Source organism: Microtus oregoni, unplaced genomic scaffold, assembly GCF_018167655.1.
Source record: "Microtus oregoni isolate MIOR12 unplaced genomic scaffold, Mior012 000099F_ref0000060, whole genome shotgun sequence".
NCBI lineage: Eukaryota > Metazoa > Chordata > Mammalia > Rodentia > Cricetidae > Microtus > Microtus oregoni.
Window position 1 is genome coordinate 1,068,965 of NW_024544712.1, and position 109,274 is coordinate 1,178,238.

At 45.2% G+C, this 109,274-nt stretch overlaps 1 protein-coding gene across 1 annotated transcript; it reads left to right on the top strand.

The window, feature by feature from the left end:
* The first annotated feature begins 18,662 nt into the window (after positions 1-18,662).
* On the top strand, positions 18,663-102,749 carry LOC121443079 (IQ motif and SEC7 domain-containing protein 2-like). The gene is given in 15 exon segments (XM_041644762.1): positions 18,663-19,567; positions 45,173-45,202; positions 80,142-80,403; positions 81,178-81,579; positions 86,274-87,169; positions 88,714-88,875; positions 89,321-89,443; positions 90,667-90,833; positions 94,119-94,258; positions 95,160-95,285; positions 97,607-97,706; positions 98,413-98,574; positions 100,420-100,593; positions 101,063-101,112; positions 101,682-102,749. Coding segments are annotated over 15 exon segments (4,467 nt in total). The 5' UTR covers positions 18,663-18,860; the 3' UTR covers positions 102,648-102,749.
* The last annotated feature ends 6,525 nt before the right edge of the window (positions 102,750-109,274 follow it).

Genomic DNA, 109,274 nt, shown 5'->3' on the forward strand with positions numbered 1-109,274 from the left:
TGCTTTGGGAGCACAGGGTCAAGCACTTGGTGGTTCTGTTTGGCCCTTTCTAGCACCCCCGAGCCTGGATTCCAGGACTCTCCCGCCGGTAGCTGGGGTGCGGTTGAAGGCAGGGGATATTGACAAAAGCCAGCTTGGAACAGGAAAGGGAGCTGAACAGATCCAGGTCTCTGTCCAGGAGGCAGGAGCAGCCGCCACAGTGGGAGGGAAAGGCAAGCCAACAGCTGAGTGAGACAAGGCCTGGGTTATTTTTTTTCCAGTTTGTTGGCATGTGGGTGGATTTTTCTCCTTTTTTCTTCTCTCCTGCTCTCTGCCGTTTCCACAGAGATGTGGGAGTTTGCAAATTTGTCTCAGTGGAGGGGAGAGGCAGGAGCTGATTTTGAGGGGGGTCCTTGTCAAGGACCAAGGGAACAAAGAAAGCCATGTAAATTTAGGCGGTCAGGAAACTAGGACTTCTCTCCAGACAGACTTGCTAGGGTAAGGAAGTCCGGCAAGGTGGCTCCTTTCCCAGTGCGCCTGGCTGCCGCGATGCCTCCTTACCTCTCCTCAGCTCGTGATTCTCAAATCCATCCCACCTGGTGATTGTGGAAATCTTCCCTCCCCATTTCTCCTTTCTCTGCGGTGCCAGATGCCCTTCGGCAGGGCCACTGAGACTTCCCTAAACTCAGATTGCCCTCCTCTCAAGTATTTCTGGGGATGGGAGTTGAGGCGGGGCTGAAAAAAAAAAAAAGAAAAGAAAAGAAACCTTGAAAAAGATGGAAGGGGGAGGGGTAAAGAATCAAGGGAGGGGAAACATATGAGGGCAAAGTGGTCGGTCAGGGCAAGCTTGTGGCCATCTTCTTGGCTTATTTCCCTGGGAAATATTTTCCTCATTACACGTTTAGAGGGAAAAAAAAAGTACCAGTTTTTAAAGGGGGAGGGGTTTTGCGCGGCTGAAGGAGAAGAGCAGGTGATTTAGGAAATCCCTCTTAGAAGACTGGAGAGCCTCGCAAACTGACACGCAGCTGCGGAAGAGCAAGGCAGGGGCGAAGAGCATGAGGCTGTGGGTCTGCAGCTTAGATACTATTCTTGGTTCTAATGTTAATTTGTAACGAGGAATCAAACACGGAAGATTCTGCCATTCTTTCAGACTTTGTTTCCTCATCTGGAAAATGGGCTGGATCTTGAAGGCTCTGTCCAAACTGAATCCTGATTCCTAGCCTTGGGAGTAGTGAGATCATGCATATGCTGGGTATGTTAAACATTGTGGAGGGGGTAGTACGGCCAAATGTCCTGGTTTAACCGGCATTCAGAGCCTTCATGAGATCACAGGGTCTTCAGTGATTACAAACAATTCTGGGAAAGCTGGAAAAGTTGGTCATCCTAGCAAAGCTCATACCCACTAATGATCATTTGATCATCATTATCGTTATTATTACCACCAGAGGGCAACACTCTTCTGTCTGACAGCAGATCGTACCCTAGCCAAAAGGTGCAGAACTGTCTCCTGAATCCAGAACCAGTCATTCCTCCTAGAGATGAGAACGGTAAGGAACAGGACAAACTCCAACGCCCGAGTCTCTGAGCTTCGTGGAGCCGCTCTCTGTGGTCTGATTGCCAATTGTGCTCAGTTTAGCCCACTCTAGCGGAACAGTCTGCTTCTTGGGGAACTGGGAAAATAAAGGAATTCTGAAATGTACCCAAGTTTGTCTGAAGAAGAGACACTTTCACAAAGCCGTGCTGTTCTTCCTATGGTTGCCTGGAAGCATATACATTTCTGAGGTCATCCTAGAAAGTGATTTTTATACACTGCCAAAACCCTATCACACCAAACTGGAATTATGATAGATCTGTCTACATACCATAACATTAGGGTGTTAATTCAGGCATCCAGCAGGTAGAAATCGCTTATTGCTTATCTTCCATGTACCCGGATTTTTACTATACCTATGACATTGAATGGGTAGTGCAACAATAGCTAGAGGAATACCTCCCCTTGGAATATTAACAGTCCAAAGGAGGAGGCAGATGGAAAGCGACAAAGAACTGCACATGTCAATATGCAGTTACAAGCTCGCTGTGCTGGGCAAGGAAAAGGACTCGCAGACAGTATCTATTAGAGGGACTGCTTACATTGGGAATGAGAGAAGGGACTGCTGATGACGTGAGATCTGAAGGATAAACAGGCAGGAAGTATGCAAAAGCAGGGAAGAAGCTTTCCATGGCAGCAAGTGTGCAGACCATAGGCAGAGCATTTGCTCCTTGAGGGCACAGCTTATCTCATGTCTACTCTTGTATGACTCCAGGTTTCTGACAGAGAGATGTGAAAATCTGTTTGTCTGACTAGAACTGAATGGTATTTTGTCAGAGATCACATCGCAGATCATGTTAACAGGCCCAACTTCTAGTTTCAACAATTTGGGACAATTCTGCCCTGTTCAATTCCCAACTGCTAAATTGTGTATCCACCATGCTCAGGGATCCAACACCAAGCCTTGTTGAAGAATTGAAAGATGGAAAAATTGATTTTTCCCCTGAGAAGATTTTTGTGAGATGAAGTGGGCAATGATCTATCATCTACCTACCTATCTATCTATGTTGCAGTATGAAAGATTTCCACACTAACCCATAATGGAGGTTTATTTATAATAATAATGGAGGTATATTTATTATAAACAAAGGTTTATTTATTTGGGGATAAACTCACAGAAAGGGTAGCAATCCACAGTCCTCTGCGTGCGCGGGAACTGGAACTGGATACATCAGCCAAGAGGCCTACACATGCCTTTTGTCTGCATGTATAGTACATGAGACCACACCCAAAGTGGGCTAGTATCTTAAAGGCTGTTGGCTGAAGGAGTTCCTACAACATATTTATATATCTAGAGATGGAGTCTCGCTATATCAACCCAAGCTGACTTCAAACTTTTAATACTCCAGATGCTGAAATTACAGGCATGAGCCACTACAGCCAGCTCCCTCTGAGTCTCTTTATTGGGTCATAACATGAGGAATTTGGATCACATGATCGCTAAGGTCCCTTTAAACTCTTAACAGCTTTGGTCTATTCTTCTTTGAATAACAGCCTATGGTGTTAGGAGTCGTGGAAAGGACTTTTCAGTTTCTTTTCCCCTATAAGGATCACATGGAATATGACTGGGTTAGTGAAGCTTGGGTTCTGTTTATAGCCCGTTATCCCACCTATGAATGTCTCTGAAGTGGTCAAGAGTCATCTTGTCTAGAATATCTCAGTATTTGGTGAATCTTTGTGTCTTTCCTGTTCTCCCTCCATGCTTTCCTCTTTGCCCTCCTGTCTTCTAATTCACAGCTCCGATGATGTCTTTCACACGTTAGAGGGATGTAAAGGGACGTTTAAACCATCCTATCTAATATGTTTCAATTCTCTGTTGCAACCGACCCTCCGAATGATAGCATCCAGTCACTATTTGAAGGCCTCCAGGGACAGTGAACTCGCCTTGTTGATTAATCCTCTTTGGAAAAGGTTTCTTCCCTTAGGCTCTGTCTCCTGGTAATTTTCACCCATTACTTCTGGCTGTGCACTTTGGAGCTATGCAGAATAATTCTACTACATTACTTTCCTGGTAGCCTACTGGATATTTGAAGACAGTAATCATGTCCTTAGAAGCCTGCTTTCCTTTAGGCCAAATATCATCTGTTTCCTCAAATGTTCTTCATTGTTTGAAATCCCCTTAGCATCTGTAAATATGGTTTAGTTTATGTGACATTTCTATCTCGCCTACTTTAAAGAGGATATTAGGCGACTCATCAGTTTATAACATGAACGAAAGACAATTAGGGATAAAAATGTGGAGGAAAACACACCAGAGACTAAGGAAAGGAAGCACAGATAGATGTTGCCAGGTACCTAAAATGAACTGGATTATAATTGGACTCTGAATTTGGCTCAAAGTTTTATGGCAGCTAAGACAAAATTGGAAACGCGATGGGTTATGTGGTTTTATGTTCTGACAGGATCAAGCTTACAAATCATCTTCAGAGAGAAAATTTCTCCTAAAACGAAACTCCACCGCAGCCTATTAGGCTTGCTCTCTGCAGTTGTTAGAGGCTGACAAGTACTTTGGTTACACATCATCCCATCCCCACTAGGGGGAAGGGGACTGGCAGCATAGGTAATTAATTAGCTAAGAGCTGTCTTAGTTTTAAGCACCGCTATCTCTGTAAGGATACCCAAGAGAAAAGTGCAGTCCTTTTCTCTCTCGCTTTCTTTGTGTTCCACACAAATGGTCCCTTCCCCACCTTTTTGCTCTCTAAACTCTGATGCTTCATGTCTCATTGGAACAGCAAACCCCAGGAAAGAAGCCCAAGAAGCCCAAGGAAAGCACCAAAGGAGTAGTCTACTAGACTAGCAGTCACTGGCTACAGCATTCGGTGCAATCAGCCTCTCTGGTTCTCAGTGTCTTTGAATCGAAAATGAGTTCCTCTGTACACTAAATTGCCCGAGGGAAAGCTTTTTTTAAAGATGGGGTCTCAATCTGTAGACCAAGTTAACACTGATCCTCTTAACTCTGCCTCCCGAGTACTGGGATTAAAGGTGTGCAACACTATGCCTGGCAAGTCCAGAGATTTGCACATGCTAAGAGCATCCTCTACCATTGAGAGACACCCCCAGATCCTGATTTTCTTTTAGTCTTGATATTCCCATTCTGTGCTTGGCAACTAACAGGTGTAGGAGAAGGTCTGTACATAGTTAGAGTTGTGAGAATCTAGTAGACAATACCCAATTTGAACAGATGCCACCATCTGAGGAAAATGTTTCATGGCTCTCAACAGCACGACAATTTATTATTGACTGGATACTGGCAGTGGTGAGAGTGGTTTTGGGGGACTCTTTCCTCCTCTAGCACACATTCTTGGTAAAGGCGGCCCTTGGGAAGGAGAGTTGAAACAGTCTCACTGGCTACAGAGGCTTCTGGGAAATGACTCTGGGAGGTGGCAGGCAAAAAGAGATGTAGTACCATGGGTTCTGCTGAAGAACAGTAACAAAGCAATGCTGAGGTCATCTTGTAGTGTGGCATGTTTGCTGCCTACAGGACCCATGTGGGTGCCCCACCTAACATGTTCAAAGACTTTTCTATGCCTATAAGAGAATGTCCACATTCTTTCACTTGGCAATAGAATTTTCAAGGTAATCGGGCAATGTTTTCCCACCTATTCTCCCTTACAACACTCGTGTCTCCTTCCCCCTCAATACATAGTTTCCAAAATACTTGTGTTTTCTTACTCTTCCTCTCCTCCCAATGGCACACAAAGTCTTGTTCATTCCATTTTCTTCCCTAGTTGTATTTGGTCCAGTCCCCCAGCCCATGGAACAGTACTGCCCACATTTGTGGGGTATATGTCTTCCCTTCCCACCTCAATTAACCTAATAACCATAATCTCTCATAAACATTCCCAGAGATGTTTTTCCCACAGTGCTTCTGAAGCCTATTGAATTGATAATCATTAGCAACAGTCACAGCCCCACCCCATGCCTATGAGAGACCCAAGCCATTAACCCTGCACCTCTTTTATTTATTGACTCAGTGTCCCATAATGCAAAATACACCAAGTCAAACTTCAAGAATTCTCAGTGTTCAATAATCCCAACACTGTTTAAAAACCCAAAATCAGGGCCCAAGAGAGAGGGCTCCGCAGTTAAAAGCACTTACTTTGCTTGAAGATCACCTGGGTTCGGTTTCCAGCACCCACATGGTAATTCACAACCATCTATAGTTCCAGGAGTTCTGATCCTGTCTTCTGGCCACTGCAGGTACCAGGCATGCTTGAAGTATACATACATATATGAAAGCAAAACACTCATATACATAAAATAAAAATAAATCCTAAAAATAAAGCAATAAAAATCCAAGTCTCATCTGAGACTCCAGGCAGTCTCTTAACTGTGAGTCCCTATAGCATCAGAAAATAAAGTACAGAGAGGCGGAGCGGCGCGGCGGCCAGACGCGCAGAGGCGGAGCGGCGCGGCGGCCAGACGCGGCGGCCAGACGCGCAGAGGCGGAGCGGCGCGGCGGCCAGACGCGGCGGAGCAACACCACATACAGGAAGAGGCTTTCGGGGACCAGCGCAGCGGCAGGGGACAGGCGTGCAATAAGGAGAGCAGTTCGCCCTACTACAATTGAATCAAAGAGGTAGGCTTTTGGTTGGCCAGGTCACTGGCATAAGGGGAGCCTGGTCCTGTCCTGAAGATCCTTCTGAGGGGTGAGAGGGTTCTTGGCCTGCAGCAGGAACCACAAAAGAGAGTGAGGGCATTTTGTAAGCGGAGCCCTTGGCCAGCAGGGAAACCTGATCCGGTTTTTAAAGGACCCATTGGATAGGATCAATAGGAGGAAATGGGCAGGCGCCAAGGCAAGAATTCACCCAATAATCCGAAAAACAACATGAAAACATCAGAACCCAATGATCTTACAACAGAAGTATTTGAACAACCTAACACAGAAGAAGTGGAAAAAATCGACTTTATGAAGATAATAGAGTCCCTTAAACAACATGTAAAAAATGCCCTTATAGAAATGGATGAGAAGTATAACAAAAAGTTTGAAGAAATGAGTAAATATGTACATGATACCCTGGGAAACCAAGAAAAAACCATCAAGCAGGTAATGGAAACAGTTCAAGAATTGAAAACTGAAATGAAGGCAAAGAAAAAAATACAAACTGAGGACCAGCTGGATATGGAAAATCTAGGCCAACGAGCAGAGTCTACAGAAACAAGCATAATCAATAGAATACAAGAGCTAGAAGAAAGACTCTCAGATGCTGAGGACACCATAGAGAAAATAAACGAACAGATCAAAGAAAACAGCAAAGCCAACAAATTCTCAACACAAAACATTCAGGAACTATGGGACACAATAAAAAAACCAAACCTAAGAATAATAGGAATAGAAGAAGGAGAAGAGTCACAGCTCAAAGGCCCAGAAAATATTTTCAACAAAATTATGGAAGAAAACTTTCCCAACTTAAAGAAAGATATTCATTCAAATATTCAAGAAGCATACAGAACACCAAACAGACTGGATCAAAGAAAAACATCTCCTCGCCATATAATAATCAAAACACAAAATATACAGGTTAAAGAAAGAATATTAAGAGCTTCAAAAGAAAAGGGGCAAGTAACTTATAAAGGTAAACCGATCAGACTTACACCTGACTTCTCGATGGAAACTATGAAAGCCAGAAGGTCCTGGATAGAGGTTCTGCAGAAGCTAAGAGACCATGGATGCAAACCCAAACTACTATACCCAGCCAAGCTATCGTTCATTATCAATGGAGAAAACAAGACATTCCAGGATAAGAACAAATTTAAACAATACATAGCCACAAATCCAGCCCTACAGAAAGTAATAGAAGGAAAATCGCAACCCAAGGAATCCAACACTGCCAACACTGCCTATAATAACCCAGGCATCTAATGACCCTTCACGAGCACATCTCAAAGAAGGGAGACACACAATCTCTACTACCAAAAGCAATAAGAATAACCGGAGTAAACAACCACTGGTCATTAATATCACTTAATATTAATGGGCTCAATTCACCTATAAAAAGGCACAGGCTAAAAGATTGGATACGAAAACAGGATCCAACATTCTGCTGTTTGCAAGAAACACATCTCAACCACAAAGACAGGCACCTACTCAGAGTAAAGGGTTGGGAAAAGGTGTTTCAAGCAAATGGTCCTAAGAAAAAAGCAGGTGTGGCCATACTAATTTCTAACAAAACTGACTTCAAACTAAAATCAATCAGAAGAGACCGAGACGGTCACTTTATACTCATAACAGGAACAATTCATCAGGAGGACGTCTCAATCCTGAATATATACGCCCCCAATATAAAAGCACCTACTTATGTAAAAGAAATATTACTAGAACTCAAGGCAGACATCAAACCACACACACTAGTAGTAGGAGACTTCAACACACCTCTCTCTCCAAGGGACAGGTCAATCAGACAGAAACCTAATAGAGAATTAAGAGAATTATTGGAGGTAATGAAGCAAATGGACTTAACAGACATCTATAGAACATTCCACCCAAATAGGAAAGAATATACCTTCTTCTCTGCAGCTCATGGAACCTTCTCAAAAATTGACCACATACTTGGTAACAAAGGAAACCTCCACAGATACAAAAAAATATCAGTGTCCACCTGTGTCTTATCAGATCATCACGGATTAAAGTTAGAAGGCAACAACCACGCTGCCCCCAAAAAACCGACAAACTCATGGAAACTGAACAGTCAACTACTGAACCACACCTGGGTCAAGGAAGAAATCAAGAAAGAAATTAAAGTCTTCCTTGAATTTAATGAAAATAAAGGGACAACATACTCAAACCTATGGGACACAATGAAAGCAGTGCTAAGAGGAAAGTTCATAGCACTAAGTGCCCACTTAAAGAAAACGGAGAATGCACACATTGGGGACTTAAAAACACACCTGAAAGCTCTAGAAAAAAAAGAAGCAGACGCGCCCAGGAGAAGTAGAAGACTGGAAATAATAAAACTGAGGGCTGAAATCAACAAAATAGAAACACAGAAAACAGTCCAAAGAATCAATGAAACAAAAAGCTGGTTCTTGGAGAAAATCAACAAGATCGACAAACCCCTATCCAAACTAATTAAACGACAGAGAGAGAACACGCAAATAAATAAGATCAGAAATGAAAAGGGGGACATAACCACAGACACAGAGGAAATTCAGAGAATCATTAGATCTTACTACAAAAGCCTGTATGCCACAAAACTGGAAAATACAAAAGAAATGGACATTTTTTTAAATAAGTATCATATACCAAAGCTAAACCAAGACCAGGTGAATGATCTAAATAGACCGGTTTCTCGCGAAGAATTAGAAATGGTTATCAAAAATCTCCCTTCGAAAAAAAGCCCAGGACCAGATGGTTTCAATGCAGAATTCTACCAGAACTTCCAAGAAGAATTAATACCTATACTCCTTAAGGTATTTCACAATATAGAATCAGAAGAGTCATTGCCAAATTCCTTTTATGAAGCTACAGTTACCCTGATACCAAAACCACAAAAAGACCCAACCAAGAAAGAGAATTACAGACCGATCTCACTCATGAACATCGACGCAAAAATTTTCAATAAAATACTGGCAAACCGAATCCAAGAACACATAAGAAAAATTATCCATTATGATCAAGTAGGCTTCATCCCAGAGATGCAGGGCTGGTTCAACATACGCAAATCTATCAATGTAATCCACCATATAAATAAACTGAAAGAAAAAAACCATATGATCATTTCACTAGATGCTGAAAAAGCATTCGACAAAATTCAACACCCCTTTATGATAAAGGTCTTGGAGAGAATAGGGATACAAGGGTCCTACCTAAATATAATAAAAGCTATTTACAGCAAGCCAACAGCTAACATTAAATTAAACGGAGAAAAACTCAAAGCCATCCCACTAAAATCAGGAACACGACAAGGATGTCCACTCTCTCCATACCTCTTCAATATAGTGCTTGAAATTCTAGCAATAGCAATAAGACAACATAAGGAGATCAAGGGGATTCGTATTGGAAAGGAAGAAGTTAAGCTTTCATTATGTGCAGATGATATGATAGTGTACATAAGCGACCCCAAAAATTCTACCAAAGAACTCCTACAGCTGATAAACAGCTTTAGTAATGTGGCAGGATACAAGATCAACTCCAAAAAATCAGTTGCGTTCCTATACACTAAGGATAAGGAAGCAGAGAGGGAAATCAGAGAAGCATCACCTTTCACGATAGCCACAAATAGCATAAAATACCTTGGGGTAACCCTGACCAAGGAAGTGAAAGATCTACTTGACAAGAACTATAAGTCTTTGAAGAAAGAAATTGAAGAAGACACCAGAAAATGGAAAGACCTCCCTTGCTCTTGGATTGGGAGGATCAACATAGTAAAAATGGCAATTCTACCAAAAGCAATCTATAGATTCAATGCAATCCCCATCAAAATCCCATCAAAATTCTTCACAGATCTGGAGAAGACAATAATTAACTTTATATGGAAAAACAAAAAACCCAGGATAGCCAAAACAATCTTATACAATAAAGGATTGTCTGGAGGCATTACCATCCCTGACTTCAAACTCTATTACAGAGCTACAGTATTGAAAACAGCTTGGTATTGGCATAAAAACAGAGAAGTCGACCAATGGAATCGAATAGAAGACCCTGACATTAACCCACAAACCTATGAACACCTGATCTTCGATAAAGGAGCCAAAAGTATACAATGGAAAAAAGAGAGCATCTTCAACAAATGGTGCTGGCAAAACTGGATGTCAATCTGTAGAAGAATGAAAATAGATCCATATCTATCACCATGCACAAAACTCAAATCCAAATGGATTAAAGACCTCAATATCAGTCCGAACACACTGAACCTGATAGAAGAGAAAGTGGGAAGTACTCTACAGCAAATGGGCACAGGAGACCACTTTCTATGTATAACCCCAGCAGCACAGACACTAAGGGCATCATTGAATAAATGGGACTTCCTGAGGCTGAGAAGCTTCTGTAAAGCAAAGGACACTGTCACTAAGACAAAAAGACAACCCACTGACTGGGAGAAGATCTTCACCAACCCTGCAACTGACAAAGGTTTGATCTCCAAAATATATAAAGAACTCAAGAAACTAGACTGTAAAAGGCTAATCAACCCAATTATAAAATGGGGCACTGAGCTGAACAGAGAATTCTCAACAGAAGAAGTTCAAATGGCCAAAAGATACTTAAGGTCATGCTCAACTTCCTTAGCGATCAGGGAAATGCAAATCAAGACAACTTTAAGATACCACCTTACACCTGTCAGAATGGCTAAAATAAAAAACACCAATGATAGCCTTTGCTGGAGAGGTTGTGGAGAAAGGGGTACAATCACCCATTGCTGGTGGGAATGCAAACTTGTGCAACCACTCTGGAAAGCAGTGTTTCGGTTTCTCATGAAATTCGGGATCAACCTACTCCTGGATCCAGCAATACCACTCTTGGGAATATACCCAAGAGAGGCCCTATCATACAACAAAAGTATATGCTCAACTATGTTCATGGCAGCATTGTTTGTAATAGCCAGAACCTGGAAACAACCTAGATGCCCTTCAACGGAAGAATGGATGAAGAAAGTATGGAATATATACATATTAGAGTATTACTCAGCAGTAAAAAACAAGGACTTCTTGAATTTTGCATACAAATGGATGGAAATAGAAAACACTATCCTGAGTGAGGTAAGCCAGACCCTAAAGAGGAACATGGGATGTACTCACTCATATTTGGTTTCTAGCCATAAATAAAGGACATTGAGCTTATAATTCATGTTCCTAGAGAAGCTAAATAAGGCGAATCCAAAGACAAACACATAGGCATCCTCAGGAATATTAACCTTCATCAGGCGATGAAAGGAGACAGAGACAGAGACCCACAGGGGAGCACCGGACAGAAATCTCAAGGTCCAAATCAGGAGCAGAAGGAGACGGAGCACGAGCAAGGAACTCAGGACCACAAGGGGTGCACCCACACACTAAGGCAATGGGGATGTTCTATTGGGATCTCACCAAGGCCAGCTGGCCTAGGTCTGAAAAAGCATGGGATAAATCCGGACTAGCTGAACATAGCGGACAATGAGGAATACTGAGAATTCAAGAACAATTGCAGTGGGTTTTTGATCCTACTGCACGTACTGGCTTTGTGGGAGCCTAGGCAGTTTGAATGCTCACCGTACGAGACCTGGATAGAGGTGGGCAGTCCTTGGGCTTCCCACAGGTCAGGGAACCCTGATTACTCTTCGAGCAGATGAGGGAGGGGGACTTGATCGGGGGGAGGGGGAGGGAAATGGGAAGCGGTGGTGGGGACGAGGCAGAAATCCTTAATAAATAAATAAATTTAAAAAAAAAAAAGAAAATAAAGTACAAACTTCCAATGTACATAATGGCACAGAACAAATGTTCTCATTCCAAAAGGGAAGAATGGGGACATAACAAGGAATGAGTGAACTAAAGGAAAACCAAAATCCCAGCAGAGATAATACCAAACGTTGAAGCTCCTCATCTCACATCTGGGGTTCCAGATGGAATCATTCAGACTCTAAATGGTAGCACTGCTTCTCTAATTTGGCCACATGCAGAACACATAGCCTCTCTTTTGGGTTAAGTCCACCCTATGCCTGCAGTTTTTCTCAGCAGCCGTTCGGGCTTTGGCCCCTCCAACATCCTTGGGTCTCCATTGCAACTTGGACTTCACCTTTTCAGCTTCATGCAATAGCCTCTCGGAGTCTCCTTGATGGGACTCCAACCCTGCCCACATTGCCTGACCTCCGAGGCTCTCTGAAACCATGAAATAAAATCCTAGGACCTCTTCGATCTTGCATTTTTTTTTATGCTTTCAAACTAGTAGCACATGAATGCTTCCACTAAGTTTTGCTGACATCTCACTCACTTGGACCATAGCTGTATCATCTCCTATGTGCTGACCATTGGGAAACACTTCCTTCGACTGTTGCCTTTGAGGAGCTGGGAATCCATTCGCTTTAGACTTTCTTCCTTCAAATGAATTTGTGTCTTTATAAAATGGAGCCCCCAATGAATATTGTTCTGTCTTCATGACATCATTCCTACTGTCCTTGTGTAAATCAAGGGGTTTCTCTTTAATGATGCTAGTCTCTAACAGTTAGAGCTACTTGTACACCTGCCTTGTCTATAAAGTTAAATTTACTTAAATTCTTTTCCTCATTAAAATACATTATTTTGATATCTTTCTGCTTCACTTTTTTCCTTTCTTGGATCAGAACAATAAACAGTAACCATGTCATAGCCCAAATGCCATTTTGTCTTAAAATTTCCTTCACCAAACAAGTTAGTTCATTATCTTTAAGTCAAACCTCACTCGTGTTCTTAGGACACAGACAGAATACAGCCAGATTTTTGACCAAAATATCGCATGAATGGCCCTAAGCCCACTTTTCTAAGAGATCTTGTTTCCCTCTAAAACCTCATGAACTGGACTTTCACTGTTCACGTTCCTCTCTGCTCTCTCGCCTTCCAAGTTCCCATGAGAATGGTTCACTAAGTCCTACTTCCAGCAGGTTAGTTTTTCTAGCTCCAAATACCACACTCTTCAACATTCCAGCCACGAAACAGTTCCAAAGGCCTAAGAGCTACATACTCAGGTTTATCATAACAAAAGCCCCATATTAAGGTTTATCATAGCAAGAGCCCCACTTCATCTGAGTGTAGTGGCGCACACCTTTACTCCCAGCACTTGGGAGGCAGAGGCAGGCAGAGTTCCATGAATTCAAGGCTATCCTGGTCTACACAGTGAGTTACAGGACAGCCAGGGTTATGTGTAGACCCTTTCTCAAAAAAACCAAACCAAACCAACCAACCAAACAAACAAACCCCTAACAAATAACATCACAAAACAAAAAAAGAGCTCCATTTTTTTAAAACCAATTTTATATTTTAGTTGCTTTTGCTGTTGCTGTAATCCCTGACAAGAGCAATGTAAGGGGGAAAGTTTATTTTGGCTCATAGTTTTGAGCATGCAAGTCCATCATTATAGGGATGTCAAGTCAGCAGGAGATTGAAACATCTGGCCACATCACATCCTCAGTCAGAAAGCAGAGAGAGATGCATACTTGCCCTTAGGTCACCTTCTCATCTTTAGACAATCCAGGCTGCCAGCCCACGGATGATTCTTTCTACCTCAGTTGAAATAATCCAGATAATCCCTCACAAGCATTCCCATAAATTTATCTCTGTTGTGATTCTAAATCCTGTCAAGTTGACAATTATTATTGGATTAGAACACACTAATTTCACAGGACATTATCTTAACTTGACTAAATCTGCAGGAGCCATTATTTCGAAATAAGGTTACTCACAGTTTTTGGGTGGACATTGATCATGAAGGAACACTATTCACCACAGTTCTACATAGTCTATTGTCTCTCTAAACTGCTAGAATGTTAGCACCGTAACATTAGGGTTTATTGTTTGTTTGGGGGTTTGTTGAGATTATAGTATGATTATAACATTAATTGTTATCATATGCATGTGTATACATGCACACATGTATGTTAATTCTATATATGTTTTCAGGGCTGACGATTTGTCACTAGCCAATTCATTGGTGTGCTCTTCCCTGGGGAGGGTCACCTTTTCCACTCCCAGCTTTCCTCAGTTGCCTATACTTCTTTGTGTATGGTCGAGGACTTGTGGGTTTTCCCCCATCCACTTTGGCACGTTCATTGATGCTGTACTTTTCATCTCACATTTGGGCAGTCATGTTGATGAGACTTTACGGTGTAGCTTCTGACATTACTAGAAGATTGTTGTCTGTTTTATTTATTGTTATATCTTCAGTGTTCAGAGGAATGTTTGCTACATAGTAGATATAGTATTTTGTGAATGAACCTTAGGACTTATCTACCTCCAACTCCAGAGGGAATTTGAATGCAGGTAAGGATGAATATGCAGGCATTGCCTGGAATATGGACAATGCTTTACAAATGTTTGCTGGATGAATAGAAATATTCACTAGATATATGACTTTAACATTTACAGAATGCCTCTTTTGTACAAGGCACTGGGAGGATATGGAAAGAGGTGAGAAGAAAACTGCTGAATAGGTAATCTGGCTATCCCTCTGAGTGATTCATTCAGTCTTCATTTTATTTTCCTTTTTATTGAATGGAGATAATAACAGAACCTACCACATAACATTGTCATGAGGATTGAGTTAGATCATATGGTTAAGTTGTTTGGCATAGTACCCAGAACATGGGAAGCATCATAACAGTAATAACTGCTATTATTATAGCTGGTATTGTTATGTGCTAGTTTTGTGCAACACTTTTCCTTTAAAAAATGCACATGTGATGAAACTGCCTCCCACCCCCCACCCCCCACATACACACTTTTTTTTTTAAAAAAAAAAAAAGACAGACTGTCTCTCTGTAGCCCTGGCTGTTTTGGAACTTGTTCTACAGATCAGGCTGGCTTTGAAGCTGGAGATCTGCCTGCCTCTGCCTCCCAAGTGCTGGGATTAAAGGTGGAAACTGGACCTTTTAAAAAGTACCATTTAATGGCTTTTAGTATACAAGCAATGTTGGACTATCATTACCAAAGTCTACTTTTAAAGATCTTTTTTTATCCCTTCCAATAAAATCCCATACACATTACTAGACACTTTCTTTCTAATTAATTAATTAATTTTTAATTTCATTTTACATTCCAACCACAGTTCTCCCTCTCACCCCTCCTCCTACCCCCCCCCCCCGCCTCCCTGCCCCCAGTACACCTCCCATCCACTCTTCCCAATGGGTAAGAGCTCCTATGTGGAGTCAACAAAGACTGGTGCATTAAGTTGGAACAGGATCAAGCCCTCGCCCCTGCATTCAGGCTGAGCATGGCATCCCACCATAGGGAATGGGTTCTGATAAGTTAACTTTATGCACCAGGGATAGATCCTAGTCCTAAGTAGACACTTTCTACTTTCTCACCTAGCTAGCCTCTGCTGCTACTCTAATTCTCTTATCTATAAAGTTGTCTATTTTAGAACTTCATATAAAAGGAATCACACAATATTTGTCTTTTGTGATTGGCTTATTTCTCTTAGTATAATGTTTTTACAATTCACCCAGTATATATACGTGTGTGTATGGAAATATGTTTTGTTTTCAATACATCTGACTCTAGTTTCTCCTCTCTTCACTCCTTCCAGTCCCCCTCCCATCCCTCCCAGTTCCCACCCACCTCCCTTCTCATCCACATTTTTTTGTATCAATACTTCATCATTTCTGTTGTTGTTTTGAAACAGAATTTCACCATGTAGCTTAGGCTAGCTTGGAATTCACAGTCCTTCTGCCTCCCCATCCTGGGATTACAGGCATGCAACGCCACACTAGAAATTTCATTTTTTTTTAGTGGTGAAAGAACATTCTGTTTTTTATCTTAGATTTATTTATTTTATGCATGGGTGTTTTGCCAACATGTATGTGACATGTAACATGTATGTGCCTGGTGCCCACAGAAGGGGTTGAATTCCCTGGAACTGGAATTATGGATGACTGTGAGCTGCCTTGTTCTGCTGGGAATTAAGCTCAGGTCCTCTGCGAGAACAAGTGCTCTTAACTACTGAGCCATCTCTCCAGTCCATAGTTCAATTTTTTATTATACTACATTTTGTTTATCCATTCATCAAGTGATTTGTTTGGATGTTTATACTTTGGGGTTGTTGTTATTATTTATAAGGCAACAATGAATACACCATGGGATTTTTATAGTTGTACATTATCATTCCTCTTGGACAGATACCCAGAAGTAGAACTATTGGCTCTATTTTTTTCACCTTTTAAGGAATAGCCAGACTGCTTACAAAGCTGTGACTCCATTTTACATTCCTGCTCGCAGTGAATGATGGTTCCAATTTCTCCATGTTCGTGATAACCTTTTTTTATTGTAAATACCTTTGATTTAGTCATCATAGAGGATATGGTATTTTATTGTGTATGTTTAAGAAACTGATGTTTAGGGACTCAGAGGTTAAAAGTACTTGCTGCTCTTCCAGAGTACCCAAGTTCATTTCCCAGCACCCACATCAGCTCCCACCACTCACAGCTATCTGTAACTCCAGCTCCAGGAGATCTGATGGTCTCAAGCACACCTGTACATACATAGCATACACTTACACACACACAATAATAATAATAATAAACCTTTAAAAAGAAATTTCCACTAACTTTATTTCACTTTCTGTTCAACAGCCTGTGGAAGAATAGCTTAGGAACATTCACTCTATCTGTTCCTATACAGGCAATCCTGAGAAGTGGAAGCTTAAGCCCAGCATTCAGTGGCCACGTGAGCACACTAGAGAACTGCCGCATAGGCTCAGAAAACATTTGCCATGCCTTCAAACCATTTTGGATCCAAGCTCATGTCAGAAAGCTGGCTCTTCTGTTGTCACTGAGCTTCCTCTTTAGTCCCAGCCTTTTCAGCACCTTTGAGTCTGCCATTCCTGTTCAGTCTCAACACAGAACATTTATCACTGGGAAAATCAGGAATGGCTTCAGAAAAGTGGCATTTGACTTAGGATTTTCTTCTTCTTCTTCTTCTTCTTCTTCTTCTTCTTCTTCTTCTTCTTCTTCTTCGTCGTCGTCGTCGTCGTCGTCGTCGTCGTCTTCTTCTCCTCCTCCTCCTCTTCCTCCTCCTCCTCCCTCTCCTTCTTCTTCTCCCTTTCTCCTCCTCCTCCTTCTCCTTCTTTTTCTTCTTCCTTCTTCCCTTTCTTTTTCTCTACTCCTCTTCTCCTCTTTCTCCTTTTCCTTCTTCATGTGTATGGCTGTTTTGCTAGCACTTATGGAGAGTACATGGTGCATGAAGGCCAAAAATGTTGTCAGATTCCCCTGAAACTGGAGTTAACAGATGGTTTGAGCTGCCACTTGGGTGCTAGAAATTGAATTCAGGTCCTCTGAAAGAGCAGCCAGTGCACTTAACTTCTGAACCATCTCTCTAGCCCCCAAAGTTTCTATTGTTGCTATATTTTTGAGATAGCATCTCATACTGTAGCTCAGGATGGTGTGGAACTCATTATTGAGCCCAGGTTGACCCTGAACTCTTGGCAATTCTTCTGACTCAACCTTACAAGTGAAGGCATTATAGACCCATGGTGAATATTTGATTTGTCTTGATGGATAGCATTGGCTGGCAATAATGGAATGAATAATGGAATGAATGAAAATACCATTTCCATGGGGAATAGAAAATGATGGTTGAAGAAAGATGCTTTGAAATCAAGTCAGACTCTGATGGGGAGTCCAGCGACTGTTTGGAATGGATGATATTGAGGTTGTCTTGGTCAGAAGTGACTGGCTAACATGGGGAATCCTAGGGTTGGGAATATGAGCATTGATCTGGATGGAGAATTTAGAGGCTGACTGGAGGTAAACACCTATGAAGTTCCATGTGTGGTGATGGTGGTGGTGATGGTGGTGGCGGTGGTGGCGGTGGGAGTAGGAGTAGAATTCCAGGGGCTGCCTGGGATAGGGAACTACAGACTGGGTGGGCTATAAGATCACAGAGCTAGAGAAATATAGAAGGACAGGGATGGAGGAATGGTCTATAGACAAGTTGGAATGAAAAATCAAGAGATTGTCATGGGGCCGGAAGGATAGGGAATGGGATATTATTTGGGATTGGCAGACTAGAAGTATAGAAGTCTGAGTTGGCCAAGTCTTGAGACTGCCTGGGATGGGTGCTCTGATGGTTTGGATCTTGGGCCTGACCAGCGCACGTTAGAATAGGTTGGAGGGCTTCGTTAGACTGTTAGGTGAGGCCCCCAGGACGGCCGAAATGGAGATATCTCCTACAGACTGAGCTAAGGCTGGCCACCAGCTGAGGTGCCAGTGCCTTGGGACTGGTCCAGCTCGGGTGCTGGTGGCTACTGCAGGTGGGGCGCGCGAGGGCGGGTCGGGAGAGATGGGTGGGGCAGGGGCGGGGGTGGGGGCGGGCCGGGCAGCCGGGGCGGTCCCGCGCAGCCGCGCTGCGCAGTGACTCCACAGCGGCGGAGCGCCCTGGGCCGCGTCCTTCCTAGCCCTGGTGGTGGTGGTGGTGGTGACGGCGGCGGCAGCAGCAGCCTCAGCTCCTGCGCCCCGTGCCGCCGGCCCCAGCGCTGTCTCCCGGGCCCCCTAGGGCCCCCGGGCCCCCGAGCCCGGTGCGCGCCCTCGCGTCCCGCCGGCCCCCTCCCCCGGCTGGGCCCGGGGGAGGGTGGCGCCGTGAGCGAGCGGGGACTGGGCTCTCTTGCCCATTCCCCTGTCCCTGGGCCGCCAGGATGGAGGCGGGGTCCGGTCCCCCGGGTGGCCCGGGATCTGAGAGCCCCAACCGGGCGGTGGAGTACCTGCTGGAGCTGAACAATATCATCGAGAGTCAGCAGCAGCTGTTGGAGACCCAGCGGCGGCGAATCGAAGAGCTGGAGGGCCAGTTGGACCAGCTCACCCAGGAGAACCGCGACCTGCGGGAGGAGAGCCAGCTGCACCGCGGGGAACTGCACCGGGACCCCCTTGGCGCGCGGGATAGCCCTGGCCGCGAGAGCCAGTACCAGAACCTGCGCGAGACCCAGTTCCACCACCGCGAGCTGCGGGAGAGCCAGTTCCACCAGGCGTCCCAGGACGTGGGCTACCCGAACCGGGATGGCGCCTACCAGAACCGGGAAGCTATCTATCGGGACAAGGAACGAGAAGCCTCCTATCAGCTCCAGGACACTACCGGCTACACAGCCCGCGAGCGCGACGTGGCCCAGTGCCACCTGCACCACGAGAACCCAGCCCTGGGTCGCGAGCGTGGCGGGAGGGAGGCTGGGCCAGCGCACCCAGGCCGCGAGAAGGAAGCCGGCTATTCCTCTGCGGTGGGCGTGGGGCAGCGGCCACCGCGGGAGCGGGGCCAGTTGAGCCGTGGCGCATCCAGAAGCTCCAGCCCTGGCGCGGCCGGAGGTCACAGCACCAGTACCAGCACCAGCCCGGCTACAACCCTCCAGAGAAAGTAAGAAATGTGTTTGCAACCCTCACCCCACCCTTCCCTTTCCCTCTAGATTCCTCTCCAACTTATCTGGCGGATAAAGTATATGAAGCCCATGCCTGATTCCATTTCCTGCTTCTCCTGTCCCAATCGGGAGAAGCCAGGTCCTCCTCAACCAACTAACAATGCTTTCGGTAGCCACCGCACACTGGTTTGAGCAGATGAGTGCAGGCTGCTGCTTCTTCTTTTTTTTTTTTTTCCTCCAGAACCAAGACAGTTAGAGACTAAAGCAATCCCCACTACCTCCCTCCACTTCTTCAATCCCCAGCTATATCCTTTCTGGAGGATGGATTAAATATTTTTTTTTTAGACAGAGGTGGTATCAACTCAAAGCTCTAAAGGAGAGAAACACTCCTACACACCTTTTTGGGATTTTTTTGGGGGGGAGGGGGTGTCTAGTCTTGTCTAGAGGCAGATGGGGACCAGAATGGATTCTGATGGCTGAGATATCCCTCTGAGGGGAACTGCAGCACATCTTGGCACGGAGAGGGGGTGGTGGTGATGGTGGCAAAGATGGGGGAGCAAAGATGGAAGCTAGGCCCTTGGTTAGTTTCTCAAAGTCCAGCTGGTCTCCACCCTTCAAGAAAAACAACACCCATTTAAAGAGCCCTACCAGGAGGGGAAGTCCGTAGCTCTCCCATCTGTTGGATCAGCTTCAGTTCTGGTGCTGGGGTCTGTACGTGTGTCTGAGACAGGATAGGACTATTTTCTGAGTTGATGGGACATGGGCAGGGTCCACTTTTCCCATAGAGATCCCATTGTGTGCTGGTTGGGATAAATGTATTAGGCTGTGAGTCAAGGGCATGAAGACTCACAGGGATGCCCTAAAGGCTCTCCTCTTGCTTTGCTGCTACAGTGGAAAGAACACTGAACTGGGAGATAGAAGAACTGGGTTTCCCTTCCAGCTCTGTTGCAGATTGGCTTTGTGACCTTGACTGAGTCCGTTCTTCTGTCAGTCCATCATTTCCCCTATGTTTCTTTTAAAGGCAAGGTGTGCCAACTGAGATTCAATGGGTGTCTTACTAACCTAGCCACACCAAAGAGCAAGTCTGAAGTCCTTTAGCAAATGGCCAGGCTTCCCCCTCCTCTCACAGCTCAGCTGGTCCTACCATGTGCCACAACTAGTGGAGTGTCTCTTGGAGGCTGGGCTGGGGGTGGGGAAGCCTTCTGCCTCAGGAAATCTGCCGGGAGACAGCTCTCTGCAACTCCCCCATGGTGAGGCAGCAGGCTGGGATGCTGGGTTGAGATGGCTGGGCCCCAGGAGCAGCAGCTGCAGCTTGAGGGCTTGGCTGGGCTCCACTGCAGTGCACCCTTAGCAGAGTGTTGGGGTGGAGGGACAGCCCCAGAATGGGGGCAGAGAAAGACTGGATGGGGCATTGTGGTCCTTGAACCTGGTTGCAGACTTCTCTAGAGAGGTCAGGCCTGTGATGGAGGGAGCAGCCCCATTATATATGACTTCAGGAAGCAGATCCAGGAACAGTGGGAACATTTGAGATAAAAATCAAGAGAACTTTTCAACCTAGCCAGTTGTGATGCAGTAGATTGCCTCAAAGGATGGGGGTAGTAGCTGGCCCGACACGTCCAGTCGAGGCCCAAAGTGGGTCCGAGAGAGCTGGAAGAAGCATGTAGTTCCTGACTCTGGCATTAAGCCCAGTGAAAAGACCGGAATCTTCCTCAATTTCAGAATTCCGTTGCTTTCATATTCTCCATCCTGCAGACATAGGTCTGAATTTATTGGCTGGCTGGAAGCCCATTTGCCCTTCTGCCATCCTTGCAGGCCTGCTTCGGACTCCTTCCTTCTTTTTTTGTGCACTTTCCAGGTCGCTTGTTGGAATCCCTTGCGTCACATTTCCTACTGGGCTAATAAAGAGGTTTAAATGGCACTTTGAATGTCTTTCAACTACGTATTAACTGCTTGCCTATCTGTGATTACTTCATTTGGGCTTCACAACAGAGCATCAGCAACTCCATTTTAGAGAAGGAGAAACTAAGGCTTCAAGTCAAAGGGGCTTTATTCAAGGTTAAGCTACTAGTTGCTAATGGAGCTGGGACTAGAATCGAAAACTGCCTATCTTAAAGGCACCTTACTTGTTCCCTAGCGCTTAACCCCTAGGAATCTTGGCCTCAGGACCTGGTGGGGCACTGAACTCAGAAAAACCAAGAAAGCCCTAGGTATCTCCAGGTTTTGAACTAGAAGAGATGGTTCTGGGGTGAGTGGAGGAGTCTATGGGGGAGAATAGACGGCTACCTTCCTCTTTCCCACCTTCCTTCTCACCGGGTGTCAGGAGAACCTGTAGCCATTGCAGTAACCAGTGCTGCTGCAAGCGACTCCCCTGCTAGGCCTGTTCTGGGTTTGTAAGGAGTGGGTGAGAAGGCTGCTGTTGGAAGCGCGGGCAGGCAGGGTGGGAGTTCAGCAGCTGGGGCTGCAGCATTGGGGGAGGACAGGCAGAGCTGCTACAGGCTGGGCTCTGCTGGGCCCCAGGCTCCCCCTGGTGGCAAATTGGGGAGAAATAGGGCCTGGGTCAAGCTGGAGCTTGGTGGGAGCTAGGTCTGCCTAAGACTCAGTTCTCCCAACCACCCTGTGTGCCTGTCACTACCATCATGTCACAGCATAAGAAGCTGGGGGCTCCGAGAAGTAAAGTGGTCATATCGGAGGTCGCACTGATAACATAATGTACACAGCGTATTCCTGTGAACTTTGCCTTCTTTGCTTTGGGTATCCTCCATCCACATCGCACTGATAACATAATGTACACAGCGTATTCCTGTGAACTTTGCCTTCTTTGCTTTGGGTATCCTCCATCCACATCCGTAGCATATACCCAGAACTCCTATGTCCTTTCATACTGCTCTCCTGGACAGGTTCCAGGATGCCAGAATCTATTCTGGCGTGCTCTGGGTGTGGTCTTCCTAGTGTGACAGAAAGCGACATGAATCCCTATCTCCTTCTGGTCACTGGTACATGAGGATTTAGTTGTTTGCTTACTAGTTGTTGATCCTGACTGATGGTTATCTTTTTACATGGAACTGTCACCTCCTGCCATGATTTTAAAAGAGATCTTTTTTGTTACTAAGCTTGGTTTGACACCCCCCTCCCCCCGCTAATTCTGACACCTAGAATGAATGATTTCTAGAGGCTTGGAGCCACTGCTGAGTAACCCGTGCTGAAGAGAGCTGTGTTCCTACATTGTCTGCATGGGCCTAGCTCCACCTCTGCTTTATGCAGTGGTGGGCTGAAGCCAATATGGTGGTAACTGTCTATCCTCAGCCCCCACCCGCCCTGCAGACTGGCTCACATTTGGATACTGAACCTAGAGAGGCCAGCCTGCTGTTCTTGACACCCAGGGCGATGCGTGGTCTATCACATCACTGCTGAACTATCGTTGACTGCAGGTGGTGGGGTGTCAGCATGCTGTCTACAGGAGCTGAGGCCAGAGAGAGAGAAAGACAGAGAGAGAGAGAGAGAGAGAGAGAGAGAGAGCGAGAGCAAGTGAGCGTGAGCGCAGGGAGAGGCTCGGGGGAAGCCTGGCTCCTTTGGCATGCTGGATTCTTTTTCTAGGGTGTCTCTCCGTCCTTTCAGGAGGGAAACTGCTTATTGCCCCCTCCACTGTGTTGTGAGAGAAAATGATAATGTTGAATTTCATGAGAATTAGGAGTCTTGCTTCTCTGTCTAGATCTGGGGCAAGAATGGGGTTGTTGTCATCCACAAATATTTCTTGGCTGTATTCACAGAGCAGGAGGGGCCACCAGGCTGAGCAAACACCATGCTCTTGGCACTTGCAGAACTCTCTTCCCACCAGCCATGAAGACAGGGTTGCGGGCTTAGTCAGGCCGCAGACACAGTACTGAGGAGGACAGAGTAAACAGAAGGGGTGGGGTTTCTCAGAGGATAGAAGGATCAAGACAGACAAGGCCGCTGCTTGAGGACCTGGGCAGTAGAGGAAGGTGCTTTGAAGAACCAGCTGGGCATAGTCCCTTGGTGTCTAGTTGACAGAAGGAAGACAATGTAGTAATATGGGGCGGCAGGGCTGCGTCCCCCACACCCGGCCGCCCACATGGCTAGCTTATGCCCCAAAATAATTACACAGACACTGTATTCTTTTAAGCACTGCTTGGCCCTTTAGCTCTAGCACTTACAGGCTAATTCTCACATCCCGATCAACCCATCTCTAATAATCTGTGAGAACCGGTCTTACCGGGAAGATTCTAGCCTAGTCCATCCTGGGTCGGAGCTTCATGCCGGGAGCGGGGCATGGTGTCTCTCTCTGAGGCGTCTGCTCCCGAGAGAGCAGAGCTGTGGAGTCTCTGCCCTCACTTCCTCTTCCTCCCAGCGTTCTGTTCTGTTTACTCCTCCCACCTATCCTCTATCCTCTAACCAATAAAATGGGCCAGGGCAGTGCCTTTATTAGCCAATGACCTTCCTCCATCATTTCCCCTTTTTCAGTTTAAACAAAAAAAAGGCTTTAACATAGCAAAATTACATATAACAAAACAGTTATCAAGTAAAAGTTACAATAATCTTTATCATAACTAAGGAAAACTATAACTATAACTAACTATTCTTAACTCCATCAAAGACTCCAGAAAGATACAATACTATCTAAGCAAACAAGAAAAAAGCAACTTTTAAAACTCTAGAAATGACAGCGACATCTCGCTGCCTGGACAGTCACCCAAAGTTCCTCTGTACCGTTGGGGCATCCATCTTCAAGCCTTCAGGCCCATGGTATCCAGCAGACATTTCCATAAAGCAGGAAAATTCAAAGTCAGTTCAGTCACTATCTGTTGTGTCCTGCAGAATGTCTCGCAGACTCTTTCATGAATCAGGAACCCCGAAAGATCATCTCACCTTAGGCAAGTTCAGTAGTCCTCTCTCTGCGGGTTCTCTGTGTCCGGTTTATGCAATAGTCCAGGCAAGAGCAGTTTCTTGCCCAAATGGCTATCAAAACTCCATAACGAGCCTCTTCGATGCCCATCTTCCTCTTGAAGTAGATTGGTGCTGCCAGGAGCAGAGTGTCTCATTGTCATGAAAAGTCCTCAGTTATTAAAACATTAAATGTCCTATTCTGTAATCTTTGAAAGACATGAAGAATGTCTATCTAAAATATATCTCTATATATCTAGAAAATCTAACTAACATGACTACAAGCTTTACTATTATTGATGATTATCCATTAACAACCTATATTTCTTAATTATACAGTACATATTTAAATGAACTACACAATCACAATACCTTAATCAAAATCAGAAACACCTATACATATAACAAAATTGACCTTAAATCTCTATCAATAAAGCAAAATCTATACTAATGCAAATTATTCATATCTATATCATATCCCCCTTTAAATGTAAAAGAACGTTTATAAACCATATTTGGGAATATGGGTGCAGTTATTTCTCTCCAAACTGCTTCCTGCTGAATGGGCGCGTCGTTAATTAGGTCTTTCATGGTATAACCTGTGTGCTAGTTTCATCTCAGTTGGCAGTTGAGTGAAGCAATTTTCTGAAGGTGTTCACACCAACCCTTCAGGAGGGCGTGGTCTATCATACCATATCGGGATAAATGCAATCCACAAGGTCTGATCCTCTGTGAAAACAAAAGAAGAATCTCTTTTCCAAAGTATCATATCCTTAGATCCAAATTCTGAAATCATACCCTCATGATATCCGTTCTGGTTCCACTTGGCAGCCCATATAATGAAATGTCTCTCTGTACTTAGCTCCTTCACAGTCAAAAATTTTAAAGAAAACACAATGTACATAATCCAGACTCTCTGTGAATTTTCCATTTTTATGTGGCTTATTTTTCTTTATTTCTTTTAATCTCTTAACTATCTGTACTCTGTCTCTTTAAAGACTTTACTTTTACTTTTTTAAACCATTAACTTTATTCTCTATATTCTTTTTCTTCTCTCTCCCAAGCCTACGTACATTCATCCACAGTGTGACTCATTTAGTGGTCTGAATCTGTCCTATTGTGAATCTGCAATTTTTTACTATCCAGGGGCACTTTTGATTTGCGCCTTTAAATCACTAGGCGCTTTAGAATCTAAGCTGTGACATTCCTAGGTTAACTTTTTGCTTTTTGAGCGTATATCTTTGACCTGGAATATCTCTGTAGACCAGGCTGTCTTTGAACTCTCAGAGATCCGCCTGTCTCTGCCTCTCAGGCAGTGGGATTAAAGGTGTTTGCTACTACACCTTGAACTCACAGAGATCTGTTTGTCTCTGCCTTCTAGGCACTGGGATTAAAGGCGTGTGCTACCACACACAACAACTCTCTTCCTTTTTTTTTTAACTTTAAGAACTTTAAATTTTAGTCTGCATATATTTTTAACACACTTCAAACCATTTAGAAATTTTCTTTGTCTTTGAAGCTCTCTTTACTGTATATCTCTCTTTTTCTGACCACACGAGCCTTAAAATTACTGAGCAATATGGGTAGGATTAAAGGCGTGGCTTTGCCAGCTAGATCCAGTCCATTCCTTAGCTTTCCAGCCTCATGGCTGAGGTACTGGCTGTAGCCAGCAAGCGAGCTTCAGTAGCCTGTGCTTGCAAACCGCACAAACCGCCTGTGTAAAAGAGTCAGAGTTTGTCCTGGCAGGACAGCCCAGAAAGCCGGCATTTTTAAACGGCACAGCTTTTTTCCTGCTACGGCTGAAAACCAAAAAGCATGTGTTCAGCTTTTCGTCAACACCGTTTAAGTCAGGAAGCCTCTCTTAGATGAAAGCGCATGCTTGCCTCTAACAAGCAGAGCAGGCCCGAGAACACAGCGAGTCTAGTTGCCATCAAACAAATCGTAGCACTTTACTTCAAATGCTCTATTCAAAAGCTCTGTCTCCCGCAGGAGCCAGACAGAGATTGCAATGGCGGCACAGCCCCAGGAAGTCGCGCTTTAAAATGACACAGCGTTTTTTCTGCTACTGTTGCCGAATCAGGAAATCTCTCTACAGCACGCCACCAACAAACAGCAAAAATCTGTGTTAAACTCTCTTTCCCTTATTTTTAAGCCTTCTCAGGTTTTTTAAGTGGATTTAGTCCATCACGTGGGGCGCCATATGTAGTAATATGGGGCGGCAGGGCTGCGTCCCCCACACCCGGCCGCCCACATGGCTAGCTTATGCCCCAAAATAATTACACAGACACTGTATTCTTTTAAGCACTGCTTGGCCCTTTAGCTCTAGCACTTACAGGCTAATTCTCACATCCCGATCAACCCATCTCTAATAATCTGTGAGAACCGGTCTTACCGGGAAGATTCTAGCCTAGTCCATCCTGGGTCGGAGCTTCATGCCGGGAGCGGGGCATGGTGTCTCTCTCTGAGGCGTCTGCTCCCGAGAGAGCAGAGCTGTGGAGTCTCTGCCCTCACTTCCTCTTCCTCCCAGCGTTCTGTTCTGTTTACTCCTCCCACCTATCCTCTATCCTCTAACCAATAAAATGGGCCAGGGCAGTGCCTTTATTAGCCAATGACCTTCCTCCATCATTTCCCCTTTTTCAGTTTAAACAAAAAAAAGGCTTTAACATAGCAAAATTACATATAACAAAACAGTTATCAAGTAAAAGTTACAATAATCTTTATCATAACTAAGGAAAACTATAACTATAACTAACTATTCTTAACTCCATCAAAGACTCCAGAAAGATACAATACTATCTAAGCAAACAAGAAAAAAGCAACTTTTAAAACTCTAGAAATGACAGCGACATCTCGCTGCCTGGACAGTCACCCAAAGTTCCTCTGTACCGTTGGGGCATCCATCTTCAAGCCTTCAGGCCCATGGTATCCAGCAGACATTTCCATAAAGCAGGAAAATTCAAAGTCAGTTCAGTCACTATCTGTTGTGTCCTGCAGAATGTCTCGCAGACTCTTTCATGAATCAGGAACCCCGAAAGATCATCTCACCTTAGGCAAGTTCAGTAGTCCTCTCTCTGCGGGTTCTCTGTGTCCGGTTTATGCAATAGTCCAGGCAAGAGCAGTTTCTTGCCCAAATGGCTATCAAAACTCCATAACGAGCCTCTTCGATGCCCATCTTCCTCTTGAAGTAGATTGGTGCTGCCAGGAGCAGAGTGTCTCATTGTCATGAAAAGTCCTCAGTTATTAAAACATTAAATGTCCTATTCTGTAATCTTTGAAAGACATGAAGAATGTCTATCTAAAATATATCTCTATATATCTAGAAAATCTAACTAACATGACTACAAGCTTTACTATTATTGATGATTATCCATTAACAACCTATATTTCTTAATTATACAGTACATATTTAAATGAACTACACAATCACAATACCTTAATCAAAATCAGAAACACCTATACATATAACAAAATTGACCTTAAATCTCTATCAATAAAGCAAAATCTATACTAATGCAAATTATTCATATCTATATCATATCCCCCTTTAAATGTAAAAGAACGTTTATAAACCATATTTGGGAATATGGGTGCAGTTATTTCTCTCCAAACTGCTTCCTGCTGAATGGGCGCGTCGTTAATTAGGTCTTTCATGGTATAACCTGTGTGCTAGTTTCATCTCAGTTGGCAGTTGAGTGAAGCAATTTTCTGAAGGTGTTCACACCAACCCTTCAGGAGGGCGTGGTCTATCATACCATATCGGGATAAATGCAATCCACAAGGTCTGATCCTCTGTGAAAACAAAAGAAGAATCTCTTTTCCAAAGTATCATATCCTTAGATCCAAATTCTGAAATCATACCCTCATGATATCCGTTCTGGTTCCACTTGGCAGCCCATATAATGAAATGTCTCTCTGTACTTAGCTCCTTCACAGTCAAAAATTTTAAAGAAAACACAATGTACATAATCCAGACTCTCTGTGAATTTTCCATTTTTATGTGGCTTATTTTTCTTTATTTCTTTTAATCTCTTAACTATCTGTACTCTGTCTCTTTAAAGACTTTACTTTTACTTTTTTAAACCATTAACTTTATTCTCTATATTCTTTTTCTTCTCTCTCCCAAGCCTACGTACATTCATCCACAGTGTGACTCATTTAGTGGTCTGAATCTGTCCTATTGTGAATCTGCAATTTTTTACTATCCAGGGGCACTTTTGATTTGCGCCTTTAAATCACTAGGCGCTTTAGAATCTAAGCTGTGACATTCCTAGGTTAACTTTTTGCTTTTTGAGCGTATATCTTTGACCTGGAATATCTCTGTAGACCAGGCTGTCTTTGAACTCTCAGAGATCCGCCTGTCTCTGCCTCTCAGGCAGTGGGATTAAAGGTGTTTGCTACTACACCTTGAACTCACAGAGATCTGTTTGTCTCTGCCTTCTAGGCACTGGGATTAAAGGCGTGTGCTACCACACACAACAACTCTCTTCCTTTTTTTTTTAACTTTAAGAACTTTAAATTTTAGTCTGCATATATTTTTAACACACTTCAAACCATTTAGAAATTTTCTTTGTCTTTGAAGCTCTCTTTACTGTATATCTCTCTTTTTCTGACCACACGAGCCTTAAAATTACTGAGCAATATGGGTAGGATTAAAGGCGTGGCTTTGCCAGCTAGATCCAGTCCATTCCTTAGCTTTCCAGCCTCATGGCTGAGGTACTGGCTGTAGCCAGCAAGCGAGCTTCAGTAGCCTGTGCTTGCAAACCGCACAAACCGCCTGTGTAAAAGAGTCAGAGTTTGTCCTGGCAGGACAGCCCAGAAAGCCGGCATTTTTAAACGGCACAGCTTTTTTCCTGCTACGGCTGAAAACCAAAAAGCATGTGTTCAGCTTTTCGTCAACACCGTTTAAGTCAGGAAGCCTCTCTTAGATGAAAGCGCATGCTTGCCTCTAACAAGCAGAGCAGGCCCGAGAACACAGCGAGTCTAGTTGCCATCAAACAAATCGTAGCACTTTACTTCAAATGCTCTATTCAAAAGCTCTGTCTCCCGCAGGAGCCAGACAGAGATTGCAATGGCGGCACAGCCCCAGGAAGTCGCGCTTTAAAATGACACAGCGTTTTTTCTGCTACTGTTGCCGAATCAGGAAATCTCTCTACAGCACGCCACCAACAAACAGCAAAAATCTGTGTTAAACTCTCTTTCCCTTATTTTTAAGCCTTCTCAGGTTTTTTAAGTGGATTTAGTCCATCACGTGGGGCGCCATATGTAGTAATATGGGGCGGCAGGGCTGCGTCCCCCACACCCGGCCGCCCACATGGCTAGCTTATGCCCCAAAATAATTACACAGACACTGTATTCTTTTAAGCACTGCTTGGCCCTTTAGCTCTAGCACTTACAGGCTAATTCTCACATCCCGATCAACCCATCTCTAATAATCTGTGAGAACCGGTCTTACCGGGAAGATTCTAGCCTAGTCCATCCTGGGTCGGAGCTTCATGCCGGGAGCGGGGCATGGTGTCTCTCTCTGAGGCGTCTGCTCCCGAGAGAGCAGAGCTGTGGAGTCTCTGCCCTCACTTCCTCTTCCTCCCAGCGTTCTGTTCTGTTTACTCCTCCCACCTATCCTCTATCCTCTAACCAATAAAATGGGCCAGGGCAGTGCCTTTATTAGCCAATGACCTTCCTCCATCAAGACATCAGACTTGGTGTATGCTGACTGGTCTTCCTCTGCCCACCCCTACCAACTATGGCCTCTGCATTTGCTGGGGGCCTGGTAAAGCCTGGAACATGGTGAAGAGGCCATATGTGTATTGACTGAGTGAATCTCAGCTTCCTGTGTGATAGGCACTATTCTATGCAGCTTTATGTAATAATAGCTAATATTTTCCTACTGCATTTACAGTGTGCTGGGCACTTCATTCTAAGTGCTTCCTATATAGTCGTTCTTTCTGTTTTCACACGAATCCTTTCATGTAAATTGTTATTAACTCCATTTTACGGGGGAAGAAACTAAGGTCTAGGAAGTTCAGGTGACATAGCCAAGGTCCCTAAGTGGCTAAGGGGCAGGACTGCAGAAGAGCTGGGCTCCAGGGTCTGTAGCATTCTTGGCATTCTTACTCATCCGGCAGCCCTGTTTCTTATCTCATTTCCCCAGAATCCTTGCCAGGTGGGTGTTATTGTTCTCCTCATCTTTCAGATGAGGAAGTGGGGATCAGAGAGGAGCAGCGAGTTACACAGCCGGCTGAGACCTAGAGCTGTGTGGCTTCCAGTCCTTCAATGTACTGTTCCCTTCCGTTGGTGGGGGTTAGACATGAACTTTAGGCGTGACTCTGGCTTTCCTCCCACAGAGGTTCCCTCTCACAATCACCCCTGATTTTTTCCATGGTGTCCTGAGAGATTACTCCTCTTTTTCTGTCAAGCCTCTGATAAATCAGCTGGAGCCAAGCCATGTCTGCAGTCTGGCTCCTATGTTTTCGTTGTCTTTCTGTTTCTGTCCACAGATTCCCCTTCTCTCATTTTTATACAAACCATGCTCGAGTTACCCTGGCCTTGTATTGTCTCATTAGCCCACCCAGGCCTTCCTTTGGCCTCTGTGGCTTGGCTAATACCCTTCCCTTCTCCTCGGTTGCTTACTATTATGTCTAAGGTTGACTTAGCTGACACCTCTCCTATCTTTATTGAAAACCAAATACTTTTATTTTATTTTATGTGTATGACTCTTTTTGCCTGCGGGTATGTATGTGTACCACATGTGAGCCCCTGGAAGCCAAAAGAGGCTATTAGATCCCCGGGAACTGAAGCTGTGAACTACTGTGTGAGTTGCTGGGAATCAAACCTGAGTCTTCTAGAAAAGCCTCAAGCACTCCTAACCACCGAGCCATCTCTCCAGCCCTTGTTGGTCCTTTGTGATGCTCAGTTTAGCCTTTTTATTTTATTTTTAACTTTAATTTTTATTTTATGTGTACAGGTGTTTTGCCTGAATGAGAGAGCTTTGGATCCCCGGGATCACAGTTACAGATTGTGGGTTCTGGAAATTAAACCTGGGGTCATCTGCAAGAGCAACCAAAGCTATCAACTACTGAGCCATCTCTCTAACCCCAAGTCTAGCATCTCTGTCTGTCTGACTCTATCTTCTTAGTTGTTTATATCTTGTGCCTCCTACTAGCCTCTAAAACAGTGGTTCTCATCCTGTGGGTCTTGACCCTGTTGGTGTTGCATGTCAGATATTGATAGTATTACAGTTCCTAACAGTAGCAAAATTACAGTTATGAAGTAGCAACTAAAATACCTTTTTGGTTGGGGGTCACCACAACATTAGGAACTGTATTCAAGGATCACAGCATTAGGAAAGCTGAGAACCACTGCTCCAAAAGGAGTAAGACTTAACTGACATGTATTGAGTACATATTATAGAGCCGATTCTGTGCTTGGTGCTGGGGGCATAACAAAGGAGTGAAGACTTTGGAAAGACATCACATAGCACATAGTTAGCTGCTCAATAAATTCTGAATAGACATAAGAATGTCTGGTTAAGTCCTGGTGAACTATTGGCCAGGTCCCTCAGTTTTTCTTTATTCTGGACTCCTGTTGAGAGAAATGTCAACTTCAAAATCCTCTTGGCTTTTTCCTCTGGCTCCCTGGAGGCATTTGACTTGGGTTTTTCTTCTTCTTACACCCACTGGTCTCCCAATCGATACATGACAGAGAAGCCGAGTTGGATAAGACTTTAGAGGTATAGTGGCCGATTTGCTCATCACCATCCTTCCAGCATGCCAATTCCGTGTCACGCCACATTCTTGACTCTTGGTGCAAAATCTTCTCTCCTGAGTGAGCCAGGGAGTCCTGTCTGTATGCAGTTTGCCCAACTCCAGTGATGGGATGTTTACTGGCACCTTTTCTTCATTTCTTTTCCTCTTTTCTCTTTCTTTCTTTCTTTCTTTCTTAATTTCTTTCTCTCTTTCTTTCATTTTTTGATATCCACCCAGTCTTTACTGAGGTTTTACGCTAGGCCAGGCACAGCATCTTGGGAGTGGGAGTAGACTTGGCCTCTTTGGCTCATTCCCTGGCAGGATCATGTACAGCGGTCACAGGGGAGAATGAGAACTAGATGTCTTATTTCCTCTTTGAGGGGGGTTGTTGAGGGAAGGATAGTTTGCCAAGTAGTCTAGTTTCCTCCTACTTTCTACCGTCTCACCAAGTGTTCAGTTTTTCGGACCCTTGAAAGCACGTACACAGGAAACCCTTCTCAGATACTTAGGAACTGAAGCTTCTTGGGACCTGGGAACCCTGAGTACTGCCTGGGCGACTCTGCAGGGAGTGGGATGTTCTGGAACGTAGACTTCATGTGAGGCTATGAGCATCATTTCACTTACAGGACCTGTTTTTTATTTTTTATTTTTCCCTTAGCAGGATATGGAGATAAAACTGTATTTTCTAACAAGTATGATTCATACTAACCCCCATCCCCCTACCCCGCCTCCACCTCTCAGTGTGTCAGAAACTTTCCTGCATGCTCTTCATATTCATCAAGGTCCTGATCAGGATGGAAAAGCAGAGAGCGGGCCATAGAGAAGAATAAATGATACTGCCCTGCCCCCTAGAGGCGAAGTGTAACAAACAACAGGAAAACAGTCCCGTCATATCCAAAACAAGCCAGAGCTACACGGCTGATCAGGATTGTTCTTCTGATGCTTTAGATATGAATTAATCACCACCGTCATCTAAGAGGTACCCTTCACTCATATAAGATACATTTCTATAGCATAATCTGATTTTTTAGACTATAGGTTTTATTTTCTTTTAGTTAGCACATAAACATTGGAGTGAGGATGTATGAATTTTATGCTTTTTAAAGGGTTAAGATGACTGCGCATCCAGGCCTTATGATTGTCTACTGGATCCCAAGATACAGTGCACCACACTTCTCTGAGTCAAACCAATGTTTTCTTTTATATAACCATGTTCGAAGTATTGTCATTAGGGACTCGTCCCTGATTAATATGTGTAAGGCCCTGGGTTCATTTTCTGTTGTAGTCCCTGAAGAATAATGAACATTGGTCATGAGGAAGAATCTGAGGAATTCAGTTTATTCCCAGCACTGAAAAACATAATAAATAACGCCATTTGTAAGAAAAATGAATAGAACTAGAAATCATGCTAAGCATAATAACCCAGACTCAGAAAGACAAATTTTATGTTTTTCTCATCCACATGCAGAAATATACATTTCTATATACATATGAGTCAGGGAGATGGCTTCCTGGGTAAAATGTTTGTTTACAATCATGAGGACCTGAGATAGACTTCTCAGCACCCACTAAAAAAGCTGGTGTGTTGGTGCACTCCTGTAATCCCAGCGCTGGGGAGGTAGAGACAGGGTTCATGGCCTATGCCAGCTACTCAGTCTAAGCAGTCAGGGAGTTCTAGATTCTATGAGAGACCTGTCTCAAGAATAAGGTGGACAGCTGTTTTGGAAGACACTCAACATCAACCTCTGGCATGACCACACACAACACATACAGAGGAACAGATATATACTTAATTATATATAACAGGGCGCAGAAATGGGACTATTTGGAGGGAGAAGGAGACCAGTGGAGGGAGGAGAGAAGAATAAGAGGGTGCACTGGGGGGGTGAATATGAACAAACGATAAAAATGTACATGTATGAAAATGATATAATGAGCCTTTAATCCCAGCACTCAGGTGGTGCACAGATCTCTGAGTTCTAGGCCAGTCTGATCTACAGAGGGAGTTTCAGGACTGCCAGGCTACACAGCCCTGTAAGCAAAAAGAAAAGAAAAGAAAGGAAAGGAAAGGAAAGGAAAGGAGACAATGAAACTAATTTTAAAAAGAAAACAATTTGTTGAGAGAGTAGATCTCATTAAAAAAAAAAGAAGAAGAAGAAGAAGAAGAAGAAGAAGAAGAAGAAGAAGAAGAAGAAAAGGCCAGCACACTTGGGTGCCTGCGAGAGAATGATGATGACAATAAACTCAAGTGCCATCCTAGAAGGAAATGCTGCACACCGTGGGAGCTCAGAGGAACAGCAGCCATTCATGAGCAACAGGGTTGTAAATGTCAACCGTTTGAGCTGGAAGGGCCTGAAGTATGCAGCTGAAGGCGATTTGCTTTGCAGGTGAGAAGATTGCGGCCAGAAGCGACAAAAGACTGTTTAAGGCCCTGCAAGTGTGTGTGGAAGTGAGCCTTCTGACTGGAGGAGTCGCCCTAGTGCTAATGCCCATGCTCAACGCAGCAGCTTTCGTTGAATGTGCTGCTTCCTGCTCTAAAATCTTAGGATTGTTTTGTGTTCTACTTATAGAAAACCCAAATGAAAGAAAGAAGAAACTAGGACTCCAAGAGATTGGGTGGCTTGTTGGGGACGAAGCAACAGAAAGGATTCATCTCCTAAAGGGGCTCTTGTTTGAATGAACGGTGGACTGGCCTCCTGCTCTGATTTGGCTCCTCAGAAACCAAGGTGCTTGATTCATAGCTGGGATAGGAACTCTTTCTTCTTTTTCACCACCCAGCTCAGGACCAAACTTCTTGCTGCTGGTTTTTGTCTTGCTAGGACTTGTTTGATGTATCTGAGGCAGCTCAAAGGCAATTTCTGGCTTGACAGCCAGGCCTGGCCACCCCCTGCCCCCGTTTCAATTTTCATATAAAGGAGGCCTGTGCTTCTAAGAAAGACTTGTGTTTGAATATAAACGCTGCCTCAACGTGCTAGATGACCTCAGTGAAGCCATTTTATGTTTTATAAGCTTTTAGTTCCTGGTCTTTAAAATGCAATAACAATGCCTACTGCTTAAGATTAACCGAGGTAATTTGAATTACACTCTCTGATGGTTGTACTCAATAAACAATCATTTTTGTTCTCTTTCTAAAATCTCCTGTGGACAGTGATTTGAAGAATCCAGTGCTAAACCAAGCTTCGCTTTTCCTGAAAATGGTGTATTTTCTCCTTGCTAATATGGAGCTTTCATAGTTCATTGTATCTGCCTCAGTCACCAGTTAACTTGAAATATAACTCTAGCATCTCCGTTCATCTCTCTTCCTGAGTTCTTAGTTTTTGGTTCAATTTCTGGTCTGTCCTTATCTATGTTCTTGGAGTATGTAACCTTAAATCCTTCATGACTCAGACAGGTATAAATAATTACTGGATGTAAATAGTTGAGTAAATGGAAGGCTGGAGGGGCTGGAATGGTAATGGTGACATTTGCAGAGGACCGGAAGGAGCTGCAAGCTGATCTGGTTGAAAAGACAACTGTATGGATTTCTTTAAGGAGGCAAAGTATTAGTTTAGAGCAGTGGTTCTCAACCTTCCTAATGCTGCAACCCTTTAGTATAGCTCCTCATGCTGTGATGACCCCCAACCATAACATTATTTTCGTTGCCACCTCATAACCATAATTTTGCTACTGTTATGAATCGTAATGTAAATATCTGATAGGCAGGAAGGATGTCTGCTATGTGACCTCTGTGAAAGCGTCATTCCACCCCCACAGGGGTCACGATCCACATGTTGAGAACCACTGCTTTAGAGTGTGTCTAGCCCTGTACTTGACCTCTCTTGCTCCTGCTCTAAATACTGGAGACTAGGACCTCAAATTAGCAAAATCATCACACTCTCTGCTTGGTATATACAGTGTGGAAGACAGAGAACCCAAGAAAGAAAAGGGGCTTTATTTTAGAATTTTAAAAATTTTATCAGTCAGTCAAGGTGGCAACCACCTCAGCTGGAAGGCTGAGGCAGGATGATCCCTTGAGCACAGGATTTCAGAACCAACCTGGGCAACACAGTCAAGACCTCACCTCAAATACAAAAAAAGAAAACCAAATCAGCACAAACCGAAGCAGTGTGTGTATATACAATATTATATTTTATTTTCAATTGGCATAGTAATTATACATATTTATTAGGTACAATGTAGCATTTTAATATAGGTATACAATATGTGATCATCAGATCAGGGGGATTAAGCTATACGCAAACATTTATCATTTCTTTGTATAGTATAGCATTTAAAGGCCAAAGACCAGCTCTTTAGAACCGGCTTTGCCTTGGATTGAGTCAGGATATTAGTCCTGGTGGCAAGCAACCCAAACCTCTGCGCCATCTCACCAGCCTCGTGACTTCATGTTTCTAAGTAGCATGCTTTTAACCGTTATTTCCCCCACTTAGCAACTTAAAACATTATCTTTTTTCTATTTAATTTTCATTAATTTTAAAAAAATGGTACTCAGCGTAATGGATTTAATTATGGGACTTTTTATACATGCTGTCAACAAATCAGTGGTTAAAGAAAAATGATGCATGTACAAATGGAATTTATTTAGCTGTAAAGAAAAATGGAGGCATAACATTCCCAGGAAAGTGGATGGAACTGAAAATCATGAATTTATACAAAATAGCCCGGATCTAGAAAGGCAGATCTCACACGTTTTCTTTCATATGCATGCCATATATATGCATATGTACGTGAGAACGAGTATAAGTCATGAAAAGGGGACTATGAAGAGTGAGAAAGGTCTCGAGGGAGGGGGTGGGGAGAAAAGAAGGTAACATGAAGGCCATGAAGGCTGAAGGAGGGCTAACTGAGGTGTGAAGAGGACAACGGGGTGGTGAGGGGTTGGGGAGGGGATTAAGGAAGAGGATCAACAAAAGCATTTGCTAAAATTTCTTTTATCTTATTTATTTTTAGCACTGAACTGCTTCCCCATCTCAAATTGTGATAGTTTTCTCTATTTTTTGCTTTACAGACTATGACTGGGTTAATAGAAACTGTTACTGAAATGTTTGTATATCCAGAATTGCTTGTGTGCTCTCTGGTTTTATTTGGTCATCTAACAGGGAGATGATTGTTATAATGGGTGTCCTTCAAATGTCAAAATAAAAAGCAGTTTATTTGGGGCCACTAAAATGTCATTAGATACTCTAATCCATTCCTCATAGTTTAATTCCTTTCTCCAGCAGCCCTGTGACATTTCGTCTGTGCATGAATGCCAGGCAGCTTGTGTTCCGAGTCCAGCACTTAGGGTGGCAAGGATGGCAGGGATAATTTTGTTTTTATTACTCTGTGTGTGTGATACGTGCGGATGTGGGCCCAAGCACTCTCATGTCACGGTGCGTGTGTGGAGGTCAGAACACAATTTCAGAGTCTGTTCTCTCCTTCCACTGCGCGAGGTCTAGAGCAAATGTTCTTAGGCTTGCTTGCGCAGCAGGCGCCTTCACATGCTGAGCCATCTCTCTAGGCTGAAAGGGTTTTGTACGGTGTCAGTTTATCCCTTGTCTTTTGCCCCCTGGTAATGTTTACCCTTCTCTTGGTCCATGCCAAGGCTAAGTCTGGGTAAGGCCCTCCTGGCCCAATGGGCTCCCTCCTCAGCTACACCCCCCTACAAGGGTTGGCTCTCCTTCAACTCGACCCAGTCCTCTGTTTATTTTTTTTCTTTCAGAAATTTGTTGAAATCTCTTACTCACTGATGATGCCATTCTCTCCCATCGTCTTTCCTGATACAAGTATGAGTTCATATTTAATAACCTTATTTCTTTCCTTTCGTTTTACTGCAGGGAGAGATGCACATTTATGCTCTTGATTTATAGGCTTTGGCTCTGGCTGAGCCTGATTGGAACTAGAAATTATCAGTAACTCCACATTCCTAGTAGCTAAGCTTGGATGACCTCGTTTTGACCCTGCATTACTGTTGGCCCCAGCCAGTGTCATGAGCGTTCCTCTAGCAGCCCTGGCGCATCCCTTCCCTTAACCTCCCCTGCCTGGACTATATCATCAAGGAGCCTCAGCTGCAGAACTTGGGCTCTGACTCCATTCAAGCCTCTCTGGGCGCCCTGTCTGTGACTTGATAGGCTTCTGGTCTGCCGTAAGCCAGGCTTTTCCAGGATGGGCTAGGTGCTTGAAGGGCAGCCCGTCTTCTTTATTTAGGCAGTGAAAGCAGGTGAGCCAGAAATGATCCCCCAAAACACTGGAAGGGGCGTGGAGGCCAAGTTTAGGCTTATACAACGTAAGGCTTGCTCTAGTTGCTCCCCCTTCCACCCACACTTTCCCATCATGGCTGAACCTCCAACAGAGAGGGGACAAAGTAAGGCCAATAGAGGCGGTTCCTTTTTCCTGCCCCTCCATTCATCTGTAATATCTGTACCTACCCCCACTTTTTTGGATAGCCCCTTTTCTGTCTCTTCTAAAAGTGCTTGCTGTGGCTGGAAGGATGGCTCGGGGGTTAAGAGCACTGGCTGCTCTTCCAGAGGACCTGGCTTAAGTTCCCAGCACCCACATGGTGGCTCACAACCATCTGTGCCTCCCATTCCAGGGGATCCAACCTTTCTTCTGGCTGCTGATGATACCAGGCATGCACATGGTGCATATATATATATATATATATATATATATATATATATATATATATATATATGCAAAACACCCTACCCACAAAACAAAAATAAATCTTAAATTAAAGCATAAATAAAAAATAAAAGTGCTCGTTAAACGTTCCTGGTATAGGTGCCTTGGGCTAGGTATGTGTGGCGGGGAGATGGGAGACAGGTGAGGAAGGTAGATCAGGTCTGCAGGCCACATGGGAGAGGAAGTGCCTCTTGGCTCTGCTGTGACAGAAAGGAGCAGAAGTTGTGGCAGTTAAAGGCATTTGTTGTCAGCATGTAGGATGACACATGCTGACTCAGGAGGCAGAAGCAGGAGGACCACAAGTTCCCCATAAGCATGCACTGCATAGCAAAATCCTGTCTCAAACAGCCAAGCAATCAAAGATTTTCAACTCATATCCTCCGCTTATCGGCTGGGAAATTGTGGGTAATTCACATTGCTCCTCCAAGCTTCAGTTCCTGTATCTGTACGATGAGAACAGCTACCTTGCACAGATGTTAGGGAGCTAGCATGAGTCCTGGACCATTAGAACCACATAATAAATAGTACTATTGTTATTATTTGGGTTATTGTAAGTTTGGCTATGATAAAGACCAGTAATACCTGCTTATTATATTTATTATGATTATATAATACCTGTTTAGGATTTAAAGAAGGCATACCTTGGGTGAAGCCTCCCTGGTGCTTCCTAGCAATTATAAAGCAAAATTTATATACTGTTGCCTGGTCTTTAAGTCTTTGGTTGTGGTCTCTTGGTTTTCTTCAAGATATAAACACAATGTGATCTTTGCCTCTTTAGTTCTGGAACAAGACATTTTAAACGTGATAGCCTTGTACATGCCTATAATCCCAGCATTTAGAAGGCAGAAATGCCTTCAAAGATTCCCTTGCCAGCCTGGACTACCTGGTGAAATCTTATCTCAGAAAAATAATAAATATAGACAGATATTAAGTCATAAGTGTGACTCGATCTTTGCCATCATCACCACCACTAATGCCATCCTTTTATTCCAGGATTGTCCGGAGTTATGTTGAACAAGGACTATAGAAAGACTAATGACCGACAACACTCTAGAAAGATCTTTTATACATAATGTATTTTTTCTGTAGAAGCATTTAGCATCTTTCTTTATTCCTCAGTGTTGTGAAATTCCATAACAACATATCTCGATGTGGGTCTTTGTGTTGTTTGTCTTGCTGGCCTTTCATTCCTTCAGTGCTGGGAAACATTCTTATATTGTGTCTTTGAGCATTTCCTTCCCACTGTTTCCTCCATTTTCTATTTCTGGAACCCCTATTGTTAGACGGAGGAATTCCTCAATTAATCCTCTAATTTTCTCATCTTTTCTCTTCCATCATCCTCTTTATTGTGTTACTTTGTTTCCTAAGATATCTCTTTTTTATTTTCTAATGGCACTGACATTTTTATTCTGGCTCTCACTGTTTTTCACTTCCCAGATTTCTTCAATTGTCTTTGTTCCTTCCAAATTCCTTCTTTGGTTTGTTTTCTTTGTCCATCTGCCTTCCAGGTTGGTGGTCTCCCCCACATAGCTTTGCATCATCGTGTAGGCTTTGACTGCCTAGAACTTTGTTTCCTTTGGAAATAATGAATTCTATTAAGGTTTATTTAACATGAAGCAAAATATACCTAAACTGGGGACTGGAGAGATGACTCAGCAGTTAAGAGCACCTGTTAGTCTTTCAGAGGCCCCAAGTTCAGTTTCCAGCACCTGCGAGGCAGTTTATAACCACCCACAACTACCGTTCCAGGGGATCTAGCTTCCTCTTCTAGCCTCTGCTAGCTCCAAGCACAAACGCAGTGCACTTACATGCAGAGAAAACATTCATACACATAAAATACAACTAAATACTCCGTAAAAACAGAAGTCCTAACTTAAGTGTCTTTGCAGTAAGAAAAGCATCCATGACACTTGACAGGTGCACAGAAGCCGTGCACACTCGATCTTGCTGTCGGAAGTCGGAGAGTAGAAGGAAGTTAGGGTCCCACTATTTTCCAAGGAAGCTCCCTTTGCTTTTAGCTTTGTTTTACCCCGTCTGCCACTGCACCTGGTGTTCTCAAATCCAAAGCTTCCCGTTGCTGGGATGGCGCTGGAGGTGGAGAGCCCCTGACTGGACAGCATTGAGGACAGCATTGAGGACAGCATTGTGAATCACTATTTTTAGCTTTATCCCTCACTCTGCCTTCTGAGATGTACAGCACCTCCAAATCGTGAGCCCTGAAAGGGTTTTCTAAGTGGAATAGTTACTTCTGGTTGACACCTCAGACTTTATCTTTCTTTTCTTTTTTTAATTTATTTACTTACATTTTAATGGGACTTGGGGAGTAACAGATAAATCAGTTTATTCAACTCGTTGTGTTTAAGTGAACATTCCCTTTCTTATTCTAACCAACTCATATTTATTCGTCTTCCATGACCATATCCTCAAAGAGTTTATGTTCATGTCCATATGGTGGGTTCAGGAGATCCTTCTCTGTTTTCCCTTGATATCTGCTTCTTCCTTCCCTCTCAGCCATAATCACAATGTTCTCAAATTGCCTTTTGAAAAGCGTGATTGACACATCATCTTCTGGTGGTCTGGAGCTCTGCCTCATTTCTTCCCATAGGCCTAGCTCAGGATCTGGTTCATAGAAGTACAGAGTGACTGTGTGCTAATGAATGCATGAGTATAAAAGCAGACCTAGCTAGCGGGAGTGACAGTCTAGAAAGAGAGCTAAGCTGGATGCAATTGCTCCTATAAGGTTAGTTTCCTAAAAGTCGAGTGCTGCTTTAAAGCTGTGTGGAAAAGAAAGTCTACCAAGCACAATTTTAGTAATGAGAAAATATACCTACATCCATTCGCTACATTCAGAGGATGGTTAACTGCATCTTGACAAATCAAAGTAACAGTCATGACGAATATGCAGTTACATGGGCAAACATGTAATGTAAAAAGCCATGGAAATCATGCAGTGCAAAACCATTTCTGCTACATAAAGAACTGCAGAGAATGAGAGGAATAGAAACTGTTCAGAGTGGTTGCTGCCTCTGTGATGTAATTTCACACATTTTTTCTCCTTTCCTTTTCCAAGGGTTCCTAGATTTTCTAATGTAAGAATGCATTCAGTGCACAATTTTTACAAAAGCTGTTCAGAAGTGAATATCAGTATACCAAAAGAGCTACAAATGAAATGCCCCAATGGATAGCCTGAGAATCAATGTGTTTGTTTGTTTAGCTGCATCCTGAAGGCCTTGCCACTTGGGGCATCCCTACTCCCTAAACTGCCAAAGCAGAACCTAGCTAAGGAATCCAAAGGAGGAGAGGATCTTGGGCTCTGTGTATTACAAATCCCAATACCATGAACTATACCAAGAAACAGAGGCCTGAGCCCTAAACTTCAAAGACCCCCTCCCTACCAAGCAAGTGTATATGGGGTCAAGAAGCCATGCTCATTAGGACCCCATCCCTTCTAGACCATACTCTAGGTATCTGGGACTCAATTCCCTGTCCAGATTTCTTAAGCTTACTTTTAGGGCTTGTAGTCTTATTATCCAAGTCTACTCATTAGGCCCAAAGTTAGCCTAAGGAGAAAGGGGGGCATGCAAACAGGGTATGAACATATGGACTGATATGGGTGTGTGTATACACACATGCATACATATATACAGATAGATAGATAGATAGACAGACAGACATATGGACAGACATTTACTTCTACTGAATTTAATAAAAGTAGTGGAGTATGATTCCTGGGTCTTTGGTTCCACATGTGGACAGCCTACTCTAATTGATAAAAGCAATAAACCTTGGAGTTCTGAAGAAAGTAATTTTTGTGATTTTTGTTTGTTTGCTTGTTTTTTTTTAAGACAGGGTTTCTCTTTGTAGCCCTGATTGTCTGGAACTCACTCTGTAGACCAGGCTGGTGGCCTCAAACTCAGAGATCCACCTGCCTCTGCCTCCCAGGCACTGGGATTTAAGTAAACATTTCAAAGCCTAAAGACTGCTTAGAACGCAACTAACACAGCTCCATCATTTTCCAGGTGAGGAAAAACATCCAGCTAGCACTATATTGATGATCGTTCTCCTAGAGTTTCTGTTGGTGTGATAGAACACCATGACCTTTGGGGGAGGAAATGGTTTATTTCAGTTTACCCTTCTACATTACAGCCCATCACTAAAGGAAGTCAGGGCAGGAACTGAAGCAGAGGCCATGAAGGAACACTGCTTTCTGGCTTCCTTCCCCTGCCTTGCTCAACCTGCTTTCCTATACATCCCAGGACCACCTGCCCAGGAGTGGCATCACCCCCAATAGCTATGCCTATTGGCCTATAGATCGATTTTTATGGAGGCATTTTCTCAATTAAGATTCTCTCTCTTCAAGTATGCCTAGGTTTGTGTCAGATTGACAAAAATTGACTAGCATTATTGTTCCCCATATACAACATACTAAATGCTTAATACTAGGCCTGTGAGGTAGGATGCACCCCCACTGTGGATCTTATGATGCTATGTTCTCCCAAACTAAGAAGAATCAGTCTAATGTGAGAATTGGCTAATACACTCTGCCTCAGGACTTGAACATTTCCCCAACCCCACTACCATCTTAAGAACAGTGACACATCCGAGGAATGCTTTGGAAGCAGAGATACTATAAATTGGTACATAGTAGATGCTCAATGATGGCTCATGATGATAATGATGAAGTTGAACTCCTTGAGTAGGTAGTTGTCTTCCCAGGTTAGAACCTACAGTATAGCCAACTGAATAAATGTGTGCTTGTAGACCAGCCTCCCTGGAGCAGGAGATTAGTGTTAGAGGTGCTGAGGGTTCTGGCTTCCATTCTGTAGGCAGCTGGGGAGTCATTCAAGTTTGGTTCCTTTGACTTGATACCTGAGAATAACTGAGCTGGGATTCCAGAAGCCATCTTGTTGCTATAGTGTGATGGAAAGTTTGAATAACTGTAATAAGTTGTGTTGTGGCCTTGGTTTTTCTATCCCTTTAAGGGGACAAAAAGGCAACAGATTGGCACCAGGTGTCAGGCACTTTGAGCCTCAAAGCCATTCCATTAAGGGAGGATTTCTTGTCACTGCCCCATTTACTGAGTGAAGACTTTGAGGTTCTAGATAGCAAGATGACTTCTTCAGGATAATGTGGCTAGGAAGCCGTCAGACTCACTTACCACCTCGATGCTTACTTGCCCATCCTTGCTGGAGTAAGTGTGTGTGTGTGTGTGTGTGTGTGTGTGCATGCTCACTCTCTCAACAGATGCTCTTCTAAAATCATCCTCTCAATGTACATATAGATCACAGCCCCCCCCCCCCAAAGAAACCCTGAGATTGTATCTTGGCTCTCTCAGCTGGTGACAGAGTCTTATGTGTTCATCTCTGTGCTTTTTTCAGTTGAGCCTGGGAGAGGACCAGAGGTGTGGGGTGAAGAGGGAGGAAGACTACGTCCCAATATTCTCCCAATTCCAGGGTCCCTGATTCTCCTTTCTCTCCTCTTCTGCTCCCAGTATAACAGCTTCTCTGTCCTTACCTCCACCACACAAACGCATGTGCACACATACTAGCCATGTGGCGGCTTGTACCGGCGTGTGTGCCTGCACAATGAACATTCTTCCCAAAGAAGAGTGAGGGGGAGGAAAATGGTCCTGGTTTTGCTCATTTCCTGGCTTTCCTCAGAGCTGGCCTTCACTCCATTCAATTTCACCCTTCTTTTGCATCTGAGGCCATGCATAATGAAAAAGGCAGCCCAGCATAGTAGAAAGGAGCACAGCAGCTGACTCATTTACCCGCTCAGCTTCATTCTCTTCAACTGGAAAATAGGCAGGTCGGACTAGGCAGTTGGCAAAGCCTCTTGTATCTTATTAATAATATGTGGCATTTGCCTGCTCGGTTCTAAAGAGCTTACTCATCCCGACAGCTCTGTGAGGATCAGTCTTGTATTATTGGGGGACTGAGGGAAACTGAGGCTCAGACTTAGATGAAGTAGCTTGCCTAGCTCACAGGGATGGTAAGTAGCAGAGACAATATCTGAACCTGGCTGTCTCTGGCTGCTTCTCAGAGACAGGGAGATGCTGCTCCCTCCTTGATCTCACACCCCTCCTGTGGCCCTTGCCTTGCTTACCTAACCAACCAGTCCTTCTCCCTGTTGCTCCAACTGACTAAGCACTCACTGCCATGGCCTTTGCACTTGCTGTTCTCTGTACATGAATGAAACACATGTCTGTGCTTTCATGACATATGTTGGACTTCAGGGTAGGGTAGGGGAAAGAGTGGTGCACCTGTACTGACTGTTGTTTATTTCCTGATTCTCTTGCAGATCTGATGGTGAGAATTCCAGAACAGTCAGGTCAGTACCTCGCTTCTTTAGTAGTACTTGGGGGATGGGGCTGGGCTTGGGGTGGAGGGGTTTTCTGGTTATTACTTTGGGATCCATGGGCAGGGGTCAATGGCAGGGTTCTTTCCCCATTGGTATTAGAGGCAGTGTGGAATGGATGGGAGGACAGGGAGGACATGTTTGGCAGGCATAGACATGGTGTTAAAGACCGTTACTCAGTCTTTGTGGTCCAGGGGACTTGAGAGCTTTGCTGTTCAGTGCAGGGCCATGTAAGAGGCTGATCTTGGTCAGCTCCAGACCCAGGAAGTTCTCTATTTCCTTTTTCCAGGAAAGAAGGGATCAATGGATGCTGGGCTTGCCTGGTCTTATTTTCCCTCTCTATCCTGAATTCTGCCAATCTCAAGTAATGGGCCTTAGATTGACTTTAGATATGACACGTTCTAGATGTTAGAATTACATGTATGATGACAGGGAAACGTTTTTTTTCTTGCATGCTTGGTTAAAGTTTGTAAGCTTTGGTAAGGTTTAAAGGTTACCAGCTGAGGGAGCAGAAGTAAAGCAGGACTAAGACCAGAGCTCTTTGTGCATTCCTCTGGCCCTCACCTGTCAGAAACCCCACTAAGGCAGAAGTATCAAAAACTGGGATAATGTGGGGATGGTGAGGGGGTTCAGGGTGTGGTCTAATCTTAGCACCGGGACTGGGAAATATGGATTTTGAAATGAGATGGGCCCAGGCAGTAGAGGCACACAATGGGGTAGCCAGTGCTCTCCAGCCTGCACTAGTAAACATGGCATTTTTGTCATGAGTAGAAATGGTTCGCTTAAGGACCTCTTCTTCCTTCTGAATGGATCCGTTGGAAGAATGGGCCCTTTCTTGTGAACCTCACTCACCAGGCTTTCTGGGTTGGTGAACACAGCACAAATGGGGCGCAACCCCCCACTCACTGCCTCTCAACTGTAAACCCTTGGGCGGGGCACAGCTTGGCCAACCATGTGGAACAGCACAGTTCCTGTCATGGAGGTTAGCGGGCTGGCTCAGAAGTTGCCTGTGCATTTTGAAGTCTGTCCTAGCATCTCTTGCAGGAGGTCTGGAGTGACCACATTGGTGGCCAGATCCAAGAGGAAGGCTGTGTGTGTGGCGGGGGAGATACATACTGAGGCCAGCACTGAATCAGTGAGAATGTGATGGATATAGTCAGCCCTGGTGTCTGGGCAAAAGGTCTTTGATGGCACACAATTAATCTTTGCATGCTGCCAAGGAGCATAGCCAGGCACAGATTGTTCTAGCACTTAGGAGGGCACTTCTCTAAGAAAGGACATAGGATCTCAATGTCCTTCTTGTGAGTTTGGAGAAAGGCACCCGGTATGACCTCAGGCCCAGGCCTTCCATAGGCATCTCTGTGGATATGCCTGCTAACTTGTTGAGGAACCAGACTGAGCACATCTCTAGATGTCAGCTCCTCCCAGCTGGGGAGTTCCTGGAACCTTTAGCTCATGGTATTTAATAATAGCCATGATCATGACTCACATGATGGCATATGTTGGGCCTTTATAACTTACAGAATTTGTCAAGGATTTGTTTTATTTGATCCACCCAGTGACACTGTGGATGGAACCTGCGCTGCCCTTATCATCTGTGTTTTCCAGTTGAGGAAACAAGCCAGGATTCAAACTCCAGTCTGCTTGGCCCCAAGCCCAGATTGCTGCCTATACTATCACTATAGGCCTTCTTGACAGCTTTGTAGATGATGAGCACCATCCAAATATTAGTAATCATAATAAATATCATTGATTCTTCAGATACTAATCACTCTAAATATGATCTTTTAAAACTCACAGCAGCTGCATTAGGCATGGATTATGATGTCTGATTTACAAATGACGGAAAGGAGCTGGGCGGTGGTGGTACACATCTTTAATCCCAGCAGTTGGGAGGCAGAGACAGTTGAATTGCTATGAATTTGAGGCCAGCCTGGTCTACAAGAGAGTTCTAGGACAGGCAGGGCTACATAGTGAGACCTTGTCTCAAAAACAAAACAAAGATAAACGAGGAAGAGGAGATCCCAAGAGAGTCAGTGCCTCACCCAGGGAGAGAAGATCAATGGCATAGGGTGGAATTTCTCTGATTCATATCCTGGACTCTCTGATTCTGAAGCTGGTGTTGATTTTACTCACATCTGCTTCCTGGCATGTATGCTGGGTTCATAGTCAAGGAGGCTATAGAAGTGTTGAGGAATTAGCAGGTAGATCAGACTATAGTAGTCGCTACAGGGCAGCGAAAGAGTCTATAGCAATAGCACATATACAGCAAGGTCTTGTGGAACCATAGTTGGATGGGGCTCTCTGAGGATACTCTCAGACCCCACACATAACTTCTCAAGTTCACTACAATTAGGGAGTGTTTCTTGGAGCAGGCGATGTCGAAGCAGGCAGGGCTGCACAGGACTGATTTCACATACGGAGAGTCCCAGGACTGATTTCACATACGGAGAGTCCCTGGGTATAGAATCAGCATGAGTAGGAAAGCAAGGGGCGTGTTTAAAGCCATGGTCCAGTCAGTTGGACTAAAACAGATGTCGGCAGGAAAGAACAACTTCTAGAGGTCAGACCCCTCATTGGGTCAAGAATGCATCACAGATCTCTTCAGGCACGTCCAGCATTGTGACTTTATGATATGACGCTGTCATCTACAAAGTTCGCACACGAGAACTGTGTAAACTGATGTCTACAAAACAATGCAAAAAATCTCATAATAGCAGCTGGGGAGATGGCACATTTGCTTAAGTGCATGCTATGTAAGCGTGAGGGCCTCAGGCAGATACCTAGAAGCCATATAAAAAACTGAGCGTGATGGCGTGGTCTGGTAAGCACAGTGCTAGGGAGACAGATCCCTGGAGCTTGCTGGCCAGTCATCCTAACAAATCAGTGAGAGGCCCTTTCTCAAAATCGAGAAGAGCAATTGAAAAAGACATCTGTTACCTGCCTCTGGCCTTCACACACACAGAGAGACACACATACACGTCCTTGTGTGTAGTAATATGGGGCGGCAGGGCTGCGTCCCCCACACCCGGCCGCCCACATGGCTAGCTTATGCCCCGAAATAATTACACGGACACTGTATTCCTCCAAACACTGCCTGGCCCATTCTCTTCTAGGCTAATTCTCACATATTAATTTAGCCCACCTCTAATCATCTGTATGTAGCACCCCAAGGTGCGCTTACCGGGGAGATTCCAGCCTAGTCCATCCTGGGTCGGAGCTTCATCCCGGGAGCAGGGCATGGCGTCTCTCCTGAGGCGTCTGCTCCGGAGAGCAGAGCTGTGGAGTCTCTGACCTCACTTCCTCTTCCTCCCAGTGTTCTGTCCTGTTTTCTCCTCCCACCTATCCTCTAACCAATAAAATGGGCCAGGGCAGTGCCTTTATTAGCCAATGACCTTCCTCCATCACTTGTGTACCCATATGCACACATATCATCTACAAACACATGCACAACCAATCTTCTGTTTTAAGTAAGTCCATAATTTTGTGTTGGCACCATTTATAGCTATCCTGGGGTGTAGGCAGCCTATGGGCTGCAGGTTATACACACCTGAGTGACCAGGAAAGAAGGAAAGTAGACTTTGTGGCATTAAAAACAAAAGACAGTAGAAATTTTTGGATCCAAGTTTAAGGGCTCCGTTTTGGGCTATGTTGCTTTCCAGTAATTTGACTGGGCAAATCTGTTTGGATATTGTCAAACTCCAATTTCCCCATCCAGGAAGCAGCTGCATTCATGAGTGTGTGCATACCTGGGTACTTGTGTGGCTGGAAAAGAGTTAGGTGAGTAGAAGAAATGCCAAGAAGAAGACTAGGCCTCAGGTAGTGTGAAAACTGAATAGCAAGGCGTGAGTAGAATACATGGACTGCAGACCACCCATGTTAGGGCCCAGGCTTTAGGACCGACCCCTCAGTATTGAATGCAAGAGTATAATTAAAGCTGAACAGCTGGTGATGGGGCAAGGGGCAAAGATAGATGTCTGGGTTTCCTGTATATCCTTCAGAATTTGTCAGCCCTAAGGGTACCTGAACCGAAGTCCATAGTAAGACTAGCCATAGCTAAAGATCACAAAGCTTGTCAACACAGCCTGCTTCCTAGCTGTCTGACTTTTGCCATCACCACTTAAATTCTCTGGTCCTTTGTTTCTCTTTTATAAAATGGAAGCAATGGTTCTGACTTCTCTGAGTTGGGAGAAGTTGAAGTAAAGCTGTGTTCAACATCAAGTAGCGACTCAACCAGTTGTGCTCCAGTCTCTCTTAAACTGACTTGTAGCTGTATGATTTAGAGTCATGCTGCAAAATGTGGACAGGGTAGAACTTAAAAACAGGCCGTCGGAAGAGGCTGAATTGTTACTATCAGCAGAAGACAAGGGAGTCACAGCTGTCCCAGAGGCAGTCATGGTTGTACGAGGTCAGACTGGAAGGGACTTCATGACCCTGGGGACCAGCTGAGGTTGCTAGGCATGCAATGATAAGAGCAAGAGGAGGTGGCCTGTTGCTAGGGAAGGAGGGAGGGGGTAGGGGAGCCACTGACACCCTCTGAGCCAGGGACATCCCCATGGCAACAGAAGCCACTGATGTCTGGGGAAGTGGGAGGAGGAGCAATGACTGGCTCTGTTCCCAGAGGAGGCCTCCCACTCCGAGCCTCAGTATCCCTATCTGTCCCACTGAGAATTTGGTTTAGGTAATTTTGAAGATTCTTCCTTGTTTTGACCTCCTAGGATGACTAAGACCTTACAATCCTTCCTTGGCTCCCCCATTCCCGTATCTGAGATACTGTCAATCCCCCAGAGTGCCCCCAGCTGTGCCCAATTCTTCCCTCCCATATGCTTCCTGTTCAGCTCTGCCTGGCTGCCCACCCTGCCCAACTCTCTGTTCCTACTGCTTCCTGTGCCTCCAGCCTTGTTACTTACTGCCTGCAACCCGCTCTCTGGCTGGGAGAGGGGACGCAATTCCCGTCTTGTCCAGTGTGGGAAGCCTGGCCTTCATCCACCCAGACTGCTTCCTCCATCCTAGGCTTCCTAAGCGTCCAAGGTCTGGGCCCCTCTTGCTAGCTATCCTTTGTGATCGCTGCTGCAATTACGGAGCTACTTCTAAGAGCTGGGCTCTCCACATGATACTTGGCGGGTACATTTACGGTGACGTATTGTGATTCCCCACTTTACATAAGACTGTATTCAGTAAGCTCCTGGGATTTGTCTGCGGTCCTTCTGGTAGCTTGTGGTGGATGTAGGTTTAGAGCTTACCTCTGGAGCTTTCCTTCTACTCCTAGCCTGGGGTGCAGGTGTGACTTCTCATTTTGAGCAGCAGCCCTACCAAGTGATGGCACTTTACATGTAGCCTCTCTTTTCGTCTTCACTGTCATCTTAAAGGCTGTATATTGTTGTTGTTTTGCAAAGGTGCTAAGGCTTCAAAAGCTAAGATAATTTTCCCCATGGTAAAAGTTAAGGTGGGAATCTAGCTCATCCGATTCTGTAATCAGCACAGTGTCATGGGTTTTACCCGATTGCTTTCCTGAAACATGTTCGGCATTCATTCAACAGGCCTGTGTTGGACAATCTGGGAGTAGGGGGACACAGAAGGAGATAATTGCGGACCCCTGCCCTTGGGGGCTCTTAGTCTAGGGTTGCTACAGACAAAGATAAGCTAAGAATGTGATAACGAGGTGGACTGCGAGTGTATAAGAACAAAAATCTGGAGGGATTGATCTGGCTTCAGATGACGAGACAGAAGGTAGGACCAAGGGGAGCTGGGTAATTTTCCCAAAGGAGGAAATTTTTCTGGAAGCTCCGGAGATATGAGATAGGGCAAATGGTTCCTCTTCTCCCCTTACTCTCTGGGTTTCCCTGCCTCCTCTTGGCCCAGCCCCCGGAAGTGGGTGACCCCTAAGCTGGCAAAGTGTCTGGTTGGCACCAAAATAAACTTGCCTTCCCTCTCTTCCCCTCCCCTTGCCTCTGTCCCCTCTGTCCTGGCTTTAATTAGCAGCCCTAGGGATGAGTCACTTGGCAGCTGGGGAGGGAGGCTATGCAGAGCCCAGTTAAGCTTCGACTCTTGCCCTGAGCCTTACAGGCACCACTGTGTTCATATGTGTGGGTGTGTATTGCTGCATGTCAGGAAGGCTCTGCGTCATTGCTGCTGAGATGAACACAGGGACAACTTTGCATGCTGCTTCGAGGCCATGCATGTCAGGGTGTCTGCACGTAAACATATCTAGTGGTTGCTGCATTTGTCTCTGCGTGTCACTGTCTGTGTGTGTGAATGTCTGCCTGTAGTGTGTGGCTGTGATAGCAAGTGTTAGGAAATGAGGAGGAGCTTTTGGGCAAACAAACACAAATTTCATAATAATTGCAGTCACTTATCCTGACATAAGTGTTGTTATGTTTTCCCTTATACAAGCTCTGCGCTTGTATCCCCAAATTTCACTTGTCTTAGTTTGGGTACATTTTGTTGCAGGGAACAGAAGCTTGCCTGTGCTAGCTCAGAAATAGAGAGGGAGGGGTATAATGAGGTTACTTCTCACAAAATTAAGAATAGTAAATGAATGATACCCATGCTTTTCACCAGCCAAAATCAAGACCAGAAGTCAGGGACAAGATTGCTCTTTGGTAGAATACAATTAAGATTTGAAAAAAGAAAAAAAAAAGATTGCTCTTTGGATCACTTGTGGATCTCTTGGGCCTGTGTCTTGTCTTTATCCCTCATAGCTTGCCTGACCCTTCTCATCTCTTTTTTGGTGATTATTCTCTGTGGCTTCCTCTGCTGCTGTGCACCCTAGCATGGTCACAAACCTGGAAGCTTTGTGATTTAAGGTCCCTATCATCTAACTGCAGAGATCCTTTCCAGCCTCTGGTAATACAAGACAGCAAGGTGGGTTTCTGTTCTCTTGGAAATGGATGAGGGTAGAGAGGTAAAGTACTTAGAGCTTGGTGTTTCTTCTGTACTCAGCAGAGTTCTTATGTGCACCAAAGTCAGGTCAGGAGCTGGGCATGGTGACACACACTTTTAATCCCAACCCTTGGGTGGCAGAGGTATGTGGATCTCTGAGTTCGAGGCCAGCCTGGTCTACAGAGAGAGTTCCAGCACCACTGGGGCTACACAGAGAAACCCTGTCTCTAAAAGCAAACAAACAAACAAAAGCACACAAACAAATACAAACAAAAATCTGAGCCTGGGGATACTCCATGCAGGCGCTTATGATGTTAAGATTGCCCATCCGCCCAGTTTTTGGTTCTTACTTATTTCCAGGTGACCTTTGTTCTCTGTTTTCAAGTTCCATATTCTTATATCAAAACACACTATTTTATCTAAAACCATTTTTCACTTTTTCCTGTGATGTTTGTGTTGAACCCAGGACCTCATGCATGTTAGGCATATGCTCTATTCCTGAGCTATCTTGTTTCTTTATTTTAAGTCAAACAACTTTTAAAGCTGTTTTGTTTTTTGTTTTGAGACAAGAGTCCCACTATGTATCTCTGGCTAGTCTAGAACTCTCTTTGTAGACCAGGGTGGTCTTGAACTGAGGTTGAGAGCACTTCTGAGTGCTGGGATTAAAGGCATGTGCCAGCCCAAAGCACCTTTTAAATGCATGGTGCAAATTACCATTGCTACCAGTTTGTGGCAATTTTCATAGCCTCAGAACAACTGGCATATAGTGTTACTGATGGTGCAGTTGCTACCAAGCTCGTGGTTGCTTTAGGGATTTTTCTGTTTTATTAGTTCAGTGACTAAATTTATGGTTATTTGTAGTATATAATTACAGAGATACATTATCAATATTACCAGCGTGACGCTTGAACTTACTTTTCCATTAGTACAAACCCTGCAGTTTTTACATTAATTACAGAGGGAATTAATTAATGACCTCTTGGACAAGTTTTCACCTATTAGTAAAGAGTTAGGAACCGGCTGTGCCAGTAATGACTGGTCTCTAGATGTGAGGGCAGTGACCACAGCTCTGGACTTGGCCCTGACCTAGCATCCTCTGGCTGAAACTAGAGTCTTCCTACCACCTCATCTGGGGCCTTCTGGTTCGATCCCAGCACGTAAAGGATGCTGTTGTTCTTCTAATAAATATGACCATCCTATTATTACTGGTAAGTCTGAGTGACAGATTATCCAAGGCTCAGGCAGAGTCCATTTCAACTCCTCTTCCAACTCCTCTTCTTCCTTTGTTTTCTTGTTCCAAATATTAATTATTGCTTTGGTTCTGAAAATATCTGCTGATTTTCAGGTAGTGTTAGGGAAACTTGACACACATTATCTTTAATTTGTGTGGCCATTATGACAGGTGGGAGACATAACTAGAGGAGGTAAAGTGACTTGCCCAAATCATTAATCTATTCATTCATACATTTTTTTATGTCATTGGAGGATAATTTATATAGTACCTACTGACACCAGTTGACTGATAGGATGGTGCATAGTAGAGTGATGGGCCTTGTGCTGGACCCCACTGTCTAGTTAGGAAGCATAGGAGTACCCACAATAATAAGAGAAGTGTGCCTAAACCAGCCTGAGGGTCAGGGAAGATACCCAAGCTGACATCCAAACTTGAGACTTGGAGGATGAGTAGACGCTATCTGAGAGAGGTGGGAGCTGTGTGAGACGAAATGGACAGCATGCAGGCCAGGCATGTGCAAGGGCTGCTTAGCACCTGCCTGGGCGAGGGACTCAAGCTTCATGTGCAGTGGGAGTGAACTGTTAGGAGAAAGGGTCTGCAAATAGAAAAGTTTACCTGAGGAGGCCGGCGCTGAGGCCCTGGTCCAGTTGTACCCACTGAATTGCAGTGACTTCAGTGCCCTCTAGTGTCCACTGGCCCATCTTGCAGCTTCCTGGGTTTGTGTTCATTGTCTCCCAGCAACATGTATAACCAGGTCGACCTGTGCTAGGTGCTGGGGACACTGGGCTCAGTGGGACACCTATTCTTGCAGATTTCCCAGTTAAGTAGATGAAGCGTGAGCAGTATTGTGAGGTGAGCAGGGTGGAAGGACACTAGGGAGGTGATCCACCCTGCCTAAGTGGGACCAGGGCACGTTCCCAGAGGACACCGCTTCTAGCTGACTTTAGAAGAACAAGGAAGTGCTGTTTAGGAGGGGAGGTGATTGTGGGGGCCCAGAGGGAGAGTACTGGTTAAGACAGGCATGGAGCAGCTGCATGTGCCTGAGAATTAGAAGTAATTCTGTCCAGGGGAGGTGCAGGTGGGGACAATGTGGTCCATATCTCTAATCACAGTACTGAGAATGTGCAGGCAGCAGGAGCTCAAGTTTAAGGCCAGCCTGGGCTACGAGGCAAAACCCCATCCCCCCCCCCCAAATGGAGGAAGACCCAGATTAGCTGACGGTGGGAGAGAGGGACAAGGTCACTGAATGATCCACGGGACGTCCCCCACTGCTAGCTCATTTACGAGGTATTTAAAGCATGGGATCATGGCCAAAGCTGACAAAAGCTGCAAAAGTAATGTTTCCTGTAGAATCCTTCTCATCCTATTCCAGGGGCTTTAGAGATACTCCATCCATGCCTATCCATGAACTACAGACTTCCGAAATAATCCTAGTATAAGCAAGAAACCCCTATCATGGCCTCCAGGGATTTGCAAGATTGAACCCTTTCTGCATCTCTGTCCTCATACATATCTTTCCATGAAGTTTTCACTCAGCCACATTGGCCTCTTGGAAGTTCCTGGAAGTGGCATCTTGGTTCCTTTCTTCTGTACAGAATTCTTTCTGCTTCCTGTCTCCACATGAACAGAATGTCTGTCTCCTCTCAGTTAGACATAAGCGTCCTGAAGACAGGACATACTGTACTTTTAGAACCCAGCACCGTGCCTAGTCCATAGTATGTATCTGTTGAATGAAGTGCTCACCAGTGCCCTGTGGCTGGATTAAACTCCTCAGTCTGAATTCGTTCAGCCCCTGGTGAGTCATCATAAATTTATGTAACTTGTGTAGATAGGTCTGAATTACACAAAGGCTCCAGTTCATTAACAGGTGTTTCCCTAGAATTCTTCCTCATCTCTGAAGCAAACGTGCTCTGGCCAAGTCCCCCACCCCCACCCCATGGCCATTGGGAGAAGGGTCAGATGCTCTTACTCCAGCAGCAACTCTTTCATCTTCATGTGCATACTTGGGCTTATGGAATCTTGAGAAGCACCGGGGAGGTAAGCCAGGTGTAGTGGCACGTGCCTATAATTCTGGTACTCAGCGAGCTGAGACAGGAAGATTGGTGTGAGGCTGAGGTCAGTCTGGGCTACATAACGAGTCGCCGGCCAGCCAAAGGCTATGTGGCAAGACCACGTTTCAAAAATGACAAATGAATAAACACCCTTGTGAGGTAAGCAGAGCATGGCAGGGTAGCACATACCTGAAATCTCAGTACTTGGGAGACTGAAGCAGGAGAATTATAAATTTGAGGTAAGCCTGGTGACATACATAGCAAGACTATTTCAAACAAACAAAAGCAAACCTATGGAGTAGGAAATTGTGATTTCTATAAAAGCCAAACTGAGTCTCACGGGATATGCCCAGGTAAATGGTTGCATTGAACTCTACTAGGCTCCACAGTGAAGACTCTTGGAATCCCCAGAGAGTAGAACAGGCCTGACTGAGGTCACACATTATCAGCCTTTCAGACTACAATTTCTTGTCCTCAACCCCTGTCAGGCATGAAGAAGAACTGGGCCAGATGTGAAGCAGCTGCAGGAGCTGGGAGAGTTGTCCAAGAAAAGTAGACAAAGCAGAGGTTGTGATGAGGGCTTGAGCACCCAGTAATAGGAGATGGGCAGAGAGAGGGGAGGCTTCACAGGTCCCACAGATGCCAGGTTCGTGGTGGTTCAGAGGGCCTCTCTCTTCCTATCAGCCTTGGCGTACTTCAGATGAGCCAGTTGTCCTGGTAGGGAGGCAGGAAGGTTGGCCTGTGGCCTGTCAGCTCCTGTTTCTTCTAGATCACTGAGCACACTGGCGCTCCCCAGGAGCCTTCTGCTCAGAACAGCCAGGAGCCTGGGCTCTGGGGCCATGAAAGGCTAGGATGCTGTAACTGTTACCCTTTTTTTTTTTAGAACACACCCATCTTTCAGCCCCCCCAATTCTGTTTCTCCAGTGCTCCCCATGTAGAAAGTAGAGAGTGCCGTGGTGGATAGGCAGGTGCCAGACACCCAGCTGTGCTCTGTTGTGTTGACTTTGCTGAGATTGTGCTCCTCTCCGGGTTTCTGTTGTTGGACCTGTAGATTCAGGCTGCATAGTCTTGATGGAGGAGCAACCTCTGGATTATAAATGGCGGGTGTACGATTGTGTTTTTCTCTTTGGGATTTTTTTTTTATTTTGAGAGTTTACTATAGTCATAAAGAATATTCAGGGCCATATCCTCATATCCGAAACTGGGTGATTTGAATTTTACAGTAAATGTGCTGCAGCGGAGATGTTTGTGAGAAGCCTCTGCTGAAAGATCTCTGTATGTACAAAGTAGGAATGGACCTGAGGTTCCAGGTTCCAGCTTTTGGAATATCCAAATTAAGCCCTAATCTTGGGGTTCTGCCACTACTGCCAAGCTTCGTGTCTCAATTTTCTACAGCGGGTATTCAAATAGACCCCGTGACACAAACTTCTCAGGATGAGACAAGTTGCCTGTGGGGATAACAGCGATGCACAGGGGGGCCCAGACCCAAGTTTGACCATGAGGACTAAGAGAGCTCTCTAAACTGCTTCCTCTTGTGAGGAATTCCCAGCCCCTGGAGAGCAAGGAAGGAGCAAAGTTTCCAATTGCAGCCTGGCCTGCAGCCCAGCTGGCCTGGCCCCTCCTCTTTGACTCCTCCTTTTAGGGAAGGGCTGAGGAAGAAGAGGTGGGAATAGCGACGGGGTGGCACTGGCAGGGAATAGGGAGGGGGCTGCCCCTGGGACTGGTCTAGACTCATGGAACCCCCCTGGAGGAGCAGCAGGTAGGAACCTGGGCCACTTAGCCTGACCCCCCTCCCTTCCTGCTCAGACCTGGCCTGATGATTCAGCCGCCTTCTGGCTTCCTGGTTTCTGGCTCCCTTTTTGTATTCTAGAAGGCCTTTGGTTTAGGAGAGGGAGCCAGCTTGAGTGGGTGAGTCTGTGGGCATCTGAAAGCCAGCTCGCTCAGGACCTTGGAGCACCAAGCAGTAAGTCAGTGGTCCGTGAGAGTTGACCTCCGTGACTGTCCCGATGTTAGCTGCCCACACCCGGCAGCCTGTGTACTTCAGCCACTGACATTCTGATGCCAACATTCCAGCAGCCTGAGGGTGTCTGAGGCTGGCACATAGAGGGTACTTGAGAAATGGCCACTCTGCTGATGATGGCTATTGAGAGCTCAGATGAGACTTCTCACATGGGAAGCTAGAGTTTCTGTAAAGATGTGGGCACCCTCTGACTTGTACCACGTGAGAGAATGGGCAGCTGGGCTGACTTTTACTGGGGCTCTTGAATGGCCAATATTGACCTTTAGGGACTTGTGGAGACAGAGGCTGGCTGACTTGGAGGGGCAGGCTCCACTTTCAGCTTGTCCTGGCTGTGGCCACTTGATATGACACCCCCCCCCCAGAAACCACACTGTGTTGGACAAGGCAGGGATAAGGCCCTTAGCCCCCCTACTTACTGTCCCTCCTCTTCCCTCTTGCCATTCTCTGGACTTTAATCACATCTAGCAGGTGCCAGAGGGGCCTTTAGACTGTGCACTGGAGGTGGGGGGTGGGGTGCAGCAGAGGGGTGGAGTGTGGGCCCAGCCTTGGGATGTGTGGGGGACAATAATGGCCTTGGAAGCAAAAGACTCCTTGGAACCACCCTGTCCTCTACCTTGCCTGCCCTTTCGCCCGGAGCTCTGAGTCCTATCCTGTCACCAAGACCACTGAGATCCTGTCAGCCTTCCCTGCCCTCAGCGCTCCCCCCGCCCTGCTCTGGCATTCTCTGGCTCTCCCTGTGTTCTTTCTGTGTCTTTTGTCTAGCCCTTCCTCTTTCTCCTTTTCTGTCTCTTTCGGTTTCTCTCTGTCTTTTCCTCTGCTCCTTCAGTGCTCCACCCTACCCTAACCTACCCCAGGCCCCTTCTTTGGGGTTCCCCTCCCCTCCCTTCCTCTAAGGGGAGCCCTTGCACTCCCCACACATCTTTTCCTTCTCTTTCACCTCTCTCTGCTTTCCTTCCTACCTTCCCCTGTGCTGTCTGCTGTGAGGAGGGCTCCTTTTCCCTTCCCTGCTGTGGTGTCCCAGCGTCTCTCAGTGACCCAGGTTCCCACGGAGTCACCTGGAACACAGGAGGCCCAAGCCTGGCTCTTGTCTCTACTGCCCCATGTTGTCATTGTGTTCTGTTTGTGGTTGAGTGCTGTCCTCTCTTTCTTGACTTTGTGGTTTTTTTCTTTTTCCTTCCTTCCTTCCCTCCCCCTTTCTTCCCTCCCCCTTCCTCCTTCCCTCTATTCTTTCCTCCTCCTTCCCTCCCTCCCCTCTCCTTCCATGTCTCCTTCCCTCCTTTTCTCCTTCCCTTTCTTTCCTCTTCCTCCTCCCTTTCCTTTTCTTCCCTCTCTCCCTCCTTCCCTGTCTTCCCATTTCCCATCATGTCTTCCTTTCTGTCCTCCCTCCCTCCAACCCCCCTCACTTTCCTCTCCTCTGAGCCTTCCCTTTCTCCATCCCCCACCTACTCTTATCCCCTTGTCCCCATTGCCCTCCCTGCCCCTCCCCTCCTTCCCTGTCTCTTTCTCTGTCTCTCTTTCCCTGTCTCTCACTGTCTCTCAGGTCCACAGCGTCTCACACTCTCCACCAGTATTGTTGTCCTACTCAGGCCCTTGACTCCATGAAGCTAACCCCCTCAGGCAGGCTGGCAGAGAGCAGGTAAGAGCTAGACCTAACTCTCCCCCAATCCTTCCCCTCCCAAACCAATATGCACCATCATTGCCAGACACCCCCAACCCCTGCCCCGTGTCCCTTAGTCCCCAGAGTGACTGTCGAGTGGTTGTCTGAATGTCTGAGGAGAATATCTTGGGAGAGCAGGTCTGGAGACTAAAGAAGACCTTTGGAATCTATTTGTACTTTATTCTTTTTTTAAAAAGAAAGAAAGAAAGAAAGAAAGAAAGAAAGAAAGAAATTCATGCCTAGAGGCCAGTCTCCATAGCTGGGAGTGGTTGGTCTTGGAATATGTGACATTTGAAGAATGTTCTGAAGTATGAATAGGAGTTTGCCATTTGAGTAGACTGTGGAAGGATGTTTAGGCAGAGGGAAGGATCTGCCTACATTTTTGGAGAAGAGTATTATTTCCAAGTTAATCTGAAATCCTGTTTTATATCTCTGATTAGAATTCAAGAAGAGGAAGTATTAAGAGAAAGGGAGGCCCCAGCAATGTGGTGCCTTACACCTTGGTCCCAACACTCAGGAGGCAGAGGCAGGCAGATCTCTGTGAGTTCAAAGCCAGTCTGGTCTATACAATGAGTTCAAGACTAGCTGGAACTACACAGTGAGATCCCACCTCAACAAACAAATGAAAGACCTTTCATTTAAAAAGAAGTAAGAATGGAATTTATAGATTATATACAATAAATTAATTTAGGAGACCATTACGTTTCACAACTTATGAGGTATGTCCATAGGGGTTCTGGAAAAACATAGTTTCCAGCGCCATTTATTTATTGACTGATTGATTATGATGTTGGGAATCGAACTTAAGACCTCACTCACGAGTGCAAGGCAAGCATTGTACCACTGAACTGTAGTCCCAGCTCTCCCAGTGCTTTAATTAGAGAGCAAGGCAGGTTAAATTACACTAACTATTCCACTTAAGACGCTAGAAAAAGAACAACACAAGGAAAACAGAATACATTAATTACTGTAGATGAGGCCAGAAATCATTGAAAAATAAAAGTTTTGATCCTCTGGCAGATATGATTTGGGAAAAAGCAAAGAAAATGTAATCAAAATAAGATTTTTAAAAAAGGGTTTACCATAAATTCTGAAGAGATTTTTAAAAAGTTATAAGAAAATGCTGTGTGTGTTTGTGTATGTGTGTTTATATCAAGAAACATGAAAATGTAATTTCATTGGGTGATTTTCTAGAAACTGTAAATTACTGAAACTACCTATAAAAGGGTAAAAAAAAATCCCACCTGGAATAGAATGGAAAAGTGAGAAATAAAATAAAAAATAGTGGTCAATTTTTTCTCTTGAGGAATAATACCATGTCCAGCTGTTTTTTTGTAGGTTCTGGAAGTTCTATTAAATCTGGCAAGGTCAGCTAATAAGAAAAGATAGCCATCTTCCCAGTTCATGACATAAGACTAGGCACCTGGCCATTCAGTGGCATACCTGCAGTTCCCACTACTCAAGAGGCTGAGGCAAGAATGTTGCCTTAGCCTAGGAGTTGGAAGTGATCAGCCTGGGCAATATAGAGAGACCCTTTCTCAAAAACAAAGCAGAACAGGGCTGGAGATAAAGCTAAATGGAAGAACACAAAACTCTGGGTTTTTAATCCTCTCTCCCACACATACACAATTATATGTCAGTGAGCAACTGTTTATCATTTGCTATCTATCAGAACTAGGAATTAGATGCAGGGATTTATGCGTGTTAGATTGAACTGTGTCTCCAGCCAATTTTCCCTTTATCTTACTAAGTTACTCGAGAAATCCTAGAAACCACTAATGTTGTCCAGGCTGCGCTCAGTCTTGTGTTTCTACTGCCTCTACCTCCTGAGTTCTGGGATTTCAGACTTTTGACCCCAAACCTGATGTAACAAATATTGTAATAGAATATTATTAAATAGAATCCATTAGCATATTAAAAGTAGATCTTTCTTGCGTTGGTGGCTTAGGTTTTTAATTCCACCACTTGGAATGGAAGATAGAGGCTCAAGGTCAGATTTGACTATATAGCAAGTTTGAACCCAATTTTAGAGAGGGAGGGAGGGAGGGAAGGAGGGAGGGAGAGACGGAGGGAGGGAGAGAGAGAGAATATCTTAACAAATAAAGGCTTCCTAGGATTGTAGGGATTGTTCAGTGTTCAACATTAGGAACCCTGGTGGCTGGCTGGATGATCCAGTCGTTAAGAACAGGAACTGCTCCTCCAGAGGACCTGGGTTCAATTGCCCATACCCACATGACAACTCACTAATTTCTGTAACCCACTTCCAAGGGATGCAGTGCCCTCTTCTAGATTCCACAGGCACCAGGCATGCACTTGGTGCACAGACATACATGCAAATAAAACACCCATATACATTAAAATAATGATAGTATAATGACAATAACAAATGATAATGATAAATGTTAGGAACTCTGTTAGTGTAATTTGTTGCAATATTTTTCCTTTATAGGAAAGATGATTTCATTTCTTTATTAATGCTGGAAAATGTTCTGATAAATTTACATTATATTCTCTTGCTAAAATGGAATAATTTGTTACACAGCAAAAGATAGCTAATACATTAAGCTAGGAATTAGTGAAAACTTCCTTAACTTGGTAAAGGTTTGTTTTTATCAGAAATCAGAGATAATCATTAGTTGTAAAAATGAAGCACTTCCATTAAATTGAAGAACAAAGTAAGAATGATTGCTATCACTATTATTTAATAATTTTTGGAAATTTTAAATAATGGGATTTCTTTCATTGAATTTGTTATTTGACAAGTTCATACATGTGTATATTTTTTCCAATTATAAATAAAGAGATTTAAAAAGAAATGAGTAGTGTAAATATTAGAATGACTCATAATTAGCATTATCTGAAGATGATATAATTGTCTAATTAGTCAAAGAGAATAAAATGAAAATTTCTTTCAACTACTAAGAAATTCCAATGTGATAGGTACGTACAGGGCAAATATGTTATTTAGCATCTCTAAATAACAGTAGACTCTAAAAGATGTAATAGAAAAATATGCTTTTCACAGTATTAAAAAACAATCTACAAACTCCCTAGAAATTTACATGAAACAGGAAATTGTTTTGGAGAGGGCTATAAATTTTTATTGAAGGCTGTAAGACTTGACTACATCAAGGGTTATCTTCTATTTGAGGAGGAAAATGTTCAGTATGATAAACAATCATATTTTCCCCAATTTGATCAAAATGGTCAATGTACTTGTCATAAAAATTCAGTGATATTTTATTTGGTATTGAGCAATTATATTTTAAAGCTCATTTAAAAGAGTAAATATTCATTAAGAATTTTTTGAAAAAGAGGAATAATGTAGGATATTCACCCATTAAATGTACCCAGATCTTACCAAAGAGTGCATTAATGGACTAGATGACTCAGTAGTTAAGAGCTCTGGCTGCTCTTGCAGAGGGCCTAGTTCAATTGTGAGCACATGGTAGCTCACAACCGTCCATAACTCCAGTTCTAGGGGGTCCAATACCCTTCTCTGACCTTCATAGGCACCAAGCATACATGTGATGTGCAGTACCCATAAAATAATAAAATAAATAAATCTAAAAGAAATTTAAAAGACTGCAGTAATTACAAATATTTTATCTTCACAGAAATAGTGGAATATATAAATAAGACAAAGTAGGGAGTTTAGATGCAAACCCACATGTTGAAATGTAAGATCCATTTTTGATGAAAAAGACATTTTAGACCAGTAACACATATGAAAATATGCTTTTAGGATTAACAGAAGAAACTCTGGAATATTTTAAGTATAATATTAAGATACAGAAGGTCTTGCAATTTGAGACTTTAAAACCTAGAAGACAAAGCCTGGTGCAGTGAGTGGTGCATGCCCTTAATTCCAGCACTTGGGAGGCAGAGGCCAGCAGGTGAGTCTCTGTGAGTTCCAGGTCAACCTGGTCTAGATAGTATGTAGGACAGCCAGGGCTACTTAGTGTGACCCTGTCTGGAAACAAACAAACAAACAAACAAAAAACCAAAACAGAATCTAGAAGCTAAGCCAGCTGTGATGGTGCCTGCCAGTAGTCCCAGATACTCAGGAAACTGAAGCATAAGAATTACTTGAAATCAGGAGTTGAAGGCTAGCAGGAGCTACACAGTGAGCTACCTTCTCAAACAACAACAAAACCCAGAAGCCATAAAATAATGTTTTTCTTCATTAACATTTAAAACTGTGATGAAAGATACTGTATCCAAAGTTACGACAGTAGAAAGAAACTACATAGATGTAGATATCAGGTAAAATGCTGTTATCTCTGTCCAAATCTAGGTTGTGTCCTCAAAGTCAATAAGAAAAAGATAACAACCTATTTACAATGGAGAATTAGGTCAGCCAGCCGTGGTAGATTTTTACCTGTAGTCCCACCGTTCAGGAAGCTGAGACAAGAGGAACTGTATGAGTTTGAGACCCACCTGTGCTACCTAGTGAGTTCTGGGATAGCCTACACTGTAGAGTGGGATCCTGTCTCACATAAAGCAAAAGAAAATGTTTAAATAACATCATCTGATGTTTCAACAATGAAATAGATAATAACCGAATAACTATGAATAGGCACTTAACTTACTACTTGTTAATAAACTGTAGGTGAAACCATAACGAAGCACCATTTTTTTAAAATGTGAAAATTTAAAAAGATCAGAAGAATTGTGGCAAAACACAACCTCTTGTATATATTGGTTGGAGTACGGATTAATTTTGATTTTTGTTTGTTTGTTTTATGGGACCACTTTGTTAGTTGCCAGGAGAATTTCTCTCTTCCTGTTTGGATTTATAAGGCAAGGTCTCACTATATAGCTCTGACTGTCCTGGAGCTAACTATGCAGACCAGGATGCTTGCAGGTGTCTTTAGAGGCCAGAGGCATTAGATGGAGATCTAGGAGGTTATGAGCTTCAGCCATGGGTACTAGGAGTCAAACTCAGGTCCTCTGCAAGAGCATGCTCTTACAGATGAGCAGTCTCTTTAGCCTCCAATGCCACTCTTGACCAATTCTTCTCAATTATTTATTTATTTATTTATTTATTTATTTATGTGCATGGGTGTTTTGTTTGCATGTATGTCTGAGTACCACATACATGCCTGGCACCTATAGAGGCCAGAAGAGGGTATCAGATGCCTTGAAACTAGAGTTATAGATGATATGGGTTCTTGGAATTGAACCCGGGTCCTCTGGAAGAGCAGGCAGTGCTTTTAACCACTGAACCATCTGTCCAGCCCTTTGACCACCTCTTAATTAAACGGCTATATAATGTATGCCTCTTTTAAATAAGGACAGGAATTATGACTAACCTTTACCTTTAGCTAGCCTATACACTTGTTAAAGTGATGGAAATAACTTTTATCTACATTTTAAATAAAATATGTATTCTTGGGACTGGAGAGATGAGTCAGTGGTTAAATGCACGTGCTGCTCTTTTGAAATGGAGTATGTCTGGTCCTACTTTCAGGGAGTTCTAGTCTAGCATGGAGAAAAGAAGCATAGTGTACTATGGAATGGAACTCAATTAGGCTGAGCTGGCTGCCAGAGTAGAGGCATGTAACTCCATCTGGCATCTAGGGAGGCTTCCTATAGGAGGTGACATTTTTAATGAGTTTGGGGAAAAAACCTCTCTTCCATCTTCCTTTATGAAGAATGACCTTGTCATCTTTTTCACTCTTCCAAACGTGGTGACCTATTGAGGAAAATTAGTTGAGTCAATTTAAGTTCAAGATTTTCCACTCTCTGTGACTTTGGGCAAGTCATTTAGCTTCTCGACCTCTCTTTCCTCAATCTAGTCATGAGGCTGATGCCTGCTTACCTCGCAAGGCTGTTCTTAGGATTGGAGATGGTCGTGTGAAATTGCAGGTGGCTGTCACTACAGAAGAGGAAAAAGGACTTAGACCTTGTTTTCCTCCTAACAAAGTGCATAACCCAATACATGTGTGAAGATGGTTCTGAATCAAAGACTGGCCCTGACCATAGCAGGCAGTATTTGGGGAAATACTGTCACTTGAACAAATTACTTCACACATCTTTTGATCCCTTCTTCTCTGTTAAAAAAGACAGAATGCTACCAACGGCATCATGGATTTTATTGACTAAGGAGTGGGTGGTTCCATTCAAATGAATTCATTCAGAGTCCGTATCACTAAGTACCTGGAACACGGTGGGTACTCTGTAGAGTCGCTGTTGTTGGTACTTACTTCGGAAGACACTTACAGAGTACTGCCTATGCAAGGTTGCTGTTGTCCTCCATGAATCCCCAGTTAGTTGGGGGAAGACTGTGAAAGGCCTGTGACAAAAAAGAGCACCATGGGGTAGAGGGTAAAGAACAGGATCGCAAGGGAGAGACTCCAGCCCGGCTTGAGGCTGGCACAGGTGAACTCACCCTGAGGTTTGGGTCTTAAAGAATAAGTACGAATTAGCCAGATGGGTGAAGTACTGAAGAGCATTCTAGGCAGAAGGAATAACATATGCAAAAGAACTGGATGTTTTTAGATAGAGCAAGAGAGTGGAGTGTATAGGCTTCAATGAGGCCCACGAACCTCCTGAAATTGGATCAAAATGCTACATGTGTATAACTATGCACATAATTTTGTGAGGAAGATACTTCATAGCTTTTATTAAATGCATAAATGGATTTGTATCCCCTCAGAAAGGTTGAGAGCCAGAATTGTTGGTAACGAAGTATTATGTGAAGGAATCTGAGGTGGGAGTTTACCTGGATTAAATTTGTATTTTGGAACTGTCACATTACCAGTCAGTAGGACAGACGATTGTAGCTGGACAGGGTGGGGCATGCCTATAATCTCAGCACTTAGGAGGTGGAGGCAGGACGATCAGGAGGCCATCTTTGCCTATATGAAAAGTTAAAGTCCAGGCAAGGGATACAGAAAGCCTTGTTTGCAAAAAGTGGATTGTGTGAGGTCTAACTTGGGATTGGGGTCGAAAAGTAGAGTCAGGCAGGGCTAGTTACACTTAGTACATTTCATGACTGTCTTGGCACCATTCATTCAGAAGCTTTGAATTTCAAAGTTTGGAATCCACATCCTTTGAGAGTTGTTAATAAGATGACTTCAATTCAACTGTTGGGTGATATACACTGTTAGAGATTGTGAAGCTGAGGGATAGGAGGGCAGAAATGATTAGACATTAACAGAATGCCAGAAACCAGTCAGGGTAATAGTATAAGCAACAAGAACCTCCACCAATGGTTATCCATCATCCAAAGTCCCTGGTTCATATGTAATTACTAACTTCCAACCTATTCCTTGTTCTTAGAGATCCCAAATAACACCAGATACACTTGATTAAAGAAGGAAGAGGGGGAGAGAGAGGTATATTACTTCTAAGTTGTGAGTCAGACAAAGTTTACCAAAGAAAGTAACATCTAAGATAGTTATTTAAGATCCATAATGATGTCAGGAGCTAAAGATAAGTGATGGAGGATGCTCTGAGGGTCTGCACAGAGTCTGGAGGTAAGAAAGAGCAAATAGAAATATTAGACGGGGCAGAGGTTAGACATGCCTCAAGCAGTTGTCCGGGGAGTCTGGGCATGCTATATTTTTCAAGGGAGTGGACAGCTGAGGTGCTTTGAGCAGTTCTTGACCAGGAAAGTAACACTATCAAGTTAACATTTTAGAAGGAAGGGAGAGGTTTGGGAAGAGGCTGATGCCACCATCCAAGAGAAAAAAATGACAGTGAGCATAGAGCAGTGGAGATGGACTGAGAAGTGGTTGGGCAAAAGAAAGGACCAGAGTCAGAGGCTTGGTGCATAAGGAAAGATGGAGCAGAAGGTGCACATGATTGAGAGTGTAGTTCTCAGTAAGTTGGAGTCTTCAGGCTCGGTGATGGATTCATTTATTGCATGCCCACTGTTCTGGGCATGAGAAATGGAGTGCTGTCCTGGTGGATCTTACTATAGATAAGACAAATAATAAACAACAGGATGTGTGTGGTGAAGAGGTGCCTTTTGAGGAGTTCAGTCTTTAATGGTGAATTGCTCATCAGAGACTTGAAGGAAGTCAGGCATCAAGCCATGCACAAATTTAGGAGATGATCCTTCAGCCAGAAGATGCATGTGTTTGAAGAACAGTCGCAAAGACAATGTGATTTGAGGAAGGTTGAATGAGGGGCAAAAGGAGTAGAAGGTAAGGTGCCACATGAGAATGTTAGAGCTATTTAGGAGGTAGAATGAGCAAGTTGTAGTGACTAAAGAACCACACATGTGTGTCCAATCTGCAATCTTTAGGCCACGTTTAGTCAATAATAGCTATGGATTTGGTCTAACACAAATACTTGTACTTACTTAAAAACATTGTGAGACCTTTTGCATTTTTTCTTATAATGTGATTGCACAATTAAGAATAAACTGTGTACAGGTCATCGTGTCAAAATGTCAAAAGGTTGGACTTACCTGGCAAGGTAACTCCAAGGTATGCTTTGGGCACAAGTGACCAGGCGTATGGCAGTAGCTTTCACTGAGGTGGGAAATGCAAGAGGCAAGGCTTGATTTATAAGGTTGTGGGGGAGGTCCCTCTGACATCTGACGGCTGTCCAGTCTGTCCTGTTGGAACTGGCTCACAAGTACTAGGTTTGATGGGCCTCCACCCAGCAGAAAGATCTGTGCTGGATAGAAGCACACCTGCAGTTATGAAATGGAATGACATCACTGAAGGAGACTGAGATGAAAGAGAGTGCGAGAGAATAACTGGGGAAGAGGTACCGACCTGCAGAATGGGCCCAGGAAGAGATGGAGGGGTGGACCAGAGAAGGAAAACCAACTGCAAGTGGGCTTGCCATGGAAGGAAGTGGCCTTGTTAAGAGTGTTAAATCCTGTGGGCAGGAGGAGTTAAGTCCAGGGCAGAAGTGAATGTATTGCTTTAACCATCAGGAAGTCCTGGGCAACCTTCCTAAAAAACATTTTCCATGCAACGATGAGTGCAAGTGGCAGATTGCAGTGGGTTGAAGAACTCGTAGGAGGTACTGAAGTGGAGATGGCCAGTGTAGACAATTTCTCAAGCTTAGCTGTGAAGAAGAAAGAGGGACAGAGGGAGATGTGGAGGCAGGTAGAGGCTTTTGATTCCCAGATGGGAAAGACTTGAGCTTCTATAAATGGGGACAGAAAGGAGGCAACAAAGAGGGAACAGTTAAGAATGTGGGAGATAGAAGGAATGGTTGTTGTGCATGAGAGAGCAAGGATAGACCCCAGATCTCGGCTGGAAACTGGCCTTAAATAGTATAGGGGACCCCCCTTCCTCTCAGAGAGGGAAAGCACTGATGGTAATGGACATATATGTGTATTGAGATTGGTGAAAGGAATGCTTCAGGGAAGTTGAAAGAAATCAACAAAAATCTCTGACCAAGCACATAATTGCTGGAGCCAGGTAGAAGCAAATAATACTTACGGCTGGGAGTCAGGGAGGACAGCTCTCAGGAAGACAGCATTTGATCAGGAGCATGAAATTCGGCATGAATAAAATCAGCAAAGGCATCGAGGAGTGAAAAGGCTGGTCGTGCAGATGTAATAGTGAACTCGCTTGACAACAGTTGGACAGGAGTGAGAATAACAGTGTGGATACGCTGGCATTGGCAGCCATAATAACGTTACCATGTGTTTGTTAAGCCCCAAACCTCTCCCGGTAGATGCTTTAGCATTCATGGATTCATTTAATCCGACCATACCCTATAGGGTGGATATTTCCCCGTTTTGCAGATGAGGAAAATGAGTCCCAGACTGGTAAAGAAATAGATCCCAGCCCAACAAGCTGGTTGGTGGTGGGGCCAGTATTAAAACTCAGGCCTGTTTGAGTCCATCTGTCCAGAAAAGCCTGCAGAGCCCTATGATGAGGGAGCCTTCAGCGCCAACTTACAGTCTTAGCTTTATCCAGCAGACAATGAGGAGCCAAGAGCCAGTGAGCAAAAGAGATTGGTGCTGAAAGGTGAACTTTAGGGGGGCTAAAAATAAAAGAGAAGGGAGTTGTCAGAAGGAGAAGCAGCAGGAGCCTGTCCTTGGTAAGAGACTGGACTGTCAAATTTTCCTCATGACAACCTTAAGAGTTGTGGCATTTTCATCATGTTGTAGAGAAGAGGAATGGAGAACTAAGGCTCGGGGCTTGAGACCTGGGTCATGTGATTTCAGTGTGTCTGTGGAACAGTGCGTCAGAGGGATCTCCAAGTTGGAGAAGGGTGTGTGCCTGTATGCGTGTGTGTGTATTCAAGCATGTGCTGCTTGTCTGCCGGGTGGACCACAGTGCCTTCCCCTCCTGTCATCTTTCCTTCTCATCTCTTCCTGATCCCTTTCATTCCTGGATTCCATATTTCTTACAGTCTCTGAACTGAGGAGTCTGGGAATGGGATGTTGTCATTTCCTTGTCTGTCCCCAGAAAAGTTGCCTTTCCATTTCTGAAGCATCTGATCCCCTCCCAGCCCTACTGTCTATCCTTCTACTCCATGATACTGTAGCCCCACGTCAGTGACTGTCATATGCAGACCGGCTCCTTAGAAATGAGATGTAGGGGCTGGAGAAATGGCTCAGTGGTTAAGAGCACTGCCTGCTCTTCCAAAGGTCCTGAGTTCAATTCCCAGCAACCACATGGTGGCTCACAACCATCTGTAATGAGGTCTGGTGCCCTCTTCTGGCCTGCAGGCATACAAGCAGGCAGAATACTGTAAATATTTAAATAAATAAATATTTTTTTTTAAAAAGAAATGAGATGTAGAAGCAATTAACAAGATCCCCATTGCTCTTATTTCCGTTTTGATTGTTTGCTGGGCATTTGGTGTATGTTGTAGATTTTGCAACAGTCCTGGGAGTTGACAGCATGAGCCCTTTTTTACAGATGAGGTAACAACTCCCAAGAGGGGCAATACAATATCCAAAGGGCACATAACTAGAAGCACATGTAAAACCTGGGTTTAGACCCAGGTCTCCCTTCCCTTCCCTCTCCTCCCCTCTCTTCCCCTCTCCTCCCCTCTCTTCCCTTCTCCTCCCCTCTCCTCTCCTCCCCTCCCCTCTCCTCTCCTCCCCTCCCCTCTCCTCTCCTCCCCTCTCCTCTCCTCTCCTCCCCTCTCTTCCCTTCTCCCCTCTCCTCTCCTCTCCTCTCCTCTCCTCTCCTTTCCTCTCCTCTCCTCTTCTTTCTTCCTTATCTTTCTTTATTTCCTCTTCCTTTTGTGGTTCTAGGAGTGGAATCCAGGGCCGTCATGTGATAGGCAAGCACTCTACCATTGGGCTCTATCCCTAACCCACGAACCCAGGTCTTTTTGCTTCTAACGCTGTGCACTTCTCATGCTGGATTTCTAAGCATCATTCTTGGTTTTGCTGACCTGGAGTCTTAAGGAAATACAAGTCTATCCTATAAGGACAGAATGGATTTCTAGCACAAAACCTGGAAGGACTGAGTCTGAGACCTGAAACTCTAAAAACTCCTGATTCGGGTCCTGACTGTATTTTATACCCAGTTGTGTGACCTCAGTCTGCGTATCTAACTTCTCTGAGGTTAAGTTCATTTTTAAACTGCCACTTCTGCAGAATTGTTGCAGGGGTTCGATGAGATGATACATACAGAGTTCTAGCAGAAAACAGGTTGCTGTTATTATTTATAGGAAAATGAAGGTTGGGCACCTGTCAGAATAAAAAAAATGTGTTTCTGTACTGTGAAGATGACCCTAAGATTAAGGCTGGGTTGGGGAGGGATATCCACAAGGGTACCAGCCATAGGCTCCTTGGAGACTGTGTTGGCTGTGGCCCTGGATAATGTGTCACACTGGCTTCCCCATTTGGACCCCATCCTAGCCCAACCTCCCAGTTCTGGCCCTTCATGTATCTCCCCTTCTCTGCAAACTAATGTCTCTGCCTCTCTCTGTCACCCCTGCCTGTGGCCTCTACCCTGCCCTTCCTGGCCCCAGGGAAGAGGAGGAGGAGGAAACTGAGGAAGAGGAAGAGGAAGACGCTCACCAGTTCTGCTGTCCGGCCTCCGAATGCAGTAGTCCCTCCTCTCGGTAACTGAGAGGACAAGGGCCATTTTCTATGCAGAAGCAAAAGCCTTAACCAGCCCCCAACCCCTGCCTCTGTGGATCCCTCATGGGACCCTGTCCCCCTGCTTCAGGAACCAGATGGGCAAGCATCATACTTTCTTCCCTGACCTCCTTCTTGGAATTTCTCCCCACCCCTGCTGTCTCCCTTAGGCTCTAGCCCTTGAATTAAAGAGCTGGAGTCCTAGATTTTACTAAGATGTGGGAGAAGCAGAGCTTGGAGCTTGAAGCTTGGAACCTGGACCCTCTTGCACCCATACCCCCACTTCCCAGGCACCCTGGAGCCTGTTACTACTGGAGAGGTCTCCAAATGACACCCCAAGGACCTACCTCTGTTCTCTGTGAGCACAAACAGAGATGCAGGGTGCCTAGGGCTCCGAGGACCAGACGGGTGCAGGAACCCAGCCCGTCACTCATTCCCTTGCTGTGGCCACAGCTGCCATTTTCTCCACTGCTTGAAGGCCTCACCTCATACCCTCTCCCCAACCCCATCATGCCCATAGTGCTCTGTAAACATGGTCAGGAGGGAAAGGCCTTTTAGCATGTGTGTTGCTATGTATAAAGAAATTTCCATCAATAAAAGCTGATCTCTTCTCTCTGTCTGATGTATGTTCCACCCCACCCCATCTCCCTGTCTCCATTCCCACCAGAACTTTGCCTTCTTTCCTCTCCGGGGCTGGTAATGGGCTGGAAGACAGAGTAGGGTCTGATTTGTGGCACTGTCAACACTTGAAAGTCATTCAATAAATAAATGTGTGAATGCCTCCCAGCATGAACACACCTGTTACTGTCTTCAGGGCACTAGCCAAGGGCATCTTTGAAATGGCTAATCTTGGACATAGCCCTTGACTTCTGACATATATATATATATATATATATATATATATATATATATATATTCTCCATCCCATGGAGAAGGTGGTTTGCCTAGGGTCACTTGCGTTCTTCCAGCTCTAATGTTCTGAATCTGAGCTGCTACCACTATTTTAAGAAGCTATAATTATGACCTTTGAAAATATGATGATTTGGGGACATATTTCATGCAATTCTATGATTTCATGAAATTCTATGATTTTTCTTTCTACAATTTTATGATACTTGGATTCTCCAATCCTATGATCTTAGATTTCATAATTCTAACATTCAAAAATTCTGATGATGTGATTTTAATATTAGGAGTCCTTGTTTCCGATATTGTAACGTTAGGATCTCTGAGAGGAAGCCATTTCTCCAACATGATTTGTAAACATTTCTTTCACTTGGCTGGAAGTGAAGACTCTTCAACCTGTGAGTCACCTAAGAGCATTGGAAAACAGAGATATTTACATTACAATTCCTAATAGTAGCACAATCACAGCTAGGAAATAGCAACGAAAATAATTTCATGGCTGGAGTCCCCACAACATGAGGAGCTCTATTAAAGGGTGGCAGCATAGGAGGTTGAGGACTGCTGCTTTAAAGGGTGCTATGGGGAAAGAAGACAGTGGCCCTTATGGATCTGAGCTCCCCCTTCCACGATGTGTTTATATTAGGAAACGGAAAAGTCAGTGGGGAATGGTAGGATCCAGCAGGGCTTGCTGGAGGATGAAGGCTAAGAATTGGGTCTCAAGTATTGGCAAAGATTTGATTAGATGACAAGAGGTAAGAAGACATTTCAGGGAATAGAATAGGGACCATATGGGGAAAATGCCCACCGGGGTGCTCCAGGGTCAAGTTGAGGAATGGTGAGTAATTGCTGTGTTCAAATGTCTCTCCAGGGTGTGTGAGTCTAGGTGACATGTAACTGGGAGAAGGAGATCATCTATGCTTTGTTTGAGTGGAAATAGAAGGAAGTGGGCAGGGGTACCTGAATGAAGGAAGAGGGTAAGTCAATGACAGATGGTCATCTTGGGAACTGTAAGAGTGGTAACTCCTATTTAGACAACTGAATTGGCTCGATCCAACAGGGTCTGTGCTGTGGGAAGGAGCAGACCTAATATTTATTCTGAGAAAAATCTACCTCCATGTGTCTGTGCATCTGTGTGTGCGTGTGTGTGTGTGTGTGTGTGTGTGTGAGAGAGAGAGAGAGAGAGAGAGAGAGAGAGAGAGAGAGACTGCACAGGTCTCACAGTAGTGAGAGTCTGTGTGAGGTTTTACTTTTCTAAGGAATTCTGAACATATGAGGTTTCCGACCAGAAAGTCTCTATGTGTATGCCTAGTGAATGTAATCATAAGGGTGAGATGTGGTTGACTTTTAAACATGGCACTGTTGCTCTTGGGGTAAGTTTATCAGTTTATCAGGCAGATAGTTACACACATACAGACATACGTTACCTGCAGATTTAGGGAACAAGGTGACTGAGCAATGGATGTATGCTAGGTCCTGACCTGGGCATGGTAACTCCCATGAAAGTGAATCACGCCAGACCACTACTCTTGGAAAAGAGACATGGCGATCAAGAGTGTGCAGTGCGTACTTCAAGAGAGAATTACGTAAGCTGGTGGTAAGGGTCACCAGGAGATGGGCGAGAACGAGACACAAAGGAGACAATACCTGGGCGGGTGAGAGTGAGTCAGAATTGAATTGGCTAGAAGCTCTGCCTGCTCAGGGTACACAAAATGAAGATGAGCTCATCTAGGACAGCTAAGTCCAAAGGTGAAATGAAGAAAAGACATTTTGGGCAGGAAAAAATAAAGCAAGTCTGTGTGTGAAAGCCCAGAAAGATGATGGATGAGCTTGCTATAGAGGAATTGCAAGTAGCCTTTTGTTCCCTGTGGGCCAGAGTGAGAGGCAGTAGGAAGTGCTGGGGTGGGGGCAGCGTGGATCTTTGTAGCACAAAGTGCACCTTTTGCGTAGGAAATAGGGAAGTTTTCAAGAGAGACTCAACTTTCACTGCCCAGGCTTCACCTGGATCTGGGATTAGATGATTCTTAAAACTTGTTTGTAAAGTTTGCTCCAGCTCTGTGAATCTCATGTGCAAATACATGAGTCATGGTTCTTAAATGGAGGAGCTTTTCCCATCTAAATTCAGGCTTTCCTGCTTTCACAAATACTTAACTGATGTCTAGTCCCTTGTGTGAACTGGAGAGATGGATGGCACAGGGACTCCACAGTGGAAGGGGACAGGAAGAATGTGAGCTCTGTATGCAGACTTATTGTTTTCTGTGTGTGGAGGTAGGGATTGAACCCAAAACCTGGAGATGCTAGGCAAATGCTCTGCTCCTTAGCCATACTGCCTGCCTCGTGTGTTCAGATATGGTTTGAGTCTTGGCTCCACCACTACTTACAGGAGACTTTTTTTTTACAACTGAGTTCATGTCTCTGTACCTCAGATTCCCATCTATGCTATATCCCCTTCAGGGAGAAAACCCAGAATTTGCACAGTTGCTAGACCTAGTGAAAAGAATAAATAAGTTACAACTAATATATTTCTAAGGTTACGAATGAGCAGATCCAGGATTACAACCCAGGTCTTTGGGCTCCTGGAATCTGCTTTCCTACTGGTTTACCTGCTCAGCCCTCAGGTTAGTGGTTAGCTAATCGGAATGAATTTGGGATTGGATTGGACTGGACAGCAAAAATATCTTGCAGAAGAGCTTTGAGAAGCAGTCGCCGCTGCTCCTTGGTATCCCTTGCCACTCTGTTAGCGCCAACCTCCTTGCCCAGTCTTTTCCCTCTAGAACCTAAAGCCATTGGCTCCATCTCCATACCCTCACCTCCTTGTTTTCTTGTCTCTCACTTCAAGTCCCTTTTCTTTCCAACCTAAGTTGTCATGGGTATAGTTTTCAGCAACCTTGCTTTCCTCTTGCCCTCATCTTATGGTATCCATAGCAACAGTCTCCATTCATTTCCATGGCAACTGCATTCTGATCCCATTCCCCGCTGAAATCCTGGCTCTGGGCAGTACCAATAAAGAGAAGGAGGGAGAGAAGATATCTCCACAGTAAACAGTAGTAGCATCTGGGAAGGGTCAGTGCCCAATCCTTTGTCGTGGCCAGGCCAGCCTCGAGTCCCTAGAAAGCATCCTATCCTGCTTCTCCGTATCTTAGAGCCTTGACTTACAAAATTCCCTTACTTTCATCTCTCCTAGTTCCTCTTAGGCAAAGCACAGTCCATGAGCTTCCTCTCCCAGGAAGACTTCAAGACAGCAGGAGGGCCAGCCCAGGCTTTGGGTCTGAATCCGCATCCTGCCATTACTAGCTCTGTGACCTTTGTCAGTTAGTTTCCTTCTTAGAGCTGTTTTCTTCCTCTGTAAAACAGGAATCCTAATTCTCCCCTTGTGTTTGCCATGCAGATTAAATAATGTGTGGAAAATGCCTGACACACGGTAGGTGCATAGTTAAGTGCTAGTTTATTTTTATTCTGCTCAGCCACCCCCAAGTAGAAGGAATCTCTCTCCTTTACTCCCCCATCACTTCCTGTATTCCCCAGCCTTGATAACTTTCCACTTTGTTCTGTGGTTATTTGTGTAACATGGCTTATTCTTCCCCTCTGCAAAGAATGCTCTCATTTCCCCCTACAGAACAGACCAGCAGGCAGTGTGTGTTTGTGTCTACATGTATTCATGTCTACTTCCGTGTGCCTATGGATGTGTCTGTGATGTTATACTTATCCGTGTGTGTGTGTATGTGTGTGTGTTGTGTATGGGGGCAGTTTTCAGGTGATTGGCATGTCACTAAAGTGTTTTAGTGTTTAGGGGCTCTGGCTTGAGGGATTCCACACCTCCAGATTCTTCAGCAGTATGGATGATAGCAGGAGCAACCCTTCAAGCAATTTTCATTTTTTTGGCCAGTCTCTCCAATGGGAAGCTGCGCTGCCACCCCACGACTCCTGCCACTGTTCCCTTTGTAATCAAAATGGGGCTAGTTCTCAAGAGAGGAATTACCACGGAGCAGAGAGCCTGGAGCAGCACAGGGCTGGGAGTAGGAGAGGCACTGAAATATCATTAGAGGGCAGTCTGATCTCTGAGTTTGCATTCTGGCCTTCTTAGTAGCTATGTATGACCGTGAGTTACAGTTATATCAACTCTACCTTTCTGCACTATGAAAGGGGCTAACAGTGGCTGTCGCAGGGGGGCAGAGATGGCTGCAGAGCCCTGCAGTACCATGAAGGAGGGGGCATGTCTGTAAGGTAACCTGTGTGAAGGAGGAAAGCTGGTGTGGAAGGGCACACCTGAGCTAAATACTGAAGCGTGAGCAGAAGGTAGCCAGGTTTAGGTGTGGTATACAGCTCAGGCCAAGTAAGGAAGATGGAGGTTATTCTATTGATGATAAGTTAGGTTCCATCCTTTCTGTGTTCATCTCAATCAGATCAAAAGCCAAAATCTTTATGATAGGCTCAATGTCCCTTGTATTATTTTGCTTTTTGTTGCTATAATAAAACACAAAGCACAAGCAACTTGGGGAGAACAGGGTTTATTTCCTCATAGACTTCCAGGCAACAGTCCATTATTGAGTCTTCAAGTCAGAGCAGGACCTCGGGGCAGAAACCTGGAGGCAGGACCTGAAACAGAAACTGGCTTGCTGTCCATGGCTTGCTCTGCCTGCTCTCTTATACACCCCAGGACCACCTGCCCAGGGTGGCACCATCCACAGTGGGCTAAGTTCTCCCACATCAGTCATCAACCAAGAAAATGCCCACATATATGCCCACACGCCAGTCTGATAAGGGCAAATCCTCAGCTGAAGCTCCCCGTTTCCAGGTGACTCTTTTCTTGTGTCAAGCTGACAAAAACTAAGTAGTACAATTCTCACCGCCCGTCTTAGATCTCTCATTACTGTCTTGTTCACTGTGTTCTGGCAATACTGTCTTTTTTGTTGATCTTTAAGCGTGTAGACATGTTGTACTGACTACTCTCTTGCCTAAGACAGTGACACAGCTCACTCCCTCGTCTCCATCACTGTTCTGCTTCTATGGCATTCCCTCTACCCTGGGCTTTCCTGGACACCACATCTAAAATAACACATTTGACTGGGTTTATGGCTCAGTGGAAAGAGTTTACTGGACCTGCGTAATTCGCTGAGTTCTATCCCTAGCCTGTCTCTGCTGTGTCTTTGTGTCTCTGTCTGAATCACTCTCTTTCTCTTTTACACACATGCACACATGATTAAAACAGCACCTCTTTTTTTTTTAGTAGTTTGTTGAGACAGGGTTTCTCTGTGTAATAGTTCTGGATGTCCTGGAACTCGCGCTGTAGACCAGGCTGACCTCGAACTCACAGAGATCCACCTCTGCCTCCCTAGTGCTGGGATTAAAGACATGTGTCACCACCACCCAGCAAAATAGCACCTTTTTATACTCTGCTTTATTGTCCATCTTTAACACATAGCTCTACTTGAAATGATAAAGATTTGCTTCTTCCTTCCTTCCCTCCCTTTCTTCCTCCCTCCCTCCCTCCCTTTCTTCCCCTGCCTCCCTCCCTCCCTTCCTTCCTTCCTTTTGTCTGTTTTCCTCACTATAATATTACCATCCTGAAGAAATAATTTGATGGCTTTGCTTTTTAATTGATTTCCAGTGCTTAGTGCTGTGCACAACACGTGGAAAGTGCTTGGTTATTGTTTATTGAGTGAATTATAGGGAGCTGTGGCAGGGTTTGATGAGAAAGCAAGATGGGCTAATTTGTATGTTTCTATGGTTCTCACTCTCCACAGGTTAGAGAACAGATTTGCAAATAAGACTGGAGTGTGTGGTATAGATTCGAGTGAGAGTCTTATTGGAGCAGCCGCCAAGAGTACTCATTCACTGATTCCCTCATACCAGAAACACCTTCTCTGGTCTAGGTTCCATACCCTTTGCCAGCCAGATAGGAATTTACCAAATTTTCTTCCTATGCTGAGAGTCGTGCACTCTTTGCCAAAGCTAATCTGTGCCAGCAGTCTGTGTCCCGTGCAAAGGTAGGGGCTTTGAGTGAGGTCAAGGTCAGTGGTCATTTCTGGCTAGTGGCAAGATGCAGGTGGCATCTCAGTAGATTCATAACTTGAATCTTAACAGAACTAGCATGTGGGGCATTTCTCAGATTGCACTAGCAGAAATGATGGGGATGGCCTTGGGAGTGGAAGATAGTATATGAGCAGTTTGGGAGGTAAGGGGCTGAGGAACATTTGAGAAAAACAGAATCTGGGCCTGGGTGGATTAGATGAGGGGCGGCTTAATGACTGAGAGCGTGAACAGCCGGGCGGTGGTGGCGCACGCCTTTGATCCCCACACATGGGAGGCAGAGGCAGGCGGATCTCTGTGAGTACGAGACCAGCATGGGCTACAGAGAATGTGAACTCTGAAGTCATGCCACTTGGATTTGAATCCTGCTTGTATTGTTGGTAGCTATCCTCACCGGGCTTTGTTTTCTATATAAAATGAAGACAAATAACAACTTTATAGGATTGTTAGAAGGAACAACCATACTGAGTATGAAGTGGTGAGAACCTAAATACTAAGTATTCTAGAAGCATTCATCGTCTGTTGAACCTTGGAGAGGGCTTCAATGCCAGAGTGATTGGGAATTGGACTACTAACTCATAGACAGTGAAAACTGTGGATGTTTTGTGGATAGAGGAGGTGGTCGAACAAAGCTGGGTTTGAAGTGTGTACTGGTAAGGGAGAGGTTTGAGAAGTTGGTGAGTGGGATCCTGCCATCCTGAGAGAGACAGGAGGAGTATCTATGATACTGGGTTGGGTCTGACTAGTGGAGGGTGGCATCAGGGGTCTCCGGGGTTTGAGAGGAAGGAGAACTTGGAGTGGAAAGCAGTCCTTGTTCTGACTAGTACTTGGGAGGGTGGAGGATGACAGTGAGCGAGAGTTCCCACCAGGGCCGAGCCCAGCTCTGCTGCCCTGACCTGAAGCACAGGGAGCTGGCAGGCCCCAGACAGCTCAAGATCTTGTGCTAGTAGGTAACCAGTTCCACCTAGCCAACTTGCCCTAGCCTTGCACCCTGACCTCTGCCAAGAGAGGCTGAGGAGAGGCCCTTTAATCGTTTTACTAGCCAGGAGCTTCTACAGCCTATAATACTTTCCTCAGATTAAAAAAAAAAAAGATCATTCTTTTAGCCCAGCCACACCCATTCTCCCACAACCTCCTCCACCCCTCAGCCTTCCTGGTTCTCCCCACCTCTGTGCTCTTCACCATGCTCTGGAGCTCTGCCGCCACCTGGGTTCCTTGGCAGCCTGGTTGCCATGGCACTGTGGGAGCAGGTCTGGCAGAACAACAGCTCTAGGTAACCCCAGCAGGCAAGACCTGGGACCCAGCTCCAGCCACCTTTCTGCTTGAGAACCCCCTGCCCTCCTCCCCGAGCTGAGCAGAGGAGGACATGAGGAGAAAAAGGAAGCTTCCCCACAGGGCAGCTCTTTACCTGTGAGAATGCTGAATGGGAGGCACTTCCCACTGTGGCCCAGCCTGTGCCTTCACCCTGCCCTCTCACCAGCAGCAGCAGCAGTAACAGCAGCAGTAACAGCAGCCGCAGCACCAGCAGCAGCCTGGGAACCCTGGGAACTGGCCAGGCCTGGACTCCAGGCTGCTAAGGGCAGGGGCAGGGCACAGGGGCAGGGCTGGGTGGGGGAGGAGATAACCTGGATGGGCAGGGTACAGGAATCATCAAAGAGGGCTGGAAGGGGGCTATATGTCAAGGAAACTGGTCTGGGTAGTTCTGGGAAATCACTGCATGGGGTTAGGAGGGGCTAGAGCTGGGAGGAGAAGAGGTCTAGGGAGGGAGCAACTAGGCTGTCAGGAGAGGGAAGATTTGAGATTGGAGCTACTAGGGACAGGAGCGGGAGGAGACTAGGTGTAGGGTTGTGACTGGACCAAATTGTGAGGAGTCTGGTTAGGCCTGAGAACAAACTGAGAAAACCCCTTCAGGGAATGGTGTCTCAGAACGAAGTTATGGAGACGGGGCTCTAAAGGAAAGGAACTGAAGGTCTCTTAAATGTTCGGGTCCCTAGGTATCTAAGGAAATGGGAGAAGGTGGGGTTGGGGCAAGATCTAGTGTACTTGCTCAGTTGGGCCTAGCAAGCCTCTCTCCTGTTGCCGCATCCTGGCTCATTTTATCTCATCCCCACAGTGTGGAGGATGATGCCCCAGGCAGTGACCTGAGCACAGCGGTTGATAGTCCTGGGAGCCAACCCCCTTACCGGCTGAGCCAGCTACCCCCCACCAGCAGCCACATGGGAGGCCCCCCTGCTGGGGTGGGCCTTCCTTGGGCTCAGAGGGCACGCCTCCAGCCAGCCAGTGTCGCCCTGAGGAAGCAAGAGGAGGAGGAGATAAAGCGCTCCAAGGCCTTGTCAGACAGCTATGAACTCTCCACAGATCTGCAGGACAAGAAGGTGCAGAAGAGATGCTCCGGTTGAAAATGGGAGTGGGATACAGAGAGAGCTGAAGGAGGGGGGTTGGGGTGTGGTACTTGAGGGTGGTATTCAGGGAGGAACAGTAAGGTTGGGCCTGGAGAAGACTGGCTCCAGGACCTGTCATTCACATTCACTGCACATACACTGAGTCTTCTCTTCACTTAGCAGACATTATTGCGCTCCAATAATGGGGTCCAAAAGATGAATGCGACCTGCATCCAGCCTTCAAAGGCATGGAGTCTAAGTGGGGAGGCACACACGTAACTTGGCAATTTCACAGTGTGATGCAATACACTGTCTGAAGGGGCTGGGGTGGGGAGAAAAGGGAGGGAGGGAAGGGAGAACAGTATACAAGATTTCAGAAAAATAGAGCCTGGAAGGGCAGTTATCAACACGTTAATTATGACTATGCCTAGATGTTTGGGCTGCAGGTGAACCCTCCCTCATGCCCTGTCTTTCCTTCCATCCTGCTTTTCTCTTACTCTGATTCTCTTCTTTCTTCAACGTCCTACTTTTCATTTATTGTTTCCTTTCTTTCATTTTTTTTGTTTCTCTAAGCTTTTTCTGATTTCAAATAATATACATTTCTTTTTTCCCCTGTGATTACATACACCTTGGGATTATAAGTGAGAAAACACTGGGCGCACAGCCTGTCATGACTTCTTCCAGCAGTTAGTTGTGACTTGAGCGGGGTATGGTTAAGGACCAAGGCCATGAGGCTCTGGCAACTTTCTAAACTTGTTCCTCTGACAGGTGGAAATGCTGGAGAGGAAGTATGGGGGCTCCTTCCTGAGCCGCAGGGCTGCCAGGACCATCCAGACAGCTTTTCGCCAGTATCGTATGAATAAGAACTTTGAGCGGCTGCGCAGCTCAGCTTCAGAGAGCCGCATGTCCCGCCGCATCATCTTGTCCAACATGCGGATGCAGTTCTCTTTTGAGGAGTACGAAAAAGCACAGAACCCTGCATACTTCGAGGGCAAGCCTGCCTCACTGGACGAGGGTGCCATGACTGGTGCCCGGAGCCACCGGCTTGACCGGGGTCTCCCCTATGGAGGCTCCTGTGGTGGGGGCATCAATGGTGGTGGAAGTTCAGTCACCACATCTGGAGAGTTTTCTAATGACATCACAGAGCTCGAGGACTCCTTCTCCAAACAGGTCAGGAGCCCTGAAAGGGGCCTTTCTTCTCCATTCCCAGGCTCTGGCTGCTTCTCCTACTTCTTTATCTATTTTCCAAACTGCAAGAATTTGCACTACTGAGCACTTAATAGCAACAAACAGCAGTGATTTTAATTGAGACTTTGAGAGTGGTGAGAGAGAATTGTTAACATGAGAAAAAATTACAGCTGAGTGTTTACCTGTAATTGAAGCATTGGCAGAACTGAGGCAGGAGGACTAGGAGCACCTATGTTAAAAAAAACAAACAAAACAAAACACCAAAAACCCCTAAGGCAGTGATGTAATTCAGTAGTAGGAGCACTTATCTGGCATGTCCCAGGTCCTGTGTTTCATCTCCAGTACTGTTAGGGAAAAAAAAATTATGCTGCTAAAACAAGCATGTTAGGATATGGGTTCCAATAAGATGGCTCAGCGGGTGAAAGCGCTTGCTGCCAAGCTTGCTGCCCTAAATTTGGTCTCCAGAACCCCTACTGTGGAAGGAGAGAACAGATCGTTTATTTTGATTATTTTTATGTTTGTGTATCTGTCGTGTGTGCCAGGTGTGTACAGTTGCCCAAGGAGGCTAACAAAGAATGTCAGGTTCCCTGGAGCTAGAGTTAAAGACGGTTATGAGGTATCTGGCATGGGTACTGGGAACCAAATTCCAGTCTTCTGCAAGAGCAGGTATATATTCTCAATCACTGAGCCATTTCTCCAGTCCATAAAAACAGATTTATAAAAAGATTTATTTATTTTCTTTTATATGTTTGGGTGTTTTGCCTACATGTATGTATGTGTACCATGTGCACACCTGATACCTGTCGCATTCAAAAGAGGGTGTCTGATCCCATGAAACTGGAATTATGAATGATAGTGAGCCACCCACCCATGGGTACTGGGAACTGAACTTGGGTCCTGTAAAAGACTAATGAGTGCTCTTAACTGTTGTGCTGCTAGTTTTATATCAACTTGACAGAGTCATTTCAGAAGACGAAACCTTAGTTGAGAAGATGCCCATATCAGATTGGTCCGTGGGACCACCATGGCACCGTCGTCCAGTGAGGCATTTCCTTGATTGATGAGTGGTATTGGAGGGCCCAGCTAACAGTAGGCTGTGCCACCCCTGGGCTGGTGGTCCTGGATACTATAAAAAAGCAGGTTGAGCCAGGAGGTGGTGGCGCATGCCTTTAGTCCCAGCACTCAGGAGGCAGAGGCAGGCGGAACTCCGAGTTCAAGGCCAGCCTGATCTACAGAGTGAGTTCCAGTACAGCCAGGGCTATACAGAGATACCCTGTCTTGAAAAACTAAACCAAACCAAACAAATGAACGAAAGAAAGAAAGAGAGAAAGAAAGAAAGAAAGAAGAAAGAAAGAAATCTGAGCCAGTCATGGGGAGCAAGCCAGTAAGCAGCACTCCTCCGTGGCTTTTACATTAGCTCCTGCCTCGAGTTTCTGGTCTGACTTCCATGGATGATGGACACAATGTAAAATGAAATAAACCCTTTCCTCCACAAGTTGCTTTTGCTCATAGTTTTATCACAGCAATAGAAACCCTAACTAAAATAGAAATTGGTACAAGGTTCATTGGATATTGCTGTGACAAATGTGACCATATTTTCGGGAGGATTGTGGAAGGACTTTGAAACTTTGGGCTAGAAAAGTAACAACAGATGAGCCAGTGCTCTCTTCAGCCCTAAGAAATGATTCTTGAACGTTTTCCTCTCACCTGCACGTATGCACATGTGCATGTACGTGTGCACACACACACACACCTTAAGTGCAATAAAGCAATAAAAATGAGTATATAGAACAAATAAGAAAACAAAAGGTTCCCACTGTTTGAAATTCGATATAATAGCAAATAAAGGGTTTACTGACAGATAGTACCTGCTCGATGCCAGGTACTCTGTATACTTCACAACAGATCTGTGAGGTAGAGGACACTAGGCTGAGACTTGAACTCCGGTCCATGTTTTCCAGGATCTTCCAGTCTGGTAGACAGTAGAAGACATATAGGTGCATGGTCATCTCCAAAACAGAATGTGTTCAGAACCAGAAGGGATTCTGGGAGACCCAGAGAAGTTTCTTGGAGAAAACAGCATTGTAACTAGGCCTGACAGGACTGAAAAGATGTAGCTACTTAGAGATGTTGAAGGGGGCATTGTTTGCTCAGGTATTGATTGCATCAGCAAAAACCATGGAGCTAGGAATGGGCATGGCAGTGAGTGGAATGGGAGGTCGTTCTAAGCTGAGGATATTTTAGCATGGCTTCCCGGGAGAAAATCCCAGTTGTGCCAATTCCCAGCTGTATGACCTTCTGAGCAACAAAAAGGAGATAAAGCTTTCTTTTTAGTGCTGTTTTAGAGCTATGGTGAAAAATGCATCTCAACCAGGTACCACAGGGAAAGCACCTGGCATGTGGTAACTGCTAAGTTGTTTTTTTTCTCCTAAAACTGAGGAGGTGCTTGGTTGAAATTGTTGAGTGAATGAAGCTTTATAAAAGAAATCCCTGTGACCTAAACTCTGTTATCTGACCCTATCATTGGCCTATGCATGTTTCTCTGAGGCTAGCGAACAGATGGAGGGATGGAAAGAGGCATGAAGGGAAGAGCTGTATCACCCTCCCATTCATTTCTATGATAATTAAGCACCTTTTCTGTGTCAAGCAGTAGCTGATCTAAAATAGAAACTCAGCTTGCACCTATTCCTCAAGGGGAGAATAGAGAACAGGAGAATACCACCTGATGGAAGATGCAGAAGAACCAGGCCTAATCCTAGCACTCCATGCTGTCTACATCAGGGGTGGGGAAAATGTATTACTTACCTATTTCTGTACAGTGAACTACCCCAAAATTTAGTAACTCTAAAGTGACCTTAGGGGCCAGTGAGTTTTCTGTGCAAACCTGTTGACTAGAATTCAATCCCTGGAGCCTATGTAAGGTAGAAAGAGGGACCAGTGCCACAAAGCTGTCCTCTGACCTTTACATACATGCTGTGGCTTACATGCCCACACCCATATAATCACAGACACAGTCATAATACATTTTTAAACAAATTTTAAAAAACTGACATTAGAATTGACCTGAATAGAGTCACATTGAATAGCCTATGTTGGCCTCAAACTTGAGGTCCTCCTGGCTTAGCCTCTGGAGTGCTATAATTACAGGTGTGTAACATACAGACACATACACATACACACGGACTGCTATAATTACAGATGTGTACACACACACACATACACACACACACCAAGAAACATTTATTATGCAGTTTCTGAGGGCCAGGAAACTGTGAGGGGCGTGGCTTGATGATTTGCTTCGGGGTCTCTCTGGAGGCTGCTCTCAAGCTGTGTAGGACACAGTCTCAGAAGACTGGACTGGGGCTGGCAGGGTAACTCCTTTGCTGGCAGTTCCTCTCCCTTAGGACTGTTCACAGTGTGGCTTCCCTTGGGCGAGGAGTCTGAAGGAGAACAAGTCAAAGGGAACATGCAAGACAGAATTTGTAATATTCGACAGTCTCCTTATAGAAATATCATACGTCTATTGTGAGCCACACAGACCAATTGGGGGGCAGTGTGGTATCTAAGATTATGAATGCCAGGAGAAAGAGGTTATTAGGGGCCAGTTTGGAAGCTAGGTGTACAGGGAGGAAGAGTTACTAGGTGTAGTTCAGATTCTCAAGAGTAAATATTGTGGATTTCCTAAGAGATATTGACACAGAGAGCCCTGGGAGGAAGCTGAGATTTGGGGCTTTCCCTGCATGGGAGTTGAGATGGTATTGACAGAGGTAAGAGTGTGGCTTGAATAGTGGGAAGGTAGTATTTAACTTGGGTTGACATGAGATTGACATACTGAAGTGTCCAAAAAGGCATCTTGTCATTGTTAGTCCTAGCCCTGTGAACTCACAGTGACTTCCTGGGAGTTATTTTGTAAATTATTAAGAACCTATGGGTTTCTTTGCAAAATAAAGGGATGGACAACACACAATGAACACAACAGTATTTTTGTAGACTTCTTGTCTCATATTGCTCTGTTTGGTCTTTTTTTTTTTGTCTAACTGGTCTTTTGCTTGTATATTATGGTTTCTGATTTTGTGTTTTTATGGGCTTTGATTGGGCATGTGTGTGTTTCTTGTGCTTTTTCTTTGTTTTTTTAAATTATTTTTCTGGTTTGTTTGTTTTTTGGTTTTCTAAAGAGAGAAAGAAGGCATGGAGTTGGGTGGGTAGGGAGGATCTGGGAGGAGTTGGTGAGGGGAAACTGTGATCAGATGTATTGTGTGAAGATAAATTTATTTTCAATAAAAATATACATACATATGAAATAATAATAAGTGGCTGGAGAGGTGGCAGGTTTGATTCCCAGCACCACATGGTCATTCGTGACCCTGTATAACTCCAGTTTCAGGGAATTTGATACCCTTTTCTGGTCTCCACTGGCACCAGGCACACATGTGGTATACAGACATACATGCAGGCAAAACACACATACACACAAAATAAATAAATAAATAAATATTTTAAAAGTTTAAAATAAAGAGCCTGTGGGCGGGGAAGGGGGGACCCAAGCACCTGTGTTCTTAGCTGACACACCAGGGAGCTTTCCATGCCTTTCCTTTTCTTCTTCTCTCCTCTGATCCTTGTACCATTCCTCCCTTTATCTTTCCTCCCTTTCCCTCTTCACCTTTCACTGTGTGCAGGTTAAATCTCTGGCTGAATCCATCGATGAGGCCCTGAACTGCCACCCATCAGGGCCTATGTCTGAGGAGCAAGGGTCAACCCAGATGGAAAAGCGGGAACCAAAGGAACATCAAGAGGACAGCTCAGCCACCTCCTTCAGTGACCTTCCCCTCTACTTGGATGACCCAGTTCCTCCTCCATCACCTGAGCGACTGCCCAGCACAGAGCCCCCACCCCAGAGCCGCCCTGAGTTCTGGGCACCAGCTCCCCTCCCACCAGTTCCTCCACCGATGCCACCAGGGACCCGGGAAGATGGTAGCCGTGAGGAAGGCACTCGCAGGGCTCCTGGGTGCTTGGAGTGCCGGGATTTCCGGCTCCGGGCCGCACACCTTCCCCTCCTTACCATTGAGCCTCCCAGTGACAGTTCTGTAGACCTGAGTGACCGCTCAGATCGCGGCTCTGTCCACCGCCAGCTGGTGTATGAGGCTGATGGCTGCAGCCCCCATGGGACCCTGAAGCATAAGGGGCCACCAGGCAGGGCCCCAATCCCACACCGCCACTACCCTGCCCCTGAGGGTCCAGCTCCAGCCCCACCAGGGCCCCTGCCGCCAGCCCCCAATAGTGGCACTGGGCCCAGTGGTGTGGCTGGGGGTCGGAGGTTGGGGAAGTGTGAGGCAGCAGGTGAGAACTCTGACGGTGGAGACAATGAGAGCCTCGAGAGCTCCAGCAACTCCAATGAGACCATCAACTGCAGCTCTGGCTCCTCGTCCCGGGATAGCCTGAGGGAACCTCCAGCCAGTGGCCTGTGCAAGCAGACCTACCAGAGGGAAACAAGGCACAGCTGGGACTCGCCAGCCTTCAACAATGATGTGGTACAGAGGCGGCATTACAGAATTGGCCTCAACCTCTTCAATAAGTATGTGCTCTCAGTTCTAGCCTCCTTGCCTCTTCCCATCCTGTCTAGGCACCTTGTTTGAGGACCTAGCTCCAAGCAGTGACCTTGGTTATGCCAGCCTATCATCTGGTGAAATGGTATTTCTCCCCAGATGCCCAGGGATGAGGACTAGTAGAAGGTTGGCAGAAGGGAACAGTAGCTGTTGCCTGGAAATCTTAGCACTCAGTAGACTTTAGTCAAAGGGGTTGCCGTAAGTTAGAAGACAGCCTAGTCTCTGTTGGGAGCACCAGGCCAGTTTAGGCTACAGAGTAAACCCTGTCTCAAAAGACAATTAACCAAACTAAGAAACCAAGGGGGAAAAACAAGGTTACCGAATAGAGAGACACCCCCCCCCCCCACACACACACACATGCCTATGTTCGGGTCCTGTGCTTTCAGTATCTGTTTGTATGATCTTGAGCAAGATGGCAAGATGTTTCCCCAAAATGACTTCCAGGTGTTATCATCCCTATATCCCCCTTCCAGAGGGGAGGCCATCTAGAATATAAAGAACCCCAGACTAAGACCCCTAATCTGCCTGTTCACTCACTGTCTAGCCTTAGGTAACCTGTGGTCCTTTTTTGGGCTTCAGGTTTTCTCATCTTTCTGTAAGTAGGGTTGTGTATTTGGCAGCAGGCTGGAATGACTAACAGTGACTAAGCTCTTTCTGAGTGCCTGGTCCTCTGCCAGGTGCTGAGGAATGGGGGTAAGAGTGTGGCATTTGATTGGAAAATAATTAGAAAACATAATATGTAATTAGACAACATTAGATATAATGGAAGGCATTTGATGTAATACCTCTCATCTTTATAGTCTGTTAAACACTGCCACCTATGTTTAATTTTCACAATAACTCAGCAAGGCTGGTAGGAGTGTTCTTATTTTAGAGATAAGGAAGTGAGACCTGGAGAAATAAAAGAGGCTGTCCAAAGTCATGCAGAAAGTGATTATTCAGAAACTCCGGGACATCAAAGTCCAAACTTCCAATTTTTGGTTTCATGGGAGTCCAAAGACATTCAGGTTCTGCATGTGGGATAATTCCAACCCAGATGTTTTGGTCCCAGTCTCTGTAAACATTGGAGGCACCTCATCAGTAGAAAAAGCCTCAGAGGCTGGGTAGGATGTAGGACACGGAACAAGTAACCTCGTCACTTCTTCCCTGTCCTGAGGGTTCTGAGAAGCAGTCTTGGTCTAGAGCTCAGGCCTTTTCTCAAGACAGTCTGACGGTTGCTGGGATGATCCTGACGAAAGTAGGCTCTCATTTCGATGCTTCTTTTCCTCCACCTGTGGTATGCCTCCAGTAAAAGAGGAAAGTGGTGTGAGGATGGATGGATACCTTGGAATTTTGAATCTCTGTGAGATGGAAAGTAGTTTACTCTTATGTTGTGATGTTTTTATCTGTACCCGAGAGGAGCTGGACCACATTATAGACCCTTGGCTCTCTGAAGCCTTGCTTAGTTCTAGAAATGGGACCAGGTGCAGTTCTAGAGGAACAACTATCTGACCTACCTCTTCTCTTTTTGCAGGAAGCCAGAGAAGGGTATCCAGTATTTGATTGAGCGAGGTTTCCTGTCAGACACTCCTGTGGGGGTGGCTCACTTCATCCTGGAGCGGAAAGGCCTGAGCCGGCAGATGATAGGGGAATTCCTGGGGAACCGGCAGAAGCAGTTCAACAGAGATGTGTTGGAGTGAGGACCCCAACATGGGGCAGGCAGGCTAGGGATTCCTGGAAAAGGAAGGCAGGAGGGAGAAAGGGGGCAGTCTGTCTTTTTTGCTCAGATAAACTTTTTAAAACAAGATGACTAGATTTTCCTGTTTCCATACCCCTCTGCTCCTAAAGGGTCTTCTCTCTCTTGACCCTATTCCTAAAGTCTTCTAAGAGTGGCTCTCCACAGGGCGTACTCACCTAATAGTTTGCTTTGGGCCTCAGTTTCCCATCACAGAAACGAATAGACTAATGGAAAGCACTCTAAGTGACCATGTGCCTTCAGTTTTCTTACTTCAGCTTCACTCAGTCCAGAGTTTGGAAGCATGTCAGTGGGAGTGCGGGGCTGCTTATGCAAGTGGGTGGGCCAGTGGTTTACGTAGAGAAATGAAGAGTGCCACCACCCACCCTGACTCTTTACTTTTCAGCTGTGTGGTGGACGAGATGGACTTCTCCTCTATGGATCTGGATGATGCACTCAGGAAGTTCCAATCCCATATTCGAGTTCAGGGTGAGGCCCAGAAAGTGGAGCGACTCATTGAAGCTTTCAGGTGTGCCTGCTTCCCACTCCTGAAGCTGCCCTTTTCTTCTTTGGGGCCCTATTTCCACAAGATGCTTCTCTGCATTTTAATTTTCTTCCACTAAACAGAAATGAAGGTCAGGTGTGGAGAGGGAAGAGACAGGAGGATCTCTGAGTTCAAGGCCAGCCTGGTCTACAGAGTGAGTTTCAGGACAGCCAGGGATACATAGAAAAACCCTATCTCAAAGAAGCAAACCAAAACAAAAACTAACCAAATAAGCAAAAATCCAGAAATGATAAATCTCATCTTGAGAGGCATTTGTAAGGTTTGGAGATAGTGAATATAGCTCTGATATATATTAAAGTATCTAGCTCTAGCAATTGAGATACAGGCACATTAATAAGTGCAACATCAGTAGTAAATGGTAACATTCGTGGATCTGGGTGTGTAGATCAGTGATCGAGCATTTGCCTGTTGCATGGCTATGAGTCTTTGGTTTCTGTGTCCTGTACTGAAAAAAAAGGGGGGGAGGGGCTACCATTCTATGAGGTAGATTCTTCTATTGGTATTTCTGTTTTGTAGATGACAAATCTCAAGTTTAGGGACATTAGAGTAAGTTAGCTGAACCAGGATTTGAACTTGCATGTTTCTAAAGTCGTGGTATCTATACTCAGCCCTAAATGCTTTGAAGATCAAACTGAGCTGGGTCTAAATCTTGCTCCACTGCTTTGGAGCATTTACAGGGGAGACGGAGGAATTGCTGAGAACTCATTTTCCATTATGGGCGAAAGATTTGCTTTGACAGATGATCTGTTTCATCCCAGCTTTACCACTCACTGGCTCTATTGCCTGGCTGAGTTACCTCACCACTCTGAACCTTCATTATATCCTGTGTAAAACAGGACTGCTTGGGAGTTGGAGGTGTGGTTTAGTGATAGAGCAAATGCTTAGCATGCTCAAGGCCCAAGGTTCAACCTCCATTGCTACATAGCCAAAGAAATGGGGCACTAGCATTCATGCAGTGGTGTGATCAACTGCATGGGACAATGTACATTAAGTCTCCTGGAAAAGTTCCAAGAAGTTAGTGATTATGGTTTTTCATGGTACTATTGGGGAAAATGGAAGAGGACAGACTTCAAGTACTAAGGGAGTGTTTCTTGAAGGAAAGGGATTATGATGGCAACTTGGGCAAATTGTGGGCAGGTGGAGATTGCTGGCACCTGCATCTAGACTTGACCCTTGTTGTCTCACAGCCAGCGGTACTGTGTCTGTAACCCTGCCCTTGTACGCCAGTTCCGGAACCCAGACACCATCTTCATCCTTGCTTTTGCCATCATCCTCCTCAATACCGACATGTACAGCTCCAGCGTCAAGGCTGAACGCAAGATGAAACTGGATGACTTCATTAAGAACCTGAGAGGTGAGCAGAATTTCCCATTTACTTTTCTTGTCCGCCACCAGAGAAAAGAAATTAGGGTGGGGATGGGAGTGTGGTGAGAGATCCCAGATGTCATTGTAAATTAGCCTTTGTCACTTTATCTCATGGCTGGATGTCCCCAGGCTGTTCACTTAGCAATTCACTCCAACAGTTACTTGCCAGGCTGTGTGGGTAGCTCAGTACTGAGTGCTTACCTAGCATGTGCAAGAACTGCAAAGACAAACCCACTCTCCGAGCAGCTATTTCCTAGGTATTGACTCAGGTTGTAGAATATGACTCTGTCTCAGAAAACAAAGAAATACAGATAGCCTGACTCTTATTAAACTATTTTATTCACTCACGTCCTTCACCCTTATTAGCGCTCTCCTTGTCTTTCCTACTTACACCCATAAAGACTCATTTAGATACCTTTACCTCCATTAATTTATTCATTCATTCATCCAGTTGGTCAGCCAGCTGACACTTACTGGATGTTTAATGAGTACCTAGTAAAATGAGTACCAAGGACAATGGAGGGGAGTCTGCTATAGGCTCTGTTCTGAGAGCTCTTCCATCGTGAGGGAGAAACTGCCATGTAGTGCCTAGATAACCACGATGAGACAGAAAGTGAACAGTGATGTCAAAGAGGCCAAAAAGACAACCAGAATTCAAAGGAAGGAGCTCTTACCTCCTACTGACTTCCCAGAGGAGTTGTATTTTAAGGTGAGCCTTGAAATGACAGACTAAAAATAGAGGAGGGCTTACCTGGCAGAGAAGACAACAAAGGCCCAGACGGAAGAAAATGTGAGGTTGTTTAGAGATCAACTGAGATGGGCTAGACGAACACTTGGGAAGGTCAGGCGGATCCCGTCTCTGAGGTCTTCCAATGCCAGATAAATGATGCCACTTTGATCTGTGCTTTTGGTTTATTGTAACGATGTCAAGCCCTAGCTCTCACCAAAGAGCAGCCTACTAAAATGGCACAGATACTATGATTATTTCAAAAGCAATGAAAGGAGGGAAATAGAGATGGGGAGAGCAAGACAAAGTTGCTGACTGTCATAATTTATGTTGCTGGAGGCTTTAAAGCTGTCTGGCAGCTAAGATAAAAAAAAACAGTGGGGAGAAGAATGTACTTTTAGCACTTGTGCAAGGAAGAAGTATGGTATTTCCCAAACAAGAAGTCATTTTTTCCTAGCAGAAGCTTTAAAGAGAAGAGTGAAAAGGTTTCACTCAGCACACAGTCAAGAGTGGAGAAAGACAGTGGACTTAGGAAGAGCAAGTTAGATTTGAGGGCACCCAGAGCTGTTTCCCATAATCTTGCCATTATTCATTCAACCATATACATATGCTCACCATGTATACAGTCAGTCTTCCATACCTGTGGGTTCTTCATCCATGAATTCAACCAACTGTAGACTGAGAACATCTAGAAAAAAAACTTGTGTCTGTACTGAACATGTATAAACTTTTTCTTATCATTATCCCCAAATAATACAGTAAAACCACTGTTTACATAGCATTAGCATTGCAGTAAATATTGAAGTAACATACAAATTATTTAAACTAACAAGAGAATGTACATAGGTTATATGAAAATACCACTCCATTTTAACAAGATCAATTAACACCTTACCACTTAGCAACCATACTTGACTGTCCTATTTTATATATGAAACATGAGCATCCTTGGATTTGGGAATTGATGGAAGATCTTGGGACAAATCTCCCATGGATATGGAGGGATGATGTGGGTGGGTGTGTGTGTAACCATGTATTTCCTCCAATTATTGAATAAATAAGCAAACAAACAAATGAAAGCAATACATGTCTATTTTAGGAATGTGGGGCATGAGGCTATATTTCAGCAACAGTACTTAATATTCATGAGGCCCCTCCCTGGGTTTAGTGCTCACCACTGCCAAAATTATTTTCTCCTTACATTTATTTGTTTATTGGTGTGTGTGTGTGTGTCTGTGTGTGTGTGTGTGTTACATGTGGGTATACACATGTCACAGTATTCATGTGGAGGTCAGAGGACAGCTTTCAGGAGTTTGTTCTCTTCTTCCACCATGTGGCTTCTGGGGATGGAACTCAAACCATGAGACTTAGCAGCAGGCATCCCTACCTGCTCAGTCATCTCTCTGGTCCTCATGTAGTTTATTTTATTTTTAATTTTTTTGGGGGGGTTTTAGAGACAGAGTTTCTCTGTGTCACTTTGTTGCCTGCCCTGGAACTAGCTCTTGTAGACCAGGCTGGCCTCGAACTCACAAGAGATCCTCTGCCTTCCGAGTGCTGAGATTAAAGGCGCGCACTACCACCACCTGGCTCCTCATGTAGTTTATTATCTTACTCTTTTTACTTAACTTGCTACAGGGATTGTCTCATATTATTGAAATATTTTGGTAAACATCAAGTTTATAGATAAACTATTATTTACTTAGCTATTTCTCTATTGTTAGAAATTAAGCTGTTTCTGAATTTCTCCACAAATAGCACTCGGTGAACATTCTTTAACATCAATCTCACATATATTTCTGAATAATTCCTTAGGATAGATTCTTTGGAAAAGAATTGATAGGTTTGAATATTTAGGCTCTTGCTAGATTAGTTTCTGAAACTGTTATATTAGTGTACACTCCAAATTCCTCAGATTCTTACTAACTCTGAATATTATTTTCAAGTAATAGTCCCAGTTAAGAGCGTACTTAATCGTAGCACTTAGGAAGTAGAGGCAGATAGGAGGAGGGTGGGAGTGGGGGATGGCTGGAGTGATGGCTCAGCAGTTAAAAGTACTGACTGCTCTTTCAGAGGACCCGAGTGCAATTCCCAGTACCCACATGGTGGCTTACAACTGTCTGTAACTGCAGTTCCAGGGGATCCAATACCCACCTTTGACCTCTGAAGACAGCAGGCCAACATGGTACACAAGCATGCGTACAGACAAAACACTCATATACATAAAAAACAATAAATAAATCTTAAAACAAAAACCATGGAAGGTAAAAGGTAGTACCTGCTTGTCTTAATTGCAGTGTGTTATAAGTTGTTTAGACAAAATCCCTACCCTGGCTAAAAAAGTAATTGGCTCTTTTGTTTAAAGGCACCTTCCCTGTCCCATTCATAGCTAAAAGACTAAGAATACTCACTGGGTTTTTTTTTTGTTTGTTTGTTCTGTTGTTTTGTTTTTGCTACGGTTCATGCTGGGTGTGGGATATTATGGAGATCCCCCTACTGCCTACCCTCCATATTGATGTGACATACTCCTGTGTTACACTTTCCATGTAGGGGTTGACAATGGTGAAGACATCCCCAGAGACCTCCTGGTAGGCATCTACCAGCGCATCCAAGGTCGTGAACTGCGGACCAATGATGACCATGTGTCCCAGGTGCAGGCTGTGGAGCGCATGATTGTTGGCAAGAAACCGGTGAGTGCCTGGGGAGGGGACAGTGTTGTGTGGTAGGTTATTCCCCCCCCCTCCAGGCCCAGGTTGCCCTTACCTGTAAAATGAAGTGGAAGATATTATATTCCTTAGGGATCATGGTACAGATTATGGGAGATTCTCCATGTAAATGCATCTAGTATATTGCAAAGTTCATAGTAGGTGCTGTGTAAGTATTTTCTTCTCATCTATGGTTTTGTCTGCCCATCCCAAGTAAGAAGAGTCAAGCTAATATTTTCTAAAAAAAAAACAGATATTTTGGCCAACAAACATTTATGGATGCCTTATCCTTGATTTTTTTACTGAAATCTAGAGACATAGATATGAATCAGACACAATTTCTGTCTTTAGGGGCACTCAGAGATTAGTGAGGTTCCAAGGCAAAGACACATAATGCTTCTGCCTCGTGGTCTAATTTAGAGGAACAGAAATCAGGGAGAGGCCATTTTAAGGCAAGGGAAGTTAGAAAGACTTCTTGGAAAATAACTTTGGAATTGTGATTTGTTTTTTTTTTTTTTTTTTTGAGACAGGGTTTCTCTGTGGCTTTGGAGCCTGTCCTGGAACTAACTCTGTAGACCAGGCTGGTCTCGAACTCACAGAGATCCGCCTGTCTCTGCCTCCCGAGTGCTGGGATTAAAGGCGTGTGCCACCATCGCCCGGCCTGGAATTGTGATTTGAAAAAGCTGGACACGAAAAGCTTTTCAGACAAAGGGTGCTATTGGGACAAAAACAAGGTGGCAGGAAAGCTTAAAGGACTTCGTTGTTTATATTCTTTGTGTCAGGGTGACAGATATGTATCAGGTGTACATTCTGTCTTGTTAAGGTGCCAGAGGCCTAAAACTGCTGGGATGGCCTTGCTGACAACTATTTTTCCACATCTATCCAGATCCTGTCTCTTCCTCACCGTCGACTGGTTTGCTGTTGCCAGCTCTATGAGGTGCCAGATCCAAACCGCCCCCAGAGACTGGGGCTGCATCAGCGGGAGGTTTTCCTCTTCAATGACCTCCTTGTGGTATGGGCATTGGGCAGAAGGAAATGGGAGGGAGATAGTCAGCACAGCTGTTGGCTCTGGTGCCAACCGTGCTATGTGGAGTGTGGTTGGAACGCTGCAGCATGCCATCTGCGTGGTCTCGAGTAAGGCACAGCCCTTCTCTGGCCCTAATTTTCTTTCATTTTGCTGTGGTGACAGCCACACCAGGGCAGACAATGTGAGGATTGCGGGGAAATGATAGACCTATAATCTGGGAGGTAGTAGGAAGTAGAGGGTTGTGAATCTGCGGCCCTGCGGACCTTTCTGTTGTCTTGATGCTGGAAGTGATTAAAACAAGCATGTCACTGGTACAGCGGCACACCACATCTTTTAGTGATGGATTTGTTGGATTCTGTGGATCTGAAGGGATTTTCAGGATTTCCTGGACAAGAACCACTCTTCAAGATGGCTTAGCCCTGACTGCTAGAATCCGTTGTGGGCTTTTGGGGGAGAGGGGGTGGGTTTGTTTTTATTTTGTTTTGTTTTTCTAATACAGGGTCTCACTGTACAGCTCTAACTGTCCTGGAATGCACTATGTAGACCAGGTTAGCCTCACACTCACAGAAATCCACTGGCCTCTGCCTCTGGAATGCTAGGATTAAAGACGGGCACCGCCACACCAGGCTAGAATTTGCCTCCTAATGGGGTTCACCTCCTACTCAAGTTCCTCACCGTTTCTTGGGAACACAATAAGTATTCCCCCCTCTGTTCTGAGACAGTAATCCAGGGATTTGAGAACAGCAACCCTGTTCCTTCCTTGGTCTTCTCTCCTTCACAGCAGCGTTTCTCAGTCTTGGCACTGTTAATATTTTGAGGCAGACAATCCTTTCTTTCAGGGGTCTGTCTTGTGCACTGTAGTATTTTAACACCACTCTGGGATAGCTACTAGAAGCTAACAGCAAACCTCCAACCAAAAAAAAATGTATTCTCCAGAGAAAAGCAAAAGAGAGAAAGATGGGTGGGAGATTTAGAGAACATCTTCTTCAGGGAAGAAAAGAAAAGAAGGCAGTGTCTTCTTCTCCAGACGTTGTTCTGTACTCTCTCCAGTTGAGAATTACCACTCTAGACAAATTGCCTCCAACATCCTTTCCAAACCTTAGTTGCTTGCTTCATGAAATAGTGCTGACCCTTATTTCCCGGAGTTGTTGAGAAGATGAACTAAGAACTCAGTGCCTGGCAACACAGTTTAGTAGTAGAGCGCTTGCTTAGCATATGCAAGGATCTCGGTTCCATTCCCAGCCCTACAAAAGAGAAGAGGGTTTAGAGACAATCACATTGTCAAGAGGTGTGCCTGGCCCACACAGGTACTGAGTCACTGTTAGATGCCCTTCATGCACTGACGCCCCTCTGTGTATGGAGCTCTATGCTGGCTATTGAGCACATGGAGAGAAATCAGACTCAGTCCTTGTTCTCAGGGACTCACTAGGACCTAAAATGTGTTTTATAACATGGTGTGGTGATAAACCCCTGTCACCTAAAGTATTTGGGATATGGAGGCAAAAGGAACAGGAAGCTAAGGTCAGACTGGGTTATGTGATGGAGGCCTTATCTCAAACACCACACCACATCCCTGCCAAAAAGTGTTTGACATCATTGTGCACTGTAACCAACCTAAAATCAAATGCTTGTTTTAAGAGCCATTTGTAGAGGAAGGGGCTATAGTTTTGTGGTAGAGTTACTTGTCTGGCTCCAAGTTTCATTCCCAGCATACAAAATAAATGAAATAAAATAGTCACTTGCAAATTATCTGAGCTTATGTTAGTGTAAAATCCAGAAAGCCTAAAGACTTTGGGTTGGCGAGAGATCTTTAAGTCTGTTCATAGGCTAGGCAGGAGTTGCTGTTATGCACTAGCTCTTGATGGTGGAGGTTGAGGTAGGTGAAAGAACCTGAAAACTAGAGCCCCTGCCCTCTAGGCCATCAGGGAGCAATCACATATTCAGAACTACCATAGAGTCTGACAAGGGAAAAGGTATAGGACCAGAACCTGCACCCTGGAAGCTCAGAAGATGGAAACAGAAGTCTGTGTGAGGTATTGCGACGAGCTTCCTGGAGGGACCAGCATTCATTTAGTTCCTTTAAAAGTTGCGGGTGTTTATATATGCTCACAATGTCACAAACTTGCGTTTTCTCCCACCTCTCTCTTCCTCAAGTTTCAGTTCTCCCTTGTGGGTATGTGTGCTCATGTGTGCATGTCTGTTACAGGGAATGGGTGCGGAAGGTGCTTACTAGAAATGGGTATCACTTGGAAATTCCCCACCCTAAACCCAGCCTCTTATCTTTTTCCCACCCTTGTTTGCCAAAGGTCACCAAAATTTTCCAGAAGAAGAAGATCTTGGTGACTTACAGCTTCCGTCAGTCCTTTCCCCTGGTGGAGATGCACATGCAGCTCTTCCAGAACTCATGTGAGTCCCCTTCTGAACCCAAGCATGCATCCCAGGGTTTATCAGAGCCCATGCTCACCCTTCGTCTACACGAGCTTCCAGCCTTTGAAGTCCTCCTCTACAACTGCTTTAAAGTCTCCAAAGTATCTACTTGTCCAAGAATGGAAGGAAAACTAGAATGGAGTATGATTTGGGTGTGGCCCCTGGAGAACCTGGAATAGCAATGTTTTATATATTCCTTAGTGAGCAGATGTGGAAGCCACCCCATGCTTGAAGTGCTGAACTGAGAACAAGAGCATGCTTGAGTGTCTTTCAAGAGAGCGAAGTCATTGTGAGAGGCAGAGGGATAAAGGAAAAGGTTTCTAGAAAGCAGTTTAGAATTATGTTTGCCTTTCCATCCTGGAGTCTGGTATAAGGTTGCCAAGGCTACCAGGAGTTCGGGGACAAAGGGAAAGCACTGAAGATGCTTGAGGCACTTCAGAGTTGGGTGTTACAGAAATAATTGCCACAGTGTACAGGGTGATGTGTAGGGAAGTATTTGAGAGGCAGAGACAAAAAAGTTACTTGAGCCCAGGAATTTGAGACTAGGCAAATAGCACGACTCTGTCTCAGATGGTTGGCAGTAGTAGGGAGTGGGTTGGATCATTTCTCAGTTTCTAGTCTTAGCCACTTTGCTTCAAACCTGACAAAAATACCCAGCTTCTCCTGTCCCCTCCCATTGCCGCAGATTATCAGTTTGGGATCAAGTTACTGTCCGCGGTACCTGGAGGGGAACGAAAAGTCCTCATCATCTTCAATGCTCCTAGCCTCCAAGACAGGTTGCGCTTTACCTCTGACCTGCGGGAGTCCATTGCTGAGGTGCAAGAGATGGAGAAGTACCATGTGGAATGTGAGTAGCTACAGCATGACTCCTTCTCCCGTCATGATACAGTGCCCACAGACACCAAGAATCCTGTCTTCTGACAACCGCAGAGTTAAGGGCTAGCTTGCCCAACCTTCCTACCTTCATTCCAGGAACCTCTCACCTTCTGCCTGAATACTTTCAGAGACAAGAAGGTCATTACTTCCTTACCTCAGATTATTATTCCAGCCATTGTGAGTCTATGCCGGGACCTCCACACCCATCCTCTCTCTCATCATGAGCCAATTTTTTCTTCTATTGAAGGGAGACTCAGAGCATAAGAGTTAGGACTGTAGCTTCATACTTTATGTCTGCTATTTGTTAGCTGGGCAAACTTGGGTGAGTTCCGCAGCCCTCTGAACCCTTTGTTCAGATAACAGGAATAAAGAAATCTTCACAGTTCTTTCCCACTGCTCTTCTAAAGAGACAGGCTGGTCCTTACCTCTTCTTCTTTCTCTCTGTATTTCTCCTTCTCCCTTCCTTTCCCCACTCCCTTCATCTCAACAAAACTCCTACATAAGCTCAAAAAAGAAAGAAAAAAAAGAAAAAGAAAAAGAAATCTTCAGTGAGTTTGGCAAAGAGCCAGACACAGTGGTTGCACATCTGTAATCTCAGTACTGGGAAGGCTGAAACAGGAAGATTTCAAGTTCCCAGGCCAGCTGTGGCAATGTATTGAGTCTCTGTCACAATGAGAGGAGAGGGAGAGAAAGTGGAAGAGGGGAAGAGAGGGAGAAGTTGAAGTTGAAGGAGAGGAAGAGAGGAGAGACCAGTGCATTCATGGTGTTCAACAATACCATTCCCTGTCTCCTCTCCTCAATATCAGCTCCCAAACTGAGGTCCAGCTCAATACCCAGGACCTACACCAAGTTATTTTGATCATGGGCTATAGAAAATAATGATTATATCTCATTCTTCTTGATGCCCTTCAAGGTTTCTGTTCTCCAAGCTAAGCAATCATAGTTAAGTAACATGGCATTGAGGAGAAAGAAGGCAGAGAGAAACAGACCTTGATAGGTCTGCAGCCAGCAAGGCAGAGTATCAGTTCAGTAGAGACCTGGAGCCGCTGGGGAGATGTAAGGCAAGAGATTAGCCATATCAAGATAAGGAGAGGCCCACTAGACTGGAGTTTTCCTGACCTCATTGGAGGTATGGGGAGGGGGGCAGTAGAGCAAGATAGACCTGCTTTTAGAATGTTCGCTTCACCGATTTCAACTGTCTAACCCTGAGCAAACTCTATAACTTGTCAAGTTCTCAGGTTCTCCTGCATAATGTAGACTATGCTCATAATGTGGAATGAGTGGGATCAGGTATGTGCTGTCCCCAGCATTCTGCCTAGCACATAATAAAGGCTTTGATTCCCGGCAGTTTCGTGCCCTTGCTCTTCCGAGAGCTTCTCTGCTATGAAGCAAGGCGTTTGAGAACTGCATGAACATTGAAAGGACTGTCTTTCACCATAGGCTAGAAGGGCCTTCCCATCCTTCCTGTGAACCATCTGTTGCAAAGCTCTTGTTTAAAGGGCAGGGGTGTTTAGGGAGGCCTATCTACAACAGGGTAAAGAAATGACGGACAAGAAGAGGGAGAGGAAACAAGAAGAGGGGGCACTTATAGGGAGGAAAGCAAAAGAAGGGTTCAGTGGCATAGGATGGGCTGGGCACCTAAGGAGCTTTGAAGATAGAGTTGTAGTTTAGAGGGGAAAAGTACTACGGGGATGGGGGTAAGGTAGAAAGCTTGGGGAGCAGAAGGAGGGAGGAAAACCGAGGTGGGCTGCCAGTCAATCAGGTGGGTTCTCAATGTTATTCCTGACCTTTTCCCATTTTCTCCACTGCTACCCAGCGGAGCTGGAGAAGCAGAAAGGTATGATGCGACCTAATGCCTCACAGCCTGGAGGAGCCAAGGACTCAGTGAATGGGACTCTGGCCCGCAGTAGTCTGGAGGACACTTATGGGGCAGGCGATGGGCTCAAGCGGGGTGCACTCAGTAGTTCCCTGCGAGACCTCTCTGATGCAGGTAAGTGTTTTGGGCCCCTTCCCTGGTTGGGGAGATGTGGGACCAGGTGTCCTCTTTGCCTCCTGTCACTGGCCTTCCTCCATCACACACACACACACACACACACACACACACACACACACACACACACACAGCCTTCATTCAGAGCCCTGGGCACTATGTCACAGGGGGCCTGGTAGCCAGGTCAGAACAGGTGGGGCCCAGGGTTTCTGCCAGGGAGTATAAAGTGGGGCCACAGACTCTGCCCCTCTCCTCTTTTCCCTCTTCTGTCTCTCCTTTACTGCCTCTCCTCCATATTTTCCTCCTCTCTTTCCTCCTTCTCAACCTCTCTTCCTCTTTAATGGGGGAAAGGGGTAATGGGGTGTCTGTCCCTGGGAGGGACCTAGGCCTGGTGCCCAGCTCTGGAGCCCAGCAGGGTGGGGAGGGAGGGTTGCTGCTCTGACGCTGGGCTCCTTGCTTGTGGGTGCAGGGAAGCGGGGGCGGCATAACAGCGTGGGATCGCTGGACAGCACCATCGAAGTAAGTGTCAGCTCCTGCCCCACTCATTTTCTGCATGAGCCCTGCCCTGGCCATGGAGCCCCAGAGGAGGAGGGGACCTGTTGCCTACCCCTCTTCCGTGCTGGGTACCATATGGCTGCCTCTCCCAGCCAACCACTTTCTCCATCTGTCCTCACTCTGTCCTCACTCTGCCTGTCTCTCAGTCTGTCTTCCACTCTCCCATGTCCCTTCTTAACCCCAGGGCCAACTCCAAATAGGGATGCCCTTGGACTTGGGCCTCGAGAAACTTTAACCTCCAAATCCTGCTCTTTGACCCTGAGCGAGTCACTCTGCCTCTCTAGGCCTAACATTTTCTTGGCCTGAGAAATGGTCATGAGAAGGAGGTCCTACTGATTCTTCCTCTGCCCTCTGAGATTCAACTGAGGTAGTGGATGTGTCCGCAGAGCTGGCCACAAATACAGGACTGCTGTTTGGTTTTTGCTGTTACTTTGGGGGTCCTTGTTGCTCCAGCTTCAGGGACAGGGGTGGAGTTTAGGGCTGGGGGTTTAGATATGTAGACTGGCCTGACTTCCCTCCCTCCCCCGTTTCAGGGGTCTGTTATTAGCAGTCCACGCCCTCACCAGAGGATGCCACCTCCGCCCCCACCCCCGCCGCCAGAGGAGTACAAGAGCCAGAGGCCAGTCTCGAACTCCTCATCTTTCCTGGGCTCCCTATTTGGAAGCAAGAGAGGCAAAGGGCCCTTCCAGATGCCACCACCGCCAACAGGCCAGGCCTCTGCCTCGTCTTCATCCGCTTCCTCCACCCACCACCACCATCACCACCACCACCATGGTCACAGCCATGGTGGCATGGGGGTGCTACCTGATGGGCAGTCCAAGCTTCAGGCCCTGCATGCCCAGTATTGCCAAGGACCGGGCCCTGCCCCACCACCCTACCTCCCATCCCAGCAACCCCCTCTGCCTCCACCCCCTCAGCAGCCTCCACCCCTGCCCACACTGGGCTCCATTCCACCACCACCTGCCTCAGCCCCACCTGTGGGGCCACATCGACACTTCCATGCCCATGGCCCAGTTCCAGGACCCCAGCATTATACCTTGGGCCGGCCAGGCAGAGCCCCAAGACGAGGGGCTGGAGGACACCCTCAGTTTGCTCCACATGGCCGCCACCCCTTGCACCAGCCCACATCCCCATTACCCCTGTACAGTCCTGCTCCATAGCACCCGCCTGCCCATAAACAGGGCCCTAAGCACTTCATCTTCAGTCACCACCCACAGATGATGCCAGCAGCAGGTGCAGCTGGGGGCCCTGGGTCCCGGCCACCAGGGGGATCCTACTCCCACCCTCACCACCCCCAGTCACCACTGTCACCACACTCACCCATCCCCCCTCACCCCTCCTACCCGCCCCTGCCCCCACCTTCCCCTCACACCCCACATTCACCCCTCCCACCCACCTCCCCCCATGGCCCACTGCACGCCTCTGGGCCCCCTGGCACGGCTAATCCACCCAGTGCAAACCCCAAGGCCAAGCCAAGCCGGATCAGCACTGTGGTTTGAGGAATGGAATGAGTGTACTGGGGAACAGATAGTCTGGGGAAGTCCACAGGAGAGGGACCTTGCCCCTCTCTTCTTCCTCAGTTTTTTCAAAATATATATACACTCAGCAGCATCCTTCTTTCCACTTCCTCCATCTCTCCAGCCCCTTCTTCTAACCCCTAGCACTTGTCATGGGGTTTCCTTTCAGATTGGAGGGCCCTTGCCACTTGTAGCCTGAACTTAGGGCACTGCAGTGCTGGCAAGTGGTAAGGGCCTCTCCTTAGTCCTTGTCCTCCCTTTCCTATCTTCCTCTCTTCTCTTTCTGGTCCCTGGAGGCCTAGTTGGTGGTCTCAGACCTCTGGGGCAGATGGGAGCGTCCTTACAAGCTGGTGGAGAAGGCAGGCTTCTGGAGCCGTGGGGGTGAAGGCTTCCCCAGAGCTCCTCTGGCTGTGTGAGGCTAGGAGAGAGCTCTGTAGAGCTGTGGCTGAACCTCAGGGCCTAGCCACACACCTCCATGTGTCTTTCTGCCTGCTGGAGGACACAGACTGTCCATGTACTCTGTGGGTGGAACCCCGCTTGTGCTGGCCCCCACCGAGGGCACTGGCTTCCCTCTCTTGAGCCAGTCTGTGTGTGCCCTCCTAATAGGCCACAGCCCAGACCTCTTTGGCTTCAGGAATTTGCCTTGCCCTGCAATGTTCTTATCCTGATCAAAGTCCAGACAGGTTTTTTGTGGAGGGGGGGGCTCAGGTCTGGGATGAGAAGGGTACTGCCCTCCCTCACTCATATTGCATGCCCCCCCCATTCCTTCTTCTTTTCCCACCTACAACTGAAGACAATGCACTTTACAGATATCACCCACACATATCTCACTGGGGCAGGGCACCCAGCATCAGCCCTGGGGAAAGACTCCCAGAGGACCACCAAGATGTCCTTCCTGAGGCAGAGATTGAAGCCATCAGAGCTGGGGCTGCGAGCCAGAATGCCCAAGCCCCTCTTGTTCATCAAAACTCCACTGCCTCGCCAGCCCCTCTGCAGTCCTGTTTATTTATTATAAATATATTTTTTACAAGTCCCAGCTCCTCTTCTTGCCCTACACATCCAGCAGCTCCTTTCACAGTCCCTGCCTTCCTCTCCCCTGTCAAGTATGGGCTGCAGTACAGACAGACAGATGGACCCTCTATGTCAAAGGGTCCCTGGGGCTTCAGGTTGTGGGAGGGCATTGGTGGGAGGGACTATATGGAGAGGAGCGGAGCGGGGATTCAGGCATTGTCTTTTTCCCTCCTTGTATATAAGAATGTATATTTGATGCCTCATAAAAGACCTTGTGCTCACCTCTGGCTTCTGCTTCCTACTTATGCCCCCTTCCCCACTGTAGAGCCCATGGAGAGAGGTACTAGTTCGGGGAGGTGATGTGCTAATCGTAGTTCAGACAACTGGGCACGCAAAATGCTGCAGTTGGGTGGGGGGGGTAGATGAGGGTAGGTTTTCTGTCTGCACGACAGTGGCAGGGGTGTGGACTTTGGCATTGAACTGGTACACATCCTGAGGTTTTCCCTTAGGCACAAGAGTTTCAGAGAATGATCCGAGTCTTTGTCACTTCAGTTTACAATTTGGGATGACCATACATTGTTATGCTATCGAACTTGGTGGTCACAACCTGTGCCCCAAGTCAGGTTCAGCCACTTGTCTTCATTAAGCCAATTAAAACAGCCAAATTAAAAGTGGAAAGCAGAATGAAAAAGAGATTTATTCGGTGTGACCATATTACAAAGAGGGATAAAGAGACACCTTCCCCCCCCCCACTACCCCCCCCCCCCCCCCGCCAAGTCTATCTTCAGGGTCCTGAAGGGAGGTCAAAGTTTTAAATAGGAACATGGATAGGCACAAAACAGTCCAGGTCAAGGTGTGGTTCCAGCCACCATTGACCCTTCCTTGTCTGGGCTTCAGTCTCTTCCTGTAAGGTGGTTAGAACTGGGGAAAACCTCTTTCCTGGAGACAAGTTCTGGCATGAGATTCCTGGAAAAATTCCCTTTCTTTGAGGCACATTGTTTAAATAATCTGATAGTTAGATTGAGAGACACAAGTGTCTCTTTAATAAAATATTCAGGGTGGAGAAAAGGCTCGGAGATTAAAAGTACTTCCTATTCTTGCAAAGGACTGGAGTTTGATTCCCAGCACCCAAATGGTGGCTCATAACTGTCTGTAACTCCACAATTTGGGGGGGGGATCCGACACACTCACTTGTTTATATTTATATATGGATACACACATATGCATAAGTGGAAATAAAATAAACCGGGTGGTGGTGGTACATGATTTTAATCCCAGCAATCAGGAGGTAGAGGAGGCACGCAGATCTCTGTGAGTTCAAGGCCAGCCTGGTTTACAGAACCAGAGTTCTAGAACAGGCTTCCAAAGCTACAGAGAAACCCTGTCTTGAAAAACCAAAAGAAAAAGACTCTCTCTCTCTCTCTCTTTCTCTCTCTCTCTCTCTCTTCCTTTCTTTGGAAAAAGAGTATCTTCTTCATTTCTGCGAGGCTAGTTATAGCTACATGGAATTGTGATAACTGCATGAAGTGATCAATGGCAAGCACCTCGGATGGTGTAGGTATTCAGCAAGTTAGTTCTCTTATCTTCTTTCTAGAGTTTGACTATGTGGAAAGCGTGTGGCCTCTGTCACTCTTGCTGTGACTGGCCTGGTTTTGCCTTGAAACCCCTGCTACTGACCCTCTATACAATGAGTGGCCATATTTTTGTTCTTGATAGCAGGGAGGTGACTTGAGCCAAGAAGACCCAGGTCCAGATACTTTCTATGAGCTCTGCGTATATACTTAGGATATTAACTAACAAATAGCTGTCTTTCCTTTACAGAGGAGACAGGCCACACAGCAAGTCGAGGTGAGGTTTTCTTGTAACCCCAACCCATTTCCACTGGCCCAAGTTGCTTCGCTATAAAATGGAGCCATTGCTAGCACCAGTAGTTAGTTATACCCTGGGCATCAACCTAGCACAGAAAGAATGGGGCAGTGTAATGGCTCTTAGAGGCAGCAAGGTCCCAGACAACTGAGCTGATAGTTTCGCTGCTTTCCTAGAATGTGCAAAGGTGAATGGTTTAGGTGAGCCTGTACTTCTTGGATCAGTGCCTTTGTTTTCTTCCTGGTAAAGCATGCTGAAAGGCTACACAAAGAAACAGCTGTTAGAGCCATATAAGCATTTGGTGCCTCCCTATGAACTGGATGCGAGTGTGAAGAGCCCAGATGTGGAGTCCGCACAGCATGTATTGGTTTCTTCCTCGATTGGTTAAGCTAGACTATCCTTGTTCTCACCCAATTTTTTTCCCATTTCAGCTAGAGATTGGCTCTATCTTGGCAAAGTTTAGCCTTTAGCACTTAGATACTGACCCATTCACCTGACCCCTCAGAGCCTGGTATTTGACCTCTAGAATGGAGATAAAAGTCTTGCAGTACAACTGTTAGCTGATGCACGTGAAATGCCTACCTCTTGACACACAGTCAGCCAGCTGTTCTCAGCCACCTACAGAAATAAGTGCAAAAGTTAGCAGTTCTTTACAGGATGTCCTAGCCAAGATCTCAGAAGTCTTCCCCTCTCGTTTGCTGCACAAACACATACACACAATTAATTGATGAATGGAATTTTTAAAATTAAAAACAGTTGCAGAATTCTAAAGCAGTAGTAATACAGAATAAACCATTCTCATTCCTCAAGGAAGGAATGAAGATATAGAAAGGAGGGACTAAAGCAAGGCTGAAAACCCAGTAGGATGAATATTACATTCTGTAGCTTTATGTCTGGTGTCTCGGTCATGTGGCATCATAATGTAACATCCAAAGAACCTGGAAAGCCCTGCCCCCGTGACCCCTTTCTTGGGCTGGCCTTGTTGGCTGGCTGAAGCTTTCCTTAGCAAATGTTCCCATTACCCAGGCATCTTTAGCTTCCTGGGATCACCACAGACTTTTCAAGGTTACTCTCACAGCTTCACCTGTTGCCCTCTCAAGGGTTGCCTGTTAGGGGTCCTGGCATCTTCTGAAATTTGGATAGAAACCAGGTGATGGCACAGGCATGTAAACGCAGTGCTTTTGTGGGGAGGTGGTGGTGGGAAGGTTAGGAGTTCAAGAGCAACCAGAGTTGCCTCGCAAGTTTGAGATACACTTCAGCCCCTGTCTCAGAAAGCCCTAAACGGAACTAAACACAAATTAATCAGCATCATGAGGGTGGCGGCCAACTTCTGCTGTCAACTATGGGGTGAGGGGCTTGTACCATGGCAGGCCCTGCCTTGTAGTGCAAGGATGGCAGAGAGTAGGAAAACATTTCCATAGCAAGTGTGAGCATTGGTTCCCCAGGGTGTGTGTGTGTGTGTGTGTGTGTGTGTGTGTGTGCGTGCGTGCGTGCAGGCCAGAGGTTGATGTTCTGTATCTTCCCCAACTTCCCCAATTGCTCTCCATCTTATTTTGGGGATAGGGTCTCTCACTAAACCTACCCATCAGTCCTCAGGGATCCTCCTGTCTCAACTTCAGTGCTGCGATTACTTGGCTTTTTTGCGTGGATGCTGTGGGTCAAACTCAGGTCTTCTTGTTTCTGTGTCAAGCACTGTGCCAAATGGCCCATCACCTCAGTACTTCCCCTTAGTACTCTTTCTAATTAAAACATTAATTAAAAACCTTTTACTTATTTGTGTCCTTATTTGTGCTTGTGTGCATGATGTGTGTTTGAGGCAGTGGCACATATGGAGGTCAGAGAACAACTTGTGTGACTTCCCTTTTCCTTCCTCTGTGTGGGTTCCGGGGACCAAACTCTTGTCATGTAGCAAGCGCCCTTACCCACTGTGCTATCTCATCACCCAGCTTTTTAAAAATATTTTTATTTTTTATATTAATTTATTTATTTTGGTGCTTGGTTTTTCGAGATAAGGTTTCTCTGTGTAGCCCTGGCTATCCTGGAACTCACTTTGTAGACCAGGCATTTTTCTATTATTCTAATGCAAACTGCTTCTTTTTAAAGGCTCAAATATCTTTCTCCCTTCTCTTTTCTTCCTCTTTCCTTCAAACCACTACCTTTCCCCTATCTCTTCTTTCTCTCTCCTTCCCTTCCATCCCTTCTGCTCTCCTTACTTCTCTCCTCTCAATTTCTTTTTTCTTTTCTTTTTTTTTTGGTTTTTTGAGACAGGGTTTCTCTGTAGCTTTGGAGCCTGTCCTGGAACTAGCTCTTGTAGACCAGGCTGGCCTGAGATCCGCCTGCCTCAGCCTCCCAAGTGCTGGGATTAAAGGTGTGCCACCACCGGCCCAGCAGGTAGACCAGAATGGCGTTGAACTCACAGAAAAGGTGTCCATCTCTGAGACACCTTTTGCTTAAAAAGCAAGACATAAAACTGGGTGGTGGTGGCACATCCCTTTAATCCCAACACTTGGGAGGCAGAGGCAGGTAGATCCCTTGAGTTTGTGTCTACAGAATTCTAGGATAGCCAGGGCTACCCAGAGAAACCCTGTTTTGAAGAAACAAGCAAACTGGCAAAAGATATTAACGATAAATAAAACTTAGTGGTAGGAGCACTTGCCTAGCATACACTAGTCTTAGGATCAATCCCAAATATTATAAAAACAAACCAACCAACCAAATCTATGAACACAAAATGGCCCTGATTTGGCCTGTAGATAGCCTCTAAGGTGACTTTTGTGACCTTTGACATGTGTCCAACTTTCTTTGAGCACCGCCTTTTTTACTGGCACCACTAGATATTCTTAGAATCTTATAATTTCCCTGCCCCAGCCTCTAAATCAGGTTTTTGTTTTGTTTTGTTTTGTTTTTTTAAGAAAAAACAAAGATTGTTTTCTTGTAAAGAGTTTGGAAATCAGCACCTAGAAAGGGCATGGTAGCTCACAAATTTAATACAAAGTTTGTAGAATGAAGCAGCAGGAATGCTGTGAATTCTAAGACTGCCTAGACCATAGAATAAGACCATCTCATTCTATCCACCTACCCCCCCCAAAAAAAAGAGACAGATTAAGATTTAGGCATCAGGGTTATAGTTATATATGTTCATAATGTCATCATATTTAGAAAGAAATTTCAGCATCTGTTGATGATTTACCAGCTCCATTATTCCATTCATATTTTTTTGTTTAGAATTCTAAATGTTCTCAAATGAGTATGGTGGAACATAATACTTCCAGACCTTGGGAGGTGGAGGCAGGAGTTCAAGGCCAGCCTGGGTTATAAGAAATCCTGTCTCAGAAAACCAAAAGAACAGCCAGGTGGTGGTGGCGCAAGCCTTTAATCCCAGCACTCAGGAGGCTGAGGCAGGTGGAGCTCTGTGAGTTTGATTGAGGCCAGCTTGGTCTACAGAGTGAGTTTCAGTACAGCCAGGGCTACACAGAGAAACCCTATCTTGAAAAACAAGGATGGATGGATGGAAGGAAGGAAGGGAGGGAGGGAGGGAAAGGAAAAAGACCAAGATAGCAGTGAGCAAACTTTCCTTTTTCTCTAATTTCTCTATATCAGTGTGGTTATGGATTTTCATTTTAATCAATTTAAAGTCACCACTGTCCTAATGTATTTTGAATTTTCATTGTTTTGATTATATTGTTAAGTATCTGTCTCTTTCTTTGAGCATCACCTTTTTTCTGGCATCAT